The following is a 144,179-nucleotide window of genomic DNA, read 5'->3' as shown; positions in this document are numbered from 1 at the left end:
GCTGTTATTTTGAAAAGTATATTCTGGTGACACATGTGGAATTTAATTTTATTACTGGGTACAAGGCATTTAATGGTCAGAGAATTATAGTGATTACCTAGAAGCCATCATGAGAGGTATGTCCTCTTGAATAATAAAGACAGACTAGACCTAGGATTACTCTTACATATCTGCTTTTTAAGGAAGACACCAAATAAGAGGAAAAATAAATTGTAAATTTTCAGAAATTACTGAGTTGTTATTATTCGTCAGATTCACCCAACCTTAAAGCAAATGAGGATTCGTGAAGGAAAGTTTGGTGCATGGGCTCAGGGTTATATAATATATAAATGCTGCTTAACATTTTAGGTGTGGAGACCCTATTCTCTCTCCTGTAATAGCAAAAGCTGAAACAACAAGGAACAAAGTTGAAGCATTAGAGGTATTCTGTTTTCTCCTTGATGATTTTGACTGAGCTTAAAAATGTATGGTGAATATCAACTGGGCACAGAAGACAGTAGTTCTAAAAATCTGTCCTAACATTGCACAGTCCAAATTGTGTTTTATAGAGGGCTTTTCCAAGAGCTATGCAATGACCTCATTTTAGAAACAACCAACCAAGCCACCAGGTGACTCCTTCTGAAATTACAGGATCCCAGTCAGGTAAACTTTGACATTTCAGGTTTCAGGTCCAAGTTAGTCTGGAGAGGTTGTAATGTGGCACAGGAAAGTTAGTTCTTCAGCAGAAAAATGAACTAGGAGACTAGTAAGAGGCTGGATAATGAAGTACCCAATTTTCTGGTCAGCAGATGTCTTGGGTTTTGCTCCTGGTACTCAGAGCAGGAGTCTATGGTTTGTTTTCATTTTTTTTTCCTTATTTTTAAGCTCATATAGCTCTTCTAAGATTCCTTACAGATGGACTGGGAAACAAGTGGTCACATCTGGGAACAGAAGCAAGGTTTTGCTAGATCTTTTCTTGAGCTAGCAATAAACCCAGAAAAAAACCCCAAGAGCTGGAATGTGCCAAACTATTCCCATTTCCCACAATTCCTCTGTCTTGCAGAAAGAAATGAACTAGAAAAATGTGACTTTTTTGGGGTCTTATTTTCAAACTGCTTTTATTTCTCTTGAATTGCAGTGATTTCTCATTGTGAAATGTTCTTAAATTGTATTAGCAAAAACTACTTGGTACCAGAATAAATTTGGAGTGGAAGATGGTTTGAGAAAAATATATTACTTCTGTTATCACTTCAGAAGTGCTAAGCTAATGAGCCAAAAAATAATTGCACAGAGATAGTGGTCACCCAAAATGCTTTAAAATCAAGGAAGCTACAAAATCTCGCAGCAAGCCTATATGAAATAATAAGCACTCTCCACCTGTGCCACACAAATGAAGACACAAAAAACTTTTCTGTTCTTAAAGAAGATATTATCTTCATCCTGAATACAGGGCTTATAGTAGTCATTCCAAAATTTATTGCTCTTCAATATTATGTAATTCCAATTATTATTGTTACTCATCTAAATGTCAAACCATGTTGGACCTTTGAGTTGTGGTCTTAAGGAAGACCTGCAGGCTTGGATCCCATGATTTGATTGCACATGGCATAACAAGAATTAGTCCCCTGAATGGTTTTGCATACCCTACCTTTTAATTTAGTTGAGTGCCCTTTGTTCTTTTTCTTTCTCATGCACGTGTTCATTTCAATCTCTTTTCACATGAAAGGTTTTTCCTGCCCTTCTTTTGTCACCTCCCTTTCCTGAAAATAGATTTCTCTTTACCAACATTTGCAAATTAGCACAGTCAAAGGCAATTTTATTTTCATGGCCACCTTTGTTTTGACTGCTTGTTTCCAAGAGAGATGTTTTCTTCAAAGATTATCATCCTATATCTAAAGCCTATAGGCAAAACAAAGCCCTGGTAGCAACTGTTGCATGTCTCCTCTGCTCCTGTGACAGTTCTGGCTACTTCTGGAAGGACTTTTTCTGTTGAGTGTGAGACTCAGTAAAGGAAACTTGCCCTTTTCTCAGTGTGGTAAACCTGCTTATCATGAGACTTAGGAAGAGCACAATACAGAACGACAATCTCTTCTAATTCCTACAAATAAAAACAGTTTAGATCTTTCAATGCAGGTTTATTTATTTGAAGAACATTGTTTCATCACTGCTTGGTGGTGCGCAGTGATAGGTCAAGAAACAAGGGGTACAAGCTGGAACACAGGAGATTCCACCTCAACATGAGGAGATGCTTCTTTGTGGTGAGGCTGATGGAGCACTGGAACAGGCTCCCCAGAGAGGTTGTGGAGTCTCCTTCTCTGGAGACTTTCAAAACCTGCCTGGATGCATTCCTGTGCAGCCTGCCCTAGGTGATCCTGCTTTGGCAGGGTGGTTGAGCTCTATGATCTCTGGAGGTCCCTTCTAGCTCTTAACATTCTGTGATTCTGTGATATACCATCCCACCTGCTTTTAGTAGATTAATTCCTTTGGTTTTGTTTTAGATCACAAAAGCAATGAGTGACGCTGGTTTATGTGTTTGGAGAAGAGTGACCTACCCTGGTTTATAGATTTTAGAACAATAAAGAAATTTGACAGCCTGAGTGCATACAAGGCCAATATTGGAAAGTTTTTTGAATGCATACTTGTAGCTATGCAAGTTGTGTCATATCCTAGGACCAGCTAGGCAGACAAAGGATTTTTGCTCTACATCCCTTTGAAGACTCAATAACTTGTGCAAATCAGAAGTCTATGACCAACTGAGACAAGTTATCTTCCCTTCCTTTTTGTCCGAGAATTCAAGGACTGAATTTGCACGGTCATCATAGGAAGCTTAGTTCACAGGGAATGGTGCAAAAGCCACAACACTTTTTGCCACCTGTAGTCCTGAGGTGACCTTCGGTAATTACACTCCAGTCTTTTTCAAAACTGTTGTTTAAATAACCAGAATTTCCTTGACAATGATGATCAGCAGGGAAATGTCACCACAAATATATTCCAGAGGAAAGGAGTGAATTGAGTGAAACCACAATGTGCTCAGTGTTGGCTGTACTCAGACCCATAAAACCTTCGCCTCCGGATGTTAGATCAGATAATAGCACATAGAGAGACAAGACATATTGCCTAGAATAAATCCTTCAATGATAGGTACATTAAAAATACAATAGGCAGATTTATCCATCTATTTCAGATAGTAATAAAAAGTAGAGATGAGTAGCTGAGGAACTGTTGAGACAGGAGGCCGTGTGGACACTGAATTGCCTTGAAGACTGCGCCTGTGTCTGTGGAGAACAGCACTGAGAAGACTCTTGCCAGACTGAGTCTGGACCTGGGCTTTCTATGAGACAAGTCGTTGAATGACTTGGGCATTTCAATCTTTTTGTGTTTCAGTCTGAACATCAATAAAACTTTCCTTTTGGTTGCAAACTCTATGGAAAGGAGCTTTGTTTGCTCAGAAAAGAGTTCTTCCAGGTTTTGAGCCCAAGAGTTGCTCCTAGTTGCAACTCTAATTCATTGAAAGCCAGAGGAGAAGCAGCAGCATGCTAAAAAATGATTAAGTACTAACAAATATTTAAATCCCTTCATTTTAAACTTATTTCCCAAATTCCAGTGGCAGCAGTCCCAGGCACCTCTTCATCTCTCTCTCTCTCTTCTGTGTTGTCCTCCATTGTCAAAGCAGATGTTTGGAGTAGCTAAGATGTGGTAATACAGATCCACTAGCCTTACCTCCCCATCAGCCAGCAGCTAAATACTGCCTCCAAGCCTTCCAGGGAGCTGTCTCCGTGCTGGGCTTATTTACAGCTTCTCTGGCTTGATCAGCAAGGTCTCAAATACAGAGAGGAGGCTAGCATTGGATTTTGGCAGCTTTGATGATGTTCTCTGTTTCCCCCTCTTTTTTTTTTGCAGCTTTCTGCAGTGCTTGCCAGAAATGATGCACAGGGGGGTTGGTTGCTGTTCTTCAAATTAAGCTGTAGAGGTTCAGAGGAAGGACTGTGGCTTGGTTTTTCTTGTTTAGGTACAGTATAGACAGTAGAATCTATAGATGCAGACAATAAGGTAACATTAATACCGATGGTAAAAATAAAATGTTTGTGATTCTATGACCTATTTTTCAACCCACTCTAATAAACACTTTTCTGAGAAAAATAATAATAATAATAATGAATAAGATTGGAGGGGACCTCCACTGACTAATCATTCCAGGGTTTGTGCTGATACTAGTCTCACACTGTTGTTTTCCTATGAAGGCTTACTGTGGGCTCAGACTATGCAGTTCGAGTTCTTCTGTTTTAATAAGTTGCTGCACCTTCCCCCAAGGCTGTGATTGAATATGTGGGCAGTTACTGTGGTTCAGCTGACACGTGGAAACTTATTATGCCACGCTAGCTTGATTTTGAATTTGCACCTTGGGGGGCTTATTTAACTCGAATACTAATTTTCTGTGGTGCCAGATGGAATCAAAAGCTCTAGATTTCACTCAAGTGAACAAAATCCAAGCCTATGGAAATTCCAGCACAAAGAGAATTGACAGTAGGTAGTAAGTATAAATGCTTTCAAAATCTGAGAGGATTTTATTGTAACTGTTGACAATAATGTCTGAGTTTCAAGCTCAATTAAGAGATAAGAAGCGTTATTGGAGTTTAGTATTTTGTGTCATACATTTCACATCACTCCTGTGCCATGCTGGCTCTACCAAAGACCGTTTGAATGATTTCTTTGGTGTACCAAAATGCTTGCAGGAAGACCAAGATATATAAGGAGAGTATGTTTTCAGGGTGTGGAGCAGTTTATGAAGCATCTTTGGTGCTGGTCCAGATGTGCCTGGTCTGAACTGGTCTGACTGTTGCAGTGCACTGTGAGCACTTTTCCTGACCGGATGACAAGGCATGGTCCTTCCGATGACTGCTTGTGAGTAGGGTCACAGGTGTTGTGATGCAGCTCTGCTGATGAAAGATTCAGACCTAAATGCCCAAGCTGCATCCTGAAGAAACATGGCTACTGGAAATGAGAGATCTTTCAGAGGCTTTAAATGTGGTTTTCTTCCAGCAGTGACACCGTTTTACCAAAAAGCATCATCAGTACTGCTGTAGTCTTTGCATCCACTCGCTATTGTAAGGGACAACTCTCAACAATACGTAGAGAAACAAAAACACAAATCCAGGATGATGTCTTCTTGGTCAAAGGCCATAATAGTCTCACAGGTCTTTGGTTTACTAAGGAAGTGTTGTAAAAAATTCACTGTGGCTGTTTAAGCTATCGCTAGAACTATAAATATTTTCAGGACCATCACTATCATTATTTCTGGCTACTAAATATTCTTAAAAAATTAATTAAACAAAGAAAGTAATTATATGTGTTAATATTTTGATGCCAAGTATTCATTGTTAGAATAGGCCATACAGACATTTAAGACAGAAGGGTTACACTGGGAAGGTGGGAGTAGTTTTCAGCTAGGCTAGAACAGACAAGATCCTTCCTCTCAGGCAGTCTGGGGTGGCTGCAGCATCCTTTGGCTCCTTTCCCCATCAATCTGCCTCTGAGAGATAATATTTTCCCTTCCCCCAAAGCACTTTTAATCTGAGAAGTGAGTAGATGAAATAGGAGTGGAATGTTGAGGGCAGATGAATTAATAGTGGCAAGGGCATGTTTTCACATATGCTAACCCATGTATACAATTCATAGGAGTAATAAGTCAATCACCTTGCCTAGTGGTACAAAGGGTTTTAGAGGCATCATGGTTGAGCTGGAAGGAATCTCGAAGATAGGGCATGAAGGTAGAGGTTATACAAGGAGTTCACATTCCAGCACTTCTTGTAGCGTCTATTATTAGAGTTCTGTCTTGCCTAAAAATGTTAAAAATAAAATAGTGTTACCTGGTACAGCATGGGGTGCAGTGAAAGATTAATTATGCTGTTCTAGATTTAATTTCGGTGTCCTTACACACCCTAACCTCATGTAAGAGTTGATTCTTACTTTATGCAAGAAAAATGTGGGGTTTTTTAAAGCTTAACATGTTTTTGATCTTTTATGCAACCCAGTGCTTGAAGCAGGTAATGTGGAAAAATTCATTTAGATTCTATAAAAGCCACTTGCTGCACGTGAGAAAAATAGCATCACATCACATCACAATGTAAAGATAACTGGAGCAGGGAAATCTTTGGAAGGGGTTGCCACATTTTTTTTGATGATTTGGAGTGAAGTCATGTGAAGTTATTGTATCAGATTACCAGCTAAAGCAAATCAGCAGAGCTCCTGCGATGCTATGAAAGCCTACCTGATTTCAGTGAGGATTTGTTCATTTGTGGTTACAGTATTCATTAGATGCCAATATCTGATGGGTAACCATAAAGAAAAAACCAAATATGAGATATCTGATAACAACATCTGAGAGGACACTAATGCTGGCAGGGTATATCTCAGCGTTTAGAAAATATTCTGCCAAACTAGAAAAGAAATCACAAGGCAGGGAGGCTGGAAAAACATCTCAGAATGTATTTGCAGGCTCTTTTAATTCAGTGCCATTTCATTACGTTGCCAAAATTAATCACTGACTTCAGCTCCTGTCTTGGCTTCTTATTTACTGCTAACTTGATCTCCTTGGTGAGATTTTATTGCTCCCAACCATCATGCTTTTTTTAATGCAACATCCGATCAAGATTTCACAGTGATGAATAATGCAGGGACCAAGCAAATCGGAACTTCGGGGTCAGATGTGACTCTGTTAAATGTAACACCTATTCCACCGAGTGCCTTGTGCCTGTGCAGCCTCAGATCCTTACGAATGAAGAAATTGTGTTAGGTATGGTTAGCTACCAAGAATGAGAAGCGCAGATGTAATGGCTAAGCAATGCTCTTTATCAAAATAGAGATCTGAAAAACAGAGTGGTCTGCCCACAAACCCTCCTGCAAATACAGTACCCCCAGCACTGCCAGTCTGGCCCTTTGTTTGAACCCAGCTCTTCCCTGCTTTGCCACCTACAAGTGGTATGGATTTGTTTTTGTTCTGAGAAAAGCTGACCCTTCTTGGCACATGGGGAGAACTGAGACAGGTCTGGTTTGTCCAGAACCTGGATTTGATTTGGACTAGGTGTCTGAGTTGATGTATATCTACAAAATGCTCTTTACTGCGCTGATCCTCTTCTCTCTTGTAATATTTTTTTCTTTGGTCCTCGTTTGCTGTTTTCAAAGGATAGGAATTGTATTTTACTCTCTGAATATGTTTAGCACAACAGGGCCCTGGCCCTAGCTGGACCCTTTGAGCTGCATGTTTCTTAAAAGATCTCAGTATCACAGTATATCAGAGGTTGGAAGGGACCTTCAGAAATCATCAGGTGCAACCTCCCTGCCAGAGCAGGCTCACTTAGGGTATTCTGCACAGGAACGCATCCAGGTGGGTTTTGAAGGTCTCCAGAGAAGGAGACTCCACAGCCCCCTGGGGAGCCTGTTCCAGTGCTCTGTCACCCTCACTGTAAAGAAGTTTCTCCTCATGTTGAGGTGAAATCTTCTATGTTCAAGTTCTCTCTAATATTACTCTGGGATGTAACAGGGGCAAACACCCTAAATGTAACTCTTTCCTTGACCTTTGGAAGATCAGACTAATCCCAGCTCATTTGAAAAAAAACAACCAACCAAGAAACAAAGCCAGCCAAGCAACAAGACCCCTTCACCCCTCCCCAAATTTGTAAGAATTCAAAATACTTTCAAGCATCTTAGAAATAGATTGTGCATGAGGAAATTGTGCCAGTTGCTTCTGCATGTCTTGGCTAGATTTATCAGACTGGTAAGGAAAGTGCTCACACAAGGGGGAAGAGATGTAATGAATGAAAGCCATATGGCTGAATCCTTCAGAAAATATCCTCCAGTGCATCAATGAGAAAGTGGGAGTTAACTTGGCTCAGAGAGGGAGCCTGTTCTGATATCATAAAAGATGGCTAATGATATTTAATCACTTTCTTTCCCCATGTCAGCACTTCTCCCACAAAAACTTCATTGCCTCTCAGTAGCAGCAGCCCATTTTAATCAGTTAGTGATGATGAGCCACTTTGAAATAAATAGGTGCAGCTACAAATTGGTAGTGAGGTTGTTACTATTCCTTGTCTGTAGCACAATAAGGACTGTGTGTATGAATGAGTTTAGGATACTGTTGTGCTAAACAGTGTAATAAAAGGTATTTCTCTGTCTTGAAGGACAGACTTAGTAAGAAAGTGCAAACAGGACTGTTATTTCAATATATGAGAGGAAACAGAAGGTAGGGAGGTAGATCTCTGAAGCCTCAGCTGTGGCCATCTTTACATTCTCTTTACAGTCAGCTTGCAGACTTCTGCAGGTGCTTTCGGGTCCTTCAAATGCAGTCTATGGAAGAAGATTAGTGAAAATCATCACATTGTGAGTTTTAAAGGGAGAGCACAAGCTGAGAAAGTGTTACAGTGTGAGCCACCTGATAGCAATCTTAGAAGATGTCTTTGGAATGATAGGTACCAGCAATCAGGTCTTGCAAGGGCATATAATTATTGTGTAATAATTTCCCATTTGTCATACAGGGTTACATGCTTTCATAAGGTGTGGAGTTGCTTTTTACACAGCAACCACATAGCCCGGGGCACCTGATCCCGAGTGAAATTGCTGCACGGTAGAATACGGTGATGTCTGAATAGACAAATGTTCCATTTCTGTTACCCTGTGATGATCTTTTTTATTGTCTATGTACCTAAGACCCCAGAAGGCTCATGGAGATGCTCATTTTTCTCTTTTAGCCTGCAAGTGAAGTCAAACAGTTATGGGAAAATTTGTGTACTACAGGTGGACTTTTCAGCATTCTGAGGACTGCAACACATGGAAGATGGTGGCTGAAAGGGAGAAGTTACAAGGGAGGAATACAAAGCATAGTTGTGAAAGAACATGGAAACTAACACCAAAGATGTTTGGAAACAATTATTTAAGTAAATATTTCCATGAGCAGCAGATAAATGAAGAACCTTTCTGTTTGAGACATGATACTTCTCTCCCTTCTGTTTGACCTGGAAGAGACAACAGAGGTTGCAGATGGTCCAGACCTGCACAGGTGACTAAACAGTTTAAAGTTCTTCTCTAAGGAACAAATTGAAATAAATGCCGTGTCCCTCTGATTCTGCTGGGCTAGAAAAGTGACTTTCCAGGCTACACGTAACCTCAAAACATATTTAATATAGCCCTCTTGTAAAAGGTTATTTCCGTTAAGAGCTGTATGCTGCTATCAGACTTGGGTGAATGAACAAAATGCATTAAAAAAGTTCACACAAGCCTTATTTACCTGAGAAGGCAGGACAAGCCAAAAATCTATAAACAGTATGTGAAGCTGTTTCCAGCTATCTTGGAAGATTTGATCCAATTCAAGAACAAGGATCAGGGATGGCATTTGGGCAGAAGGGTTTGCCCAAATCAGTTGCTCACATGGGCAGCTGATTCAGCCTTAGGACATCATTCTTCATAGTGAGAACTTCTGAATAGCTTCTGGTGCCAAAACAAGACCTGTGATCTTCTTGCACTATTTCTACTCCATGCAGAAGCCTTCACTGCTGTTACTGCTTTCCTGAACTCCTCTGTCTCACCAATGCTGTTGTCATTTCTCCACTTCGTGACACTACAACTTTCTCTTTGAGGTTAGGATGTTGAAATTCTGCAAGAGGTAAGACTCTCATATTTCTAAATACTGTTTCAGTCTTTTTGATGATTTCTACCCTTCCGGACAGAGAAAAAAGCTTGAAAATATTACTCAAATAAATCCTAAAACTTCAACTATAAATAGCAAGGTAAAATGTCCTTAAATGTTCTAGGAGATGAAAGAATTGTCATTTTAAGCTGACAATGTTGAACACTGAGTTTCTGGTGTTATGGACTTGCTGACTGAAATTCTTGGAAGCTATAGCTGCGGCTAACAAAGTTGAAACCAGCAGAAATGCTTCTACTTAAACACGCTGGTATATACTGGCTTACTGGTGTCACCCCCTGGCATATCTTCTGTTGTGTCTGTGATTACTCAGGCATGAAGAACATAAATTATAGAATCAATTCACTCCTCAGCTTTGAAAGAATGGAGTAAATACTGGACACTCCGTCATTGTGAGATATATCTGCCTGAAATCCTGACTTTATTGAGCTCTGTGGTAAAACTCTTTGACTTCAATGGATTTTGTTCTTAGTCTTACTGTGTTCCTGAGTTGCCCAATATGGCCCTGCAATAAGATGACATCTTTGCAAATGCTGTCCTCCCACAGCAGTGTCTGCCTTGTCTGTTTACATTGTAATTTATTTTCAAAAGGCTACAGCTCTTCTATATTGGTATGCAGGCTCTCAGCTGGGCCTTGAATTGGTGCTCTTAGCAGTGTTATCTTCCAAATCCTTTCTAACATAAAAGGTATATGCAAAAAAAGATATTTGCTCATTTTTTAATATAAAAGGCAAATGCAAAACTTTTACGATGTTGAATAACTGTCACTGGAACATAATTTGGATAAATATCCTAAGGTGATGCTTTCATCTGAACTGGAGGTGAGTCTGAACTTATTAGAAGCAGTACCACATTTTTGAGAGGTTCATATTTGCATCCATGAGCCTATCTGTGATCTTTAATCTTTTGAGTCTGCAAATTTCATCTGGAGATTATCCAGGAAAGTGATATTACACCTCCCACTCTAAGTTTTACAGGAAAAATCTTGCTCCTGAGAGTCTGGAAAGAAGGTCTATCCAAATCTCACAGAACTTGTGCTGGATCTTACTCTGAAGGCAGATAAAAGTGTTGAAAGCTCAGTTAGATATGTCTGCAAACACTTCCATCATACTTTTGATTAGAACGAGATGTAACCTAAGAGTTTAGCCTGTCATGGCGTGTGGTTTCTAGTCTAGCAAGTCACACCTTTGTGCAATGTAGACATATATCCCTACATGGATAACACTGTTGCAGCTCAACAATGCTGAGTTCCCCTCTGGGCTCAAGCTAATGAGGGTGAATCAGAGCTTGAGGATGACTTGAACTGTGCTAACAAACCTTTCCAGGCAATGGGCTACCTTCTTTGCAAATGGCTTCTATTTCTGGCTGTATTTTCATCTGGCACGGTGCACTCCGCTCTGGGATTTCCTTCTCATGCTGCAGTTTACCTGAGCTTGCTAGGAAGGTGTCTAGTATATAGAAAATAGACTCTGCAGTAACAACAACAAATGCAATGTAGTTTATATGCTAATCAGCTAAAGGTATTGTCGATGCACAAGACCCGTAGTAAAAACAATTATCTCCACAATGAGAGAAAAACAGTGCGAGAAGCAACATGTCACCTATCACATCATGAAGCAGAACACTGTTATTAGCAGTGTAAACAACTGCTGCCCCATTTCTTTTCTGTGTATTTGTGTATCTACTTCTGTCTACTTCCTGCTATGTTTAACTATTCCTGTGTGCCTGTCATGACAAAGAACTGGCATTTAGTGCTAGTCGTCTCAGACATATAATAAAGATTACAAGTGAAAATAAATAAATTCCTCAAACTTTGTCAGGCCAAAGTCTGAAATCTGTGCAGTTCATTCTGTGATGAAAGTTGCCCTTTGCATCAAATTAATCTGTCACAGCCACCTATCCCCAAAGAAGTCAAGATAGTTTACCAAGATACCCTTCTCTTTCATTATCTTTAAACACATAGCATCTAAATATATAAAGGCCTAATGTCACCTCATTAAATGAAAGGATGCTTATTTCCACAATCACTGTTCTGTGCAAATTAAAGGAAAATAATGTCAGTAGCTCAGCTTTCATCAGACAGAAAGACTCTGCAGGCTCATATAGAAGTTTGACAATACTGAAGATCTGGTAGAGAACAAAAAGTAGACAGAACTAAACTGCAGAAGAAGGAGGTCTTGGTAATGCTTGTGAAGACAATCTGGAAAAATCTGTCTGTCCATAAAATGTACTGCATTGTAAAAATGTCTTGTAGTCTATCTGTCCTGGAAAAGAAGAAACAATTTCTGATAAACACAAATGTGATGATTCCAAGACAAGGGAAGTACACCAGTGATGATTACATTTGGTTTTTTTTCCTCCTCAAATTTCAAGCATTATGAAGTTGGCCATAATCTTTTCATTTAATGGTTCAAAATTATTATTCTCTCCTCATTAGCTGATGGCATGCTGCAAATTGCTTGAGCCCATTTGTACAGGGTAAAGGGATTTGGGGTCTTCTCTCATTAATCATTTTGGAACACAGAAGTCACAGCTGCCTTGGAGCCAGTTGCAGTAAAGGAGGAGCCCACAGATAATGAAGACAGCTGCTGCCCTGGATCAAATAATTGGTCTCCATCCCCCTGCCTAACACCCCATCCTTCAGAGAACTGAGCTCTCCCTCCCACATCATGCACATCACTAATTGTGGAATGGTTTGTGTGTGTGTGTGTGTGTGTGTGTCTCTCCTCTCTCTCCATATTAACAAACATTTGCTGAAGCATTGCTGAACCTCCAAGAGCAGAACAAGCACTTTGCTTCCTATACCTGCTGGCTGGGTTTACCTACCCTTGAGATAAGATAATATCTATAATTTCTATGTTAAAAATATCACTTAAAATAGTTATATATTCTCAGAAGTAGAGGAATCCATAAAATGCCTGTTACATTATAGCAAATTCCCTTGTATCTGGAATGAAATACCATAAATGAAGGATTGGGAAAAAAATCCAAATTGCAATTGTCAAATTTAAGAAGAAGGCTTGAGAAATCACAAAATATCCTGATGGGAGTAAAAGCTGAGAGTATCTCAACATTTTGCATAAGGATGAGCATTCCTACATCCATTTTTTCCCCAGTAAGTTCCTTTATGTTTAAGGATCGTCCCACTTTATATTTACTTTCCAGGAACATCTTAACAACTGATTTTTTAGTGGCAGAGACGTTTTTGAACGCTAAAGTCAATGTTGCATATAGGCATATCTGAGGAAACGAAATGTAAGATTTGTACTTGTGCCAAGAGGTTATTGCACACATGTTCAAACAGGTAAAAACTCTGTTCAAAAAGCAGAGTTCCATCTGATTTATCTGGCCAACCCAATTCTTAGCCATGAAGCTCCAGTGTCTCAGCAAACTGCTACAGATTTCCCGGGCTTACAGTTTCTGCCAGGTCAGACTCTAGAAATTCCTTGGTGTGTGCATTTTCCAAGGCATAATTACAGCCTATTAGCTGTGCTTGCTGTACGCCCCTGCACACAGACATGTGTAACTCTATTATGCAAATGTTGGCCCTAACACAAATCACATCGCTTTGCTTCACACACATTTGCATTTCCTGGCAACTTCAAAAAATGGACTCCAACTTAGAAATCGGCTTCCAATCAACACTGTCTTCAATTTTATCAGAAATTTGAGAGGAGTTCACATGTTTCTCCAGATGCTGGTGCCTGGCCCCAGCACTGATTGGAACTCCTCATTTGCTCTCATTATCTGATGGGTGACAAGTCTGAACGGCTCACCGTGTGTGACTAAATCCACCACAGGAGCCCACAAAACCCAGCCTCTTGGAAGTGAAAGCTTCCTTTGGCTCAAGTTCAAGCTTTCCTGTCAGGACATTTCAAACACTCCCATCATAGGAGTTACTGCTCATATGGGAGCAGGTACGTTAACACATTCTTGGAAAATCCCCAAGCAATGGAGCACAGGACTCGGCAAAAGTATTGATGGATTTGTGTTCAGGTCTTCTGAAAACAGGCTATCAGTGGATATTGAGCACATCTTATGCCTTGCACACTTTATCTGTTTATACATGGAAGGTTACAGTATGATTTGATCACTTATATCATATGGTGAGCAGTTATCTGAAAAGTGGGCTTTTCAATCCACTGTGCAAATGTTTAAGGGCATTTGAAGCCTAAATGCTGAAGGTAGTCAAATTTGAGCTGAAAGTGATGGATGTCTTTTTAACAGTGATGGAAATTCAGCCACCACTGAATTATTTCCTAAGATGATTGTGAATTGTCCATCATTAGGAAGATTTTAATTAAAGTAGAAGATATGATCCAGCTTATTAAACCAATAAGCCTGTGTTTGGAACGCTGCTGCAGGTACATGGGCTGCTTCAAACACATTGCAGAAAAGCTGATGTAGCAGTAGGTCTGGATTTCTTCTACCTAGGGGAAGACTCCTGGAAACTTTGAAGTGATTTGCAAATAATAGTAAAGGAGACTTAAAACAATTGTGAGCAGCTGTACTTCTATGACTAAGCCCCAAGCAGGAATTAGTCCAGAGAAGGCCTGTGGAATGCATGGGATCTCTTCAGGTGATGGCAGGTAGAATCTTGTGTCCTTAAAGTCTAAAATTCACCAATTTTTCAAAGCATGAAGCCTAGAATTCTGTTGCATTATTTTCTCCTGTTGTCTTCCTGATTTTGACCATAACATGTCAGTTCTGCTGAGGAACAGGAATACATATAACTTGTGAAATGAAGGAGCTGGAAGTGTTTGACAGCTTGTGAGGCTGGGAACCTACTGAGGAATTATTTACTATATTTAGGTACATTATTTTTTGTTTCTTCATGAGTGACTGCATAACATGTCTCTACCTGCTAATAACATGATGTTCTTCAATTCTTGTAGTCCTAAAATAATCTATAATGATCTTTTGGTGCTTTAAACCTTGTTTTCTCATCATGTGGTTAACCCTCTATTTCTGCATTAAAAAGCTGGCACCCTGTGTTTGAAAGAGTTCTGTTTAAATGAGATGAAATGCTATTATTGCATGGGTAGAGTACTAAATGATAATAGAACAGTGTAGTCTGTATCAAAATATGTAATTTACTGAAAGATGATTACTTTAATAAACTCAAAGAGTAAATTAAGCCATTAGTAAATGGAGCCATCCCATCTATGTAGCACCTCTAAAACAGGTGCTGCATAAACACAGAACAAAGAGGCCCATCCCTGCCCTTGAAAAATTTTATTGTTTCAAGGAAATAGGTTAAAAGCAAATGCCAAAACAGTTTTTTTTCTCATTCATTCAACTCTTTTGAATGTACCAGAAGGCAGACAGAGTCATAGACCAATGCACAAAATACTTGAAGGACCAGTTTGCCTCAGGACCCATCACTGTGAGTCAGGGCTATCTACTTCTAACTATTTGACATCAAAAAATAATGCAGAATAGATGACTGAAATGACTGTAAAATACCAAAATTATGATCTAAGGGTTTTAAAAATGTTTTTGATTCAAAGGATGCTGTTTTTATGTGAACACCGCTGAAGTCCTCTTTGCAGCCTGATTCAGGCTTATGAAAAATGAGGTAAAAATGTTGTAACTGAGTATTGATATATATTTGATATTTTCAGCACTATTTTCCCACTTTATCAGCAGGAGTGACAGGAGGAAGAGGCACAGGAAGGTCTAGGTTCACCTCCTCACTACCCAGGAAGTTCCAGGCGGTAGATGGGCTGAGTGACGGACTGCAAAGAAAGCCTTGGAAGATCTGGATCCTCCTTGTATTGCCCCAGTGAGGTCTGGGAAGATGCATCCAATCCTGCAGGAGATGAATCAGCAGCTGTTTCATCTGGCTGCCACCTGCAGAACTTGCAGTGCTGGAGGTTTGACATTAAAAGTGAAATAAGCTGATTTTCCCCTTGTAGAACTTCAGAGAGCTCTTCAGGTTCCCATGGTAAACATATGCCACACTGACATCAGTGCCAGAAGAGAGATGTCATGTATAATTTTAGAAGATAATTCAGAACCCATTGCAAAACGTAGACATTTATAACAGTGGCTGCCAGGAGAGGGAAAAAACGTGTCTCATCATGCTCTTTCCTCAGAAAGGGGAATTTGCCCGAGCACCACAATGGGGATGAGTCTGGCCAGCTGCCCTTGCTGTGGGGAGAACAAGCCTGATGGCTGCAGCATGCCATAATAATACCTTGGGGTTGTTTCTTCATGGTCTAGGCATCAACAGGGAGCTACCAGCCACTTCCACCTTCCAGCTTTCTCACACCCTCTGAGGCTGTGCCATCTTCACAGCCTTCAGGGCCACGAATAGGGCTGCACAGGATAGTTCCTGGATCTATATTAGAAATTGTAGTTTGCTATAGAGTTATAGAAATTAATTTTGAATTGAAATTACATATGTGGATTTGTTTCAGCTGAATATGAAAACAAAGACATTTAGAGAAAAAAATGAAATCCTTTGAGTTTTTCAGTTCAAAAGAAATGAAAATTAGAAAATTGAAGAAAAAAGATGAAATTAAGAAGACAAAATAAAATGTAAGTAAAATATTAGTAAAATTAAGTAAAATTATGTTTCAGATAGAACAAGCCATCATAGTTGTACAAGAACTCTCCTCCCAGTGATACACAGTTATTTGATTTTATTAAGCTATTGCACAGGCAATATTTGGGGTTAGTATAAGACAATTGTGCAAAATATTTAAGTTCAGCTTTTGAGTTAATAGGTCCTCAGTCTGCAGAGTTCTGGGTGCAACTGACTGTTCTTTAGCACAGTTATCTGAGAGGACATACAGCCAGACAAGAATCTTGCTCCTAAATTATTATATGCATTTTTTGGTGATCACCCAGCTCTTAACAAAATGACTGTGTTCCTTACAGTCTATGTCAAATCCTGTTGGATAATGTTGTACTTATCCTGATACGTATCAGTCGCAATTAGTGTCTGCAGCAGGTAGGTGTTACTATGTCACTTGGAACAGTAACAAAGCAAACAAAATCCTTTTCCTCTTGAGTGAAGATTGCATCTTCTTGGTACGGGAAGTGAGTCTATCCTATGCTTCAGAACATTCATCTTTTTCAATAGGGAGGTATCCTAGGCACAATCTGATACATTCAGAAAGTAATTTTCAAATCTTTGAGATCTTTCTGTACTTGCTACTGATATTAAATAGAGTAGACCAATATGTGTTGCTAGAAACTTGCTCTTCAAATGAAAATACTATAGTGGAGCAATAAACAGATGTAGAAAATGAGAGGCTGACCTTCTAGTTACCAGACTGAGACTGAAATTGCAAGCCACTGGGAAAACACCTGTATTGTTGTATGCATTCTACTGTCCATTTTATGCAGCTTGGAGGAATACCACAGCTACGTATCACACCATCTGTTGAAATGTGACATGTAGCAGGCTTCATGCAAGAAAATGAATTTGAGACACCTCTGATATCTGGGGCAGGTAATCCAACACTTGCTGTTTGACTTTTGCAGTGCCTTTACAACTCATGCAGCCTTCCTTGCCAGCTCCTAAGCCGTGTGCTCCGTCTTCTCCTCTGTTTCCACTTGTATGTTCAATTGCTGATGTCCAATACCTCAGTGACCCTGCTCAAGAGGAGCTGTATTTCGCTGTATCATGTGTAAACTGACTGCTTCTGACTGTTGTCTCCGAATTTTGGGATTCCTTGAGATTCCCAAGGTCCTCTAGGAAGCCATGGTGGATCAAGTAATCTGCTCTATAAATTACAGTTTGCCCTTGCAGGCCAGTGGAAGCCCTCTTGAAAATTAGGATATGTATTTAGCTGCCAAAGAAGCAGTGTAGGTACCCAGTTGATTTAAAAAAACAAACAAACTACTACTTCTTTCCCCTTACTGAAACACCACTGCTGAACTTTGAATATGTATCAATGTTTTCCTTCATATATGCAAGTCAAAAAGAAGTATTTCTTGTTGTTGTCACCCCTAAGAATTTTGTTCATCTCGAATCTACATAAAGGCTTAGGGAGAAGACTATTCTCTGCCAAAAAAGTTTTGAGTATGCATCTGTAACAGAGTTAACAAGGCCACTTTCCCTGTGTTGTTCATTAGGTCTGTATCTGTCACAGAGGTATATTGTGAAAACCACTGCTTAAAATACTTCCAGGATTCCTCTTCATTGCCCACAAGCTCTGTTGCATATGCAATAATCACACTGCTTAGTACAGAAGAGTCATTCAGACTGTGGTTTTAAGCTGTCCACCCTTACTGGGAGCATTGCATGTGGGGCAGCCTCTAGAATTGTGTTCTGAAGTAATCTCTGTTTATGTGGAATTTTCACCCTTTTCCTTCTGAACTAACACGTTGCATTGGACTCTCTTTCATCAGCTCTCATCACTGCAAGATTATTTTGCAGGCACAAATAATTACTGAAATTCAGCATGTGGAATTTATTTTGAAGAGCCATCTGTAAGTGAAGAAGTAGCAGTACACAGCTGAACTGGAGACTCTTTAGGACAGAGTCTCTTTCTCTTCAGAGATAGTCTCTTAATTGTTTGCACAGCATTTGCAAACTGAGACTCCTACCAGAAGTAGCTCCAGGACTAATCCCACGTCTATAGCTTTTCTTTCTAAAATAGGAGGTGATTGCTTTCAGCCTGCATGTCTGGAGTGGGAAGTGGGCTGTGTTAACTCCAGGGGAATTGTTCAGGAATGTGTTTCTAGTCACAGGCCAGAAATGTGCCATGAGCTTTCCACAATTAAATGGTAGAGATGATGGACTGCTAGTGTCCTGCTCCATAGGACTGTTTAATTTACCAGCATAGACGTGGGCTTTTTATCTGTTAACAGCTAGGAGTTAATATAAATGCTAAATGCTAACAGGTAAGCCACTGGTACCCTTGCCTGCCTTGAAATATATCTTATTCCATGAACAGTAAACTGGGTTTCTCAATCAACAAGATTATCTCAGGCTCACAGCCCAGACCTACTCATGGGTTTTATTGACAGGCTATCTAGGAGAAAATATAGAGATGAGCCAGAATATTATGATTTAAACCCAGATTTTTCTTCTTCCAATAGCACATTTCACCCACATTTGGAAGTGCCAACTAGGTCATCGTGGACAGGATATGCAAGAAGTTAGTGTATGGCTGGTTTTGAAGGCTGGTGGCTAAACCATGCCTCAAAGGCTCGCAGCTCCTCAGGCTGAGGAGGACCTGGGACCCCCTATTCCCAGGAGTGTGCTTTAACCATTAGGCTGCTGTGCAAAAAGTCGATGGAGTCCCTCTGCAAAAGATTTTGTTCTGGTTTTGGTTTTGGTTTTGGTTTTAAAGGGCACTATTGTCAGAAGAAGCTTTAATACTCAAAAGCCTTCACTGTGTGGCCTGGGTTAAGGCCACAGAAGGATGAAACTTTTGTCTACTTCCTCCTTTCCACACTGAAACCATTTTCTACCCAGGACCTCAAGAGCTCCTGGCTTAGCACTTAGGACGTCTAAATTGCCCTCAGGAGGTGTCTGATCTTGTTCTTGCTTATATTAGGAAGTCTGGGTGTCTAAACTATTTTACTAGGGCTAACTACCTGCTTCTTAGACATCAGAAGAGATGTCAGGTACCTGAAGATGGATATTGTAATTTGGGTCCCACTATAGACTCCAACTTTTACCTCTGCAGGTTTTTGTTATACCTACTTTGGAGCAGCAGTGGTTTATGCTGGCAGATGCTGCTCCAAAGGATTTATTCTGTTCTGTATTTGGGTGCACACGAGAGAACAAGGCTGTGCACAAACCCTGGTTGCACCTGTAAAGCATGCAGGCTTCCACAACTTCTCACACATCAGTAAACATGCACTCAGAGAAGCAGCTAGCAAACCAACTGATCCATTAGACAGTCACTGGGGCCTGCAAATTAAATGCAAAGACATTCCTAAAAATCAGGATCATAAATGTTTCAGGCTAATTTATTCTGTAAAGCTGGATTAATAAAGAAGTGGCTCCTCTGTTAAAACATCATCTGCCAGGGAGCAGCCCACAAAGAATTACAGCAGGTGATTTTTATCTCTTTCCCACTCGTTCTCATTCAACCAAAAAGAAGGATTCGTGCAGGAAAGTGCTGACACATCCTTAATCAAAGGTGTGTGAATTGCTCACATCACTGTAATTTTATTACTCTGTTGCTGGGATACTTTAATAACAATAATAATAAGGGTGATGATGATGCAAAATCTTATTAAGTCATTGAAGGATAATGCTTTGTTTTTCTACATTTATTTTTTAATGTATTAAGGAAGCCTGTTAACTCTACAAGAACAGACAGTATACATAGTTTCTATAAATGGGCAGGGAAATTCACAACGAAATATATTCCTGTGGTTGGTACAGTCAACACCCTGTGGTTCCAAAAAGGATCCAAGTGCTATGAGCATCTTGGAAAACATCAAACAGAGACTTAGAAAGAAGGGAGTGTGTTGCATGAACATCACAGACTGTTGGGGATACGGTGAGAGATTGAAATCTCGTCTGCCCTTTGGAACTGGGTTTGGGAAGGTACTTTCACATGCTGCTCTCTGGCAGGGCTCAAATTTGGTAATTATTTGTTTAAACAAACAAACCCAGAAATATACCACCATTCAGGAATGGGACATCATGTAATTTTGGCTCCAAATGCATTGCCCAAAGCAGTTTTGGATCAGTTGACTCCTAAGGCATCTTTTTCCCTGTTTCTGTTGTGATACAGCAGCAGAGTTCCTGCCCATGGGCTGTGCAAGATTATGATGTTCAATCTGTTTGTTCACTTGCAATGGCTTCTGTCTGGATATACAAAAGTTGTCTGAGAATGGTTTTATCTCACTGACAACCAGCCTCATAATTACTTCCTAAGACTGGCACCTAAAGGCTGCCTTTTTCACCCTGTGACAATTCAAGTGTTAAAAAAACACTTAAATCCCAAATGCAATAATCACAATGAGATATTGCTGATGCTATCCCTAATCTCTAGATACTCTCTTGACGTGAACTAGTGTTGGATTAGTGAACACTAATGAACAAACTACAAAACCATGAATGTCATGTTTAAGTGATTGTTACAGAATCAGGAATTGCACCTTTAATGCTTTGTGATATCAGAATCAGGGAGTCAGGGGGAGAAGCTCTATAGAAATATATCACCTCTTATGAGGAAGCAATTTGAATCAGGACAGAGGAAGAAGTAGAGATGGCTGGACATCAAATACTATAAGGAGGATAAGCATACTAGGACAAATAATCCTAATGGCAAATCTGAGTAGCTTGTCACTGAAATGGAAATTCTTTAGAGACATAGAAGATTGTTAGAGAGATTTAAATGATACTTAACTCTTCACCTGCAAGACAAGGTTTAATGAAAAAGTAGTCAGCCAAAACTGAAGATTTTTTTTGCACAAGATCAAGCCTAGGTTAAATTGTTTTGTGTTAATTCAGGTGGGGGAAATTGCACCAGAAAAAAATTGAAGTGTGTAGAATTAAAAAGAAAACAACCTGGAACTTTGGAGAAAGGAAGTTTTAACATTTAACTGACAAAGGAAAATTTAATTGTAGAACAGATTGGGGCTTTGATCCAACGGTGAAGAGTTGTTTGGGAGGAAACTTCAGTGCATCTCTTCATGAGAGGTTGGGCCACACTGAACTCAAAATAAAACTTTGACAGAGACTAATAAAAGACTCAGAATTAACCCAATAAAGCTGTTTTGAATTTACCAGATAGATGAAATCTGAGCCCACAATGACTTTTACAGTGACCAGATTGTGATTTGATAGCCAAGACCTGATAGAGAAGGGTAAACATCTCTAAAGAGTTCACAGGCAGGAAAGCATGTGAAATTCAGCTCAGAGGAGATCAGCCTCAGGCATTCCTCATGGCTTTCACTGTAGTAGAAGACACCAGGGCTGTCTGTCTACCTAAGGCAGTCCATTCATTAACTTCACACTAGACACTAGCACATGATCTGTGGTGTTGCTGAAAAGACTGGCATTAAACAGGAGGCGTGGTGATGAAAAGTAAGTGTTTATCTTTACTGCAGGATACATTAGCATTTCTTGTGTAGGAATAATAATAAACTGTAAATTGCAGCATTTTATTTTAACAGTGGTGTGAAAACAAGTACCAGGTTAGAAATACATCAAGCTCTTAGCTTCCTGAAGAAGGTGTTTTGTTGAAAGAAGGGAGGACTAAAATCCCTCAGGGCATACCTAAAGACATATTTCAGGGGATGGAGAGGCTCTCCACAGGGATACAGGTTTCAGGGAGTTTACCATAAAGCTGCTTTCTAGCTAGAAGAAGATGTAATTAGGCAGGTAGGTATGTAGGTAGGTACATTGAACAATCGATCGATCAATCCCTTAGGCAGCAGAGGGAATAAAACAACATAAATGGTAGAAATGAAAACTAACATTCCCCCCACTGTGTACCAGTGTATGTAAGATGGGAACATTTTCTATTACCAGCAAAGCAAAATGTGTTTTTTTGTGTGATAACATATTTTTCTAGGTGGATATTCCAGTAGACATAGCTTGAAGCAAAGATCACATATTTACACTTTTGAGAGAAAACATGTCTTTGGGACACTGTTTGCATACTGAAATGTTTTACCAGAAACCAAGACATGATTTTATCTGTGTATGGAGATGACATTTTGGCTGGGGTAGAGAAGGGGAAGTTCACAGACAAAGGCTCTAGGCAAGGGAGAAATTCTGAGCTAGAGTAAGCTATCAAAAACATGTATTGTGTAATAGGAATAATATACTTGAGAGAAATCAAGAAGTAGGATATAAGCAGTCAGTCTACTATCAACATGAAAAAGAAGAGGTAGGAAGGCTGTATGGATCTTGACACATGTCTATAGAAACACAGAATCTCCTCAAACCATCAGTCTGAGAGTACTTAGCACAATATTTGCCACAGGAGAAACTGAAGAATTATGATATTTCCACATGTAGGACTTTAGGCTATGTGTAATAGTTAAATAAAAACAATAAACCAAACCAGCCTCCCTTAGTTAGGTCAACAGCAGCATACACAGTAGGTGTGTAAATAAAAAAGTAAGTTTTCCTAGAACTGGCTCTGTACCTGATATTCTCCCTCTTTCCAACCCCATGCTGGGTATAGATGTCCTGCTTCTGAACTTCTGCCACTCGTTTTGTTTGTGCTTCTCTCAGTCACCCCATCACTGCTCCACATTTAATTTTGTGAGGGATATCTCTGGGTGCAAATCCTGCAGGTTTTATTTTTGGTAGACCATCTCTGAAGTATATGAGTAAGCTACACAAGAGCCTAGGGATTAAAAAGAATGAGTTTGAAAGCATGGCATTTTTGGGAATCTCTGAAAGAGTTTTCACTTCCTTTTTAGAGCAGGATAGTCAAAACTGGAGGCAGTTATCTAAGAGAAATAACAATAAGCTTCCAAAACATACACACACACACACACACACACACATATATATATATATATATATATAAAAGATTGATTATGAACTCATTAGTGCTGGAACCAGAGAGAGGCTAGCATACTTCTTTTTCTCCACCTGAAGGCATATTTTTTCTGTTTTTCTTTCTTGACATTATTTTTCCTTTTGCTTATTTTTTTATTCTTTCTTGCCTTATTTTCTGCTTGCTTTCTTCCTTTTGTTCTTTTATTTTCTTGGCCTCCTTTCCAAGGCATAGGCTGAATTTTGAATACTAAAACAAAGGGATTTTTTTCACTTTTCTGAATATTGTCTCTAGAATATTTGCTGGCTAGTTTCTAGAACATTTTGTTGACTACAGTCAGAGTTAGGCATCATGCATGTCAATATTATTTTAAAATAAGATTCTTGTCTTCTTTCAAGAGAAGTGTAGGCTGAAGTTACCATATCTATAGTTTGGGCTGAGAGCCTATAGGAAAGTAGGCGATTAGCATACGGTAGCCAGGATAAATATGCTCAGGCATCTGAGAAATGTGTTGGAATCACATTACACCATCTAAACACACCCTAAGAGATCCTGACAAAACTACTCCTTAAGCCACACTGTGCACTCACCATCTGATAGTCTTCACAAGGTGTGTTCAGAACTTAGTATCCTTCCTGACCGTTTGAGTTTCCTCTTTTTATTTGTTTTTCTCCTGGATGAAGTGACTTTTTTTTTTTTTTAATTTTCTTGTGATTCTGGTGAAGATTTACTGTCAAAAGCTTGCCTACTGTTTATACTGTTTTCCCACAAATTCTGTTATATGGAAACCCTCACATTTGTAGCTAGAAGAAATAAAGCAGTAATGTTTGCAGGGATTCCCTTAAAATTAGGCAAGTTTCATGCCTGCCTAAAATAGGATGTCCCAAGATCTTTCTATGAACTGCACTATACTTATCAGTATCTGCTTGTCTACAGCAGCCTTACATCTTCAGAACCCTTGCTTGCCATTCTCCTGCATTTTTTTGCACTATTTGTATAAACCTATTATTATGTATAATTATGTCTTATTAATGATCAGTCTGCTGTGTTAACATTTACCATTAAAGGAGGCAGGAGCTCTTAAAAATATACCTTTCATCTAGCTGAAATTAGCCTGGCATATATGTATTACACATCAGAAAAAGCTGACTCCATGAAAGTCATCTTACGTAACTCCATCATGCAATCTGCATGACACCTCATGACTCTACAAGTATTACCTCCAGCTGACAATGCTAGGGAGACATTTTGTTCCAGAATAAATCTCGGTTACGATGGCATTAGGCAAAGATATTTCCATTCCCTTCAATTTACCATGGTATCATAACTTTATACACTCTGTTGACTAAACACTCCTCTTATTTACACAATCAAAATCCTGTGGGCTCATTGTGATTTATCATACATCTCTTACTTTCCCTCCCACCTCTTCTCTGCTGAAAGAGGTAGTGCGTGATCCAAAGGGGGTGAAGTCGTTGCTAACATGCTGAGAATTCAGGGCCTCAGGTGAGAGGGGAAACAAACCATCCAAGATGAGTAGCATCACAGAGGAGGCGTTTTGTAGGAATAAGGGACGTTGACAAAGACACAGAACTTGGGAAAGGAAGGACAATGTCTATACAGCCTTCCCATGCTTCAGGGAGATGCTGCAGGGTCGGTACCATCAATAAGCAAAGCCTATGCCAAAATGTTGCAGCCTAGCCCTAGGTGGGAGCTTTTGATTCCTCTCAGCAGTCTCTTTCCCCATCTTCATTAGATGCCTCTGAACTTCTCTCCAAATTTCCCTCTTCCTGTTCCACCTTTTATTGATCCTGCAGCCAAATTCTTTCACAGCAGTTAAAAGTGTTCTCTGAAGCTTTGCTGAAACACCTGCTTTACCATAACGGCCTTCATGGTGGGCTGTTGCAGAGTCTGAAGTGGCTATGTGTGAAGAAGTATTGTTTAGTGAGGGGCTGGCTTTTCTGTGTATTGTGAGGAAAGTTGTGGTGTAAGCAAAATGAGTTGCCAGGAAAAATGGGGATTCAGTACTCAGGAAGAACCTGTGCTGTGTGCTTTTAGACAAAGGGAGATCACTTAGCTGAGTTATATAATTTTGAAACTTATTATTCAAGGAAGACCTCTCAGCATGGTATTCCTACTACCTGTCCTACTTCATGTAAGATCACTTACCTAAGACTTTGTATGGGATGATAATTTGGTGGAAGATTTGTTGTTAGTCAGTTTATAAAATACACCAAGATATAAAGGTGGGTGAGGGAGGTGGGGGGCTAAGTTGAACAGTTCAGAGAGATGAGAGTCTAAGGATATTGCTCAAACGAAAAATAATTTTAGGATACTGACTCCTATGAGGAGTATTGGTTGGAAGAAGAGCATGTTTCTGCAGTTGTGATGTCTACTTTGCAGTACCCTTGGGGAACAGAAAGATTTTTAAGCAAGATAGACATGTGTAATGTAGTGCTTACTTGTTCTGAACCCCTTTTGTCTCTAAATGCTTCGTTCCTAGTACTAAATAAAAAATAGTTTGCTTTAATGAGTTTCCGATCACTGCGTATGCCATTGATTATGATTTGCTCCAGGGAAGAACCGCAGGTTCTGGCACCGACTCAGATCCCGGGGCTAAGCATTCCTGATATCCAGGCTCTTGTGGCCTGTGACTGGGACTCAGCTTTTGAGCAACAGGAGTAGCAATGGCTCAAGGCCTGGTGGTTGAAGGGGTGCAGAGTGCGAACAGAAGTGAGGAGAGGGAAAGCTGTCCCCCAGACTGTGACATGTCTGAACAGTGTTTTGGTTGCGGTCAGCTGGTGCTGCTGATTGTATTACAAGCTTAAAAGAAGCAACATGTGCTGCTGTCCATGAGGCTGCTCATGAAAATGTTTAAAACACTGGCATTAAGTACTGTAGTTATTAATTAATTAGTAATATGCATTTATATAACTCCATAAATGTCCATAGCACTTTATAGATAATAGTATTCCTAACTGTTGGGAATATTAAGTCTGAGCACTTGGAAGACAGCCAAACGATATAAGCAGATAAGGTCTACTGTTACACTTGTAATTTTGTTAGGTCTTTTTGATTTGCCGTCTAAACTGAAATCACTAAGGGCAGTGCCTGCATATCTCCTATGACTGGGACCTCTGAGTGACCGAAGTAAATGTATACAAACACCCTCGAGATGGTGCTTTTAAAGGAATCATGGATAATTTTGTGCTCTCCTGATTCTGAGTATTGCTGCAATCCTTGTGCACAGCAGAGCAAGTAACAGTCCTACCGGGATCACTCATCCTCAGTGATGGCTGAGTTTGAAAGAGTAAAAATATCTACCTGTCTCTTGTGGTGCTTTGGGCAAATACACTCATCTGTGTAACAGATCTATCCAAAGCAAAAGAAGGTCTGGTTGGAGGAAATCTAGCTCTTTAAAACCTCTGAACCAGCACAACAGTCCATACTGATTAAAACACAGGATTAGTCAGGAGGTGTAACTTTCTACTTCTGTCTGTGTCCCCTGGCATAAAGGAATCTAAAGAAGGAGCAGGAAGAAGATGGATGCATGCATTTATTGGCAAGAACAGCAGCTAGCTCTGGCTTAATGACCCTAGACAACCTGGGGCATAGGAGTGAAGCAGGTTTAATTAGGCAGCAGGTCTAGGGAGATATGGCCCCGTACACAGATCCTGCTTTTCTGAGTTCTCAGAGACTCTTTACGAGAGAAATACATGTCTTTTGCCAAGCCCAAAGGCACAAGGGTGGATACTTGCTCTCCCTACGGGTGGCAAAGATTCAGAAGCTACATGGCATCGGTGCAAGTCCCATACCAGACACACACACACTCAAATCACAGGGAAAGAGGTGAGCTGGTTATCCCTGCCCACCCTTTTGAATTTCTGAGGGCAGAGAACCTGTTGAATACAGCATACAGCATAGCTTAAATTGTCTTCCTCCTCCTTTCTGCAGCAAAACTTCTAAGGCTCTGCTGACTTGGTAAACTCCTGGAAAATGGTGAGCAGGACTTGTCCCTAAAGCAAAAGGGAAGTGGGAGACCTTGGCTGTCCAATTGCTACTGTAAAGAAGAGAGATTTGCTGCTTCTCGCTGGCTGGAAGGCAGACCAGCATTGCATTATCATCTCTGGTGAGCTGGGTGGTGAGATGTTTTTCTCTAGTTCCCACTTATTTAACTCCTGTGGTTTTTTTTTTCCTGTTCTCTCTAAACTACATCTGTTTTTACACTGCCTGTCCTTAGAATGTTTATTTTAAAGAGCTATTTTGAAAGCAAAATGAAAAGTGAGTTGTCCTGTTCTCCTTGGTGCTTATGATTTTCAGGATGGATAGTCCTGTATACATGGAAAACTGTTCAGGAAATTTAATGAGCTTCATCACAGGTAAAGTAACTTGACTGTCAATGGAAAAGATCAGTTGGAGTGTTCCTTCAGGATATGCCACGGTTAGAGGCCACTGTATCACACGAGAGCACTTGCTCTCTTTGAAAGACCACATCTCACCGTGGTTACTAGATCGAATGGACCTTGATAGAGGATGTGAGGGGCTCTGTCCTTGCTGATTTGGAATTGGATTCCCATTTAAAATATGAGCAAAAACATTGACAAAATATACATTTTCGCCCGCATTTAAATTTCTGCCTTGTAGAGGTCTAAAATGTTGGACTGGGTATTCTTACTTTCTGGTTTTGAGCTGACCGTGAACCTCATGAACTTGTTTCTGTGCATTCTGGTGGTTTAAGTAAGTAAACATTTTTCAAAAAGTCTTCTGAGGTTAGAGAAGGAATTCCAAGTCATTTGAGGTTCTATCTCTAAAAGGCAACTTTTAAAAAAGAAAAACTTCATATTTGAATTCTCTCTTCAGATTCTGCTTCAATAAGTTTTAAAGTTTAAGGCCCAAGCCCACAGGAATTATTTTAAATACCTTTCTTGTCTAAAAAAGTGATTAGAATCATAGAATCGTTTTGATTGAAAAAAACCTCCAAGATCATCCAGTCCAACCATCAAGTGAACACCTCCATGGCCATTAAACCATGTCCTCAAGTGCCATGGCCACACCTTTACTGAACACCTCCAGGGATGAGGACTCCACCACCTCCCCGGGCAGCCTCCCCCAAGGCCTGACCACTCCTGCAGCAAAGAACTCTTTCCTAATCTCCAACCCAGACCTCCCCCAGCACAACTCTAGGCCATCTCCTCATTCTATTACCTGATACTAGAGAGAAGAGATCAACCCCCCTCATTCCAACCTCCTTTCAGGGAGCTGCAGGGAGCAATGTGGTGCCCCCCAGCCTCCCTCTCTCCAGGCCAAACACCCCCAGTTCACTCAGCCGTTTCTCACCAGCCCTGCCTTCCAGACCCTTCACCAGCTTTGCCACCCTTCTCTGGACACACTCAAGCAATTCAATATCCTTGGATATTGAGGGGCCCAAAACTGAACCAAGTATTCAAGGTGCAGCCTTGAATTGTGCTTTGTTTTATGAAGCATCAATGGGTTTGTTCTTTTTGCATGAAGGCAAAGCAAACCATGAACTGCAGTTGTGCATTATGAAAGTTTTATAGAAAATAAAGTTATTTTAAAATCCCCTCCTTTCACCACCATCTCCCGTTTCCCACCATACATGCCCCTTTTCCACCCCACCTGCCCCATTTCCCCTCAAATCCCAAAGCACCTGGGCTGTGTTGGAGTCTCCTCCCACCCCAGGTGTGGCCATTTTGCCATCCCCAGGTGTGGCCACTTTGCCCTCCCCACCCACTCCCCTTTTTAATCCCCACCAGGAAAGGCAGAAGCCCCAAGCTGAGCCCATTTGGATTGAGGATCTCCTCCTTTTCACTGGTGAGTACCTCTGGTGCACACTGGGTGATTGGGAGTGGGGCAACAAAGGCTGGGGGGCCTGGTGGCCCCCCGGTCAGGTAGGACTAGGGCTGATTGCTACTCTAATATCATCCATAGATGCTGGCTGGTCCTCCTTACTGGGGCTGAGCTTCTCTGTGTGGTACCTTGGCTGGTTGAGGGTCTTACCCTTGGCTCTGGGTGCAAGAATGGTGGTGGAGGATGGTAGTGGTGGAGGGAAGCAGGAGCTGCTTTGGGAAGATGAATCATAGAAACATTCAGGTAGGAAAAGAGCCTCAGGATCACAAAGTCCAACCATTAACCCTAATCTACAAGATTCACCCCTAAAACCATATTCCCAAGTATCATGTCTAAATGACCTTTAAACACACCCAGGGTTGGTGACTCAACCACCTTCCTGGGTACCTCTTTCCAATCCCTGACCAATGTTTTCCCAATGTCCAGTTTAAACCTACCCAGTTTTAACTTGAGGCCATTCCCTCTTGTTCTATTGCTAATTACCTGTGAGAAGAGACCAGCACCAGTAACTCGAAAGCTTTCACAGCTAGAATACTTTGCTTTGATTTCAAGTAAGGAATTAGTTACATTCCTATAGAACAGACATTCTATAAACTGTGTGTTTCCTATGACCAAGTAAGTACAGATAACTTTCAACTAGCCTTTGAAATGCAGTTTTGCACTTCACTCTGCTCTGGTGAGACCTCATCTGGCATACTGCATCCAGCTCTGGTGCCCTCAACACAACAAGGACATGGATCTGATTGCCTGGGTCCAGAGGAGGGCCACAGAAATGATCAGAGGCCTGGAACACCTCCCCTATGAGGATGGGCTGAGGGAGCTGGGGTTGTTCAGCCTGGAGAAGAGAAGACTCCAGGGAGACCTAATAGCAGCCTTGCAGTTTATGGAGGGGGCCTACAAGAAGGCTGGAGAGGCACTGTTTACAAAGGCCTGTGTGGTAGAATGAGGGACAAGGATTTGAAATTACAGAATCACAGAATTAACCAGGTTAGAAAAGATCATCAAGTCCAACCTATCACCCAGCACCATCTAATTAACTAAACCATGGCACTAAGTTCTTTATCCAGTCTTATTTTAAACCCTTCCAGGGACAGTGACTCCACCACCTCCCTGGGCAGCACATTCCAACAACCAATCTCTCTTTCTATGAAGAATTTCTTCCTAACATCCAGCCTAAACTTCCCCTGGTGCAACTTGAGACTGTGCCCTCTGGTTCTGTTACTGGTTGCCTGGGAGAAGAGACCAACCCCCACCTGCCCACAACCTCCCTTCAGGTAGTTGTAGACAGCAATGAGGTCACCCCTGAGCCTCTTCTTCTCCAGGCTAAACAACCCCAGCTCTCTCAGCTGCTCCTCATAGGGCTGTGCTCCAAACCCCTCACCGACTTTGTTGCCCTTGTCTGTACACGTTCAAAAAACTCAACATCCCTCTTAAACCGAGGGGTCCACAACTGGACACAGTACTCAAGGTGTGGTCTAACCTGTGTAGGGTACATGGACAGAATGATTTCCCTGCTCCTGCTGGCCACACTATTCCTGATACAGGCTAGGATGCCGTCGGCCTTCTTGGCCACCTGGGCACACTGCTGGCTCATGTTCAGCCTACTGTCAACCAGTACCCCCAGGGCCCTTTCTGCCTGGCTGTTCTCCAGCCACTCTGTCCCCAGCCTGTAGTGCTGCATGGGGTTGTTGTGGTCAGTGTGTGGAATCCGGCACTTGGGCATGTTGAATCTCATACCGTTGGACTCTGACCAGCCTGTTGAGGTCCCTCTGCAGAGCTCTCCTGCCCTCTGACAAATTGATACCTACTCCCATCTTGGTGTCATCTGCAAACTTACTGATCATGGACTCAATCCTCTCATCCAGATCATCAGTAAAGATATTGAACAGGATGGGGCCCAACACTGATCCCTGGGGGACACCACTAGTGACAGGCTGCCATCTGGCAGTGTCACCGTTCACCACCACGCTCTGAGCCTGGCCCTCCGTCCAGTTCTTAACCCACACAGGGTGTTCCTGTCCAGGCCATGGGCTGACAACTTGGCCAGGCGTTTGCTATGGGAATGGCATCGAAGGCCTTGCTGAAGTCCAGGCAGACTACATCCACAGCCTTCCCCACATCCACCAGATGGTCACCTCATCATAGAAGGAGATCCGGTTTGTCAGGCAGGACCTGCCCCTCCTAATCCTGTGCTGGCTGGTCCTGATCCCTTGGCCATCCTGTAAGTGCTGTGTGATTGCACTCAAGATGACCTGCTCCATAGTCTTGCCTGGCACTGAGGTCAGGCTGACAGGCTTGTAATTCCCTGGCTCCTCCTTCTGGCCCTTTTTGTGGATGGACATCACATTGGCCAGCTTCCAGTCATCTGGGACCTCACCAGTGAGCCAGGACTGCTGAAAAATGATGGAGAGCAGTTTAGTGAGCTCATCTGCCAGCTCTCTCATCACCCTAGGATGGATCCTGTCTGGTCCCATAGATTTGTGGGAATCCAAGTGGCTCATTACACAAAGATATTCCTTTCTTACCTTCCAGACTTGAGCTCTGTGCATGTTCACACTGGCGACTGCTAATTAGATACAAATACAGTGGGTTTTGTTTACTGTGCTCCCTTCCTCATATTCCTGCTGCTCTTGATGTACCTCTAGAGGAAAATGCTGGATTTCACTCTTGTTCCAATCTTATTAACAGGATCAGTGATGGAGTTTGTACAACTGCTTTTCAGAATTAACCTCATCATCCTGGCTGTGGTACCTCTGTGCTGTGGTGACCTTTGCACTGTGCATTTCTGCCTCCTTAAAGGATGTCAACTACACCCAAGTAGATGGGCATATAGAAGAAACAAGATCCAAGGAGTTATACGGACAGATACCTAACCTCAGGGTTTAATACAGTTACTTGGTACAGGTCTCCCTTTGGTTTTTGCATTCATACTGTGTTAAGGGTGTAATGCAATTTGAAATAGCACCTCTGTACCTTTGACAGTCACAATGAACTGTGGGTTGTTTTTGAAAACTAATATGCCTGGGAAAATAAATGGCATAAACTATAAACAACATACCTTCCAATGATACATTGATTAAAAAAACCTGGTATTACAGCTTTCTGGGAAATAGGTATCATTCCCATTAGTGATATTTTGCATATTTTAGTCAAGACTGGGAACCACAGGAGATACAGTACTTTCCTGTCAGGACTTGATTGTAGAATTTGTACATAGTGAAAGCATGCCAAACCCTACCCTTATTAACTGTTTGACTATTCCTACAGGCCCATACATATAATCTATGTGGTTGCAAAACAGGAACAGTTGCAGGACAAAGAACATATTGTTAAATTGAAGAGTTCTTGCCTGCAGTATGTAAGGAAAAAAAAGAAACATAGAAGAAGATTGTGAAGGCACATATATAAAGCTGAAAGAACGGAGAATGCTGAGTTCAAGGAACTTGCTGAGTTCCTGCTCCTGAAGCAGAGAAAGTAAATGAACAGCTAGTTTAACCTACTTCTTTCCCAACTGAAATATATTGTTTACCTTATTAGCTGGCAGTATGCTTCGATTTAAAACAAAATATCCATTGAAGAAGTGTCTGACATAGTGCGTTGCACCTGTTTGCTTAGCCCAAGCCCTAGTGTTTGAATAATCTTTTGCTCCTACCTGGTGGCTGAATGGATTAATAGATTCCATTTTGTCACTGGTTGTGCATAGGTGTCTCTTACTCTGTACTAACTGTACCTGTAGAAAGCAGTGAGTTAATTGCATTTCCAGTATGCTTGTTTTTTATGCAAAAGTACTGACTAAACATGTGATTGTATCATATTTGTAGTTTTCCTGTATTGTTTGCTATCATTATTACAGATCTTTGCTTGCCTTCCTGTTCTTGGCATTAAGCAAATGGACAATTTAGCAAGCAGGAATGATCTTACTTGCTACTGCTATGTTGGGAGATACGTCTGCTTTACCCTAGTCCTATGGCAGTCATAATTTCCATTCTTTTTGTTCTCATTTCCTTCTAAATCTGTGCTGCAGTGGGATTTTGGCACCAACAACCTCTGCTGGCTCCAAGAGATGGTAATCCATTGTGTGCAGCTGTTAAAAGAGCATAGACTCCCAAAAGCATCTGTAGGGATAATACTGGCAAATAAATTTCATGAACGATTTCTAAAATCTACATTTGGTGTCAAGTTTGAACTTATTTCTTAAAGATGTGAGATACACATCTGAGCAGAGTAACCCATGTTCTCATACCATTTACTGCTTTGCGCTACCTACTTCGCACAAAGTTTATGATCTTTATCTTAAAATAACCCTACCCCTGATGTCACCAAGGAGTGTTAAATCTGACCAGGTTTTTTCCATTGTAATCTTGCTCTTGTAACTTGGAGCAAAGCAGTGGGCCTTGCACCACCAGTATGCTATTAAGCACTTCTCTGAAGAGTTTGATCATCACTGATCTGCTCTATGTTTAGTTGCACAAATGACACGGAGACGAAAGTCTCCTGGTCTCGCTTACTGTTTTTTCAAGCTGTCTGAGTCCTTACTAGCTGTGCACAGCAATTAGTTTGGCCTGAATTTAGTGTCACCTTTTGTTGGTATAATCTTAATCTAGCACTGGTGGCTTATACCAGTAGAAGAACGGGTCTGATGCACTGACAAATGTTTCAGTGGTCAGTACAGTCTAAACTAGAAACCTTGTTATCCACTGACTCTTTTTGATCATCAAGGCCCCAAGGCTCTTTTTTTCCTGAATGACCCTCCTCTGCTGAAATAAGTGTGTGATATTTTGCCAAAATGTCAGACTTCAGGGAAGTTTGAGAAACGCTGTATTTGGACAAGACTGTTGTATGTGGGTGTTAAGTTCCTAGTAGGTTCCAGTTGACTTATAAAGAATCTCAAGAATGGAAAAGGTGGTCCCCAGTGTGGCAATAGGAAGTTTCATATAAGGACGAACAGATTGCATGACTGCAGCATTTGTAGGAAGGAGAGAATAATAATAAAGGCAAGAATATGAATTAATTTGTTGTATGTTTCATCTGAAGAAATTATAATGTTCTGAGATCCCAAAGGCCCATCCTTTCCATTTTATAAATTCTCACAATTTCTAGAGACCATGAAAGTGGTCTCTAGAAACCCCCATACCACTGGAAAGGCCAAAGCCACACTTTAGGTATTTGGAACTAGTAACAAAAATGAAAGCAGGTAAAAATATTTCGCTTCAAGAGAAACAAAGTGGCACAGAACCATGATTGCTCGATTTCAGAAAACATCTATAGTGTTAAATGAGAACTTGAGAATTATTTTTAATGTAGAAAAGATGACTGAAAAGAATTTAAAAAGTTTCAAGGTTCATAAGAAATTAGACAAAGATGAAATAACTGTGGACATATTGAAAAGGGATTTAATGGGCTGAGCAAGCTAAACTTTCGTATTAGCATTGCTTTGAACAAGCGACTAATGGGCCTCTAGAGCTGTCCTCCAACCTGACTCCTTCCATGAATTTATCAACTGATTCTATGAGAAGAGGGTGCTCATACAAAGCTCTTGACATACATTGGCAAGTTTTTCATTAGTGACTTTTAAATAAACAGGAAGAGTGTACAAATTAAATTAGCTGTTACTGCAAAGCTGAGAGGTGTCATTAATACAAGAGAGGATCAGAATATGAGAGGCAATGAAGAATTTTGATGAGAGCTAGTAGAAAGAAATGCCTATGTAAGCATATGGGGTGCAAGATCATGTACTATCACAAGAATTTCCGTGATAAACTGTGGTCACATCTATTGACAAGGACAGAAAACTGAAAGAGTAGTGCAGATAAGTCAATCACAGGCTACTTAGGTATCACTGTTATGATGTGGCTGTAAAAGGACCAATGCCATATAGCAGATAATGTATTGTGAGTAGTGATGAGAAAGTACACAAACCATTCAAACACAAAACAGGAGAAAGTCCAAAGAGAGGCATTTCAGCTATGGGCAATTTTTTCACATGAGAATGAGTGGCCACCAGCTGACAAGGTTCTGTGATTCTAACATGTAGAAATTCAACTTGACAAAGATCAAGGGAGAGAGCTTGAGACTGTGGAACAGTTTCTCGTTATGACCAGCAAGAGCAAAAATTATTAATGTTTCAAGATGGAGTTTGCTATGGCAGATCAAGACCGTGTTCTGAAATGACAGGATGTAGGGAACCTGGTAGACTACAACAATGGAAAATTAAAGAAAATCTATTTGCAGTTAACTAATAGGTTAATCTATTTGTTGGAAACAGCCATCAAACTAACATCAAAACATCAGGTTACAGTAATTGGACATCTATTAACTGTGTTGGAATATAATTTTATCCTCACTGCAGTTTATTTTTACAATTTTGAACATATATATACAGTGTTGTCAAAAGCCAAACCCTTACCTGATCCATAAATGTGGTGAACAGCTATTGACCAAAAATGTCTCTGACCTGAAGTTTCAAAGACAGATAACCCAAGTGACCTCAGATGCAAGGGAGCAGGGGAACCATACTGACAGCAGTACTGGGTTTTCAGGCTCACAGTCCCTGAGAAGATTTTTGAGTCCACAATGTCTAATGTAACTAAAATACCACACAGAACCAAGATTTGTAAGCTTGATCCATTTGCTCATTCACAGTAATTGTCTTACCTCAATTTAATTGAAAACAAAAGCAGATGTTCTATCAGAATGTGAATCAGTAACATCACTCTTCCCAAACCTACTCCTGATGAACATGGGATTTCAAAATCTGGATTTCAATTTTCATCAAGGTTGGCTTATTTGGTCACAGTATTTACATTCAGTCTTCTACAATGCAGTCTGCATCATAAGCTCAGGCCCATTTCAAATCTAAGTCCCAATCTATTATGATTACTGTTCTGCATGTTGAAATACACTGATGAATCGAGCGTTACTACAGTATGAAACAGATAAATTAAGATAAATCTGAACTGTGCTCACAGATCAGAATTTATGACTGATTGCTGGGGGCACTGAGTAATGCAACCAAAGGAATGTGAGACACTAAAATGACAGTCATGTGAAATCCTGTCATTGTGGATGGCTGAAGGGATTTAACATTACATTTGCATCCTTCTAGGAAATACACCTCAAGTGTTCAGCACTTTGCACTCAGCCCATATGCCACAGTTTACATATGGTACTGTGATCTGGGTACTTACTCATGAAAGATAGTCTAACTAATTTCTCCTGTGTGAAAAGCTCAAGATATTGTTTGTGTGACAACCTTGAGGCATCACCGAGGATGAACTGTTTTGAGTGATGTGGAGAAACACAGCTGTTCCAGCCCCTTGGCTCTTAGGCTGATTACTGAACAGAGAGGTTCTCCTGAGTTACAGAACAAAGCTGCCATTTCAGATTTGTAACTGGTTCCTACATTTAGTTTACCTCATAGACAGATGAAAGCAAGATCTGGCTGTGTTTCTAGCCAGCAGTGGTGATCCAGAAGATGTCTGACAGTGTTAGTATGGTGCTGAGTCCAAGCTTATGTTGGGCTTGGCCAGACAAAACTGCAGCTAGTTGGTTTTTGGAGGTGTTGGACAGTGGATGTATAATTATACTGAGCTACTCTATTGCGTCAGAATCTTCCCTCTTTTACACCAATCCAGCTTCATGGAGGTCAGTAGCTTTGAAGTGGTAAGAAAAGCATTTGGCTTAGTTCCTCAAATTTTATGCAAATATCCTGCATAACATCAAAAAGAAAACTTAGAGAGGAGGTGGAATAGCATTTAAAAATCCAGACCAGAAAATGTTTGCTTGCTGTTGAAGCAGGCAGTTCTGCTGAACAGTAGCTCTGGTTGAGCTGTCCAGGAAAGTTTTCCCTAAAAGGTAATTCATAGTCTGAGGTTCAAAGGAACCAACCCAACTCTCAAGTACTTACTTACCAAGGACTGAATGAAGAATGTCTAGTGCTTGAACAAGTGCCACACTTCAAATAAGGGATAAAATTCATGTCCAAACTGCTTTACCATAGACATCAAATTTAAGAATGATGAAGTTAGCAGGTACCTGACCCATCGGAATGATTCATGCCACCTAAGCTGGGCACCTAGGATTCCCCACATAGGCAGTGGGCAATTTAGGTACTCAGCAGAGAAGCATATTGCTCTTCACTGCTAATACAATAAGTTTGCTGAATGTTTATAGGTGTGATTCATTTTTGAAAGACACTGAGTGGACACCTGACTAACTTCTGGGAACAAGTAGGCAAAGTTATATGTCTGGACAGGCACTGGAGTCTGTTCTTTAAATGCCCTGATGTATGCAGGAGTCAGAAGAGTGAGCGTTGTTTTGATGCTGTCAGTATTAGGTATAATCTGAGCACATCTAATAAATTTGGCCTCTCTGAGGTAGTATGTGAGAGCCTCATTGTCTGCCTCTGAGCTGCAGCAATTTAGACACCTATTAGAGCAAACCTGGCTGCTCCTGAGCACTTGTAGGAGAAAAGGTTGAAGCACCTCAGGAACTCTGAGTGCAAGAAAATGAATAGATTTTTCACTATCTCAAGCATCACACCGTCCCAAATACCTGACTACATCATCATTTTGTACCTAGGGCTTTTTTTTTCACAGATGGTCTAAATTCATTGCAATCCCTTCACCTACTCAGCAAAAAGTGGAGAGATTCAGCAGACACAAACATGGCACAGGACAGACAGCTGTTAGTAGATGTCTATGGGAGTGTACAGAGACCTGGGTGCAAAGGAGATGACAGAATGTGGCCCTAGGCACCCAAATTCCACCAAAGACAGACATGGCCGAAATTCTCTGTCGTGTTCCTTCCAGGTGGCATGTTTCTACACCCTGTGATCTGAGCCCATGGGCACTGCAACATATGTGTTAATCATGTTTAGGGATCCGGTGTTGGACTTGCAGTGACCCTGGCTTCACGTTAAGTATTGGTGCATTCCTCCTGCCTGCCTACATACTGGGTGGTTTTACTTGACACTGAACACAACCAGAAAGGAAACCCCGCAGCCCAGGGTGTGAGGCAATTACCTGAATTGCTCCTCCTGAAGTTGGATTTGATGGTACAGGCTTTTTTCATTCCTGCAGAGCTCATGCTTGAGAATTAATATAGCAATTATCGATCCCTTTTGTACACTATGGAAAAGGAGGTTCTAATCCTCAGAAGTGGATTGGCTTTTATGACGCATAAACAAAACCCTGGAGGGAGGAAGGTAAGGCATGAAGAGGTGCTGACAAGCTGTACACCACTTGGTTATGCAAACACAGATGCGGCAGAGGGCAAAGAGCAACAATTTTGCAAAAGCTGAAAGTGTGGGAACGCTGGCGGTTGCTCTTTAATGATTATAACACAAAGGAATGCTGGCAGCTTCTCTCATTGACTTTATATTATCAAGCTGAGTCAGTGATGAGTAATGAGATATGCTATTGGAAATCTCCTTTAATGTACCAGCTCTTCCTTCGGCACTTTAATCCCCTCGCTGACACGTGTAAAGCTTTCTATGAAACAGTGTGGTGGTCCTAGTACCACCAGAGAACCTCTGTTTGTAGATATAGTGGATTGTTGTTTACATTATTCTGTATATTATAATTATATATTGTTTATATTATGAGTGTTTATAAATACGTAAAGGGTGAGTGCCGAGAGGATGGGGCCAGGCTCTTGTCAGCAATGCCCAATGACAGGACAAGGGGCAATGGGTAGAAGTTGAGGCATAGGAAGTTCCATGGAAAGAGAAGGAAGAATTATTTCCCTGTGAGGGTGACAGAACACTGGAACAGGCTGCCCAGGGGGGTTGTGGAGTCTCCCTCATCAGAGATATTCAAGACCCACCTGGATGTGTTCCTGTGTGATCTGGTATAGGTGATCCTGCTCTGGTAGGGGGGTTGGACTAGATGATCTCTTGAGGTGCCTTCCAGCCCCTAACATTCTGTGATTGTTTGCCCATCAGGCCCATCATGTGCTTTCAAGCAAGCTGAGATTAGGAAAGTAAAAGAGGAATGAAGCAGAGACCTCATGGGTAAACTTGTCAAAAGTGTGATTTATGTTGCTTTCCTTCCAGTTTGACATGTCTGTCATGCTCTCATCTTCTAAAAATTAAGTCCATTGAAAGAGCATTTCTAAGCTGACATCCACAGTTGTGTCTGGGTACTGTAGCTGTTCAGTCTCTGCATTAGCACAGTTTGCCAGCCTAGCTCTGTTATCAGCACCTTGTGGAGCTGGGTCTGTAGCACAATGTTTGTGTTTCAGGGGAAAAAAAAATGTTTCGATGTTTCCCCCTGAGTTTGTGTGTTTGTGTGCAGGGTTCCCAGCACTTGCATGGTGGTAAAGGCCCTGTTTTCACAAGCTGAAGAAGTTGTTTGTCAGACAAAAGATAAAACATTCCTGCAACCATTCAAACACATTCCTCATCTATTGATTTCTGCCTCTGTAGTCATGTCACAGGCTGGCATTTGTTACAGACCCCATCAGATTTGCACAACCTATTTTTACAGCTCTTGACCTTACATGCCCCAAAGCGCTGATGAGCCAAACACATATCCTGAACATAAGAATATTGTTAGAAAATAACAGTGTATGTGAGTACACATGGCAGAACTAACCCAGGGAACGGATCTGAAAGAACACCTGCTGCCCTTTTGTGACCCATCTGATGGAAAGAGTAGATAAGAGCCTTCACTCTAGAATTCCCTCCACTCTAGGATGGGCTGCTGGGATGATGAAGCTGGTTAGTTTAGGAAAGCTTCTTTTGGAAAAATCAGTGTAGATGTGCCTCTTTGGAGATTTTAGATTTATGGGGTTTTTTTGGCAGATATTCCAAAGTTCCAGCTCAACAGTTCAAGGCAGGACATGCAAGAAGCACATTTATTGAGGTATGCTTACAACTACATAATCTGTCAGCACCTGAAAAATCATTCCATCTCTATCTCATCTAACCAGAGAACTGATGCACAAATAGGGAGACTTCCATGCTGCTTGCTGTCCAACTGTTTTGTTTTTTTTTAATTTGGTCTGAAGTTGATCTTCTCTGCTTTGCCCTGCAGTACACAGAGACATCTAGTGGCTGAGCAATCCTGAACACAGCTCTCCGGGATCATGAGTTACAGAAGAGAGCAGGGATACCTAATTTGGTGGAGAATTTAGCACATCCTGAGAGATGGGCTGCCCTCTGTGGGCATCTTCTGGGAAGCAGCTGGTCACTTCTGTGGATAAGGCCATACACTGCTAATATTAAGGAAACTGTGATGCTATTCCCTTAGGTTCACACCAGTAAATTTGAGCGTTTCCTCCTTAGTCAACCAGGTCTTTGAGCAAGGTCCATCAAGGAGATGAAGCTTACCACTTCACAAAAGTCAGAGACAGGTTTTGGTGCTATCCTCAATGCCTTAGTTTTCATTCTTCTCTTTCTCACAAGCTGTGTCCTACAGGAAGGATTAACCTAAAAGTAGATTCAAATGTGATCTATCTCATGGGCTGCTCTATTCCCTACTGTAGCCCAGGCTCAGAGCCTTCATAGTGGTACCTGAGAAGAGCTAAGGAAAAGGTGTCTCCTGATGGTTTTTGCACACACAGAGGACAAATGGAGTTCATATTTCTCACAAGTTCCTGCCAAAACTGTTCCAGTTAGGGTAGACTAGAAATCAGGGAATGGTAGAATTCTGAGACCTTCAGTCTTGTCTTGGAGTGGTTTCTGTAAAAGCAGTAGGGAAAAGCCCAGTGGTACAGTTTCCTGCCTGCCTATTTCTTTCATGTATTGCAGGAGTGATTCTCAGTTCCTAATAAAATTCTTAACATGATTGATATTAAAGAGATGTGAGTCTCTGTGACTAACCACAGGGTAGACCTGAGCCAACAAAGCTTTAATAACAAGACTCTGAAGGTTTTTCTCACCAAGATACAGGTGGAGGGATTTTCATCAGGCTATGGGTCTGTATAACACATACTTCTGAAATGTTATATCTCAGCTAAAAAATATGAATTTGTAGAATTTCTTTGTGAGACCCTCACAAAAGCTCTACCAGCATCTGTTTGCCCCTTTTTGAGGGTGATTCTTAAGGTTTTACCCATAACATTCTTCAATAACAAATGCCAAGACATCCCCTGAGACATTTTTTTGAATAGGAACTTCCATCTGGTGCTGCATCCTTAGAAGCTGTGACTTGGCTTCTTTGTCTGCAGGGTGATTAATCCTAATGAGGCAAACACAGCAATTTGCTGAGCAGAGATATATGCTTATCAGATCCTATTACTGAGCTGATTCTCTTTTATAATTATTTATTCTGACTTCAGTAGATGAAGCAATGTGAAAACACTTAAACCCAGAGCTTTTATCAAGACAACACAATCTCATACTCCTGTGAACAACTGAAATCTGCCTATATGGAAATAGCTAAATATACTGGCAGTTGTCTCAGTATATCCTGCTAGTTAAACTTCCCATGCCCTTCCTATCTCAGGATAAATGCCCTGATTTAAATTTGGTTGAGATGAGCTCCATAGAAAAAAATATTTTTATATTGGGACAGCAGTGTCCACCAAGGAAGAATTTTATTGGTGTAGCTAAGCCAGTATAATTAAACTGGCAAAGTTATGCTGGTAATTTTCCCTGTGTATACAAGCTATGAGTCTCAAAGTGTGCTTCACTAACAGAAGAGCCTCCTTTGTTGGAGAGATTCTTTACATCTGAATCAGGTCATTAATAAGTGCTTCATCACTGAAATCAATGCCTCAGACTTTATGCCTCTCAGAGAATCTGAAGCTGTTTTATTCTTGTAAGAGACTCTACAAAAAATGCCATCCTCTGCTAACAGAAAACCAGCTCAGGGGAGAAGTGTAGCTGTTATCTTCACATCAGCATCATCAGTGGTCCTATGGTCTTGTGGAGAAGGAGCTCTCTGCTGGAAGCCAGCAAACACCAGGAAATACTAGCAGACAGCCATAAGTGCAGGTTTGTTTCTTTTCTATTTCTTCTGTTGATTTATATTTTTGTAGCTTCTTGCTCCCTGCTAATGAGACTTCTGCTCAAAAGGGGGTCACTAAGTGTAACTTGTAATACATATGAAAACTGTAGCTGGGCATGGCAGTGTATGAGAAGAGATGAAGACTCATACAGTAACCATGTGAAATGGCAAAAATAATTTGAACAGAAATATCTTCAATGACAATGAGTCAAAAGGACCAAGATGTGCTGCTCCATGTGAAAGATAACCATGTCAAGTGAATGAGGCTGTTCATACAGTCACAGCCTTTGCTAAATTTAGTCATATACACTTATCACTTGAACTGAAAACGTGCAGAGCAGCAAAATAATGGCTTAAATGATCATTAGACAAAAGAAAGCTAAACAAATATGGTAATTGTATTTTCTTTAAATAGCAATGCAAAGTCACCAATCAGCGAGTTTTCTTTATTAGTACTTATTACAGAATGAAATGAATTTTCAATAGATTTTACAGAATCACAGAAAAACTGATCTGAGTTAATTGGGGCCAGACTCCTTCTCATAAAGGACTGTTGCCAATGCCTGCTGCCAGCTGTGTCTCTGTCTAGTGAAATTATAAAAATCCCCAGAGATGGTGATTTGGCAGCATCTCTAGGTACCTGCTCCAGTGCTACCCTCTTAGCAAAGTTTTTCTTTATGTCCGATCTGAACCTCCCCAGCCACATCTTATGACCTTTGCCCATCGTTATACCATCTGCCACTACTGACATGAGTTTGGCTACATTGTCACCTTGAATCACAGAATCACAAAAACATTCAGGTTGGAATAGACCCTCAGGATCATCCAGTCTAACCTACATCCCTACTCTACAAAGTTCACCCCTAAACCATATCCCTGACACCACATCTAATCGACCTTTAAACACATCCAGGGTTGGTGACTCAACCACCTTCCTGGGCAGCACATTCCAATGCCTGACCACTCTTGCTGTGAAAAAATTCTTCCTAATGTCCAGTCTAAACCTACCCTGTTGCAGCTTGAGGCCGTTCCCTCTTTTCTATTGCTAACTGTCGTACAGTATGACTGTTCACTCTGTGGCTGTTTCCTCATCAGATCAACTAGGCCAAATTTTGTCTTCTTCTGTTATGTTGTCTAGCTCCTGGACCATTTTAGTAGTACTCTGCTGGATCAGCTCCAGTTTCTGCACCTCTCTGTGACACTGCACTACACTGGTACACGGTATTCCAGATGTGTATTTGCTAGGGACACTATTCTTTACTCAATCCCCTTCCTTCCTTCTTTCTTTCCTTCCCTCCTTCCTTCCCTCCCATTATTTTATCATTAAAGTCTCAAGAAAAACATTTAACTCATAGTAAAACTAATTTTGGGTTCAAGAATTTTATTTGAATTTCTACTTCTAACATTTGGTTTTATCAAATAATTATCATAAAAAAATGTAATGTAATAAATCTATTTGAGACGTAAAAGTGTTTTATTGCTTTATCTTGCCAAGAGAGTTACACCTTGGGTACTACATGACTGAAGCTATCATGCTGGATCAGCTCTATGTGTTGTATCTGCCCTAGAGGCCTTGTTCTAGTGTATAGCCCCAGCAATATTGCAACAGGTAGGAAGAGGATGATTTGAGTGTTCAGCAAGTGTAACCCTTTATACTTGGTACTACATCAACTTACACCTCCACAGCATGAAAAAGTGCCCCTTGTCATCTTTCTTGTGGGCTCCATTCAAGTGCAGGAAGGCCACAATCAGGTCTTCTTTTAACTACCCCACTAAGACACTACCCCAGTCATGGGTAGGAGACAAAGTTTACCACAGACCACCACTTGGACCACCTTAACACTATTTTGAAAACATTCTGCCCAATTTTTCTATGGAAACTTTCTTAAGGGAAGCATCCATTCACTCAGATTATGTCAGCTGAGGCTGAGCTCCAACTTTGTCACTTCATTAATCATTTGTTTCTATCTACTTCTGTAACCAGTCAAAAAAGAGAACCAAAAGGGAAAATAGTTAGGAAGGACTACTCCTTGAGAAACCTGTGTGGCCTGTTAACCATATAGGCAAAAATGCATGAGACTTGACATGTGCACATACACATATGTGTGTGTAACATTTTTACTGAGTATTAAATGAAAAAAAAGAAAAATATACCTCTGATGAAGATGCTGCATGTGTTTAGCAAACAGTGGAAATGTTGTAGTCCAGGGGTTTAAATATTTGTTTCAAATAACCAAAGATCAATTTCTTTCAACAGCCACAGATTGCCTTTGAGCTCTCTTTCTCCCTGTGTATCCAAACTGACCTCTCTCATTTTCTTTTGATGTTTGCAGGCAACTACTGAAAAAGATTGAACCATAAGATCAGTGTAGTTGCAGAGAATTTCTCCAGTCAGCTTATCAAAAATATGTTGACTGAATTTGCTTTGCTGTGGTTCAAGCTGGCTTGATTCTCCTGTCTAGGATAATGATGTCCTGACAGATCTATCATGCTGAAGGGAAATGTTTCCTTTGTGTTTCTGACACTTGTGTTGAAACAAGAGTTAGGCAAAAAGAGTTAATGTTTGTCCAGTGGCTTATCTGCACAGAGGAGCCAGGCAAAAGGGGTTTGGTGCTTCTAGGAAAAAATTGTCAGCCAAGAAAAGAAGGTTTGAAGTCCAGAGCTGAACAAACTGTTCTCAGTGTTGGTTTTGATAAAATCAGAATGAGAAACAAGTGAAAAGAGCAATTTCTATTTCTTCATTTCACTTCAGTACTTCCAAAATCATTTCCTCCAATGTGACTATGTTAAACTTAGAGGTTATAACAGCTGTTCAATAGTGTTTACATGTTTCTTTTAAAATGAGCATATAAGTGCATGTATTATATTTAATATAAACATATATATATTCACTTGCAGATGTTGTAAATAGAAAGTGTTTATTTCCTTCATGCGTTTTGGTAGTATTTTCAACAACTACATCAGACTTAAAAAAAAACAAAACAAAACAAAAAACAAAAAGCAATCAAAATGTATTTTTGAGGGCTTGGAACTGCATCTCCATTTCAGTAAAAGCATAGTACTATTTTTGATATACTGGAATTTCCTGTGAATGGAAATTCTATTTTCCTTATTAGCTTTGCTGAAGATATTTTGGACTACTGGCTTCTTGGAGATAAATTAGCCCTTTTTGCTTAGCCTAAAGAGTTAGTTCTTTATCTGACATTCACTTTTAGAGAGGTAAGTTCTGAGCTCTTGCATCTGACTTCAGAGCTTTTGTTCATAAACTGCTCCCTATTTGTACTACAGGAGTACAGATAAGAGGCACAGCATAAGACAGGACACAAGCCAAGTGGGCCACCTGACTTCTAGTGGCTTTCATGGCCATGCCCCATAGTCCATACCCAGCCCATAGCCAGAGGTGTTCCTATCACATCAAGTAGTGGCTGCAGCATAACAGAGTGACTGACACTACCAGAGCAATTTATCCTCTAGACTGCTCCTAACCCATTCCCAAGGAAAGTACATGGTCATCAGCAACCAAAATGTGGTTGAATTCTCCAAGCAGATTTTTAAAACTTTTCCTCTCATAGTACTCACAGTCTGAAGAAGCAAAACGCAGGAAGATAAGAGGGATGACATAACTTGGTTGGGACCTCAGATCTCTGCTAGACTGTACTGCTTCTAAGTGATGCAGTACTGACTTTAATTATTCCTGTTAACCATAAAGCCTGAAGCTGTCCATACAGGTGTGCTACTGATAAGGAGCTGCAATGTCTATACATTCTTATTTCTTTGCAAAGGATTCTAATGACCATTGCTCAGTTTGTTCTAGATACTTCTTGATTTTGGAGGGGAAAATTTTTTTGCATCAAGACCTAAACTTCTTAAATAAACGTGATTGTCATCTGGTTTGTTCCTCAGGGGATACTTGCATAACTCATCCTGAAAAAGTGGAAGTTCAGGTGACTTTAAGATGAAATGTACCCTCACTGACATTATAATCATCTCGGAAGAAAGTGATTGAGGTTAACTAATGTCCTCAATCAAAAGTGGTCAAGTTAACAGTTATCTCCTCTACTTGTTTCTTTTTTTGAAGTGAGGAGGAAGAGCATGTTTAATGGATATTTTGGTCTAGACTTTAATCAGTATTTTTCCTAAATAGAAACACAGTAGTCCTTCATACAATGATACCCAAAATTCTGATCCTTGATTTTTAACTAATTTCTTAATGCTTATGAGGAATTTTTTTTTTTTTTAACATGATCATTTAAATAGACATTTTTCAAAATGTGAATTTCAGGCTTGGTGTATTTTCAGAGCCATAAATCAGAGTGTTTTAACTTACAAGACACCAAGGTGAATGGAAGCTCCAAGTATTTAAATTTATCCAATCACTGTGAGTAGTTTATCTTCACTTATGATGTGCTTTCTATGGATACTGAAAAGCAAAGATGGAGAAAAAAAGATCCCATCAAGACAGTTTTATATTGGAGATGAAGTGTCATGAACACTTTTAGTTGAAAAAAAAGGGGTTAGAAAATATAAGTGAACTGACTTAGCTCTAAGTGTCAAGTGATGGAATAGGAGGACCATTCAACAGGGATGAAAGACCAAAGCTCTTTAATAATCTATTATTCATTATGTATTTTAATGAAGTATGCAGTGGATAATATTGGAGATCTGCAAAACTCAACTCCCACTTTTAATGCCCAAGTCCGAAATTCAGATTCTAAGCCTAAAAATACCTACAGTCTCCAGGTACCTGATCTGAGTTTTTTTTTTTCTCCTGTGAAAATCTAAGGAGCTATCTGAATAAAGATTTGAAGAAGGGCATCTCTCGGAACCTCACAAATTAGGGTTTTGTTTGTCTGATGCTCAGAAAGCTCACTAGATATTCCCTGCAGATCTCTCTTGAAGGTCACAACTGGTGGTCATTCTCAGCATGTGACTAAGATTCAGTTCACATGACTTTAGAGTGGCTTCAATTGCTCGTGTTCTTTTTTGTCCCACATGCATGAATGTCAGTTGGATCTGGAAAGTGAATTTACATTTTCTTTACCCTAATACAGTGAAGTAAATGAAAGAGTAGCCCAAAAACGCCATCCCTTATCTCTTCTATTTTCTCTCCCTTCTTGCTTTCCTCTTTCTACAAAAATTGCTTTTAATTATTTTCCTTTCCAATATGTAATTGTTCCTACAGGTGTGCTCAGAATAACAGTGTTATCTAAGATCCAGGTCAGGCTGGTCCTGAGGACACCTTACAAGAGGTGAGAAAGTCAAGTGCTCTCAGAGATCTCCAAGTGCTCTCTGAGCAGTGGCTGACTGAGGAGTGCCAAACACACAAAGGAACTGGATGCATTCCCTGGATAGTTTTGCAGAAGGCAGTGTAGCCTGGTTTGACTTTAGTTTTGTTTTTAAAATACAGTGTTTACTTGGGCAATCCATACGTTTGGTGTTCCAGGGACAAGCGGGGATCGAATGGTCTGTATGCTCACAGCCTTTTCTAATGGCACTGTGCTGGAGTGACCTGGCAGTTTTGCCACTTTTAGAGTTTTTTGCTCTATAGGTCACTGGCAGAAGAGTATTTCTGATGTCAACACAGAACAAAGTTCCCTGTGATCAGCTGCCTGTTTACTGCAAATTCACCTATGGCTGAAGCCTGCTTAGAAGTAGAAGAAACTTCAGTACAGCAGGACAGTGAACTCTCTGGAGCACAATCTGTAACAAACCTTCTCCCTTCAAAAACAACAGGTTTGTTCACATAAAATCCTCCTCTTGCCAGGCTTCCAGCACCCTGACTGCTGGACACCCAAATGTCTTGATCATCTTTTTAGACTCTATTTTTGTTGAACTAACCAACACTATCTTCCTTACAAATATCTGCAACATCTGGCCTGGCTTCCCATATTACACAACTGCACTGAATTAACTAATTTGTGTTTTGCTAATGCATACATTGACTAGGAGAAATCAAAACCAAGATAATCTGTATTTTCCCTTGGGAGTATCTTCCAGTGGTTAAACTTTCCAATGTCTGGTCTTTCACTGCTTGTTTTTTCATCTGAGGAAGTAAGCACAGCTCTTTCAGGGCCTCACAGCAGTGCATTTTCTGTAATATATCTGACTTTTCTCTTTACCCTCCATATGTTTTCTTTATATATATTTTTTTTCCCAGAGTGTGGCACCAAAGCCAGACACAAGTGTTCCAGCAAAATCTTTTCCATACACCACTTCTCACGAAATGGATTTTCAATTTTTTGTTAAGCTGTGAACTTCATCCTATTATGATACAATTTCAAACTTCTACTGTCAAAAGACAAATTTGATTCCATTGTATAAATATAGTTTAGAAGCTTTCTTCCCTTTCCTTGAAGCAGAAATTACATCCATAACAACCTGCCAATGTATTTGTAGCAAATCATTTATTTCATTAGTTTTATTCTAACTCTGTTTGCTGTGCATTAGTTTACAACTTTGGAACTGTTTGTGGCATATTTTATGCATGGATATTTAAATCCATTTGCTGTGTACAGGCTATTTGTGCCAACTGTGTCTCTATCTGCTCAGTTCCCTTGTTCAATCTAGTCAGCATTTTTTCATGAGAAATAGGCAAGAGAGAGACTGCTTACTGGATCAGAGAGATCTTTGCTCTGATCTGGTGTAAACATTCTTCTATCTTTTTTTATATATCCCTTGGAAAAAGAAAAAAAATCAGTAGTAAAAATTTGTGAGTTTTTTTCTAAGGAATCTTCAACAATTAGAGAAGCAATGTTAATATACTCAAAACTGTTGCTGTCTGAATGAAACATTTCTGTTCTTTGCAATGTGACCATTATTCACTTCAAAATTTCAGTAAAGGAATATATGCTAATTTATAAAGAAATCAAATAATCATGAGGATTTGGAAGATTTTTTACTTTTTCTCATGCATTAGGGAGGAATATGCCACAAAACTACAGCTCCAGTCCAGAGACATGTCTGGGTGTTCTTGAGTCTTACTCTTTTATGTGTATGGCCAAAATTGTTATACACAGTATATGAGAAACAGACTTCAGCGTAGCTAGATTAGTTTTTGTGTGAGCATATATTTGATATCCTGTGCAGGAAAAAACAAAAGTCCTGTGAATTTTCACAGGAAAAGTGATAAATATTAACTTGTAATAATTTTCAATATTTTTATGGAAGAGGAAATAAATAATGTGAATGAACACTTGTATTTCCTGAAGCACTTTCCGGTTCTAGTATCTCTAGAATAGGGAAATTCTTGAGGCCACTGCCAGAGATGTAAGCTTCTTTTGTAATGAAGATGTTGCTTTCAAAGTATCATGAGCAATACCTGGATATGTGTCCTGCTCTCTAACCTTGAGCAGACCACCAAAGCTCTATATCTTGTATTCTGTGCAGGGAAGAAATTCTCTATCTCATATTGTGTGTAGGGAGGTAATTCAACAATTTCTCTTTTCTGTTCTTTTTCTTTTTTTTTTTTTCTTTTTTTTTTTTTTGTTTTCCAATGAACTCCCTTTTATGAGAAGGAAGGTCAAGATTTATCTTACCTATCTTTCAGTATTTCAGGTGTCTAAGCTCTTTGTGTACACGCAAGGCAGAGAACCTCTTCCACAAGGCAGCTGCTGACAAATGTCTGAAGTACCCTGTATAATGTCCCATTGATTATAGGAGAAGTCTCAAGTGACTTTGGGCCTAGATTAGTCTTCTCAATTGAATGTTCCAAATTAAGTCAGGTGAATTCAGGCCAGACTGTTTTTCGTTAATAAACACTACTTATGATAGTCCTGATCTCCACAGGGACTGCAAGTTGAATATGAATACTGACAGAACAGTAATAATGCTTTCATCTAGGAAATGACAAAGCTGGTTTCAAAAGTGTGCAGATGTTATTCTTTTTTTTTTTTTTTTCATTTTAGCATCTTAACAACAACAAATCTTCTGATGTGTACAGGTCTTTTTGCTATCAGGACCTAATCTTTAAAAGTACAACACAGTTACTTAAATAAAGCCTAAAATGTCAACCTGACTGAAATCAAAGTCAAACAGACTCATCAAAAAGGTTATTGTCCACTTGTGTTTCTAAAATGCTCTGTTCTTGGAACTGGAAAGGAAAATTATCAGGAAGGCTTCATCAGGTGACAACAGTTTGTCAACTCTTTTCTGTCTTTTTTAGGGCCATTGAGCTTAGCTTTTACAAATGAAGCTTTCAAAGCTCAAAGGACAACTCTTAAAATTTTAATGAAGTTAGGTCACCTTATCAGCCCTCTCCCATCTGAGCCACTCTTACTTGGGTTTGCTGGAAAAACTGAACATGAAGGTTCAAAGCACTTAATTTACTTCTCTGTCCCTGCCTGCCCTGGGCTTGCCAGACTGTACAGTAAAAGAGGATGATGGCAGAGCTCTTTTCCAGCAAATGTACTTTTGAGAGTGTCCCTGCTGGGAACATTCTTTTGTAAATATTTACTCCACTTTTGACTGAACCCTAGAAAGAAAAGTTCCAACTGTGCAGGCTGAACTGGCTGGAAGCTACCCTCTGTTATCAGTATGTGCATATCTATTGGAGATGGGACCAGATTTACCTCTGATTTCTGGCAAAATAGGTGCAATTTTACCCCTCAAAATGGGTTTGAAAAGTCAATTTCTCTTATAATCTTAGCAAATCCATGGTTTTCCTTCCTGTTTTAACATGAGATCAAGGCAGTTCTTTCTTGCAATACAGAAAGAAATCACAGCTTCATTCTCATCCCAGTCTGTCTCCCAGTGGTGAATGACAAACCGTGCTGGATCGCCATCAGTGGCAGAGTCCTCCCTATCCCGCAGGCACTTGTGTCTTTGAGAGAAGTCACACAGCCAAAGAACACACGTACATACATACATAGGAAATCTTAGCAAGGCAAAAGATCTTTGAATTCTTATTTAAGTCTGGACAAAAATCAAAGAGTTTAAGAAAATGCAAATGAAGGAAATCCATAACCAAACCTAAGCCCCAGGCACCTGAAGTCTTTGAGTTGAAGTTCTCAACCTTCACATAAGGACTTGGTTTCCTATCTAAAATCAAATTGCTTCCATCAAATCCCTCCCATCCCACCTGTCTAGACAAGGCCCGCAGAGCACAAATGCATTCTGTCCTACACAAATTTGCTGCTCTGTTCCTTCCCATACACTCACCAACATGAATCTAAGTTTTCTGACACAATGGCCAGGGCATTTCCTCTTGCTCTTTTCAGTGGCTGTGTGTTAACACATCAAGTCACTCACAATGCAGATAGAAGAAAGAAAATAGTATGACTGAAATATAATCCTCCAGAGAACCATTCAGTTCCCACCTTCATCATAAACCGTTCTATTGGTCTTGGGTATATACCACTGCCAATACATATAAGGAACTGATATCACCTACCTGCACTTGTGCAAAGCATTTGACAATGTCTCACATCACATCCTTGTCTCTAAATTGGAGGCAGATGGATTTAATGAATGAGCTACTCAGTGGATAAATTATTGGCTGGATGGCTGCACTCAAAGAGTTGGGGTCAACAGCTTAGTGTCTGAGTGAAGCCCACTGCCAAGTGGTGTTCCTCAGAGGTCACTATGGGAATCAGTGCTGTTTAACATCTTTGTCAGTGCTACAGACAGTGGGATTGAGTGCACTCTCGGCAAGTTTGCTGATGACACCAAGTTGTGTGGTGCGGTCAGCATGCTGGAGGGAAGGAATGCCATCCAGAGGGACTTTGTCAGGCTTGCAAGGTAGGCTTGTGCAAGCCTCATGAAATTCAAGGCCAAGTGCAAAGTCCTGCATGTGAGTAAGGGCAATCTCAAGTAAAAATACAAGCTGGAGTCTGGGAGCAGCCCTGTGGTGATGGACTTGGGGATATTGGTGGACGAAAAACTGAATATGAGCCAGCAATGTGTGCTAGCAGGCCAGAAAGCCAGTAGTATCCTGGGCTGCATCCAAAGAAGTGTGGCTATCAGGTTAAAGAAGGCGATTCTTCCCTTCTACTCTGCTCTCGGGAGACTGCACCTGCAGGACCATGTTCAGCTCTGGTGCCTCCAATGTAAGAAAGACAAGGAGCTGTTGGAATGAGTCCAGAGGAGCGCCATGAAGGCTGGAGCATCTCCCCTATGAAGATAGACGGAGGATGTTGACATTGTTTAGCCTGGAGAAGAGAAAGCTCTAGGGACACCTTAGAGTGGCTCTCCAGTACTTAAAGGGGACCTAGAGTAAATATGGGGAGAGACATTTTATCATGAAGTGTAGTGATAGGATGAGGGGTATGAGTTTCAAATTGAAACAAAGTAGATCTGGCTTATATATTAGGAAGAAATTCTTCACTGAGAGCGTGGTGAGTTACTGTAGCAGGTTTCCCAGAGAAGTTGTGGATGCCCCATCACTGCAAGAGTTCAAGACCAAGTTGGATGGGCAACCTAATCTAGTGGAATGTGTCTCTGCACATGGCAGGAGGGTTGAAACTAGTTAATTTGTAAGGTCCCTTCCAACCCAAACCATTTTATATTTCTAGAATAACAATATTATTTTTCTTCTTACTCTTTATCTGACTTTTCTATTAATGATTTAAGTTTTGGGGATTGTGTCAGAAATGAACCAGTTTTACACTGGCCTTCAGGCGTTGCTGAAGAATGTATGGTGATCTGGATGAAATGGCATTCGGGTAGAAGAAACCAAAATACATAGATTTCATTCATTTAAAGGTGTTCTGCCACACCTGTGGATATTTGTTCAATGTCTCTTAATTATTTTAGTCTGTGGTAATGTATGAATAAGATGATGCAGTTTTACAGCATCTGACTAAGGGTCAGCTCTCCTTAAAAATGATGGCATCATTTCAGTCCCTACTTATCTCTCTGTTTTTCTCTGAAGCTACACATTGAGGCAGTGTTTCTGTGTATTCAGAGAATTCTGTTTCTGTTTACTGGAAACCTAAGTCACTATATTGCAGAAAGAAGACACTCTTAAACAAAAAATAATATATGAGAAAAAACTTGACCTCTGTACTAATATCCTTGTCTCCATCCCGCATCCATAAAGCTAGTGGAAAGCTTCTAAGAAGAGTTGCATTGGATGCTCTTGTGTGTAAAGCAAGATATACAGCCTCATAACATTTTCTCACCATGTCTTATTTATTCACTATATTCCATTGTCTCTTTCCACAGGGACCCTTGCAATCTCCTCTGTCAATAATGCCAGTCATCAAATCCCAGTGGCCAAATTGTCACAGCCATAATTGTCACCTCCTTTTTGCTTTGCTGTGCTTCCTCACCTGCCAGCATCAATATATTTAAGACACAGCCTATAAAAACAACTTGGTAGCATGCAGAGAATAACTGAGTACTCTTCCTGCTTGTCTTGTTTTCACTTCTGTTCTCTTCTTTTTTTATCTGATTGCTTTGCCTACGTTGAACTCCAATGAAGTTAGGTGTTATTCCTCTGGGGCAGAATCCAGCACAGACTGTGGGCCCTTCAGGCAAGGAATTGCTTTTCTGTTGAAATGCCCAGCATATTTTGAAGGAAGATTTTAGAATAATGACTATTGATGTTGCTACCACACAGAGGAAGACAAATTATTATGTGTCTTGCAAATATTTTTTTCCCACATTGCAAAGATATAAACAAGAGCAGGGGATGTGTATGTATGTTGTGTGGTACGATAACTGCACAATCAATTACTTGTGCCTTGCATTTCAAATGATAGGCATTTGCTGCACACCCACTCCTTTGTCTCTGATTGCTTAATTCATTTACTTAACACATTTAGGCAGAAGAGTCCTTGATGGTTCCAGCTGTCTAGTTTTCTAGGCTAGAGCTGAGGGCAATCAATTAGCTCCACCAGTCCAAAAAGTAGAAATGCATGCATGCATTCAGCCTTCAAAACCTACTTATAAGGTTAGTGCAAACCATTTGTAACACAATGCAAAGCCCAACCAGAGTATTTAGATCTCTTTGCATAGTCCTGACTTCCTTCCAAGAGTCTCAGAGCTGTTTTTCAATAATAGGTAGTGAGAGCAGAAAACAGACGCTAAGATGAAATGGCTTAAGTGTGCTATGCAAAGGACACAGTCATGTGTGCAGCACCTTAGCTGAATGACGTGGCTGTTTATGGAAGCATCCCATCTGACTTTTTATGGTGTAGCTATATTCTGAGATGGAGAATGGTCTCAAGAACAGGCTTAAACAAAGTAAGCCCTGATGGTCTTTCCATCCTTAGTGTTACATTATCTGGCTAAGTCTGACTGCACAGGAACCACATTGTGCTTAGAGGGACCTGGGATCAGGTAGAAATTTGCCACTCCCAAGTTATGAATATGAGAACCTTTTCTAACTGTTATGACAAAGCTTTCTGAAGATGTTCAGGAATATCTAGTCCCATCCTACAGGACTACTGTTCCAAGGTTCTTGATTTCTAAGCTAACCCCAAAGTTCTGGAGGGGGATCACTCTCAAAATTTACTTGTGTGTCAGCAATGTAGAGTTGGCTGACAGTTTGGTCCTCAGCCAAGGTTAAATCACCATGGTAGGAAAGTGGTGGAAAGTCTTGAAAGCAGGATTATAACTAGCACCAATATAGTCATTATGCCACAGAAGACTTGTTTCAGCTGCAAAGCAATGTCATAGCAGATCCTGAAACTGATCTCACTGACAAGGAACCCCTGGTAGTATCTCCTGCAGGTTTTCTTTGTCACTGTATGGCTGTATATATTGCAGCTTGGTGAGTAGATGCTCGATTTATCTCACCCTGTTGTGAGCACACAACTGATAAGCTTTCTTTAAGCACCTAGAATTACAAGTTTTGGGGCTAGGTGCTTGAGGATAGCAACATACAGTGTGCAGAAACAGCCCAGAGAATTTAGATACCTACAGAGGGCAGGAGATGGTAAGTGTGAGCTAACTTGCCCTTTGGAAATACTTTTCTGTCTCCACTGATGGTTGAGGACCTACAATGTAACTGTGAAATTGAATTTGGGTTGTCTCTTCGTATCACTTAAAACAGGACTGGAAGAGCACTTGGAACATCACTAATCCTGCACCTCAAGAAAGTTCCCACAAAGAGAACACTACATACCCCTATTTACAGTATAGATTGATTCACAGCAATTTATTGCCAGCAGACAGAGACTTGAAACTGCACCAAGATCAAAATGTTCAAGAAAAAAATGAATTTGAAACTGTCATCATTTCCACAGGGTTTCTGGCTTGCTGATGGGAATGGGTTCTATGATAGCCACATAGTAACTGCAGCTTTGCTTTGTAGACATCCACTGCATGAAATTGTTCAGTTTCAGCAAGTGATTTGGCATAACAGTGTCACAGCCTTCAAACATCATCTGTGACAAGGTGAATGCCTCACTCTTTGAAGAGAAGAGCCTCAGATCCTTTGCGATACTAGAGATTAATGTTTCAGAATTCCTGTAACAGTGGGAGGGCATTATCCCATGGCAATGCTTTGCTTGATCAGTCCAATCTCTTTAACTGTGTGTATTTGATAATCTTTTTTGATTTGAGTTGGTTGCTAACAGCCCATGGCTGTGTGGAGAACACCTTACAATTATTCAGCACCTTTTATCTTGAAGCCTTAGGGCTTTGCACATATTAATAGTTACATTAATAATTAATAGTGTTAATAGTATTTGCCTCCTCTTTTATCAATGTGGGAATCGAGATATGGAAAGGCTACTGAGTGCTTGAAGAAGGATGTCTGAAGTTGAGGCCAGTTTAGATGAGGGTAGTTTATGTTGCCATAATTACTGCATAATTGTGTTGTTGGAGACACCCACTGAGGACAGACAGCTCCAGTACAAAACAAGGGAATTGTTTTACCAGACTACTATTCCTAATGTAAAAAAAACCCCAGGTTTCTGCCTACTTTTCCCACTGGAGTATGGGCTGAAGTAGTCCAGCTTTCAGAGTTTGAGATCATTCACATACTCCAGTGAAACTGATAAAACAGAATAAATTTCATAATTATAATCCTAAATTAGGGCTAGCTGAGGACTGTATTAAAGTAGCCTGTAAAGGTAGCAGTTACTGATGCATAGCTATCCTTGAGTCAGTGAGGAATCACTGCATTGGTGATTGCTAGCTGTCTCCCTGCAAACCTGCTAGAGGATTTTTACATCCAGCATAGAGACCTGAGGAAGATGGTGGACTCTAAGTTTATTCCCTTAGGCACCTCTGAGGAAAGCTCAGCAATAAAGCATTACAAACATGCATCTGAGCACCCTTTGAATAGGTTGTCACGAATGGGAGTGTAATTTGAGGGTAAAGGAGAGAAGGAGAGGTTCCAAGTACAAACCACTGCCAAGGGCAATGAAGAAAAAACAAATGATCAAGCCAGGCTGGTCTCTTTGGTAGAGTCAAGAGGGTGTTGGTGAGAGAGAAGGTCCTGGTAATATAATTAATTGCTTGATGTTGGCACAGCACTTAGAAACTGTGAAGTGTTCCTGAGGTGGTGTGTATTTATTGTGATTCCTACCCACTCATTATTGTATCTGACACCAGTTCAAACAGACTTTGTAGCATGTATTTATGTAGGCTCTCCCTTTAAGAGTTTCTCTGTGGATCTCCCATAATCTTCCCCTTCCCAAGCAGTCCTGTGGTATGTGTGGCTAAGAAGCAGAGGATTGCAATAGGTTAAAGAGAGTAATTAACAGAGACCACATCAGAGTTCTTGCAAAACACACAATGTGTTTATTCAGCATCAGGTTGGCTAATTCCTAATGAAAGGGCACTGCACAGCAGAGTGCAGGACCTCAGTGGTCAGAAATAGGTCCACTTAAATGTTATTTACCTACAAAGAGCTCAATTCTAATTAGGGGCATGGGAGCCAGCAAGGCTGAATTCAAAACCTTGGTCCAACCATGTCCAAAATAGTCTTTTAATAGACATAAAAATGCTCAGTTACCTTTGGTTTGTATGCTTTTCTGCTCCTCTGAACTTCCTCCTTTTGGCTGGGTCTGGAAGTAGGAGTGATTGAAAGATCATGACAAGATTTGGCTTTGTGGTATTTCCAGAAACCTCATGCACACACACACACACACACACATTTTTTTAAATGGCCTGATCTCTCAAGGTGCTGTGGAGCTGTGAGGGCTGAACAAATTTTGATTCCCTGTGCTAGGCTGGAGGTAGTAGCAGCTAAAGCTTCCTTTGTTTTGCACAATATATTTTCAGTCTATTTATGGGGCTTCCATGGACCTTGCATCCACTGGAATCTTACCATCACAATGTTTTTCATAAATATTTATTTTCCCAGCACCCCAGTAAATGAGAAGAATGTTATTATTCCTTATTAGAGCTGGGGAGCAGAGACTCATTAAAATGTTAAAATCCTTATAAGATGCAGGCAACCTTAAAGACACCCTAATGCTCTCGAAAATTAGATTTTGCTGGCTAAAGGCTTTGACTCACAAGAGCAGCATATTCACACAGGGACACGAAAAGGGTTATAGTAGCTGACTAACACTCCTTGCTCCTTTGTTGGGTGGTTGCACTCCCACTACTGAGGCAGGAGCCCAGGAAGTATAAGTCACGAGCATACATTTTGCCTGATGTTAATATGCTTCTGCTCCAGAGATAGTCACCTTTAGAGTGAAGCATGTGGGCATGGTAGATGTCTCAGGATATTTTGTAAGAGATGGAGATACAGAGAAGGGCCAGATCCTAGATGATAATGGGGAGTAAAGGAAAGGAATGGATGAAGGTGCCTTCATCCTGCTACTGGCTTGGGTTTGTTTGGTACTTCCACCTGCCTTGAATCATGTTTCCAGCTACATTGAGCCCTCTATTTATAAGACAGACCTTCAGGGTCGAAGCATATGATTGCTTTAGTGGATGAGCTAATCACAAAAGTTCCCACCTGCTACTGCAGGATTTGTCCTGTGGAGAAGAATCCTGAGGAGGCAGGATGATGAGAATCATTTGCCAAGTGCTTATAATCCCCAAGGTGAGAATTCTTGGGCCAGACAAAAGCTGAGGGCTCTTCCAACCTGTCAGGAAATTTGGCAAGACAATGACAGGAATAATAAAAAAATGTACTGATCTGTGATTGCACTTCAGACTTAAACTTCTGAGAATGTTCATCAAAAGGTTCATGAACTACACTTTGAAAACACTTTTTTGTCCCATACTCTGATAATCCCCCTTTTACAAGATTCTTACACTTTGCTTCTTTTTGTGCTAGAGAAAGGGAAGTGTGAAACCTGACAGTTCTTCCTAGGTTGTTGCATGAACTTTCTCTTCGATTAGTTACAGAATCATAGAATCATAGAATCAGTCAGGGTTGGAAGGGACCACAAGGATCATCTGGTTCCAACTCCCCTGCTATGGGCAGGGACACCTCACACTAGATCAGGCTGGCCAGAGCCTCATCCAGCCTGGCCTTAAACATCTCCAGGGCTGGGGCCTCAACCACCTCCCTGGACAACCCATTCTAGGCTCTCACCACTCTCATGGTGAAGAACTTCTTCCTCAGGTCCAGTCTGAATCTCCTCACTTCCAGCTTTATTCCATTCCCCCTAGTCCTATCACTACCTGATAGCCTAAAAAGTCCCTCCCCAGCTTTCTTGTAGGCCCCCTTCAGATACTGGAAGGCCACGATATGGTCACGTCGGATCTTTTCTCCAGACTGAACAGCCTCCACTCTTTCAGTCTGACCTTATAGGAGAGGTGCTCCAAGCTGGTTCAGCCACAGGTTTTGCTTTGAGTTGGAAGTTTAAACAATCCCAAAATCTCAGCACAAATCTCAGTCATGTGCAAATGAAAGTGTAAATTGGTGAGAGTCAGCCAATATGTGGTTTTTGCAGTGACGTTCACGAGTATCTGGGAGTTTGGGCATGCATTAGTTGTGCCTGCTCCAAACACTCTTTGTGTGTTGTGGAGTATAATATCTTCTTTTTCACCATAATGACCATGGATAGGACTGAGTCAGTTGAAACTGAGCCCAAATTGGTTACATGAAACCCAAGCTGCAAACAACAGTAGGACAGCCTAACGTTGTAGGGATCTGCCAGTTTGACCTGTGAGTTCCCAAGCTCAACTGACAGCTCTGCATGTGCCCAGGAGGGCCTTTACATGAATGACAAGACCCTATCCAGACTCTGTGGTGATGTGGAAATAGGTGTTTGACCATCTAAATTCTTTTTACAGTCTTGTAAAAGGCTGGCAAGTCAGATAGGTTGTTGACTTGATATGTACAGCCACCTGTTTAACCTCATAATCAGGTAGGGAGAGATGAACCATGACCCCATCTCCCCTTCCCCTGTAAATCTTTCGAGGCTGGATGCAGAGGTGCCAGCCTCAAGGGACTCCTGAAAGATAATACAGCACATCAGAAAGAGTCACTGTCCTTTTTTAACCCTTTCTTCTCTGTCAGTCTAAGCATCTCAGAGGTTGCTTGGTGCTCTCAGGCAAGAACTTGACATACACTGTTTTACCCTTGCCTCCAACTTTCTAGTTAGCAGCAAAGTAGGTTTTCTTTTATTGCAGCAATGCAACCCCAGCTGCAAATGCTTTTGAATCAGGAGAGACATAAGCAGTCTGAGAATCAGCATCTGACAAACCTGCACCACAGTTTACAGAGGAGCATTTCCCACACTAGCACCACCTGAATCTACCTGTTGCATAATCATGGGGAAAGCTCTGAGGTCATCCACAACATCGCCATCTCCTGACCTACCCTGTCACTGCACATAGCTTCCATGGCACGCACCCTGCGAGGAGTAAGCAAATGGAACTCAGGATTTCTAGATTTATTTAAATAAAATTAAGCAGGGAATCCTTGTCTCTCTCTCTTTTTTTTTTTTTTATGTGTGGAATACTCCATTTACTCTTACAGGATATGTGGAAATCTCTCACCAATGTATGAGGAAGACCATCAAGAACTTCTAACTCATAAGCCAGAGAGAGAGAAGTTTGAATCATACATTGAAAACCTCTGCCAAGTCCCTTTCATCTAAAAAACCACATATTTACCCAGGATAAGAGAAATCTGTAGTTAGCCTTACCAAGCCATGAATGTCTCTCTTTTGATTTCAGTAGGCTTTTGAATATAGAACATGAGCAGTCATCTCCAGACCCTTATGATCCTACACTGATGATATTCACTATGAAATGACTGGCATTTAAAAGCTGTCATTTGTAAGCAAGCACACCAGCACTTCTTATCCTGAATGCTGTTGTACCTCAAATTTCATGGTAATGAGTGGTGTTGCAACAATATTGACAATGTTCTTGTTCCTTGCCTTTTACCTGAAAATTATCATCCACGATTTGTTATTATGCCATAGAAAGAGATTCTGTTGTAGGAGGAGCATGCAACAATGAAGCTGGGTACTTTTTGTGCCAGGTATTTGTGCTCCCTTGGCTAGCACTGCTAAGCTCATCTGCTCATTTGTTGTTTCCTTTGAAAATGAAGTTCTCCAATCCCTCTTTTATTTTTTTTTTCTCCCCAACCCCTGATAATAAGAAAATTTAAAAAGTCAACATGCTAAAAGATAGAATCTCCAGTTTTCATTTTTCCTCTTAGCTGGAATATATCAATTCAGCAACGGAAATTACAGGTGCAAACTCAAAACCCTGTAGCAGTTCTGTTTGGAGAAGTGGGTGTAGAAGTAGTTGATGTTTCAAATGCAAATACTGTTCTGCAGCTCAGCTCAGAGAGAGGTAAATGTCACTGTTCCATGGAATTTAACTTTGATGGTGCAAGAAAAGAAGAGAAAAACAAAAGAAAGTGATACCCTGTCTCACCAAGTGAAAGTGAATTGGAGGTGTGACAGGGCAGAATGATATAGGGGCCTGGCATCTGCAGCATCAGCTTAAATCAGCATGTGCTATGGTGCTCAGCACCTTCAAAAATCTGTCCCTTCAGCATCTTTTCCCTTAATCAGAAGCACTGGAGCGTTGCCAACCACTAAAAGGTTGGGTTAGGCAGAAGGAAGTTAGTTTTGCTTGTTGAGTCAAGTGATTTCATGTAACTTGCTCTAGAGGGAGGTTTTTTTGTTGCAAAGGGAATCAATTGCCAGTGGTTAAAATGTACTTTTAGAATTTATATGTTTAATTAGGAATTGGAAACTCGATAAGACCGAAGGGACAGTGGGGAACACTCGGTGCATTGCTGATTTGAGCATGTGAGGAACGATTTGAATTTGTTGTGAAAGGAGGAAAATGGTCTGGAGAAAAATGTTTTCAAGATAAAAAAAAAGGCATTCTGTTTCACTGATGAGGAGATATTGGTCTGTGGAACTAAAACTGCTCAGCTGCTTTTCTTTCACATCTAGGAAACCTAGTTGCTATGCTAGGTAAGTGCAGATTGTATCTGCTATTAAACACAAGTTTGTTGCTTTGGACAGCAAGTCTCCCTCACCTAGAAACTTTTCTCATGATGGGAGGGAGATATTATTCCTTCATCTTGAGGTCTCTTTCAACTCCAGAGCCCAAGTGCTTGATCTACAAGTTGTGTACTTCTGGCTTAGTCATCTCCCAGGAAACTTCATGCCAAGAAAATGCCAAAATTCTAAGTCCACCTGGTAAAACAAAGCTAGGACTGAGGAAATATCCTGCTTTTTCTGGAACAATCATTCCATGAAGGAAGCTAACACAAAATTCGTACAAAGTAGTGACAAAGTAGTTCTACTTTTTACTTTAAAACCCTCATAGGATATTTTGAAGAGGCTTAAACATCCTTTTACCTCAAATAAGGCAGGATTTAAAATCTGGTATCTCATTTTGTGGGTGAACACTGATGGTTTATAGGTATTCTGGGCTAGTGCTTCACCATCCACTCTTACTGAAGGGCTTTTATTTGGATTTTGACCTCTAAGTATTCATTTACAGTCATGTACATTTACTCTTATGTTCAAGACAGAATTATAGCCTGCCATAAGGGCATTCACCTGGAAAAGAGCACTGGTAGGTTCCAGTGGCTGTTCTAGTGAGTTTTTAAATGTAAAATTCTATCACTTCAGAAAGAGTAGTAAACTTCTCAGTCAGCACCTCTTCTGAGAAAGAAAAAAATTAATTGATTCAGGTAAATTCTGAGTAGAGTGAACATGTGTATTCTTCATTGAAGTAGGCTATTTCTCTTGCCATGGGGGTGGTTTTGTGAACAGTGCTTATATCTCCTTTTTTTTCCCCTCCACCTCACTCTGAGCCAAAATAGTCTGATTTAGTAATGTTGAGAAAAACTCTTTTGACACTTATGCAACCATTCCTTGACTTTTCTGTTTATTAGACTTCTGGATTTTAAAGTCACGTGAACTATGTGATGGGACAAATAAACAACTACCTGAAAAAAAAATACTGCAAATTAGAATAAACTTTGCACACATCTATGGTAACAGCCAGTTCCAAGGTGGTGTTTTCTTTAAACCTTCATGGCACAACATTTTTTATTTCAGACTTATGAGATGACTAATGTAGAGATGAAAAGAAGGTGGGTGAAGGGATATATTCTCTCATAGTAGATAACACTCATAGTGGATTTTCTTTCCTTTCTCTGTCTTGCCTTTAATGATAATTTGAGACAGCTGAGAAAAGAAGGTGAGAAAACATACAAAAGCTGATTTTTATGCTATTCCTCAGATTCTTGACTGAGCTTATCTTTTCATTTAATATTGCAGGATGTATTCCTAGCACAAAGACACATATTGAAAGAAAACACGATGGAGTCAGGGAGGCAGTTAATAATTAAACAATGACAATTTGAAATACACCCATAGAGGGATCTACCTGATATCTCAAGCCTTACATATTTGATAATTGAACAGGCAAGCTTTGTTTAATGAATGGTGATACTTTAGAAAAAAAAAATAGTCATGTTAGGAACTGTTGTGAAAGGTTTTATTTTAATAAAAGAATGCATGATCACATAAGCTCTTATATCATATCCTTTCCCACACAGACTCTTGCATACTTTTGGCAAAAGTGTTAGCTGTTTACATTTTCTTTGTTTTCGCTCCAGCAGCCTGTGACTAATCCTTGAATTTAAGTGCTAAGGTTGACTCTGTCAAAAATGCCTTTGGAGGGCTTTGCTGTTTGTTGACAATAATTGGGAATGAGAGAAAAATCACTTCCCTTGAAATGTAGCACAAACAGAAGAACATCAGAGCAGCTGCGTGGGGTCAGTCCAAAGGGCTCTCCAGCTCAGCTGTCTCTGAGGTTAGGTAGGAGCAAAAAGGAAGGGTATAGACTACAGAACAGAGTAAGAACAGAAAAGGTATGCAGCAATCCCTCCTTCCTACCTGCTTTCAGGGAGTTCTGGGTGAGGTATTCCCTGAGTTAGAAATAGTGTCAGTGTTTAGATCTGGATAAGGAGCACTGTTGCTAGTGCTACCACCCAAGCAAACTCTCTTGGCTTTGCTTTCTAAAAGCACTCCAGCCGCTTGCCGCTCCATTGCCACGCTGCATGCTTCAAGCCCTTGCAATAACCTCATTTGCTTGGTTTATCAGAGGAAAAAAAATGTGGCTGAGTTTATCAAGTGAATTAATAGCCTCTTAATATAACATAGCCTTGAGCATGAATTAGAGTTGAGGATGAGGAAAACGTTTGCTCTTTCAAAACAAAAACTATCAGTTGTGCATTTCTTATGGAAATAGAAAAAAAAAAGCAAAACACAAAATTACATTTTTCATGCTTTGTTTTAAAGAGTTAAAAGTTTTAGCAGGAAAAAAAAAAAGCACATGTAAATACATGTAAGATGAACTTCCTGATTTAATCACACCTTTCAAGGCTTCTGTGCCCCTATTTTCCCATTAATCCTGGAGAAAGGCCTCTTTTCTCAGGATGCCCTCAACATCTCAGAACAATGTCCACCTCTTCTTTAGTAGCAGTGGTACCCAAACCCACAGATGTCCCTGAGGAATGTGGTCTCCCAAGGCTGGCAACAATCTGAAAGATCTCAAGCCCAGAAGCTGGGGAGAGCATCCACAAAAGCTGTCTCCCCACATATGCACCTCAGAAACTACAGCTCTGAAGGAGAGCAGCCTGCACTTTCAGATGTGTTTCATCCAGTATTTTTTTGACAAACATTTCGGTTTGTCAAAAAAAGAGTTCTTTCTATACCAACTCCCCAACACCTCCCTTCAGACAGGTCCATTTTCTAAAAAGTATTAAATACAACCTCTTGGTTCTGTGAAGCATTTGCAGACCATTACATATATAAATGCCTGTTTGTAGGTATGTCTCCTACATGCTCTTAGCTGAAGGACATATGGAGACAAGTTTTTGTGTCCTTTTGATCATCTGTGGAGTATTCAGCTTATGCTTCAGAAGATGAGACGAGATGACCAGAGGGCTGCTCAGGTTTGAGGAATATGCATGGTGTCAAAGAATAATTTGAACAGAGATGCAGAACACTAGCTTCTCTTGAATGGCAATTTGCTATTGGAGAACTCTCTTATTTCAAGCATCAGGGCAATGCCTAATGGTAGCCAGAGAAGCAAAACCAGAATCTGGGTTATTAACTAATTAGCATGTATTTCTGTTTTCTTAATTTTTTGGTCTTAGGAACTAAAGGCATCTCTTTTTTTGCTATTATGAAGAGGCACAGTCAGGACAGCTAAGGTCCCTGAATACAGAGTCAAGGTTGTTTGACACTGGTTTTTGACATGACAGCTTTTTTCTTCTTCTGTAGCTGCGTTCCATAGCCTTTCTTTGAAAGGTGTTTTGAGAGCTAGGGTGTGGAAAAGTGTTACAGAAGAACTGAGAATCTGACTAATCATTCATGTATGGAGTGGGCAGGATTATTGGTTTCTATCCTGACTCTGCCTTACTGCCATATGAGGACTTGGCTGGATCCAGTGGATCTGTTAATTTGATTAGGGTCCTATATTTCTAATTTAATGCCAAAACCAAAGATTAGACTGAAAAATACATTGTTTATAGAAGCATCTACCTCATTCTTTCTTTGAGCTCTTTCATCAGCCTATTTCACCCTGCACTGCTGACCCAGGAATATCTACATGTAAACTTTTTAACCATATGCACTTCTCAAGTGGTGACAATGCTTTCTGTGTCTATTGTGTGTAAAGATAATTACTTGCGGAGATATTGGATTTCCTGGCCCGGAAGGTGTTTGTGGTTTTTGTAACAAAGGAATTAAAGCACAGAGGGAAAAGGAGAGTTTAGAAAGCATCCTGCTAACAGCAAAACCATTCTGTACTTTGGAAAGCCTGTTTTCCCTTTTTCATCAAAATGCAATTTTAAGTACATCCTTTCCTTGACAGCTCATTTTGCCCAGCAGCTCTTAACCATTCCTTATGGAGGTCTGACACAAATCTCATTGAAATCAATAGAGATGCCTGCAGACCACACTGAATTTGACTTTAGAGGAATGCTATGTATGCATAGCTCTTTAACATCTTAGACAGCGCTGCTTTGCTGTAGATGTTTCTTAGGCAAAGTAGGTTAGGTCAATGCTAACAATGTTCATTGGATCTTCTGTCTCTGTACTTTGATGTATTAGTGAGCAGAGTAAAAATGTACTGGATGCAGCTTCCTGAGTGACCTTATTGCAGTGATTTACATGACTGTCCAGATAGTGCCATCGAGTTAGTTATAAATAAGGAAAGCATGGGTTAATGACAGGAGCTTGAACTGCAGCTTAGAGTTCATTTTTGCAGATCTCATGTGCATTCTCAGACAAATCATTTTGACATGAAGACGAAAAATTACTTCCTTGTTCAAGTTCCAGATTTCAGATGCTAAAATGTCCCAGAGTCATACAAAGATATCTATCTATCTATCTATCTATCTATCTATCTATCTATCTATCTATCTATCTATCTATCTATCTATCTATCTATCTACCTACCTACCTACCTATCTATCTAATTATCTATGTACATTTTTAATTGCTGTGGTACCTCACAGTACAGAGATGCTTAGCTTTTTTCCTTATAGGTTTGCCAAAGCACCTCAGGTCCCATGTGCTCATGATGCAGATGTCCACAGGTGCTTCACAATGAAAGCTGAGTTTATTCCAACCCTCTGGAGAGGCTGGTGATACATAATATCCCATCACACAAAGGAACCTGTCTCTCCCTAAGAGAGGAGTAAGTCGCCTCTCCTAGACTTGGAAACAGTATAGAATAGCAGGACAGTAGCTGAAACAAGGCATACTTCTACCTTCCTGCCATTTTATTAATCCCTCAGACAACAACATAAAAATAAGCCAACACAACCCAGCCAAACCCAAGCAACAAAAACAGAACAACAAACCAAAACCCCCAAAACACCAAACCCAACAACCCCACCACCCCAAAACACCCAAACCAAAACAACAACAAAACCCCCAAACAAACACCCCCCCCCCAAAAAAAAAAAAACAAAAAACCAAAAACCAAACAAACAACAAAACCCCAAACAAACAAAGGAACCATCCAATAAAAATGCACAACAAAACAGAACAAAACTTCCAGGACTGAGACAGCCTCATTTGTCTGCCCCAATGACTACCTTCATTTTCAGAGGTGCTGAGCACTTGCCACCTACAGCCTAGGACAGAAGGATGTCCTACACAGCTGATGTAGTTAGAAATGCTAGTTCTGTTCCTTGAAATGTCTGACAAGACTCAATAGTTTAACCTTCCTAACTATGTAAGAGGCTTTTGTATTTAATCTTGTTACATTTTAGACATTTTTCTTTCACTTGGAAGTGGTTTTCTTTACTACATACTTTTCTTAGAAGTTGGGCTTTTTTATCATCGCAGCTTGCTACTTCATCTCTTCATAAAGGGATGGATAATCAAGTTCATTTTAAGTTGTGCCCCTTCCCAGGTAGTCTTTCTGAAAACAGGGAGATTCTCCAGAGCAGGGCACTGCCATTTGGGTGTAGGTACAAAGCCATCATCAAGAGCAATGGTTTCTGACTTCAGGGATGGAGCTGTGGCAGAGCCATGATCCCAAAGACAATTCAAAGGTAGGAGTAGGACTTTACACCTGGGGTGAGGACATGAATTCAAGAATTATTGGCCAAAAGGGCTCCAACATAGGTGTGGAAAGCTAAATTAGTGGTGTTCCTGTGCTGTCTCAGATGTTCTCTGAGGAAGTTCTGGGAATAATTTCTATGAAAGACATCTACCTACAGGGCAAAATGTAATTGCTGATTTGGGAAATAGGGATGAATCACTTGTGTAAGAGTCACCCATACTATTAGCATACAAGATGCACTACTTGTCATAGCTTTTTAGTGGCATTGTGCCTAATTAATTCATGACACCTTAATTAATGGGTATACAAAGAAATATCCCTATTTGACCTAAGCATTATGGAGTAGGTTGTGCCCTAAAGACTCTGTCTAGTGCTGATTGAAGGACGACTTCCCAGTTTCTATAGGACTTCAAAATGTGTGCAAAGTTTAGTTCTAACTGTGGTTAGTTTTCCTAAGGGTGATCTAAAGCTACTGCAGACAGGACCTGAAAGCAAATAGTGTTCAATGACAAAAGCATCCTCAAACACTGAAGATTACTCATTCTACACCCAGCTTAACAGATGGTTTCCATCACTATAATGAGCCACAGTAAAGCCCAGAGCAGAAAATCTTATCTGAACATCAGCCAAGAGGTATCAAGATATTTGCATCAGGCTACCTGCATGTCCTGGTGCAAAAAGCCAAGAAACAGTAAAGACTTTCTTACTTCTTACTTTCTACCTCTTTAGGTTAGAAGCTGTAAGTAAAGTTGGAGTTTAGAGAATGCTTAACATGCAGATGAGATAGGAAAAGTCATGGGCTTGGAAGTCACAGGACCATGGGGTATTTTTGTTTGTTTGTCTTGTTGCTGTTGTGGTTGTTTGGTTGTTTTGTTTTGTTTTGTTTAAGACGTCCAATGATGAGGACAGTGGCAATGAGTATATGGAAGATGAAGGTTAGACATCACTACAAATACTTTCAGTCTGGTTTGCATCATGTTCCCTCCCAAAGTGAGAACCATGGAATCTTACTTTTAAATCAAGTTACTGCAATATTTGCTAAATCCTGGATTATGATTAGGATGTACACAGTCAACATAAGGTGTCTTAAATACTTAATCTATCATTGTGTATTAAAATGTTGACATAAATATTTTACTATTTTGTGCATTAGATGTTTAACAGCCCCTCAACAGTGTGAGGACTGTGATGTCACCTTGGAGATCTGTAGGTTCTTCTAGCACATGTTTCTGAATAACAAATAACAACCTTGTTCTGGGTCCGTTAAAAGTCTTGCTTGAATTCTGGAATAAAGTTTGAGCTAATCTAGCCATAGTTACAGTATAGCAGAGAAAAATAAAAATATTTTTTCTTGAAATAAGTAAAATACGATTGTTCTGGGTAGTTTTAGACATTCATATTTGAGAGCGATAAATTAAGAGCAAAACTTTGGAGATGTGAAGTTCAGCTAACTGAAAACATTGTGTACACGAGGCTCTTTAGGTGAGATTTGCTTTTTTTTTCCTCTTCTTAAAAGGCATTTGATATGTTTTTGCATTTTTTGTCAGTGTACTCAAGGTAAGGCTAAATGATTGCAAGCCAGTGCTATTATTTTTTCTCCAGAGATATTCTTCATCTTTCTTGAATTCTCTGTCTAGGCCCAGGATTTTAGTTTCTATCCCTAAGGCTAAGGAAGATTGGATAGTTCATCCATGGAATGTGTTAATACCACTTCTTAATCATCCAGAGCAATCACTGTAGGTTGTGCAACACAGAGCACTCCTTTTTTTCTGCAGGGGCTGTGCTTACTGACAGCCAGGGAGAGAGCAAAACTGCAAATTAAATCCTGGTTCCCTTGTATGGAAACATTATTTCTCATCCTAAAATAAGAGCTCACTTTGGCATCCTTTATGAGCACATGTATGAGAAAATAGTTTAGAACCAGGCTGACAGAAAAAAAACGAGGCATAAAAATTGTTTCTGTGTCTAGCATAAGAGGGTAGAAAATATACTTTGGATGAGGCCTCAAGAAATGTGGGCACAGTTATGGCACCAGTACAAAATTCCTGTCTTGCCTCGGGCAAGTGACTTTGAAATTCAATTCTCTGTTTGAAGAGTAAGCGTAATAGAGCCTTATAGCAATGTTGGAAGGATAACTCAATTAATATTTATGATGTGCTTGGGTACACCAGTGTTAGAAACCTTTATATATACCTACCCTACAAAAGGACACTCAAGTTCATGGTTATTATGGTGAGGACACACACCAAAATATCAGCAGGAAGTTGGCAGTGCCTTGTTTGAAATTATTTGAAAAGAAGGAAAAACTGCCTTGTGAAACACAAGGTATATCAAGACTTCACCCTAAACAAAGGTAAAAAGTTGAACTAGCAGCATGTAATATAACTGGCTTTTAAATGGTGTACTACAGTCTTCCAAGGGAAGGGACCAAGTGCCTCCTAGGAGGTGTGGTTCAATGTCAAACAAGCTTATGTGGAAAAACATGACTATAAATGACCAGGATCCATGGCTGCCACAAAGGTTTTCAGTTATTCAACTGGATGTGGGCATTAAGTCCAAAGGCAATATTTTGTTTTGAGTTTCTTGGAAGAAATACCCACTAAAACATCTGATAGGACAATGACATGTTGGGGAGCTAATTTTTCACTGTTTGTGTTTTTTTGGTTGGTTGGGTGGGTTTTTTTGTAGTAGCTCTCGATCCTTTCATTAAGAGGTTTTTTAAACCACTGGTTGTCTTTTGGGATTGGGAACTATACTTCCATGATATCAATGCCTGATTTGTAAAGGAAGTGAGATGAGATCAAAGGAAACTCTATCTTCTTTATATCTGTACATTTGTATGTTAACTCTCTGCAGCAAGTGAAGGGTATGTTTGCCCCTGCCCTCTGCTACCCCGAGACTTTATGAAACCTTTAAATGTTTTATCACTGCCTGAAACAGTGCTGGGTCTTGTGTTCCAGCATGTTTATTTTCTGTGGGAACAGCAATCTGATTGCAGTGTACGTGTGTGGGTGGGGATATTATAAATTATAGACTCTGAGCTCAGGTGCACAACTTGGGAGTGACTTTTAAATACTTGCATGATTAACAAACTCTCCTCCTTTGTGGGATGGAAAGCAACTTCTGTCTTGAAGATTGCTGCTTTACTTCAGGAATTATCCCCTGTGGAGTTTGGTGCTGGAGGGGAAATATTTGCTGTGTTATGGATTTGAAGCCAACTAACTAGTGATCTACAAGATGATTTATAGTCAACGGACTTCTGGAGTGGGAGGAGGAAGAACTTTTCAAGAAAATGTTGCTTTTGTAAGGATGTGCTGTGTGGACCGAATGAGATAGCCTCTCATGGCTGGAGTGCTTTGAGAAAGTCTCACCTGCAACACCTTGTTGCTGTTCCTTGGCTGCAATCTGTCCTTAGATGAGCAGCAAAAATGCCTTTGAGACTCTCTCCTCTTCCTTCTAGTCAAAGCCAGTGAGATTGGTTTAGGCAGCCAGCAGCAGTGGACTTTTAGCTATGTTTTTGCAGCGTGTTCATGCAGTTATTCATTGTGGCTCTGCTAACTGCACTAGAAGGCCAGTAACAAAGAGCCAGTAATTAGACTAGATTCAGGGGAATAAAATGACCTCATCCTTGGCTATGTTAAGATAGCTACTTCAATTTTCATAGAAGTGGATGCCATATAAATATCTAGATAGGCTGATGATATAATAGAGGCTTTTTTGTCATTATGACATCTTGAAACTTGCTACCACTGTTAGTCCATCTGTGTTACAGATTGCAAAACCAGGCCAAGAAATACTTAAGCAGATGCTTAACTTTAATTATAGAAGGAGGTCCATTGATTTCAAGGAGAATATTTGCAGTTTTTTTACAATTATACATGCATGTAGTTGCATATGTGTGTATGTCTGGCTGAGATGGAATTAATTTTCCCCACAGCACCCTCATAGTGCTGTACTTTGTATTGATAGCTAGAAAGATGTTGAGAACATACCAGTGTTTTGGTTACCACTGAAGAGCACTCACACAGCATCAATGCTATCTGTCCAAAATTCCCCCCTCACCAGGGGGCTGTCCATGGACAAGATCCTGGGAGGGGACACTCCAGGACAGCTAACCCAAACTGACCAAACAGATATTCCATGACATATACCCAGCAATAAAAGTTAAAGAAAGGAGGGCATTCATTATTGCAACGTTTGTTTTCAGGAGCAATTGCTATGTATGCTGAAGCCCTGCTTTCAGAAAGTAGCTTGACATTGCTTGTTGACAGAAAGTAGACAATAAATCTTTTATTTCCCTTTGCTTCCACATGTGACCTTTGTTTTTTCTTTATTAAACTGCCTTTATCTTAACCCATGAGTTTTTTTCCCATCTTATTTTCTCCCCCTGCTCTGCTGCTGGGGAGAGGGGTAATAGAATGACTTGGTAGTGGCCACCTGGTGTCCAGCCAAGGTCAACCCACCACTATAGGCCTAATCCAGTAGTTCCCATAAAAACCACTGCTCAACTGACCTCAAATTAAAAGGCAAGAAAAATGAAAGTGAAATGGTTATAGTACTACAAAAACCCAAAGCAGCATTCTTTGCAAGTGGGCTTGTTCCAATTTTACTGCATAATCCAACTGATTACTCAGACAAAAGTGATGTAGACATATTTATCAAGTGTTTCTATTTAATATTCCAAGTATTGGTCTAGAACATATGTGCCTGATTCTGAAAACCTTCTGTTCACAAAATTTTAATTGGTTTCTCACAGCCATTGTAGGTGCTGCTTCCTCCTCACAAAATGGATCCAAGTATTTTAATAGCAGTATTAGTAGCAGAAATAGAGCATTTATTTGTTTATATGCGACCTATTGGCAGGGTTCCTGGAGAAGGTGCATGTGGGAGACATCTCTTAGAAAATTTCTTTTGAAACAGTATGCTGGATCCCATTAATTTTAGAGTTTAAAAGAGACAAGAGACCAAATCAAACAGGGCTGGATTTGAAGGGTAAGTGCCTCAGGATAAATATGGCTTCAAATGCAGAGAAGGTAGCAAACTACTTGAACACAGCAGTTTGATAATACTAGCATTTTCAGGCACACTTTTTGTCCAAAAATATGTATCCAGGTGAATATCTTCCCATAGGATATAAATTCAACCACTACAGTGTTGACTTGATAAATAGCATATTTAAGGGAAAATGACTGGAAATTAAACAGGATCAGGATAAAACAGACTTATGGCTAAATTCATAGCAAAATGTTGGGAAAAGTGAAAACATAGACAAGGACAAATCAACTGATTACCAACACATTATATACAAAAGATTTCAGTTTGATTGGAACAAATTGTAGTAAATAACAGAAGATAGAGTCCTATGGGTTTTTAAAGGCATATTTTACATTCATAGTACATAGTACCCTAAAAGATAATGCATCATTTGTGTGTGTATAAAAATCTTTGCATATGTCTGAACACACAACTAAAGAAAAAACACAGGGTTAAGAAAGTAATACATTTATATTTAGGTATAGAATAATTTATTTCACTACTTAAAAATTTCCTGGTCTGAACAACATCTGTTTGAAGAAGCTTACAAAATCTCTTGGACAGAGAAATTCTTACTTACCTCTTAGCATCTGTGAGAAACACAAAGTCACAACAGTGAGAGGAATTACAGCTTAGGCTAAGGTACAGGGCTCGAGAACAGCTCAGTGAGGAAGCAGTTAGAAGGAACAGAAGAGTTACTGACAATAACTTGAAGGTATTGGAAATGTCATTGGACAGACTTCTAGGATGTTCATAATTTTTCCAATAAAATGTTTTTAACACAGAAATAAAGGGAGTTTAGAAACCATTGGGGTTTTTTTGTTTGTTTGTCAGAGTAACGTGCTTCTGCACACACTGTATAGCACCTTGAAGATGGAATTGTCCTCCTGTAGTTTTCAACAGAAAAAATGTTCTGTTTTGTTTCATTTGTTTGTTTGTTTTACATTAGAATTGAAATATCCACAGAACTCCTTCAGGCCAGATATAGTAGTTTTAAGTTAGATTAAGACACATGCACTTAGGTGTATAATTTTTAAAATAGCACACGTTCCACCGATTTATATTTTTTGATTTTATGTTTCCTGTATCCCTAATGGATTGGGGTTGGACTGATGGGCTGTTATTGGAAGAGGAAAATTATAAGCCATGGGGTAAAGCTACTCAGTCTCAGATGTAAAAGAAACAGGATGGTGACACGAATTGAATACAGTGAATGTGAGAACCCTTAGCAACAACTAAGGATGTTGGAAACAGTGTTGGCTTTGACATTGAAAGCTTCACAGCAGTGGAGAACTGCTTGGTGACTGGACGTTAGGATGTGACCCATATTATCACAAGGTAGGTGCTTGCATTTGGCAGGACAAACTCCATCCTAAACTCTACCAGCCAAGATTCCACCAGTTGCAAATGCAAAAAGATAGGTAGTTACCATACACCCAAATAGCCAGAGTCTGCTTTCCCTACTTTTAAACACTACAAGGTAGATAGGATGATTATGTTGCAAAATATTTGAGCAGCAGCATCTGCTCTTTCCTAGTTTGGGTTAGCTGTGGAGTTTTTGTCAGGGTAAGAAGACTGTATGTGCCTTGTTACAGGGCCAGATGTATTTCAGGATGTGCTGCACTGCATATCTGTATTGCTGCAGGCTGGGTGTTTTCATTCCTGTGCCTATGCTAAGTCAATGGATCAGGTGCGGGTGTGATAGGATGAGCAGTGCTGGCCGACTTGGAAGATACCAGTTCAAGATACTCAAGACTCCTCCAGTTCTTTTGTTGGTTTCTACCAAACATGCAAACAAAAATATGGTGCCTCCTTTCTGCTTTGAATTTTTCTGGCTAATCAAATGAAGAGAACCCACACTGTCATGGTTTGACACACTACAGCTTCCAAATTTGAAAATCAGTGCTTGACTGAAGGTCAGTGAGAGAATCAACCAGAGCACAGATGACTAAAAAACACTTCTATCTGTTTTTCAATTTTCTTTCTTTTAATTATTTTTTTTCTAAAGAAAGGCTAAGGACAGAAGGGGTGCATGCAAGTGGCCTTCCCTTTATAGAGAAAGGAACTATCATGCAACAGATTCCTCCTCTTTGTTTCTGAATGAAGGGTGAGAACCACTGAGCTCTGCTGCTGAGGTTTCTGGTGCCGTAATGCTTTATTCTCCACTGGGACTAAAGTGAGAGGGCACCTTCTGATCATGCACAGTCACAAAGCTGGTGCCAGTGTGTTGAACACATTGGAGGACTAATATGGGACTTTTTATGTGTTTGTTCTTTTGGAATTGAAGAAGGGACTCATATATTTTCCACCTAAACAGCCATTGAGGTGCTAACTGCTCTTTTGCTTCCCACTCAGATGCCTAGGACATTGAAGAAAACATAATTCACAGGGGTTTGTATGACTTCAGAACAGTAACTATCCATTTCAAAATGTCAAGAGATTCTTTAACATCAGTAGAAACAACCTTGTCAAAATCAGAACCCTGGAATAACCTGATTCAGAGAAAAATCAAGGTCCCAGCTTTCCTGATGCTCTGAATTGAATGAACCTTTTCTTCCCCTTTCTGAAGCTGCCTGTCCATGGTAGTGCTCACCATGCTACAAACTGCCCAGCAACAGTGCCTGCATCCTAGACCCCTAAGGAAATAAGAGTTTAGCAAGAAGGGAGCAGGGAAGTTGTAGCAGTGTAGGAGAGGGGTGGCAGGTGGGAAGTAGTGATAGTCCTAGAGACAAAGAAGAAAGATATCCAAGGTCACTTAAGTGTGACAGAGAAGGAAACAAGAAGCAGAGTATTGGCATAACTATGCTGCATGAGGCAAAGCCTGGTGGCAGGAGGTTTGGAGTCAGATTCAGAGGCTGCAAGAGTAATATGACATAGAAACTTAGTGTAGATATGGAATTGGGAGTAAGAGACAAGTGGCAGAGGGGACAGAGCCCTACCATGTGCAGCTAGGGCAGGTGTAGGATGGGGAACACATGAAAAATCCCTGTCATACAGGGTGAAAGCAGGCATTAGGGAAAGCGGAAGAGCATTGCCTGGATGGCAACGAAGGGGTGAGTTAGGCTCACATAAGGTGGAGACGTGGGGTGGGAGATTGCAAGAGGCATTTCTGCAGGAAAGGGCTTTCAGGAGTCACAGAAGGCAAGTGTGGCAAGCTTGGCCAACAGCATTATCAAGTATTAGAGTAATCCATTGAGCAACAGTGATTCTGATGTGAGTTACAGCAGACCTAGAGCTGGACAAGCTCCTTGAGTTTTGTAAGGAGAGACCTGCACATCCAGTGTCCAAACTCTATCACTCCTTGCCTTGCATCCAGCCTTGGTGGTATCTGCTCACACTAACCGAGTCTGTGTTCCTCATAGAGAGAAAAAGCTGCAGATAAAAGGAGGTGACTGAATGGAGGCCTGGAGTAATGAGGGTACATGAGGACAGCAGGAGTTCACTGAAGGAGAGCAGATCTCAGAGTGAGGGCACCATTAAGAAGCAGGAGGAACAGCCAGGGGAACCAGTGAGGTGGAGGAGGATGAATATTTCTTCAAAGGTGCTGGCTGCAAGGCATAGGAGAAGAGCCAATGAAAGAAGTGAGAGAAAAAGGAGCAAGGCTAATAACCTGGCATGACAGGAGGGAAGAAAAGCTTGAGGGGAGATTTTTCTGCTGTTATGGATCCTCTGATAATTAATCAGATTCCTTTTTAAAGAGGAGTTATTGAGGAAAAGACTAGCAGTGTAAGTTGGAGAAGAAAGAAATAACTGACAGTGAGCAAGATCCACAGTTTGGTCAGATGAATAAGCTGTGTAACAGTGCTTGTCCCTGCTGTCCAGCTGCTGCAGGCAAGCTTGGACCATTGCCTTCTGTAAATTCTTCTCTCTGGGCTCAGCAGTGGCTCAGATGACAGCATGCTCTTTTAAAACTTGCAGAGGACCTCAGAGCATTACTCAACAACCCTTTGCCACCCTCCTGCCTCTTTGTTTTACTTTGAATATAGGAAGGACAAAGGAAGGTTTATCCCTTTAGGCTTTCCAATGGTATTTCTTAGTAAAATATTTTTGCAGTTTCAAGCTTTTTTTTTTCTAAAGCAGCTTGTTCTAAATTTTGAACTGGACAAATTGTGGAAGCAAAAAATGGAGAAATACAGGAAAACTGAGCAACTGCAGTCAGCAGGGTAGCTTCCTCTCCCATAATATTTTCTCTTCAAAAGAGAAACAACCACAAAAATGTAAGAAAATATTATCTCTTAACCTTTTTAATGACCAGAACATTCTTCAATGATGAGTAATGTTTCTGAGAAAACCTGAATTAGGAAATGATGAAACTTTAATGCAATTTATGGAATTGGTGGAAAACTATGAGGTAGGACTAGTCACTGTTGGGTAATGGATGTCTTGACTGAAAAAAAATAGTAGCACAATAATGAATTAATTGAAATTTCTGCATATCCTGTTGGCAGAGAAAAACAGGGGAGAAGGAAAAAAATTATGCCAATCTTGATTATAATAAACTGTAAAATGTTAACTTCAGCCAAACCAAAGTGACTAATCTAAGCTGGTCCTACGGACTGCCTCTCCAGATGACACAGAGGGACAATGTGAGAGGACAGCTTGCCTCTCTTCTTTTCACTGCCTGTTTGAATATGGGAAGTTTCTCTGGATTGACCCAGGAGACTGGGCAATAATCCTCTTGAAGCCTCAAGGGTAATAATCCACCTGAACTCAGCTGGCTTCACTTTGTCTTTCTATTCAATTCAGTTGTACCACAATGATTATTCAGATGAATATTTTCTGAAGGCTTTTCATTTCTTGTGGTCTCATCTGAATAAGATTTCTAATGGATTCTGGAAAATTAAACTATCCTCACAGTGCCTTTAATTTACTAAACATGCTACTACTGCCTTTGGTGCCAGCTTAGTTTCTTCCTAAAAAAAAAACAAAACCAAACAACAAAACCAAACAAATGAAACCCCAAGAAAATTTCAAAGTCAGCATTACCTAAACATTTATGCCTAACCTCCCTGAGTTAAAACCACCATACAAGAGGGCATTGTGCCCCTGTGTGCCCCCACACAGTTGGAGCAGTTGGAGTAGATTAATTACAGCCTATAGCCCACCAGGTCTATTGGTAGTAAAGTGAAATAAACCACTTCTCTTTGCTGTTGAGAAAAAAAGTTTCTAATCTGGTGCACAAATCAGAAGTGGGTTTTTTTTTTTGTTTGCTTGGTTGGTTGGTTTTTTTCCCAAATGCATCTCAAACTTGCATTTCTCAGTGAGAAATGTTATCTCCAGGGAGCTGTCCTGATGTTGCTCTGATGTTGCCCTGATACTGCCTTTGACATGTTAATTAGCTCTAAAGGTGTTTCCATTCGTTTAGGTCTTTCCAGGAAGAGAAGCTTAATTGAATTAAAGTATCCAGGTGAAAATTAAAGTCCATTCTGCTTAATTTCTAGGACTGATAGGTACTCAAAAATATATACCTGGTGTTCCTCTCCTTTCCTATGTTGTTCTCTGATGTTTTGTAGGATACAGTTGGCATATGATCTCCTCAAAGTTCTGTGGAAAGACCATTTAAAACTGATGTATTCTTAAAATTAGGATTCTGCATTTACTTGTTATAGAGTAACATAGCTAGGGCTGATCAATAATTATGTTAATCTGTTGTCTAGAGTGTAGTTTTCTGTGTACTGGTATACCACAGTGGTAAGGCCATTCCTCTGGGACAGTTACACTGTGTTTTATCAGTAGTAGACATGTTGAGAATACATCACTCCTCAACCCAAACCATCAAGCAAGAAAAGTATCTGGCAAGTCAGGAAGGAGTACAGAAAAGGAAGAGAATTATTATGTAAGAGAAGGTACCTTGTTTCTTAAAGGCATATTATCTTGAGCTGGAAAAAGGATGCCTTTGTCTGAGTAAAGACAATAGCAATACAAGATTTCCTTGCCTTTGGGGACCACTTTAGGAAATAAAAGATTCATGGTAGCTCTAGGACTTCTATTTCTGTCCTTCTGGCTTGGGGAACTGTACGTTTCCACTCATATTTCACAGCTTGGACTTTGAGATAAAAAGCCAGGTTTCTTAAACTATCTAAAAACATGCCTGTTGTTTTTTGCTCTGTGCAGTTCTTCAGCTCTGCTTCTCAGTTCTTCAGTAAAGACAGCCAGTATCTCCTATCCACTCCTTCTTTACTTGCTACCTTTTCAGCCAGGGGTTAGTCACTTCTCACTCTGCTGTCCTAGAAGAACAGCATTACAGTAGTGCCTTCTGAAATGAGGTATCTTCAGTGATCAGGGAGAAGCTCTCAGCACCTTGGTGCAGTCACCATGGATTTGCAAATATGCTGTGACACTATTGACCCTGGGAAAGAGGAAACCTGCCTTTTCTGAACTGAAGAAAAGGCTTTATCACAGCAGATCTTTGCTTTGGGCTGGCAGCTGTTGATCTGTGCTGCAATCAGACTGAAAATATTCTTTTTTATCTGTGTGCAATCTCTCACTAAATAACATATCTGAAGAATACAAACTGGCTATTGGACTCCAACTTGTGCTCAGCTTCTCTGTAAGACCTTTAGAACCTTAGGACTACTGTGGCACACTGCAATGTGGCTTTTTGTTGTGCAAATCACGAATCCATTGGAAACTAGACTAAGCCTACTGCCTTACAGCAAACAGCAGCTTGCCCTCTTTAGCAGGATCTTGAGTTGCATTCAAAGCAAGAAGTGAAAGTGGGGCAAAAAGCTTTCTGTCCACCCTCAGCATTTTTGCTGGTCAACTCACAGGCCAGCTGTTGAACCAAACACGGCGTGCTGCTACTCGTTAATAGAGCGGCAACAGTTTAGTGCTGTGGGAGTGCCCGAGAAATGCTTCCTGTTTCCCATGGCAACCTTGAGCTTGCAGGGAACAAATCACCAGCAAATCCTGCTGTACTTATTCATGCTCTTTGTGATTTACCGCTCATGCCTGCTGCAAAATCAACAGCAGAGAAATGACAACAGTGGAGCGCGCTGGCTCTGACAGATGAATATTGTTATCTCTCCAGTTGTTATTCTGTGGTTGCTTCTTCCCAACAGTTGACTTTGTGTGCTGATACTATGTATAAATCTCTAGTTCCATTCAAGGGTGGAAATGGTAGAGCAAGAGCTAACTGGAAAAGAACTGGTGACTCATAAGCCTAAACAGTCTTCATATTTAGCAGGAATAAATATTGATGCTAGAGAGATTTACTTTAAATAATGGTTAAAAACAGCAGTATGTTGACAGGACACTCAGTTCCTCATGCACCCGTGACTTCTATTGACTTTGGAGATAGTTGCAAGGGTGTAGAGGAGGTTGTATTTCTGAATGATATTCTATACTCCCAAAGATTTCTGGGGAATGGAAAAAGAAGAAATGGAACTGCCTTTGGGATCTGCATTTCATTCTTTAGGAGTAACTAATCAAGAAAAATCTTTAACTATAGAAAAATTATTGCCTTTTCATGTAATTAACAAAGGCAGAATCTCTCAGTTTTCCAGTGATCTCAATCTGCAAATGTTTTTTATCATATAAAAACAAAAAGGTAAATCACTGGACGTTGGTCAGTGGCATGCTGGGCCAAATTCCACACATACATGCATTCATCTGGACCAAAGAAACTATGCACTTTTTCTGTGGGAGGCATTACTACTTGCCTTTGTTCATGAGGACAAAGGGCAGCTCTTCTGGGATCTTTCTTCTGCACTGATCCCTGTCCCTGTTGTGATTCAATCTGACAACTCTGTATGTCCTTGCAACAAGCATGCACTACTTTGGGATTTATGCAAGAAAGGAAGGCAAACCTCAAATAATTAATTCAGGTTTGCAAAAGAAGAAGGAAAATATAATTTTCAAATTCCAGACTTGTTTTATAAGTTGCAAAGGATTCTTCATTTTTCAAAAGGAAATCCCTCAAATCCACTATTGCTCAAGCCATGGGTTTCAGTTCTTAGGTGGAAGAGACCAACACAATGCTTATTTCTAAACATCAAACTAGGAGATTCATTTTGCCCCCAAAATACCTGACTACAGGTATGTACAGAAATCATACAAAGTCCATTAATTTAAAAGAGCTGTGACAGAGCCAAAGGGCTACACTCAGGAGAGTTCATCACAGGATGACAGTGAGTTAGCTTATTTGTAGAGCTGGACAACTATGGCTCCCAGTCCTGTGTCCTCATCACTGTCAAACACATTTTGTCTCATTACTAAGTCTGTCAGCAACAGCTGAGCTGCTTCAAGCATTGATCCGAAGTCTGAGGGAGTCTGAATGTAATATAAATAATAATAATAATAAAAATCCATACTAATTGCCATTTAACTTCCTTATTATCATTAGTCACTAACAAAACACTACCACTCTCCACTAATTCCTCCATAAACAATCCAGTGCAGCCTTGAAACATAAACATCCACTGACAGATGAAGCAGATTGCATTAGCCATTTCCTATATGATAAATATCCTGGTGTTATTAGTGTCCTGCTAAGTAAACATTAACAGTGTCAAACAAACACTAAACAAAAATCATTAAACACTACTATATTATTAATATTAGTGGCAAAGCAGTTCACCTAGTACTGGCAAATACTTTCCTGTGGTTCAAATCATCTCAAGATGAAAACTGATGTATAAAATATGGATTTTTTTTCCCCTCTGATATCAGTTATCACATCATTGTGTCCTCCTTGACTGTTTTTGATAGTCCAAATTGTAAATGAAGACAGGATTTTTTACTTAAATTTTTCTACTACGTACAATCCACACAACAGACTCTAAGTAGTGTCTGTCCTGAGTAGCCTACAGCCTATAGAAACCAGTGAAACAGTACTGGGAAATCTAAAAAATATATTAATATTTTTTAAAATTTATTTTATTTGAGTTTTGTGCCTTGTATACAACTCTTTATGAAATTCTACTATATTAAGCCTCTCTAAACTCCTGAAGTCAGACTAGCCTCACTCCAAAGTAGGCTTATATCTCCTGGCCCAAAAGGATTTCTTAGAAATTTCCTTATTATTTTTGCTGTAATTCCCATGAAATCACTTGTCTCTAATTATTCCAGGCAAGGAGAACTTAACATTTTGTTTATCTGTGGTGGGGGTGAGTTTTGAAAGGACTGTGAGTCTGGATGGCAAGGTGGCTGGAGAGCTACCAGGAATGCAGAAAGTCATGAGTAGAGTGTGCTGCTGGGCTTCAAAACCCTTTAGGTCCTCTGGCCAAGTTGTTTAACCTCCTTCCTGCCCCAGCCCCCATGGGGCTGGTAGCTATTTGCTGAATTCTGGGGTGCTGTGAGGGTAAATTCTCTGGAATGGTATGAAGATATGTAATGACAAAGAACTGTGCACACTGGCAAGTCTGCAGAATACCCTTCAAGTCTTCCTTCAGTTTACTCTGGTAAATGTGTCTTGTATTCAGCAGGCTCCACCAGATACATGTGTTGCTTAGCTGTTCTAAATTAAATATCTAGTAATATTTACAGATTTTGATTAGGTCAGAGCCACTTAGCACTGGACATTGGACCCTAGAGAGATACAAGCAGTCCTAAGAAGCTCTGGCACTAGATAGAAAAGTGCAAGAGACTTTCAGGGTCTCTTCTGCACAGACTTCTAGAAAAATGCTATTGAAAGCATAAAAATGACTTCTCAGCAATTCAACCCCATTAGGCAACACCAAGACAAGTTTTCTGAAAGAGGAACCTCACTTTGAAATTGCAGTTTGCAGACTAATCTTGCTCAGTTTCTATAGATGCCTTTGCCTGATCTGTGAAAAGATAGTCTCACATCCAGTCCTCGTTTCTAGTCAAAACTCAGCCTGACTCCATGCAGGGAACCAAAATTTTGTCTGTGACATTGACAGGAGATAATCAGTACCTTTAAGAATTTCATCTGTCTTTTGCAACCAATAAACGACCATGCCACTAACTACACTTGCTACTGAGCCTCCCACTCTTGCACTTTCACCTTCCTATTTGAAACCAAACCTTTGTTTGTTCTGTGACTAAGGCATAAAGCAATTGCTGTTCAGTGGTTAGCCTCTGCCAGAACTGACCGGATGTTTGTCTGCTGTTAAATGTGAATAGATATTGACAAGCCCAATCCTCAAAATCACAACTGCAATGTAGGAAGACAGCAAACCTTTGAACAACTTTTGAGAAGGCTGTGTTTTATCTTTGAGTGGGAAAGAATGTAAACACCTTGTAATTGAAGAGAAAGACTAGGCAGAAGTTGACTGGATATGTTGAGAGGCTTGTTTGTCAGTATTAACCTATTGTCTGCTTTGCTTGGACTCCTGTCAGTGAAAGGATAGCCAGTTGGGGTGTGGCAAGCTCTGTATTAGAAAAGTAGATGAGTTGACTATGAAACAGAGTAGTAGGCTTTTGGCTTAGGCTTATGCTTCAGCTTTTGCTTTTGCCTCGGCTTAGTACTTTGCATAGTTACATAGGCAATAAATGCTTTTGTCTTTCACAATAAGAGTCTTCTCGTCTCATCTTTACCAGGAAACACCACAACATGCAGCCTATGAGTAGAACACAACTGCCCCAATTATACTGCAATAAAAAATATACAGTATGACCCTGTTGTTAATAAGCTATTGATGATCAAGCACATTTGTACTGTTCAGACATAACCAGCTTCCCTGGATAGCTCTTGTTTTTTTTTTAATGCAATTCCTAGAATCTTAGTTTTCAGATTTACTTCAAATTGTTTCCTATAAAACACAGCAAGAAGTAATGCAATGTCCTACAAAGAAAATGCATTTAAATTGTAATAATTTGCATTTAAATGTAGTAACAGCTCTGTCTTTCATTGTCCTGGGCTTGCTGTGCCATTCATGTCTGTTAATTTAATTGCCAGAATCAAGGTGAATTACAAAGAAGATATTGCAGACCAGTAAGAGGCCTCAAATTTCACCTGCTTCAGCAACAGGTGTTGTGGGGTACATTCCCTGGATTAACTAGACCAGGCTGGTGTGGCTGCAGTGAAGACTAGGAGGATCTGGAAAGATGCTGTGTTGTGATATGAGCTGTAGAGACTTCCCCTTTAAGAGTACAGAAGAGTGACATGCAGAGTCATACCACATATGCATAAAATTCAGATGTAGTAAGAATATGTCATCTTTTCTGGTGCTGAATTGAACTGGCTTGCCTCTGTGCCCTCTGTGCAGCTTCCTGACCTACACAAGAGCAGACTCAGTTGCTGTGCTCCTCTGAAAAGCTGGAAGCAGAGCCAGATGACTACAAGGAAGCTGTGCAAGAAGCTTTTGCAGAACAGGCTAAGAGTTTACAGCAGGGACAACACAAAAATCAGGCATCACTTTTCAAGTTCTGCCTGCTGTGTAATCCTGCATCCCTGGGGTCTGCTGCTTCATGTAGAGGCAACATATCATGCTGATTGGACTGACTGGATAATATCTCTTTGATGGACAACGAATTGTTACCAACAATCTTTTATTTGAAGAGGAAAATGACATTTTTGTCACAGTGTCCTTGAAAGAATGCCAAGGTCTGAAGGGATGTCTGATGCTTGGCATCCTGCAAAAACTCAGATTGGGTGGTAAAAATGGCAAGGTGATGTAAGTAAGTAAGGAACTTTTAATAAGAATTGGCCTTTACAAGACATGACAAGAAATCAATTCCCTCCAATTTGATGCATTCTCCCTTAGTTCTCCTTGGTACAACAATACCCAGCTCCAGCTAGGACTGAATTTATTCAATTATTTTTACAAATTCAAATTCATGATTTCTCCCTGATTGTGAGAAATGTTACAGTTTGCAGCCTCACCCTAACCCTTTTGTATCAGCACTGAAGTTAACATCAGAGTGTAATCAGCAACAGCAAGATTCATTTAGTATAAATTGCTTAAACTGAATGTGATATATGCCATTTCAGAATCTGACCATAAAGGATTCTCTTGTTTTGATAATATTTAAACAAAGTATTAATAAATTAGCCTGTAATAGGAAAGGAAATTTCTGTGTTCTATGAAACTGTACTGATAACACATAGTAGTACATGGTGCTTAAAAATGCAAATGAGTGTTTTTGCCTTTTGAAACTACCAGAACATTTCTGTTCTCAAGTGGAAAACAAAAAAGAATTGAGGCAATCAGGTTGTCTGAAAACCCACGAGGTTTGGAACCTACAGATTGCTGTGGCTGATCTACAAAAGAGGATAAAAATATTACTTCAAACTTTTCCACTCCTTTTTTGTGTGCACAGGCCTCAGCTGACTGAGGCTGAGATAAAAGTGTTATCGTGTGTGCCACTTCCATTAAGTTCCTGGTAGATGTAGAACATCAGAATGTACAGAAATGATTTGGGCTGAATTCCAGGTAATCACTGTTTTCCCACCACTGCATCCCATCTGTTTCATGGCAACTACGTTTTACTCATGGGAGGGGCTTCACTCAACCTGGGCCAAAACCAACATGCCCTTTCTTCAGAGCGTGCATACATCTTGGCTTTTGCATTGTTCACATAACTACCTGTTTGAGGATTCAGCCCAATCTCTTCCTTTGTTGTAGATAAGGCATACATCAATTTATCTCTTCTGCTGGCTTTCGATGAGTAATAAATCTCGGCGGTGGCAGAAAACCTATCTTTTCAACTTACATGGTCCAGCAATAATCCATGAACTAAAATTTCTTTAAGTCTAGGTTCTTCTGATTAAAGATACTTTTCAGCTATACATCACACTGAACACCTTTTTCATATTACTGAAGTGTTTTAGTCATATACATGAAAGTTATATACAGGAGCCGATTCTTTATTTCTCAGAGAAATATTCCCTTGACCTCCATTTGTCCTTGGATTACTTTTATTTCCTTTTTTTCTTCCCTTTTTCTCCCTTTTTTTCTTTTCCTTTTTTTCTTTTCTTACCCCCCCCCCCCCCCCCCCCCCCCCAGGTTCCCTGAGATACCAATGCTTGTGACTGTGACTTCTTAGTGACACCAAGAGTAGGCTTCCCAAGTCATAACCAAAAGTGCTACTGTTGGAAATCCTACCATCTGGCAGTTAGACTTGGATTTACCCCACATCTAACAGCTCATACTGGATCAATTCCATTTTAATCAAGGTTAGCCTGCTGTGGGAACACCATGCTTCCTTTCTTGCACCACTACAAGAGTGGTCAGAAGCATGCTGCTACTTACTTTAAACCCCATCTCTGGTCTGGGCTGGTCAGTGGTCTCTGAACACTGAAACTTGTCAGCCTAGAAATGAGTGTCTCAAAAAATCCTGAAAAAACACAAGCTGTAAGTAATATGCATCTTCATGGCTTTCCACATAGCCATGTTAACTTCAAAGCAGTGAAGAATCAGATCAGTGAAAAGGATGAAGAATCAGATGGGTGAAAAGGAAGAGTTCCTAGAATTCCTTGTATCAATCTATGAAATAGTGTTGTCTCAGTAAGCAGAACAATCCATGAGCTAAAGTCACATGAGCGATTTGGTACTTGTTTCACCTAAGCAAATGCAAAGCATTAAGCTTGTGCACAGGTCATTCTCTTTGTCTGCATGCTATTTTCTGAGGCTACAAGGAAAGACTATGGGTAGGAGAACCAGAAGCAGAGAAGACACAATTCAAATCATCTTTGTTTGATGCACTAGACAATGAGTCATGCTCCAAGGCAATTTGATGTTGGCTGGCTTGAATGTGTTCTACCTCTGTGGAGCAAACACTGAAGAGACTACCTCAGCTTTCCTTAGATCCTACAGTTTCCTTACATAGGGAAGTAGTTCCTTAATTAATTTTTCATGATTACCTCATCAAAGATCAACCTGACATATGAATTAGGGACAAGTGGTAAAGCAGTCCTGATGTGAATATAGGAATGATCATTCTTGCCAAGATGAGCTGTTCAGAGAGAAGATCATGGCTTGTATTTAAAGCAGAATCCTGACACTTACAAAACTGAAACTGTGGGACTGCTAAGAAAATCTTCACTGAAGAACATTTGCAAGAACTGGCTCATACCTTTGCACCACTTCCTCCTTCCTTGCCACAACTAAGCTCTGAGAAGATAAGCATGGGACCTAGCTTTTGTTGTAGCACACTGCAAAGACCCCACCTCAGTGCACAACTCCCCAAGTGTACAGCTTGTTTGTTTCATGTGAGACACTTAGAGCTGACCTTGCAGCATCCCCGGCAGCCACTGTCAGCCTAGCAAATACAATTACATTCATCTTTCAGCATTGTGCTGGTACATCCTGCTCCCCTGCACCACCAGCAGCCGTTCGTCTGGCTGCAGAGCTCACCTTCATTCAGTCTTTGGCCCTCCCAAATCTTATGTTCACCTCTGCTGAACAGTTATATAGCAGAAATGCTGAGCAGTGTGACCCTTCTGTAACAGGTGTATGAACAGATGGCACATATAATGGCTTCAAATTGTACAAGACCAAATGCTGGATTCTGCACCTCAGATGGAATAGTGATGGGCACAAGTACAGATCAGAAGAGTGGCTTGAATCTGGGGGTGCTGGCTGGCAGATCAGTGTGGGTCAGCAGAGTGCTCTGGCAGCCAAGAGGGTAAACCACATCATGGGGTGCATCAAACACAACATAACCAGCAAGTCACCACTGGTGATTATCTCACTGTATTCAGCACTGGTGTGGCCTCACCATGAGCACCACGTGCACTTCTGGGGCCCACAATGTCAGAGGAGAAAATACAGGCAGATAAATCTGTGACGAACTGACCACAGTTCCCATTCCCAGGTCTCCCTGCACTGCTGAGTGTGAGGATGTAGAGAAAATTGGGAGTAAAGCTGAGCTCAGGAAGAAGGGAGGGGTGAGAGAAATGTGTTTTAAGCTATAACTTATTTTCCATTATCCTACTCTGATTTGATTGGTAAGTTGTGAGAGCTCTCCCTGTCCTTACCTCAAACCATGAGCCTTTCATTGTTTTTTTCTATCCTGTCCAGCTGGGGAGGAGTAATGATACAGCCACTTTGGTGGGCACCTGGAGTTAAACAATGCTCAACCCACCACACTCTGGTATCCAGTGATAGGGCACATAGGAATTATTCAAAGCTGCACCAGGGGAGGTTTGGACTGGACATCAGTAAGCATTTCTTTACTGAGAGGGTAGTCAAACATTGGAACAGGCTTCCTAGAAAGGTGGTCAATGATTAAGGGGCATTTGGACAGTGTTTTTAAATAACATTAACTTTTGGTCAGCCCCAAAGTGGGGAGACAGGTGGACTGGATGATCGTATTAGGTATCTTCCAAATGAAATATTCTATTCCAAAAAAGAAATAAAATCTTTACTTCAAAAAATCTCAAAAATCAAACAGCCTAAGAGACTGTTTATCCAGTCTTCTGTCAATGATCACAGTCTGAATCAGTGAAGGGAGAGAAAATTATTGTATTGAAAAAATAAAGATTATATTTTTTAAATGAAGACCAGACTGATGCATTCATTTGGACTGTTGCCTGCCATTGAATTATCACTCAAATCCCACAGTTTTCCACGGGAAGTAAAAAACAAAGAGACAAGCTAGCTCAGTAACTGAGCTGTTAGCCCTAAAACCATTAGGGATATTACCCCTAAAACCATTAGGGGCAACATATAACAAATGACATCTCTTGAGGCACCCCCACATCAATCTCTTTTGCTAAAGAACATCTACTATGTGATTTGTGACACTTCCTTTTTTTTTTTTTTTATTTTGGTCTATATTTGTAACTTCTGCTCTGATAAGACTGTGGAAATTTGCTCTGCTTGCAGGAAGCAAATTGTGAGTTGATAAAAGCTAAAAATAACTCAGCAGAGAGCTGTTCAATAAGTTAGCTTTAGGATGAGTCATGGAGAAGCCTGGGAGTAACATAAACATAGAAGTTGCATGGCTTTCTACTGCATTTAGATGGAATTGTGAAGTGTGTGGGACAGTCTCATGAAAAGCACTCACTCAGTGTATCAATATTGCTGTACATCTTTCAAACAGTTTGGGGAAACTTTTACCTCCTTTGGGGAATTAACTGTGCTGCATCTTGCAGGAAGTGAAAGTGAAATAAAACTGCACAAAACTTATCAAGGCCTTGTGAATGTCTTCCATCTCACAGAAAAGCATTTTGGGAATAAGGGTGAAGCAGTAAACATTCTAATTTTATAGTAAGGCTTTTTATTCTTGCTCATATGCCTTTTCTATAGATGAGAGATGACAAGAAAATTTAGATACTATATAGATAGTTGAAGATAGAACTCCAGTAGGTTTAAGGTGTCAGTGAAACTGGAAAACTGTTTCGGAAAATAGTTATTTGTGATTAATTTCTAAATGGAAGGTTATATTAAGCATGGCTCTACAATTTGTCCATCTTAACAGCACACTCAGAAAGATGGAGAGTAATGAGTCTACCAGAGAGAAAGTGGTAGACTAATCAGCTCTCTCAGAGAAATTTTCAAAAATAGTAATTTTTCACAGCCAAAGATAGCGTGAACATGAACTTTCAAGAGAACTTTGAGACAACTGGGACTTTAACCCTAAAGAAGCTGAGGTGAAATGTAACAGTAAAGCTGAGGTGAAATACAATAGTCTGCAGTTGTGTAGAGACTGCTCCACAGAGGAAATAAATTATGTTTGCAGTATCCGTGGAGGACAGGACATGAAGTGATGGGTATAAATAGCTGAATGTTAGGTATACTGGATGTTGAAATAGTCTCATGGTCCTAAGAACAAAGACTTGGAATGGATGAGTAGGAGAAACTATGGAGACTTCATCTCTGAACACGTTTAAACAGCCAAGTCAGGGAAGCCTTTGCCTAGATTTGGAGAAAAGATACGGAGAGGACACTTATGGAGAAGACACTTTGCCATGACACTTTCTAGGACTCAAGTTTTTGTATTCAAGTGGTAAATCATGGGATACAAGCATATCAGTTGGAACCAACCATTCTTACTCCAAAGAGTTTACAGTATTAAATAAAAGATAATGAGGAGCCACTACTGTTTAAATCAGGCAAGGCTATGCAACTCTTTGGTCAGGTAGGGCAAGTTACAGTCAAGAGAGAGAAACAGTGGCTTCTTTTGGGAGCTCTGGGACAGAAAATGATTTTAAGGCAAAGTGAAAAGAGAAGAAATGGAACAACCAATGTAAAACAATTATTCCAATTATTATTATTAGAAATCTCAAGAAAGTCCTCAACTGAGCCTATAGAGTCAGCTTTTCACTGAGTGCATGTATATAAGCAGTGCAATGACCTTAGCACACTGTAATCGAGGACAACCATCTAACACAGACATGCTGAAGCTGCGGTTTCCTAAACAGCTGAGCTGAATTACTGGTTTCTCACAACTAAAAGGGAGAGATTTTGTGACCATCCATCTCTGGCCTCCAGCTTCATGGTCCCACCCTAGCCCTGTGCTGGTTTTCATTTTCAGTGCTATTTCTACAGACTGACCCAGAAGAAAGTTGCTGGGGTTTGTGCTGGAATGATTTTGAGCAGACCACTGAGTTAATTTAATGAGGTCACGGAGAAGGGGTATGGTGAGTGCCAGCCTCAAAGTAAGCACAAAGTGCATGCAGCTAATCTGGGAGAAAGGACTGGCTGCTGCAAGACCCCTCTTTCCAAATCAGTCAGTGATTAGGCTGGCTCAGCACATCTTGTGAAAACCACAGCTTTACTTCCACGTAGAGAAGCTCTCCTTTCAGCTTGTAAGAAAGCCAGAGGAATAATGCAAGAAAAAACCAACCAACCAAACACTAAGAAAACATAAGGTATGATAAAAATAACTAATGCATGGGGAAGAAATGGGTAAAAAAAATAAAATAAAAAAAGGAAAATAACATTGTGAGTTAGCTGGACAGGAAGATGGAAATATGCTCCTGATTTGAGGTTCTTTGTTGCATTCCCTTAACTGCATGGTCATGGCTTGGCAGCTGTTCAAACTCTGAGAGGAATCATTGTGCAAGCCTCTGATAGGAGTGGTTTCCTTTGATGAGCTAGCCATTGTGACTTTACAAGAAACTGTACAGTACTTCCTCTCACCCATTACAAACCACGGTTTTCTGAATGAATTTTCTCCCTTTTTCTTTCCTTTTTTTTTGTGTAACCCTTAACCTTTCTGACTCATGCTTTCTATTCTAGTGTAGCATGTAACCCAAGGTGAAAATGGGGACAGTCTTCATGAATGAGACTCCACTGCTTGCAGTCTTACAGGGAAACAGCATATTCTGAAGCAGTGTTTGTGCTGAAGAGCAGTTTGCAGGATTGGCAGTGTGATCTGAGCAAAAAAAGCCTCTCTTGCAAGTCTAATGAAGAAAGTCAAGTCAGGCAGCTGTTGAACATGTTTGTGATTCTTCTGTACTCTCCAGTTTGTACTAATTTCTAAACTCTAGAGACATTGTGTGGGTGACAAGGGTAAAATGGTATAATTAGGGAAACTACCCTTTCACAATTAGTGAAATAAATTCATCCAAAGGTGAGAAAGATGACCAAGTAATGAATACAGTGTCAGATACACTGGGCTAAATTCATTGATGATGGTAAAAAATGTACCATATCGGAGCACCTGCTGAGGGAGGCACTGGAGCAGCTCAAGAAAAGAACAAAGGATTTTTTCTTAATACATGCAGCATAAAAGAGCTAAAGAGGGACAGAAATGGGATATTCAGAAGTGGAGTCCTTCATCAGGTCGCTATTGAGTATTCTGAAATTAGACTTGAAAGTAAGGATTCAAAGCCGCTGTCTTAGCAAGTGTCTACCTTTGAGTCCTTTCTTGTGTTACGAGCACAGAAGTCACAATGTGTGAAGAGCATTGGCTTTTGCCTTCCCCCATACTTATGTTCAAAAGGGAATGAAAAGGAGATAAGGATATTTCTCATTCAACCATGATAATGGATGGTGCTAAGAGTCTCAATCAATGGCTGAAGAGCTGGCACCTTCTCAAGACCATCTCAGGAGATATTAGGACTCAGTAAGCTCTCTGGGGTCATATTCCAAACAATTCCAATGAACATGTGACAGAAAGGCCAAGGGAATATTTACTTCCCAAATCAGGTGATGGAATCAATACGCTTTCTCCAAATATGGACAAGATACTTTTTTTCTCCCATAAATAAAGTATATTTTATCTAAATGAAAATAATAATAATAACTCCCCATATATTTTCAATATAAATATGTAAAAGACTCAGAAGATCTGTGACCTCCATCACAGTTCTCCTGCAGGTTGTTGAAGATCACTGGATCTGCTTTCCTGGGACAAAGAAACATTTGGTAGGAAGAGAGAAGCACCTACTAAGGGTATTGTGGGAAAGAGGGATAAGCCCCTTAAATGAGCTGATAGTTGAATCTAGCCTGGGATGCTGGTGGGTAAAACTGGCAAGCAGTAGGCAAACCTTTCTGCTAAAACATGTCTTGTTGCTCTGAGAAAGTGATTGCAGCTTTGAATCTTTCTCTTTAAAATGTCACACAGCAGACAGTATGAAAGTCTCCCATGTAACACCTATGATATTTTCAAAAGCAATTTGATATGTAATATGTTGCTACTTTTGCTTGTCAGACTGGCCCTGCTCAGTCTATCCATCTGAACTGTCTTCTTGTCTCTCATCTGTGGGAAATGATTCATTCAGTGCCTGTGAAACACCTAGGTTGGGGGATTGCAGAAGTGGGGATCATAGAGATTGCTTCTGCTGCAACCGCATTGCTGTCTGACTGGGTGACAGCAGCATCTTCAGAATGGTGGGAAGACAGGTGAGGGAGAGGTGTATTTTAATAGCTGGTGTGCAACACTGCAACAACTTTCAAGAAAATTAGATACATAAACAATTTTAAAAATTTTTTTATTTCCTATCTTAAATATTTTTTTTTAGGTTATGTTTAGGATCTAATTTTGCCTTTTGTTCTGTTTCTCTTCTCTATTTGGCTGCTGTCACAGTGCTGCAACACAGTAATGTTGCACTTGTCTAGCATTGTAATAAGACCTAAAATGTTCATCCTCTTCAATATGCAAAATTAATATATTCAAACCTCACCTGGACACAATTCTGTGCAACCTGCTCTAGGTGAACCTGCTTTAGCAGAGGGGTTGGACTAGATGACCTCCAGAGATCTTTTTTAACTCCTACCATTCTGTGATCTGTGACTCTTCACATTGGCACATTTAAAGCCTCTGGCTGCTACTGTGGTTTTAGTTTTGAACAGTGCTATAAGCACTTTTGACAGTGAAGTATACCTCTCATTTGTCAGAAGGAAAAAGAAATGCTGAGAAAAAGAAAACACCTTTTCACTCAGTTTAGCATTTGACATATGCATTTATGTCATAGCTTGTTAAAGACTGATGAACAAGGTACACTTAGGTCATTTTTTCCATACAGAGTATCTTTCTTCTATGACTCTCAAAGCTCTTCATTAATTGTTCAGCAGTCAGCAAGTACAGTACAGATGGTCAAGTTGTGCTCTGTTGCTAGTTCAATACCTCTGTAAAATCAAGTAGACCTGGGCTGTTAGTGGCTAAAATATGGATAGGGAAGGGACAGCACAGGGCAGTTGATCAGTAATGTTTAAATGCTACCATGATATGTGACATGATCTGCAAGTGTGCCAAATAGCACTACTTCAGGGGATGCTTGTGGCATAGCCTATGCTCCAAATTTTCCAATAGGTAGCACAGACATGACTGCCCTGAATTTTACCCCCTAAACACAGTTCACTTTACACCTGCAAACCCTCTTTTTGCACTGAAAGACGGTAACACACATTCTTAGCTTCATGTTATGAAAACGTTACGTTACTTCATGCACTATGGGCTGGAAGAAAACATCCAAAATTACACCTAGGCTTTTGGGATACACAGGGCAGAGTTCTACATCGTACAGTCGTGGCCACTCTGTTACATGGCCACATACTGGCAGAATGTTCCTTGGTCATCTTTTATTTAGCAAACAAATAGCAAGAAAAGTCCATGGCTATACTAATCCTCACTGTGACTTTTACATGACTCCAAAAGAAAAGGCATACAAATCCACTTACAATTGGCTGAGATTTTCTTATAAGATGATACTGTATTGCCTTAAAGGGCTTTCATAGCCTTGCTATGGTAGATGGAAAAGCACTTGGCCATGTAATGATACTCTACTGGCCTTACTGAAGTTGATTCTGGTTTATAGACTCCATGGGAGATACAACTCAATTGCTATGACTGAGGTCAAGATAAAAATGGAACATATTGCCTGGGCTTTCCCAGTGGGTAAAAGTGAAAACGTAGCTTCTGCTTTTCATCCAAGCAAGTAGCTGTTACATGGTAGTAAAGTGGACTCTAGTAAAGAGTATGGATCTGAGACTGGATCCAGAGACTGGATTTCAGAGACAGATATTGGCTAAACCTCCTTTGAGACCACTTGCAGAGAGCAAGGAGGCCAAATTTTGTTTCAGTAAGTTAAATGAGTGCCTGAAAGGGTGTAAGGTGCCCTAGTTTGCCTGGAGCCAGCAAGGGAGCTCATCGGTAGCATTGTGGTGTGTGTTCTAGCAATGCCTAGTTTGATGGAGAAATCTGACTGCCATGTTCAGCTCTATTTTCTACAGGAAAAAGCTGGAAAAAGCTTTGAGTGACTCTCTCTGGAGCTGTTTAAGCATTGTGTAGACCTGTGTTTGGGGATGTGGTTTTAGTGTTGATCCTTCACTGCTCAGTTGAGGGTTGGACTGGATGATCTTTGAGGTCTCTTCCAAATGGATGTATTCTGTGATTCTGTGATTCTTTGACCCTCTTAATAAAGGAGGGTTTTGAACCTGTATCCTCCTGCCACTCCTTTTTCCTTCCCAGCTTCTCTGAGTGCTGCTAAGCCACAACCAAGGACCATACACTCAAATCCCACAGCGAGGCAGGTGCTTTGGGGGAACTGGGTTCAGCATTGCAGAACAGGAAAGGGAAGTCTGACAGGGCAGCAATTTAGAGGTTGAAATGTTCAGCTATTTTGATGCTAAACTAGGAGGAAATACAGTAAAAAGAAGTGAAGTTTTTATTTTAGGGAGTCTGTAGCTTAATTGAAAGGACTAATGACAGTAGAAACATCTTTTTCACACCACAAGGGGTTAAGCTTTGGCCATAACTAATAACAAATGTAGGATGGCTGCATGTTGGGGGGCATTAACCAGACACAGTTCCCTTCTCTATTACTGTCCCTGAGTGAAGTTATTGACTCGTTACAGCTAACCTGGTCCAGCTGTCAAAAAAATGAAAGACACATTCCCTCTTTTCTTAGCTCCACTTCCTGCTTCATTTTTTATACCAGCTTTCTTTATATACTGGCTGACCAACTGATTGAATTAGTTAAATTTATAAAACCAGCAGAAAAGAATTCACACGTTGTCCAGATTAGTTCTCTGCTGCTTTTGTGCACTGAATTGGTTCAGGAAAGGATCTGATGATCTGGAGATGGTTTTGGGAGAGAGGAGTAAGATCTACAGCACACAACTTCACCTCTTCTGCTTGAAAGTGAGACACTTCTCCTGTGCATGAATAAAATGAGGAATAGTATTTCTTTTCTTCCTCACAGGGTGGTTGTGTAACAACATTAAAGGCTGTCAGACTGCAGCAGTGAAGGGGAAATGGATGCAAGTTTTTTTCCTTAAAGCTGTCCCTCCCTTGTTAAATAATAATAAAGACTTTGGTTTTGAAAATACTTTTCTTAAAATAACATTTATCTTGGGAAGTTTCTTTTTCTCTTAAGAAATACAAGATTAGTTACTGTATGCACCATCCCATATGTATTTCTAATAGATGAGTTCACTCTTCTGCCTTCTGGCAGGAAAGAAACACACAGAAAATGGAAAACAACAGATCGTGGTGCCTGAATCCATCTATCAAAGTTTAACATCTTTTCCAATTATCTTTAACTTGTGATGTTGAGGGTTTTTTCCTCATTTAGGTAACTATTTCTGTGGGGATTGTATAAAAATGTCTTGTCTTTGGTTTCAGATTGGTATCATTTAAGAGTGGGGCTTTCAATCAGTTCTTTCGAGGCTTCTTTTGGTTGCAGACTGACAACTAACTGAAAAGTAAACCAAGCTAATGTAGTTACACCAGGCTCTGCCTGTGACAAGCAGAGATCATTAGGAGTCCCTTCACCAAGCGACAGAGCTTCTAAATATTAAATAAGGTTGCAAAACTTCCCCAAAATCAGTCTGCACTAAACAAATCAGGCAAGACACTGGCTGTGGACCATTTAGATTGCTAAGTAATGGAACTCCAATTGTAATTCAGCTCCATTCTCAGTTATGAACTCTTGACTAAAGCTCTGCTAATGATGACTGTGCTGCAACATGCATTTGAAAGGATGAAATGGATTTAAAAGACCAAATTTTGCATTTGGTTGCACTAAAGCAGTTTTGTCAGTGAAGTGAGGCTACAGTTGTATAAACACAGTCTGGCTTTTCAGTTAGGAAGGGAATGGTGTAGACAGCCATCCATAGCTGGGTGAACTCCTATGTCTGACTGCACCATGTCCTGGACAGCACATATGCTTTTGGGCACTCAACTGGGCAAGAGCTACCATTGCACCATGCCCTTTGGTTGCACAGATGCCATGGGCTGAGTTGAATCTGTTGCTGATATTCAATACAATGCCACTGTTGTGCCAGCTTCAAAATGAAAGGGCTGGCTGGAGCAAAGTATCATGGGGCTTGTAGTTCAGGTTGCAACATAAGAGGCTTCCTGTTCCAGCTGCTGCTTTTGGTTTCTGGGTTTGGGGTGTTGGTCTTTTCCACCGGGCTGGCTGCAGGTCGGGCAGTAGTGGGGCAGGTTGCTGGCTTCTGCTGCTGCATTTTGCTGTGCTTTTTTGCAAACAGGCTAAGATCACTGTGCATCTTATCATCTCAGTAAACTATCTCAATGCAGGGTTTTTTTGTGGTCACTTTCCCTTATGTCTGTGTGTAGAGAGGGGGGCTTGTGAGAGTGGGCTGTTAAACACAGGATCACAGAAGATACCATAATCCAGGACCGGATATATGATGAATGAGCACTCTTTTGGAACCTTGAAGCAGCTATCTGAGCCCTCTCATTTGTAAAGCACTGTCAGCTTTTGACTTCAGAATTCCTTCTCTTCACATACTACGTGGTTTTAGGATTCTTTCTACTCATTAGTCTTTTCTGTGCAGGACTGCTTCCTTGACGCAAGAAGGAAAAGGTGTGCTCTGAAGCATCTCCCATAGTGCAGTGACTATTATCCCTGACTCCATAGACAAGTAGCTGGAAAAATCCTATGGAGTCAAGCTCCGTTTTGTAACTCATTGATTAAGTCATGGCATGGACCCAAAGAGAACTACATTAACAAAAAGGCAGTAAATCAGCTAAGAAATGAACCCCAATGCCCAGAGCTGCCCTGTGCTCTTCCCACCAGAGACAAAAGGTTAATCTGTTACCACAAACTTTGAGCTCCTCACAAGGTTCCTGGAAAATAAGGAAATCCTGCTGATCCCTGTTATAGACGAGGAACCAACACCTTAACTTCTAATGATGCAGAGAAACACACAGATATCCACAGCTGTCTGCTATGCTGATTTGTTTAGGCTGGTAAATATCCTTAAATATATTCTCCCCTCATGTAGGAAATGGGGTCATAATCTTTTCCTTCCTCACAGCCTTTCAGCCTGTAACTGAGGACAGGGCTTAGCTTAAAGCTTTGGGGTCACAGTGGAAGTGGAGTGAACATACAGGACCAAAGCTGCAGATGCCAGGTCAGAAAACAGCTACATTACAACTTTGGGGTACTATCACTGATATGCACATTGACCAACAGTTTACAGAGATATTTCCTCTTAGTCTTGTCCTTTTGATTTTTTTACCTTGAGCATTTGCAGCATTGGAGTGCTTAGCTTTCAGCATCCATGTTAAAGAGGGAAGTGTGTACGTTTGTGGAGAAGGATGAAGACACAGTTAAGACCTTGTCATCCGTTCATGTGGCACAACATCTTTCTGTGCAGAGCTACCTATCTTAGCTCTGCAGCATATCCCAAGGGCAGAATGTGGTATTGCCTTTGAGTACAGGACATGCAGCCAAGCGAGTCCTGAAAGCTCACTGCACTGAGCACATGTGCACAGGGATGAATGAAGTCACAGTTTGGTCCCAGCTATACTATGCGAGTTTAGGGTACTGGTCTCTAGCATATGGCTGCCAATTGAAAAGACTAACTGTAAGATACTTAAACCCCAGCTCATAATACATCACATCATGCCAAAAAATCAGAGTACTCCAAGCCTTCCTGCTGGTGCATAGTTGTCTTTCTGCTTGCTCATGTTACACAACACATCACTGAAACAAAGACAGAGCAAACATGGACTAAGGTGTCAAAGAAACTGGCAGCAACACAAGTATAGGTCAAAGCTATCTATCTCCTGCTTTCCCTAGAAATCAGGAGTGGAGTGTGGGAAAGAGCAAAACCATTTTTCTTCTTTAAAAGTTTTTAATTCTTTTGCTGGAACATGTCCAGTAAAGGAGTTCTTGGCATTAAATGCCTGTCTTACAGGTGTGGCTCTTTGTGTGAGTGTGTAGAAATGACATTCTCAGTAAGGGTGGCCATAGAACAAGACTCCTATTTCACAAAACAAGTCCAAAGCTTTGAGGATTTTGTTCAGTGATTTCCCTATACACACAAGGAACTGCTGGTTTCTGTCAATGCACTGGTTAGGACTATTCAATAACTCACAACTGGGCAAGTAGAGTTGTTTCAGCCTGCTTTGCATTCCTTATGTAAGCTGCTTGCAAACTGGCTTTCCAGAATTTAAGCAAAATGCACTGGCTCTGTTAGCACATAGGCCCTCCTGTTTGTGACTCCTTATGATGAGTTTTGTATTCAGGTGTTTGTCAGAGTGTAAAATCACTTTCCTCCTACCTGAAGATGAAGGGCATTAAGTTGTAATTTATACAGACCGTGAGGTCGTGGCTGTTACTTCCATCATGAAACCTCTAAACTACCTTTCCCTTTTGCAAATCATTTTTGTACTGTGGTGGGGTTGTTCATAAAACTGAACTTTAGGTAATGGAGACATTTCCTTTGACAAGTCAATGCTCATAGCTTTCGTATTCAGTGAAGGAGACAGGCAGCCCCCAGAGGGAGCTTGGAGCACCCTGCAGCTCTGTCCCTATATCACGGCAAAGCAATCCTGTTCTGTTAGCTAGGGGAGGACACCTAGGAAAGGCAAGTCCTCTGAGCACATGCAGTGCCACTCCCTGGCCCACACAGACACTCATCCTAGGGCACTACTTTGTTTCTTCTAATTAGTCTGTTTGCGGTCCCGTTGATGCTAGGATAGCTAGGCATAGCTACATAGGAATTACTTTTATGGTTGCATAAAATATACTACACACCTTTTGGGAGGGGGTGAGGAGAAGGTACAAGTTTATCTTCCTTCCTTCTGTGGGGGCTCTTTCCTTTTCAGTCCACTTTGCTCTTCTTGGGAGGGAGCCAGAGCCAAGACATGACTCTCCCTCAACAAAAAATGAACCCCATGAGGCTGCACTCTGGTTCAGCCATTTTCACTAGAAGTCCCCCAAATTTCAGTGGAATAGCAACCAGTCCATTCAAATCTTTCCCCCTCCAGGTCTAATCCTATGGGTCTAAAACACCCATAGGATTAACGAACCCAAATTCAAATGCATGATGTATTTCTAATATTTTCCTGTTAGAATCTGAATGCAGTCTATAAGGCAACATTGCTTTCTCTCAAGGTACAGAATGGGAAACTGAGGTGAAGAGAAATGATTTCTCCATACAGTGTGCAAAAAGATTGCTTGTTAATATTGACTGTGTAATAGAACATCACCAAAATCACCAGAAGTTCTGCCATTGAATTCATCAGGCAATAAGACCCTTCCTCTAACACATGGTTATCTTGCTGCATAGACAGCATCTGAAAAAGCAGAACAGTAAAAATGTAATTTTGTCTGCTTAAACGTAACCAGGCCTGAGGAAATAAGCAGAAAGTATCTTTAAGGAAGAATGCTGGTCTCATGCATGAGACATGAGTGTCTGATGCAGGAAATGGGTGGAGTTTTCTGTTCTGTCACAAGCTTCTGGTGTGAACTGACACTGTTGTCTTAAATTCTGCTGCATCTGTTTATCTACACTGCTAAACAGGATTGGTGCACTCTCAGTATCACTTTCCCATTAGCTCTATTGTGAGAATCTTTGATACTTTGGTCTTCTAAGACTTTAGACTCCTGGGGCAACAGTAGGAGGCTGAGGTAGAAGTTAGAATCCTTGAGAGACTTTTCACAGGGCTTTCTCTTTGTTTTTAAATAAAAGTGTGTTTTTAATTTGTTTTATGATCAGTACAGTGTAAGCACAACTGAGGACAAGTAAATTTCATTATATCATGTAATGATTTAAATAAAAGTCAGTTCTACTGTTCTTTAGCTGGCTGCACCCATTACATTTTTAATAACACAAGTTTTGTCTTAATTTATGAAGTATTTGTAAGCACCTAACTTGTGACTACTTTGGAAAATGTCACTCTTTTTTAGTTATCTGCAAAAACTTGAATGGTTCTTGGGCCTTCCAGCTCCTTCCTCAAACATTTTTGTAATGAATGGAGCTTCAAGGTCCCCTGCTTTGCAAAGCTGGAAAGCATGAAACTGGCAAGAACTGATAGGAAAACAATGCAAATATTCCTGGAAATGCTTTCTCAAAGCATTTTACCTTCAATGAATCAGTGCTGTTGGCAACAGCAAAGCTGAGCCTTGCAAGCTGATGTTGAAGTGTTCCCAAGCTTTCAGCAGGTCTCCATTCTCAGGCTTGCTTTAGGACCAATGCCTCAGACCTCTCATGGTTGCTCTGTTACTCATACCTGACATTTGATTTGAATTTTTTTCCATGAATAAACCAGCTTTTACTATCTGATTTGGAAACCCTAGTGGTTAGGCTCTCTACACTCTCATGGGCTCAATAGCCATAAAGATGACTCAGTAGACTTTATCCTTCATCCACTAACACAGATGACAAAAGTTGCTTTGACCACAAATATGAAGCATAAGGCTGGGGAGATTTTTCTGTAATGCCATTGCCCACTGTGAATAAGGAGGAAATACTTTTGATGGAAGAGTCAGTCTTGAATATTTATCTTGCTATCAACTTTGATGAATGAAGTGCACTGAGCTTTCCACTGTCATACCCAATCTGTGTGAAAGGTGATCTTTTAAAATGTTCCTGCTTTCTTCTTTGTTACATATTAAACCCTCACTTCTTTTATGTTGTAAGTCATGCATGCCTTCACTGTGAGGACAGGATAGTTTCAAGGAAAGAAACTGTTCATTTTACACCACATCCTACTCCAATCCTTTCCAAAAGCTGAAACATGATGACTCAAAGTTAAATTATTTCCAGAATGCTACCTCCTGTATCTTTGGAAATTTTAGAGTGGTGTGCTCTAGAGTACAGTGTTCTCTATGTTCTCCACACCCAATGCACAATTCTTGACTCAAATGTGGTCTGAGGAACTGATCACTTTTCTTGCTCCCCCTCATTTTAAAAACCAACATTTTTCTCCCTCTCTGTCTGTCTACTGCTGTGTAATCCTCTTGCAACCATATTTGAAAAACCTGAGCCTAGTGAAGAATCTTTTTAGGTCAATTGAAATATGCCCCCAGTATATTAGCAGGCTGTGGATCAGGCACATACTTAGAAATCTTCTAAGGAAGTGGTGGGATTTTCTTCCCTTTTCCCCTTCCCTTCCCTTCCCTTCCCTTCCCTTCCCTTCCCTTCCCTTCCCTTCCCTTCCCTTCCCTTCCCTTCCCCTTCCCTTCCCTTCCCTTCCCTTCCCTTCCCTTCCCTTCCCTTCCCTTCCCTTCCCTTCCCTTCCCTTCCCTTCCCTTCCCTTCCCTTCCCTTCCCTTCCCTTCCCTTCCCTTCCCTTCCCTTCCCTTCCCTTCCCTTCCCTTCATTTCCCTGCTAGAATGTGATGATGCATTGTGGCTGAAACTTTTTCCATGACTTTCACTGGGAAAGAGCATGTACCCTCCAGACCTGCAATCCAATCCAACTTCCTGCTCTACCCACTTCAAAACAGAATGTAAACTTGGATATTTTTTTTTGTCTCTTAGATGTGTACACAAACCATGAGGCTTTTCTGACATGCATCTTTCTCAGGCCTCTTTCAGGACTTTTATGATTTATTTTAAATAAACGTTTGTTGCACTAGGAAATCATCCAGTGGTTAGAGCACTCACCCATAGTGGAGGAGAGTGAAGTTTAAGTTCCTGCTTTGAACTAGGTGTAGTAGGACCCTGAACCTGGAATTTCCACATCAGAGGCAGATGTTCTCACCACTGAAATGCCATGGGGTGATTTACAACTTTATTTATGCATGAAAGATTTTTAAGTCTCCTGTGTCCCACTGCAGAGCAGGAAAACTTCTAAAAGCACACCCATTTGCATGGGTTAGATAAGGTCTGCAGCTCTTGTCTGTGGTCTGGTGCACCCATTTTCCTAGTGAAGTTCCCTCAGAATCGTACAGTCATATGATCAGAGAATGCATTGGGTTGGAAGACACAGCTAAAGGTCATCTAGTCCAACCCCCAGCAGTAAGTAGGGACATTCCTTGCTAGATCAGGTTGCTCAGAGCCCCATCAAGCCTGACCTTGAATGCCTGGGATGAGGCCTCAGCCACTTCCCTGGACAACCTCTTACAGTGTTCATAGTAAAGAACTTCATCCTAATGTCCAGTCTAATTCCACCTTTCTCTACTTTGAAAGCATTTTCCCTTGTCCTATTGCCATATGCCTCTGTAAACTGTGTCTCCCAGCTTTCCTGTAGGCCCTGCTCAGGTACTGGAAGGCTGCTACAAGGTCTCCCCAGAGCCTTCTCTTCTCCAGGCTGAACAACCCCAACTCTCATCCAGTCTTCATAGGAAAAGTGCTCCAACCCTTTGGAGAGGTGCTCCAGCCCTCCGTCTTCTACAAAGACACTGGAGACAAACCAGTAGATATCATTTAAAAACAAACTTCCCATTTATTGTCAACAGAATAAAGGTCCCAAAACTTTCTGGTGTAAGTCTGGTTGCAGTGACTGGCAATAATTACATAATTTTTGAAAGATGATAGAACCTGTTGAGTCCCATTAACATCAACTGCATCTAGGGGTGTATCTATGTAATGCATCCAACTAAGCTGTTCCAACAACATCCTGCAAACAAGCACTCAAGCAAGCATTGAAACACAAATGCTATAGCAGAGTGATATCCCTGCTCAGCCTTCCCATAGCTCATGTCTGGTATCACACCACTGCTCCTTGCATGTGCAATAGAGAGTGTTTCTGCTCCTGATAGAACCTATTTATGTAACATCTCCAAATGCCTTGAAAAACAGGCATTAAACTTTTTTTTTATAAGGAATGTCTGCTCACTTGTACTTCACCACCATCAAATAAAAAGTTAAAAATCCCTAATGATATTGTACCTTTTCTTCTACAAAGATCACCTACTGCAGGTGAGTGGGCAGATAAAACATAGATGATAATCAGTGCTTCATTTTTTCCTGTTGTTCAGGAAAGTCTGCTGGAAGATGTAATTTTAGTGTCTCACATTTTAACAACATTGTAATTCTTTCCCAGCTGATTTTCTGGTATATAACCTCTCTGTTTACAACTCAGAACTTGAACTGTGTATGGTCTTGTCTGTTGGTCCTGGTTTTCAGTCCAGTTTTGCTGAACTTCACTGAACTTTTAGCTTCCAACCTCTTTGTGTTTTGTTTATTAGAAGGGACTACAAGAGGAAAGATGTTGGGATTTGTGTGGGGTTTTCAAAGTTCCCAGTGTTTAATTGTGCCATATGCTTTAGTTGCCTTTGGTTACAGATCTTCAATTTCATCTTGCTAAGAACCTCTTTGGGCACGCAGCATGGTAATTGCAAATTGCTCTCTATGGATAGACAATGGTCAACAGAGCCCTGCATGTGTCCTCACCAAAGCTGGGATTTAGCCTGTGCAGGAGACCACCTTAGTTTCTACATTGCACAACTAAACTCCAAGTCAGAGCTGGAAAAATAAGTAGAGTTTAAACTTTGGATGAAGGTTGTCTTTCCCTCCGTCATGGCGGTGTCTCAGTGCTGACATCTACTGCGCACTGACAGATTTGTTGAAATTCAGGTGAAAATGCCATCTTCCCAGTAGTGTGCACAGCATGGGGTCACAGTGGGACTCGAGGGTTGAGATCCTGAGCTCTATCATCTCAGGTCACCCTGAGAAAATCTGTCCCTGGATGGAAGGAGGAGAATGGGAAAAGGAGGTTGTGGTCTGGCCCCCTCCTCCTTGAACAGTGCATCTCTGGTTGCACACTGGCTCTCATACTGAAGTGCCAGAGTTCTACTGAAGCAAGGAGAGCTATCCTGCTTTATGCCCATGAAGGCTGTATCTCCAAAGTAAACATTTCTGGTTGGTAAGAACATGTTTACCTCTGTGCATCTGAGGGTAGTGGCCTCAGAATCAGAGCTGCTGTCACGTAATCTCCCACAGACCAACCTGAAGCAGTAAACCCCATTGCATGTGCAGTAAGATGACACAGAGAGAAACATTTTCCACCTCTGACCCCAGTTCCTTTAGGGCAATTGGGTAATTCAGCTTCCTTTATGTGTGGAACTAGCCTTGAAACAATTATCTTGGGCTGGAGCACCATTTGGTACGTACACCACTGAAGGGGAAAAATTGGTCACAGCAATAAGCTTAAAATAATACTCCTCCGAGAGGGACGTCACACTGCATGTACCTCCTCACCCCAAACCACATCACACGTGTTCAGATGTGTGTAGGAAGGCAAGAATATCTATAAAGAGCATCATTTGTGTAGGCTGGTTCACCTGACATCTTTGGGCCTGACTCTCACATTACTTACTTTGGTAAAACTCAGCAGTATCTGAACAATAATAATGTCATAGATCTTGTATGTAAGAGAGGAGAATTAGGCCATGCTTGTGGCTTAATTCCAGCCAGAGGGAGGAGGGTTGGGTAACAGTGAAACTTGTGAGTTAAGAACAGCTTAATACCTGAAATAAAAATAAAAATAATAGTAACTATAAAATCCCCAAACAATAATAGCAATGAGAAGGAAGATAACAAAAAAAGGAAGAAATAAATTCCAAGACAAGACAAGTGATGCACAATTGCTCACCACCTGCTGCCCAGCCAGTCCTTGAGCAGCAATTGGCATCTTCTGGCCAGTACCCTCCTGTTCATGAACTGACATTTTAGTTTTTGCTAAGTAGTTCTTATTCTAAGTCAAGAATTTTTTTCAGGTTCTCATGCTTTTCCAGAGAGGAGGCCCACAAAAAGCTGTGAGGGACCACAGCCTGGCCAGCTGACCTGAACTAGCCAAAGGGATATTACACACCACAGAACATCATGCTCAGTATATGACCTGGAGGAAGTTCTCATATGAAATCCAAACTAGGAATAAAAACAACTGTCTGAAACGAAACCAAGACAGATTACAGGAGGTTTGATTACTCAAATTATGTGTAATGTAAAAGTTTATATTTCTGTCTTAATGACAGGAAACTGAAATGTAGGCACTTTTGTGGTTCAGGAAGTGCAAAGCTCAGAAAAAGCATCAGAAAATACACACAGGAAGGAGGACTGAAGTGTGTTCAAAGTGTGTTGGCAGAAAGCAGAACTACTTCTTCTATTCTTCACCACCCTTTTTACTAAATGAGGAGCATGGACACGGTGGGGGAGGGGACACCAACCTCGTTAACTCGTTTATCATAATTTAAAACAAGGGAATCTCCTCGTCATGCTGGATGATTTTCCAGTGTTGAAGATGTCAGTCACTGCCAAGATTCATCAGTTTGTGGTTATCATTTGGGGACTTCAGGAAATTCTGCCTAGTTACTAGAAATAAATATTTCTGGAGGAAACAGAAAAGCCAACCTACGTCTCTTTAGTATAGCACCTATGGACTCCTGAAAACATACCACTACTTAAGAAAAGGGACTGTTTCTCCACAAGGGGAAAACACCTGCTGTAGAAAAGAAGTGCCATGGTACTGTGGTCATAGAAATAATGATTTATTAACTCCATATTTTCTGTGGTCATAGAAATAGAATCATAGAATCATAGAATCAGTCAGGGTTGGAAGGGACCACAAGGATCATCTGGTTCCAACCCCCCTGCCATGGGCAGGGACACCTCACACTAGAGCAGGCTGGCCAGAGCCTCATCCAGCCTGGCCTTAAACACCTCCAGGGATGGGGCCCCAACCACCTCCCTGGACAACCCATTCCAGGCTCTCACCACTCTCATGGGGAAGAACTTCCTCACGTCCAGCCTGAATCTCCCCACTTCAGCTTTATTCCATCCCCCCTAGTCCTATCACTACCTGATATCCTAAAATACTGATTTATTAACTCCATAAGCATATTTTCAGATGCTTTTATCATGTCAGCAAAAATATTCGTTGGAGTGATATTGCTCAGTCGGTCCCAAGGTGAATTTTGTTCCTGTAAAAAGTGTTGTGGCATCCTGTTGGATATTTACATCAATCTGGAAGGGCAACAGGTTACAGGGAGGAAGAACTGCTTTGAAAGAAATATGAGATGATTATTTTTTAAAAAGTACCTTTTTAAAATAAAAATATGTTTTTCAGTAACTGTGTTAAGGACACTGTGCTAAGGACAAACGTGAGCACTGTATAGGTGAGTAAAAATTTCAGTTGTTCAAATGTTGTTAAGTCTAACTTCCAGACATTGAGCTGTATAATATATGCTTATATAGTACTTAGCATAATGTGTCCTCATCTTGCCATGAACACCCAACCACTGGTGTGATAACATAATATAGATCTCCTTTAAACTCTTACGATAGAATTTAATGGAGAAGTTTATCTCTGCTGTGGAGTTTAATGAGCAAACTCAGAAAACGTGGAGGTGTTATAATTCTCTATTACAATCCTTTATGTTTTATGTTATTTTACGAGGGACTGTTTTATTTCTTGTTTTAACTATTAATTTAACTATAGTTTAAGTCTATTGGACTTCTCTGGGAGGTAGATCATTTGACATTTCAGCAGTAACATCAAAAGGCTTGCAGGGAAATTCACCAACATAAATTTACCAGTTTCATCAAATTTAAGCCAAGCAACCAATGAGTTTCAAAGACATCAGTTGGTTCAGTGGAGTGAATACTTTATGCTGGTCTTGATACCTGAATGTCTGATTTCTTCCAGTATGAAACTCTAGAGAAACTTCATAAATGTGACTTCATGCAAATAAAAATCTAAGAATGTTTTCGTTATGTTCTGTGAACTGAAACTGCTGAGTTTCACATCTCTCTAGATTTTTAGCTACTAAACTGGGGAATTTTCCTGAGTTGGTAATTAAGAAACCTGTGCCAGTTATTAAGTCCCAAAACTCTGGCACTTATTTTAGGACAAAAATCCAGGAGAACTACAGAATGGAAAAGCCCCCCCCCAACATGGTCTTTTTCTCCCTCAGACCAGACACAGAGAGAGTGCTCTGGAAACCCTTCTGTAGTGTTTTGTCTTCAATGAGTATTTAACTAAAAATGTTGTAGTACTTTTTGATGTCACGGTGAAGAGTATGTACCATAGGCATTTAATTATGTTATTTGGCTGCTTTCCTTTTTGTTTTTGAGGGGCACAGGGCATTAGTAAGGTATGAGTAAATCTGTAAGGATTGCCCAGATTGTGGCAAAGGCACTTAACCTGGGGCCTCAGTTGCTACCGCAAGCTCATGACCTTCTTTCCCCTCAAATCGCTGTTTTTACTGGAATCCTTAGCTACTAGGCATAAGCATTAAGAGACAGTTAAGAACAGTCAAAATCCTGTTTACCACCTGAGTTAATTCTGATAGAATTTTGGGCATTCTGCTCTCTGGGAACTCCAGTGCTTCAATACTTCTGTTACAAATTAGGGTAAAACAGAACAGAAAATGGAATGAAGTATGGTGAAAGATCACTTCAGTACCACTTTGTGCTGGTTACTTATATAACCATAAAAGCTTTATTGGAGGAGACTCTGGAAATCATCTGTCCAACCCTCTGCTTGAAACAGGACAGTCACCAGCACAAGAGCAGGTCACTTGCAGATTGGCAGCTAATAGTAGAAAAATTCTGTCCACAGAAGTATAATTTGATCTGGGATGATCAATAAGAAATGTAGTTTGTGTACATTGTACTTTAGCTTTCCTCTCTTGGGTAGGCTTTCTCTTCCATGACTGTGGGATCCTGATCAGTGGAAAGATTCAGTCCAAGAAGAATGATCATCCTAAACGGGGCAATGGGAATTGGAATCGAACAACTGATCTCAAATGCAAGAACAAGAAAAAAAAAGTGTCCTGGCCCAAATGTTTGAATTTGCTCAACCCATGTCCCTCACAGTTTTTTTTTAAGAATGATGTTTTCTAATGAAACTATTTTCCATGCAAAATTCTGTGCTGCATTGACTAAAAGGTCAGTGTTGCTGCTGAACAATGCTTCTTCAAAATTAAAATGTTAAGAAACATTAATCTTAACACAGATTAACTGAAAAATAACTGGGGAGGGAAATGTGAAAAAAATAAATCAGGAGAGCAAGTAACAGTGAAAGTTAGCAAACAGTCAAGGACAAAGGAGTTTTGACTCCTAGTCATGAACGTTTAACTGATCACCGAGACTATTTTTGTCTATACTTAACGTGGGAAAATTCCTTGGAAGTACATGACTGTTGGCAGGGCTTTGTTGGGCCAGGTAGATCAAGTTTCCCTTCCTTTCCACTTTTACTCGCTACCCTGTCTATGCTGTCCCACAATTTCCCATGTGAAGAGCTGTTTCAGACCCTTGTTGTATAATCTGAGAAGTGAAACCTCCATCACCTGACCCAGACACCTTGTGTAAATTCTGCTGTTCAGGTTGAGAAATAGGCCAGGAGGAGCATATGATGACACTCTGTTCTGGTATGTGTGTACTAGAACAGTCCTCATTGTTCTTTTTTCCAGTTCCCCACTCTTTCCTTTCATGATACATTAGTCACAAGTCATGAGTGAGAGAAATTTCCATGTTGTGGTATTTCAGTCATCTCACACCAAGGGGAATGTTGAAATAACTCCAGTTTGCAGCACCTGTTGCTTCAAACACACACTACAAGTTATTGAACAGCATTCTCTCCCTTTCTCTTTTTTTTTGGCCAAGGTTATAAACTAATGAGTGCAACACTGCCAGCAAAAGTGCTGACACGATCTTCACATTTCATGGGCTAATGAGGTAGAAAATAATTGTTCAATGACATAAATTAATTAGTAGTCACAGAATTCTGAAAACAGACACTGTATATCCCTGTGATTCAATCAGGGTAGGGTGACCTCCAAGCATTTATTTTTTAAATGAAGGGGTGCAAAAGAGAGGAAGGCAAAAGTGCTGGCAGAACTTTGATGCAATGTTTCTGTTAGTGTAATTGGCTAGGGTTATCAGGGAAGCCAGAGAAGGAGCTGACAGACAAGGCTGCCTCTCTGCATGCAGCCAACTCTTCATCCTGCAGAGCACCACCATGTTGCTCTGGAAGGTGCTGCTTCTCAGCAGCAAGCCACCTTCCTTGCTACCCTAACAGTATCACTGTGCAGCTGAGACTGCAAACACATCTGTGCTGTTTTCTTAGGGTTCACTCAGGCTGCAGCCCTAGCTCTGCCTGTGGAAGTAGCAAGGGGTAGAAGAAAGGACATCACAAGGACCTGCAGGAAGCCTAGGCACAGATGTTTTTTGTTCCTATACTCATGTCACTTACTAGGTATCTAATACAGTTGTCATCTGGGAGAGAAAGCAGAAAACATCTTGCCCTGGAGTGAAGTAATGGAGATAAAATTCATAGCAATGAGATATAAGCTATTGCTTAGGTATCTAGAAACACCTTTGGAATTCAAAATGTCCTGCAGAAACCTTTACCTTGATTCAAATTTGCAGTCAGTTTCTACCATTCCTATGTTCCCTCATCACCTATTTTACTCCATGTACAATGCATTCCAGCCAGTGCAACTCAGGTACAACTCACTGTGAATCAGCATGATTTCAGCCTTATTCAATTTACCATTTTCTACTAGCTGTCTGACTCTCAATCTTGTACCTGTCACGTGATTGCTTTCCTATATTTGAGAATGAATGTACATCCAAAGCTGGCTAAGGTATTCACTCCTGGCAGTCATAATTTTCCTCTGCCACAGAAGTGCATGAGATACTCATGTGGGAATCCTTCTGGAACACATCAGGTCCAGTGGCTTTGAGTGCATGGTCAGCTCCAGAAAAAAAATCCAGATGGAAGCACCTTGTAGGGAGAAAAAGTGCTGAAGCATCATTTCTTTGCCTATGGGTGAAGCCCTTGTTATTGGCTCACCGGGCTGGCCCAAGGTTCCTGTGAGAATGAACAGGAAAACTATGTTTGAAGTGCCAAATTTAATGTCAGGTGGGGAATGAGTTCACCTGGTAGACTTTCCTGGGTGGAATACCCTTCTAGTATAAAAAGATACTTTGAAAGCACATAGATGCTTACAGCTTTGCTATATTTCCCTGCAACATCAGGTTTCAGCATGCTCCAAACGTTCCAGTGCGTGATAAGGATGAAAATGCCAGGAGACATAAGATCTTGGAATATTTAATTGTCTGTAAGAGGAATCACAAGAGCTGATCTTCAGTACAGCAGAAGCTGCAAGGAGCAGCACAACTGACTCTCCTGACCTCAGTCTGGCCAAAACATTGAAGTTGAAGATGACCTTACTTTAACCATTTTCCTGAACACATTTCTTGGAGGTTTTCAAAGGCATAGAGGTCATTTTCTTGAACAAAATATTTCTTTCAAGCTCAGGATGTGGAAGGAGTATGTTCTGCAGGGAACAAATGTCATCCTAATGTGTTATTCAACTCTTCCTCGGCAAGCAACTTCTCCTCCAAACCTTCTCTCACTCACCACAACAGGACTTTTCACTGAGTAACTCCATGTTGTAACTGGGCATTGGTCTGTGTATTGTCACACCCAGTGGAGGAACAAGGGCTCTCACAGATGTTCCAGTGCACATATGAACATGTTGAACATTTAGGATAATTTCTAATAAAAAATTGGTGCCTGTGGGCATTGCTGGGAACTTGGAGGAAAAATCATAGCCATCTTCATGCCATTTTGCATAACAATGCTTGCAACAGTTTTGGGCTGTAGGTCTGCTTTTCAGACTTTGCATTCCCCACTCCTTACACAACTACATGGAAACCCATTTTCCTATCTGTTCTTTTGTGGTTTTGCCCCTCTGTGAAGTGAGTAAAACTCATTACTGGCTGAAGAGCTCTGAAGAGTTGTTGAAATCAATAGTTTTGAGCATCACCAGTGGTAGCCTTGACATTGAGGGAAAACAGTGTATTCTGTCACTCTTGCTCAAGGAAAGGGAAGAAAGATAAAGGGGCTACTGGTAGGAACTGATGGAAGCCCTTTGCCACACTGCAGAAGGGAAGGGTGTTTTTCTGCAATTTTATTCATGCCCTTGAGCATGAAAAGCCATTTCCAAGAGCAGTTCTGTGAAGCCTTGTATCTTTTCCCCTCCACTTGGGAGGGACTAGTGCCCTTCCGACCTTGACAAGGGACAGGAAACCAGTGGAGCCAAGGATCTGATTGTCACTCCTTCCTCTCCTGCCTCCCTTGTTTTGGAGCATAGAGAAATGACAAAAGATTGTACAGCACCCACTAAATTACAGTCATTGGTGTTTGGAACTGATACTTGCATCTTCTTATCCTAAGGGACTGATGTAGAGATATAATCTAGGCTGAAGGAGAGTAATAAAGCAGTTTCTCTATGCCAGGATTTTGAAAGTGACAGTGCAAGATGAGGCTTTGCAGAGGAAGAAAGCAGTAGCACAAACAACAAAATGCCCACTTGGCAGAGTGAGATTCTGGGACAGCATTCAGATTGGTCTGTCCCCATCTGATTAGTCCTTGGTGGTTTGTGCTCATACCTCTCGAGTATATTTCATGCATTCCCTTATGACATTCACTTCCCTAAGGAACAGAAAGAGACTAAGTGATGCTACTGTGGACACACTCATCAGCTCAGCCCTAAAAACTGCAAACACAACCATATCCATGTCAGTACAGATGTGCAGTAATTCCCTGATTAGGCAGACAGTGAAAGATGTTGAAAGAGGGAGAATAATGTGTGGTGTCATACATCATAGCAAGCTGGGGTGGATGGAGCCCTGCTCTCATAGTTTTCCACACAGATGAAAGTATGCATCCATGCATTACATGCTATAAAAGCATGGACTGTCTGATGAATGCTGTGGCTGCTCTGGCTCCCAGCTGTAAATTCACATTTGACAGTACCAATATACTGCTAGCACACATTACTATCCCTTGCTACTCAGTTATCCTGCTGGCTGAGTTTCTGCCTTATAGCACAAAGGATGAGAAGCTTTTCAAGAGTGATTCAAGATTTTATGCACCTATCTATTAGACCTGATGTAAGTTGCAAATCTCATCTGAGGACCTGTTATTCCTGTAACGTAAAGACATGTTTATTTCTGGGGGAATCCCGTTTAAGAATTAAAATGGTGTTCTGTTCACTGCTTTCAGAAATGAAGATGGGATGGGAAACCATGACAGGTTCCTGGCAAGCCTTTATTCTTTCTAACTAGGTCTGTACTCCTAAGCATTTGTGTGGCTTATGATTCTACCACTGCCAAGCAAATCTCTCAATTTATATTTGATGTTCACTGAGCTGCTTCCCCACCTATCACCACCACTGTAGCAGCTATGCACTCTACAGTGGGACATGGAGATGCTGCTTCTATGTAGGGCCCATCTGCAAGACAGTGCTGAACACACATGATCCTATGTGTCATGAGTGCACGTTTTGTCATCTTAGTGCTGAAAGATTTGTACTTTGAAGCTGGTGGACGAGTCGGGTATCTGCTCCTGCAACCTTAAAAATTAATCTGGTAAATTACACCACTGGTTTCAACCTCTGGATGGAAGCTCAGGAGTCCTGCAGTCTGACTGCTATCGTTGTCATGGCCCTACACTTCCTGTGTGACTTTGTAGAGCTCATGTACGCTCTCTCAGTCTCAGTTTCCTCATCTATTGAACAGGAATACTATCATTTGTCCATCTCTGAGCAGCACTGAGGGAAAAATGTGCTCTGAATGACAAAATACAGCAGTAACCATCTAATGGGAGGTTGCAGTGAAAAAATGGCAAATTTTTCTCTGAAAATACTGGCTCAAACCCTTCCCCTCTAATTTGAATCCTTGCTTGAAAAGTGTCACTCTTGATATCTTGTTCATGATTTTCAGGCTAGTTTTATCAGCAACTAGCCTTTCTACAATAGCTCTGTTAATGGGATTGATGTTTCAGAATCTCATGTGTGGAATTTGCATTTACTTTTCCCTGAGAAGGGGAAACCCCCATCACTCTGAAGAAGTGTGTATGCAAACTCCATTCTGATGGTCTAAAATTTACCATCTCCAACCACTGTGCAAGGCTCAGAGGTGAATTTAAAAGGTCATCACCTTTATTAACCTTTTGGCTGATGAAGATTTAATTGATCTAAATACTTTGGTCTTGTCTGTTTCTGCCTGAGAACGTGAAGATTATTCTTTCTCTGGGCAGAAAGGAGGGGTTTTCGTTGAAGGCTTAGTTTTTTTTCTTTTTCAGTAAAAATTTCTCCAAATTATTTTTCTTTGGAACCTGAGTATTTCTTTTCAGGCTCTCAGTAAAATCCTCAGTTCTCCAATAACCTTCATGAAGTTCTTATTTGCAGTCACCCATTTAACCATGTGTTTATTTTTCTCGTGATACCCCATTGTCTTTTTGTAGCTACTGTCTTGGCATGCAAGGTCTAACATAAAGATTTTTATTGATCTGCTTCTCTTAGTGTATCAGGTGACATCTTAAGCTAACCAGATTTCTCCTAATTTGCATTTCATCTGTGTCAGCAAAAAACAAAAACAACCTTCCTACCAACACACACTCTTGTACTCCCAGCTCTGTTCTTTGCTCATGCATATTTTCCATCTTATGTGTAATTTATTGCATGTAGTGTTTTGGAAAAACTATCACTGAGCCATAGGAATTACTGAGAGGGAGAAGGTCTTTTGGTTAATGGACTGGACTGAGGATACAGGAGAATTGGGTTCTGTCCTTTACCTGTATTTTTTTTTTATGTGACCTTTGGCAAGGGTTTGGGGCAGGGAATATGTAATTTGTGATCTGTTTGTACAGTGCCTGTTTCAACAGACTTATGGCCTCAGTAAAGGCCCACGACAGTAAAATAACCAACAGAAATGTCCAGAGGTGCAGCTAATTAGAGGCCTGGGCAATAGTAAAGCCACAAGAAAATATATAGTGGTGGCTTTCTAGGCAGGGATCAGATGCCACTAAGTGGTAATCTGAAGCTTTACTTCCTTCAAGGACAGTGCTGTTTCAGTGAGCAGAGAGGAAATGGAAGCTTAAGAAAGAAATGGCCTTTATCACACAGAAAATCAGCTCCCTGGATCCTGTGAGCAGGAGCAAACCAGTGTGTCTGTGCAATGATGCTATCTATGGGATGCAATCAGTTTCACTCCATAACAAGTCAAACGGCCTGTGGTATTAACTGGAGTTAACTGGAGACGGGGTTGTCCCAAACCTAAGAATTCTCTTTCAAAAACTAGAGGGAAAGAGAAAAAAAAAAAAAAAAAAAAAGGACAAAGCTTCAAAAGCCTCATTTTCATGAGGAAAAGAACCCAGACTAGGCGTAAACATTAACTGGGGCATTCAGCTATGAAAGCAGATCACAGTATCACAGTACCACAGTACATTAGAGGTTGGAAAGGACCTCAAGAGATCATCAGGTCCAACCCCCCTGCCAAAGGAGCATCACTTAGGGTAGTCTGCACAGGAATGCATCCAGGCAGGTTTTAAAAGTCTCCAGAGAAGGAGACTCCACAACTTCTCTGGACAGCCTGTTCCAGTGCTCCACCACCCTCACTGTGAAGAAGTTTCTCCTCATGTTGAGGTGAAATCTTCTATGTTCAAGCTTGTACCTGTTGTTTCTTGTCTTATTCAGATTCAGAGGTTCAGGTGTCATCTTAGCCTGATTTGAAGAAAGGATACCAACTGTGGTCTTCTCCAGCTCAAGCAAGTGCCCTAAGCACTGGCCTGTCACTTCACATCAGTCTTCCTTTCTCACTTTTTTCTCTCCACTTGACCATACGCTGTGAAAATGTTTGGCTTTAACCCCAGAAAGTGTTTAGATCAAGTCTATCTTGCTGTATTCCTTCAGGGTCAAGAAGGCCATAGGAATGTCCGTGTTCTGGCTCCTTTTTCATTGAGTCATAGCCAGTCTCTGTGTCCAACGGTGACAACTCTGAAACCCTCTTGCTGTAACTATACTGTCAGTACAGATAGCACGGGCATGTGAACAAACCTCTTAAGCTAAGTAAAAAGAATGAGACATTTCACCCTGTTATAAGGGATTGTCATGTTCAGGTACGTTTCCATTAGATCTTCAGTACCTCACATCCCTGAATCCAAAGTTATGTATTCTTGGGTATGAACTTAAAATGTGCAGTTCTTACCCTGAAACACCTGTCCAAAATGGATATGATACAGTAAGACAATAACTGGAAATATACAGTTTTGAAAATCAGATTTTGATGTTCCTGTGTTATTTCACTTTCAGTCAAAAAAGCACTCAAAATGGAGGCCTTTAATGGAAAAAAATCTGAAAAAAGAAAGCAAGTCTAAAGAGCAGGAGGCATCTGAGGAAAATGCCAACCACTAGCAGAGGGATCAAACAAGTACTAAATGAGAGAACTCTAACAAGACTAGCTGATATTCGATATAAATTGATGGGGATAGAAAAGTAAGTGTGAAGCCCACGGCATCAGTAGTGAGAGGTGGAAGCTTATTACCATGCAGAAGGTGGCTAGAGTCTGCTAAGGCACTTCATGTTCAGTCCTGTGGTAGAAAGTGATGATCCTGGCCAGATATTTTGACTAACCAGGGAGGTTAGTACCTGAGATTTCAGCTAAGAGAACCCACCAATTCCCCATCTGTCCACAGTAACCTGTTTCTTTAATTCAATGAAGAGAGTTCTCTGTTGGGCTCTCCTGTAATTAAGATTGAGTGCTAAAGTATGTGTGGAAGGCAGAATCCTTAGCAGATTGGTGTGGTCAGGCTGGGCAAGTTCCTTCAACACATGCTGTTGTGCATAAAACTGACTCTAAAATGTGCTTATTCATCCAAACCCATTTCCCAAACACGTCTTTTGGTGATTCTTTTGTGGTAGTTATGATCACGGACCATCTACCTCTGTCCACAGAGAAAGGAACACATCTGACCACGACTAGGGAAGTGCTCTCATCAGGCTCTGCCCTACAGTCAAGTAATTTCCTGAGTAATTACCAGCTGTTCTGTACTTTTTGTTAGAGATAGATCTAACTTCTCAGTATCGATCAGAACGGAAAACGACGCGGGCCGTTATCAGCGCAACAAGTGCTCCCGCACTGCCATCGCAGAGGTGACACGACAGGTTCGGGGCTTCTGCTTCCTGTGCTACCAGCACAGCGCTGAGGTTCTGTGTGCGCCTCTCAGAAAGGACAAGCAGCTTTGTGCTGCTCAACAGCGACACCATCTGACTGGTGAAGGGCAGCGGTAATGGAATAGGTGGATGAGAGGAGAACAGGCTTTGCTGGAAAGGACATGTTCTAGAGGAGGCAAGGATTTAAACTGCAAAAACTACAAGTATGCTGTAGGATAATATAGGTTTGTACATATTTTAACTGTGCTGTAGAAGACCAGTACATCTCTCTCTGCATTTTCTCACTGGGTCTTCCAAGAAGGAGTACCACATCTCCCAAAACAAATCCCAATTTTACTTTTAAGAGTTCTGAAATCTTCATAGAAGTCATCAGTGCACTTTACATGATTGCTAGCATTGACATAAGTCTAAATTGATCTGTCATGGATAAGCCTCACATGAGAGGGCTGCAAGATGGTGGAAAGAGGGTTAGATAGCCAAAATTCTGATAGTGTAGTGTGGGGCACAGCGATCAGGGCACATAAGTTAGTCGCTGAGAGGATCAGTCAAATAGATTTAGACACGTATCTGATAAAGAAGTTAGCAGCCTTTAAGCCTATACAATTCTCTTAGTGTAGTAGGATTTCTACATTGTCTAATGTGGGTTTCATCTGACCAAAAACAGCTACCTCTAAATGTCTTGTCTAGATTCAATGGAAAGAAATGAGTGCTTCTGTAGCATAATTCACTTAATATGTAAATGGGAGATGACAAAAACTTCAGGTCAGATGACTCATGTCCTAGAAGTTAATATTTTTTTCTTTTGACTACCAAGAGAGCTTCGTTGGACTAGTGCAGATTCAAACTAGATTTGTCAGATTTGTAGGGAGAAACATTGGATGCTGAGTTCCTGAAGCTTGTGTTCATATACACTTCACAGGTCTTGTACCAATCTAATTTCTTTCCTTGCCTGTTGGTTGAACAACCATTTGTAATTGGAGAATGTAAGATACCCTTGCAGTCTGAACCTTCTAGTTTTGTTTGGCCAAAAGAAGTGCAGATCATGTGTTCTGTGACCACACTGCAATGCTAAACCAAAATGCAGCAAGTGAGGTCTCTAAGTGCAAAATTTACCTTGTGCTGCAGATGCCATATCACTTTGTCTTGTGCCTAGTGCTTATTTCTGAACCTGCCATCTAACTGATTGACTATGTTGCTCCTTGATCTGAGTGTGCCGTGGGCAAGGTATTTCTTTCTTTGTTCACTAAATGCTCATTGATTGGAAGAAGGAATACTTCAAGTGAACACATGAAGGAAATTAATGTAAAGAAAACAGTTGTATGTTTCACCATTTTTTTTTCTTGTTGTTGTGGTAACTGCTCTGAAAACAGTAAGAAAATGAATTCAGGTGGACAAAACACTTCAGGATGGAAATAATTTATTTTTGTGTATTCTTTAATCTGTCAAATCTTTCTATGTATAGTTGAAGAAATCATGCCAAAGAATTCTTGATATCTTAGTCTTCACTCTTAATTCACCAGTCTGACAACATAGTAAATTGATGCAACTTTGTCCCTTTCAAAAGCTCTTGGCTTTATGATTCAGTAGAGCACAGATGTACATTTCTTTTCTTTCCTAACAAATGTAGTAACCTTTCTAAGTACATGGATGTGAGTCAAGCCCTGTGCACAGTCCAAAAAGAAGAGTTCATTAAAAGGTCCTTCACTTTTACACAGTCCTGTTGCAATTGTTTTGCCCTTACATGACTGGAGGCCTTGTAGGAAGGCATCAGTGTTGCTACCAAAGAAGCATCCAACTAGGGCAGATCTCTTGCTTTTTTAAGAATATGAAACAGGCCAGTGCTCTTTGGGTTATGAGTCCAACTTTGTGCTATTGTAAATAGCCACACCACATGTCTTTCCTAAAGTATTTTCCAAATCTTGTCATTTTTCTCATGACAAGATCAAGTGCAAGTTTCTTGTACTCCCTGTCATGTAACATTTCTCTGAGGACACTGTGGTATCAAAATGGCCAGTGGAGTTGACCATTATTAGCACTTTGAAGAATAAGAATAATTAATGGCTATTGCATTCCAGTTGTTCTCAACTCATCAGAACATGAGTCTTGGAGGAGACTGCCTGCTAATAACAGGATTCTCTGGAGAAGAAGAGCAGAGATAAAAATAACACAGGAATTTCACTTCACATTATACCTTGATTCTGACTGAAGGGTCAGATGTGTCAGAAAAATAGGAAACATGTGGGCTGCACAGTGTCCAAAAAGAAAGATTTCAAGTCTCTTGCTTTTACTGTCCAAATTCTGCCAGTCCATGCCATGATCACTCAACAAGTGTCCCAAGTACAATGGAATCCAGGAAACTTAGGCAGCTTTCTTATCTCCCAGATAAGCCTTGACCCACTCACCACTGCACGATTTCCTTGCAGACTTCTGAACACATTAAACAAAAGAGAAACTCAGCTGGTTTTACTCCAGCCAATGCACTGACACAGGATCTTCCTCTCACCCACTGGGATATCCTGTTCGTAGTAGCCATCAGCCAGATGTTACTAAATTCAGGTCACAGTCCAGCAAAAAACAATAGCAAATGTTTAATACTTGATACTTCACTTAGTGTCTTCAAACATTACAGCTGTGCACACATAGTAGTTTTGGAGAAGACAAATGTCCTGGCAGAAAGATGAAGCACCAACAGCTTAGGCTTCTAAAGTCAACTATACATCACTGTTGACTCAGGCTCTAAGGCTGCACAGTGGTATCATTCTTTTAGCAAAGAAATATTTTCCCCTCACAAGGCAAGGAAAAATAAAAGCCCTTCAATATTAACAGAAATTCCTTATAAACCACTGTGGCAATTTTTGACTGTGCTGCACACTGCAATACAGAATTGGACCCAAAGCTGAACAAACTCTTCTGAGCAGATGAGTCCACCAGATTTATGACTAGACTCAGTGCTCAGATATCTGGACTCAGTACTACAAGTCTCAGTGAAAACCAAAGAGAGATTTGGCAGGAGATAAGAATGAAGGTGGGAAAAGACATTTCATCCCCAAATTTGCCTCAAACCTTGAAGAACATACAGTCCAATTGTAGAGTTTCAAGTTTTTTTTCTCATAAAAATAACAATTAGTCTTTACATCAAGTGGTTTATTGTGGATGTGCAGTTTATTTCTAGCTTGCTCAGTGTATGGACCTGTAGGATCAACAGTTTCAGTCCATTTTTCTCTTGTTACTTTTTGGGAGTGCTGCTGTACTAAACAGGAAAGAGTGTGCCTAAGTTTCTGGATGTATTTGTTTTTCTTCAGAAATAAGGTTGAAGCTCTTAAAAAGGTTTATTTGTAGATAAGACCCCCTCTAGGGAATGGCAGAACAATCAAAACCTTTTCCATTCTCTCTTCCACTAAAACACCACATTTAAGCCAGTTGCATCAACTTTACATCTTAAAAAAACCCCAAGTTCCTTCCTGACTAAGGTAGGAACACATAAAACACTGGAAGCAAGATTTATTGGCTATTTACAGACTACTTTACATTCCATTTTCTCCTGGTAAATCCAAGCAAAGTAATTGTGTTGGCATGTTCATGCATGGCCTTGTTTGCAAAGGGTATGGCTACATATTCCTGTGCAGATTGTTTGATCGGTTGGTTTATTGGTGCACCCTGGCTGTGCATTTTCCCATGTAGTACTGGAGCTGACTGATGAAAATAGTCCCAAGACACCCCTAGACCCTCAGTTCACTGTTGTCCTGGTTGAAGTAGAGAGTGTTTTGGTAAGTTCTCACAAAATTAAATGTTCAAAAATTATTTTCACTGTAATGTTCTGACTCTTTAGACTTACCATTGCCATCCTAAAAAATTAGAATTGATAGGAGGAGGTTAAAAAGGGGAAACATTGTATTTTATTATTTCCTATCACATTTGAAATAATTTTATGTTTTCTCCCCAAATTCTGATCTTGCAGATCGTTTTCCCATGGAAATCTCTTTCTGAAAATTTTCCATTAACCCCAACAGCAGTAAGTTCAGTGCCCAGCTCACATACAGTAATATTTCCTTTGTGTGAACACTCAGATTCACCTCTGCCTCTCTGTGTCTAGTTCTGTTTGATAGGCATCCTAAACAAGTGCATTAGTCATTAGATAAGCAATCACAGAACCAAAGTTTTGGGTTTGCCTCTGACATGCTATATAATTTTGTCTGCCACATATCTCCCTTCAAATCATCACAAGAGCTTTTGATTTATGCCTCAAACTCTGCATCATGAGGCCTTTTCTTTGTTGCCTGATAGGTTTCTGGCCTATAGATGAGGACTCCAGTCTTGTTTTGGCTACTCACCACCAATGTCCTACAAATAACCTTGCCAGCACTGTCCTGGCAGCACTTCTAACTCATTTTGCTTTAAGGTTTTTGTTATGTTAATTAGATGGTAACTGAATATTTCTCTTTTTAAAAATATTTTTACCTTTTATTTTTTTTATTCCTTTTTTCCCCTTTTTTTTCACTTGTAAATATGTCAGTTGGGCAAGTCTGTATTGGTGCTTCTGGTGTACAGACTTCTTGCACAGGTATTCCTTCTGTGGGGTCTGCAGCTTTCACATGCAGCAAGTGCTGGTAAATTCCAAGAATAAGAAGGAGTGCTCTTGGGATTGATGGGACAACAGGGGGGTCCTTATTCCCTGGGAAGTCATGGGTTTTTATCTTTTTCATGGCATCCTAGCCAACATGGTATTTTCTCAGCCGGTCAATCAGCTTTTCTTCATTCCACTTTTTCTGTAGATGCACATTTGACAACATTTCTGCCACTCTTGAGCATAATGTTCCAGCAACAGGTACTTTCAGATGTTCTGTATCAGTCGTTAAGAAAAAAAAAAAGCCACAGCACCTGCAGTCTGTGCTGCCAACTTCCAGGCAACCTCTGCACAAAGAAAGGGATTCTGTTATCCCTGGGAAATCACAAGCCATTTCAACACAAGCACTTCTCAGACCCCAGATGACAAACTCTCAAACTTGATTGCATGCCTGCCCTGCAGCAAATGCAGTGACTGATTATATGAAGGAGCAAGCAAGGCTGTGAGCAGTGTAACTAATATGGCCAAGTCCCATACTGATTTGTGCTGGCTACTTGTGTCCTTTGACATCTAGCAAAGTCTGAGCTCAGATCTTAGCCTTTTGCTGCTGCTGGGGCATTCACAACAGCACTCTTTGGGGCGTAATTTGGTGTCTAATATAGGCTGAATTAACAGAACAGCCTGCTTCTCAGTTGGGTTCACACATATCTATACTAATAAATTAAACAATACTAGGGAATCCTCCCAAGCACTGGAACTTGACCAACTATGCTGTTAAATTATGAGAATATTGGCTGGCGTAGTTTCCACCAGAGAAAACTCTTTTCAACAATTCCCAGGAACTTCTTAGAAGTTAGAAATGCCATGTTTCACCAAAATAGGCACTTGGACACAGTCACCTTCTTTGGAAGGGTAAGCCAGTTTAATGGCATGGAAACCATTTGTTCTGTTCCAGTTGGCTTCAGGAGCAGAGAACACTAGGAGGCAGGTTTAATTCACTACTGTAGACGTAGCCATTGTCTGGTTTTGCTCCACTCAGTTTCTGATTTTCATAACACTTGTGGGAATATAATGTCTTTGAAATGACCCAGTTTTCATTTCATTGGATTGAACTGACTAGTAGAAAGAAGACATGCACCTATATCCATGAGGACCTACCTACCAGCACATGCAAATGTGTGCATGTTCACCTATACATGTGCATAATTAAAAGCATGTATGTCTTTAAAGACCAAAAGTCTTGAAAAAATAGAAAATCTTATCCCATCTCCCTATAGGTATTTGGTTGGGAATGAATGTTCCAGCTCACAAGAAAGTGAACTCTGTGTCATACTGATTTGATTTGGAGTCTACCAGTTCTATGAGCTCACACTTGATTATGTCAGGCTCTCTGAAAGCCACAAACCTGCCAAAGACTCTCCAGTCAACTTGTGTGCTTATAATCACTGCAAAACCCAGGTCTATCTGGGGTTTTTGAGTACCTCAGAGCCTATATCAAAGAGAAGCCTGAAGCAAAACAGAAGGAAAGATTTCTTGGATTTGGTTTGGATTACTCAAACTGCCAAGGCTGCAGTGAGGATTTTGTCCCGGAGCCTTTTTTGTTAAAATGAGGAGTAGTAATCTGCACTGTGAATAGAACACAATCAGTTTCCTCACTTATTGTAAGCAAATCGAGTTTTTTAAGGGAAGTTGAAGTTACTGATAACCTTTCCTCTACAGCACTCAGCCCTGAAGACACCAAGTTGGAACAGATGGGCAACGCATGGTATTTCACAATATGTTCACAGAAAAAGCTGCACCCTGAAATTAAAATAAGGCTTTAGGTGCCAAATAGCAGAGAAGGGTGGTTTTTTTGGTGTTGGTTTTGTTATTTTTTTTTCCTTTTATTAAGCATATGTTCTCGGAAGTAAGCAGAAGAATTCTGGCAGCAGCCTGGAGGGGAGAAACGCCGGCTGTTAGGTAATTCCTCTGACAAGTAGAAGCCAATGATTTACCACGTGAGCAGCACTGAGTGAACTTCCGAAGGCCTGCAGCTCCTGAGATGTTTTTCATATCTCTTGCAATGACAAACCTCAGTTTCAGACTCTGGGTGAAACATCTGGACTCTGCCCACACAAGAGGAAAGTGGAGGTGACCCAGAAAGAAGAAAATGAAGATGATTGTGTTTCCTCACTTCATTACCAGGATGCATAAAAATCACTGTTTTCCACTTGTTCCATTTAAAAAGTCTTGTGTTTAGGAGATTTTTTTTCTTTAATTTGTCTGTGATATCAAGTTTTATTCAAGCAACAGATGGTGATTTCTGAGCTCTTAGTTGCTAAGCTGGGCATACGATTGTTTCACAGAATTCCCTTTTCCCAGTCGTTGGTCAGGTATCTGAATTAAACATGAATACTTTGATGTGAATGGATAAACATGGGAACAGGTCTTTATTATTTGTTCTTCTGTTCTTGAATCTTTTATGAAATGCTGTACAGACAAGTTTATAATCTTTGTTATCCAGACAGGATATGTAATGAAAAATGAAGCAGAGATATTCAAAGGGAAGAACATTTTCACTGGTGTTCATATGCAGATTTATGTAAGAAAGCAGAATGCAGGTTGAAGTTATTTATGCTCCTTCAAAGGTCACTATTTTAAAAAGTTGATAAAAAAATAACTGGAAAAAAGAATTGGTTAAGAAAAAATGAGAGATTTTACTTCAAGAACCCATATAAACTCTGTATGAAACTAGTTTAATACAAGCAATTTCTGCAGAGAGAAGTAGTGGCAGGTACATTTTTGAACATGTCAGCTAAAGAGTAGATAAAGGAACAGTGGTAGTTAAATTTTACCAGACTTTCTAAAGATCTTGGAAGATTCTTTGTAGAAAATTTTTAAAGGAATTTTTTAATTTTTTAAGGATTTTTAAAAGGAATTTAAGGAATCTCCACCTAAACAGGATGAAGAATTTCTTTACATTGAGGGTAGTGGAGCATGAGAACAGACTGCCCAGAGAGGTGATGGAGTCTGTCTCTGGAATCATTCAAAGCCTCTGCAACCTGCTGTACATGAACCTGCAAGGGTTTGGCCTAGAGGTTCCTTCCAACCCCTGCCATTCTGTGATTCTGTGTGAATTGAAATAGCCATGCATGAGATGTCAACCTCTTTCACCTATTTGCAACTGCCAAAAAAAGCATTGCAACATAAGGTTAAGCACCTAAAGGTCTATGATATTTGTTAGGTGTACAAGAAGTTTCAAAGAAGAAGCCTGTAATGATCACTGAAGTAGCATATCTGGAAAGGTAATGGAACAGCTCAGTCTGGAGGTCATCTCTAAGCATGTGGAAGAAAAGATTATCAAGAATAGTCAGCACTGAATTGGGATCAGGTATTGTGGCCAGGTCTAGGCTCCCCAGTTTAAGAGGGACAGAGAACTACTGGAGGGAGTCCAACTGAAGGCCACAAAGATGATTACGGGATAGGATCATCTCCCCTATGAGGAGTGGTTGAGAGACCTGTAGCTCTTGAGCCTGGAAAAGAGAAGACTGAGAGGGGATCTTATGAATGCATATAAATATCTGAAGGGTGGAGGTGATGAGGATGGGGTTGGGCTCTGATAGAACTGGTAGAACAAGAGGCGATGATAGACCAAGAAGCAATGGGTACAAACTAGAACACAGGAGGTTTCCCTTGAAACTAAAGAGAAACTTCTTTACTTTGAGGGTGACAGAGCATTGGAACATGCTGCTGGGAGAGACTGTGGAATTTCCTTCTCTGGAGACTTTCAAAACCTACCTGGATGAGTTCCTGTGAACCTGATCTAGGTGAACTTCCTTTAGCAGGGATTGGACTAGATGATCTACAGAGGTCCCTTCCAACCTCTACCATTCTATAATGCTATGAAGGTTAGGCAAGCATTTACATAAGTTGTGTTACCACCCAGCAGCAAAGAGCTTTACAGGGATGGAATAAAATCAAAGGAGTGGTCATTATGTGTCAAAGAGTTTCTGTGCTTTAGCAAATGCAAAGTTAAGGCATTCTAAAAGAAATAATTTAAACTGTGTGCTAGGAGAGTCTTACACAGTCAGGAATAAGATTTTTATGACCTTAGGTTCTGGGAATTATTGTATGACTGCAGGATCTCTGTCTCTACAGATATTTAAGATCATATATGAGAAACATCCCTTGAAGATTACTTGATCCCAGTTCAAAGCTTGGGGAGAGACTAAGTGATTTGCCTAGGTCCATTCCTAATAAAATATGATTAGGCAGGTCAGTGTAAATATTTGCTGTGTAAATAGTAGCATTCAGAAGAGTAATTCAGTATATTAAGAGTTTTATACGTATTTTAATATAAACATACATATATATATACACACACTTTCCTAGAAAAACACACAAGCACACACCTCAGTACTCTTGCTGTTTTGTTGTAATCAAGTCCTTGTAGCTTACATGCAACAGGACTTTGTCCAAAACTGTCACTTCTGGGAAATATAACCAGTAAGTCTCCCAACCTGCCCAAAAAGTGGCAAAAATTTAATTCAAGTTCATTTCTCACCAGAGTGTGTTCTGCAGTGTCTGTCCTCACTCACAGAAAACTCTCTGGATTACATCAACCTCATCATAGTTGTCCTCTGTTGAAATGTCCCTGCAGAGCATCAGCAGAGCATGAGGCAAAGAAACAACTGGCTCTTTTTAGCCTGACATTACTCTGAGGATTTTCCACAGGAGGAAAATTCCCCAAAAGTAATGACCTGCATGAGTTTAACAGTGTTACTTATAATATTATTAACACAGAATTGATGGAACTTTCTGTGTCCTACCTGGACTTTTTTTTCCCCATGCTATAAATAAAGGTCAAATTGTTGTCTCTTCTGGTATCCATAATTTTGTATGTTACATATTTGATATATGCATTTGTGTGCACATACTTGTAGAGATTTCTGTTCTAGCTGCACTAGAAGTGCCAGTAAGCAATGAGAGACACAGTCCTTCCATTACATCCCATAAATTTTGCTGTGCTATACTGACATCATGACCTCCTTTCTAGTTTCCTCTCAATGTTTTTATATCTTACCTTGTTGTATCTACTGACCAATTATGGAGCATGCTCAGAACAGTGTACAAAGGCTGCAGGTGAGTGACTGAGCAAAAATCTCCCACAGAAGTTATGGGACGAAGAAGGATAAGGACCATGGCATGGATTTATGGTTTTGAAAAGCACAGAATAATCTGATTTTGATAATGTATAGCCCTATCCTTAAAATCAGTGCCTTTAGAACTTTATTTGTTGTTACTGTTGAATTGTTAGAATGGCCTCTGGCATGATTTGTCCCAAAACCACCAGCTCCCAAGCAAGTCTTACACACAATTTTGATGTTAGCACAGACTAACAGCAGTCAGTCCTCTGTTTGCAGACTGCTTGCAAGTAACCACCATATATTATTAACAATATGGACACAGACTGTCCACACACTTCCCACCAGGGCTTGGTGTTCACAAATGGTCCTAGACTAAGCTGTGCAGTGCAGAGTGTTATGCCATAGAACCATAGACTTGTTTTCATTGGAAAAGGCCTTTAAAATCATTGAGTCCAACCATTACCTAATTCTACCAGGTTTGTCACTAAACCATGTCCCTTACCACCACATGTATGTGTCTTCTAAACACCTCCATAGATGGTGATTCAACCACTTCCCTGGACATGATCATTCAATAAATTTGCTGTTCTGGTTACTTCACAAAGAACTTAATGCTGAGCGAAGATCAGACAGCTGCATGTCTGATCCTCCAGAAACTCACTAAGAATCCTATATAATCTCTTTATCAGCATCATGTCTTTGCAACTTCCATTATTTTGTAGGTTTTTTTTTTTTCAGAATTTCCTTCTAAAGCAGTGGGCATGGGCTGATAGCAGAAAAGAGTTGCCAAGCAGATTTTAGACAGAGGACTACGAGGTTGCTCTTGATTTTCATAGGGGAACTTGTATCCTGGCTTAGAGGCAACTCAGCCATTCAACTCTATGCTCTTAGTTTCAATTTTTTCCTTCTATTTGATTTGAAATGAGAACTTTGTGATGGCAACTTGCCATGATCACTATTTTTATAAGAGCTGAACAGAACTCCCCTGTTTTTAAATATTTCCCATGAGTGTAGCAGAGGTATACAACTTTTTTCCTTAAAAGTTTGGTTTTAAGGCAAACCACCCAACTCTATGCCTCCTCTCTCTTTTTTCTTTTCTTTTGGCATGCCACTAAATAGGAAGATAGCCACTCCTTAAATCAGAAAATCACCAGTGTTCAATATGTTGTAATTTTATATTCACTAGGAACTACCCACTACTCTCTCACAGCTTCCTTCTCAAAGACACAACAGAAGAAATAACACTCTACTCAATGTCTGTTTATCCCTAAAAATGCACAGGTTCTCCCTAGAGACAGCAATCTGTTTTGTGTCAATTTATGAACAAAAAAAAAAAGTAATCCCAACTCCCTCTTATATTCTCCTTCCACCAGGAAAATAAATCCTTGTTTCTCGTTGCATCAGATTCCTATTTTATTTATGGTAATTTTGCCCATTTGAAGGTGTCAAATAAATTTTAGAAGTAAGCATCTTTGTTTATTTGGATAGGAAAGTAATTGCACAAGGCACATGTGTCAGATGATGCAAATAAGGGCCTTGAGCACTATCTTCCCAGACCAGCACACTATGGTCTTGGCTCCAACACATCTTAAGGACAAAATTGCAAAGCAAACGCTCACAGCATATTTTTGAATGCCAAAGCTCAGGTTGCTGGTCCAACAGTACAACTCTAGTTTCAAATCACATTGGTTTACTTACTATGCTCCAGCCCTGAACTGCTACAGGACAGTCAGGAAAACAATTTGTGCAACTCCAAATATTTTAGATTTATGGTGGTCTGCCAGAAAGCTGACAGGACGAGTTAAAGATAAAGGATGTAACTGAACACAGACACTGTTGCTGTCCTTGAAGAGATGTCTGCCAAACTATTTCCAGTGAAAATCAAAGTCACAATATATAATACTTCACCTTTCCACAGGGCAAAGGAGTCTCTGCTACAAAACTTAAAGAATGGAGTCTCATGACGTGCAGGCACCGTAAGGAAAGGTGAGTCCAGGACTGGCAGAGATAGAGATGCACACAGAAGATCATCTCCAGCTAAGATAGGAATAACAACTCCTAACTCTCTACTTCTGCCTCTTTTTATTTCACTCTCTATAGTGAAACAAAACTTGAGGAGAGTTTTGCTACCACATCTCTGATGAGATCAGGAGTCATCCAGTTCCCACGGACTGTGAAGAATACTGGATAGACCATTTCAAAGAAGTGCAAAATATTCCCTTCCCCATTTGTTTCTCCAAATCAAACTTTTTAATTGAAAAGCATTGCTTTGTAAGTAACATCATTTACAGCGGTGTGTTAGACTTGCCACAAATGTCACTCATAGAAGATTTTAGCACCACCACAAAGTTTTGCGTATGGATGAGATGAAGGGAGAGGTCAGGCTTCTGTCCACATTAGTTTGGCAGATATAAATTTGTGCCAGGGCTTTGAACCCAGGTTTAAGGAGAAGCTTGACTATCCCAAAGATCCTCTTGCTTGGGCTTCTTCTATTCCATCAATATTTTCTGTTTCTTTACCGTACCATTTCAAAAATCTCATTCCACATCACAAAGGAAAGGCTAAAATGTAAAAAAAAAAATCCTTTGAGAGACATTTTCTCTTAACAGTAACATGAACCAAAGTTGGAGCCACATTTCCACCTCTGCTGAATACACCACATAAAAGGCTTCGATTTTGTTTCTGCCTCCCAGCTAGCAGATTTCTTAATGTAAGCAGAAATGCTTTTTATTTACTGATTCAAAATGTTTTATAAAAAGACATAAAGGGTCCAAACACACAACAGAGTATTTCCCACATGCAATGAAAATGCCCTGTTTCAGACTCACAGCAGCATCATTACACACTGTTGGTCATTCTATTTTTTCCTTAGCTCTTCCTTAGTAATTGAAGTGTTCATTTCACATTCTATAATATTCTCAGCCCACCATTTAATAAATTAACCAAAAGTTACGATGTCAGAGAAATTACTGTGTCCAAAAGACTTCTGAGGTGATTTCAAAAATGTACTCAAGCCCTGGTAGGAATTCATAGTTTTTAGACAGGATCACACCAATCTGATAGAAGAGTCTGAAGAAGTGGTCTCTCTGGTGAATACAAGTGAAGCTCAGTAAGCAAGTTAGAGGCAATTGTGTAAGTCCCAGCTCTGTGAGGCCTAAACTGAAAAGGATCTCTCCATTCCTGGACCATGGTGCAGTGTTGTGACTTCTGCTCTGACACATTACACTCATTCTTCGGTTCTGCTTACAGATACCCCTGACTTTCAGGGTCAAGTGACTAAGTGAGCTGTTTCTTCAGTGTAAATGCATGCATTTTATTAGTTTCAGCTTTCAGTGAACTGATGTACTATCTGCAACTGCCAGAGTCATCTTCTAATTCTGGGAAGTAAGACCTTAGGGAAGGCAGGATCCTTGACAAACTATTCTTTTCAAAATTGGGATTTTGTAAAGGGAAAAAATCATATTACGTTGCTCTCTTTCTGGTTTTTTTTGTGTTTTTGTTTTTGTTTTTGTTTTTTTTTTTCTTTTAAGTCTGTCCCTTGTCATATTTAAGTGTCTCAAAATTACTTCTCACTTAAGGCAATCTAGCTTTATCTTCTAGAGGCATCTCCTTCTATCCAATGTTTGAAAAGGGCTAATCCAAACACAAATTATGATCTTGAACCAGATACCCTTTTTTTGAGATGGCTAAAATGGGATGAAATCAATCCTCCTTTTGTCTACATCCAAGTTTCTGTCCCTTTCCTCTTCTTTACAGACTTTACCTCCTGAGCCATTAAAAGACAATTTAATTAATGATATTCATCGTTAGCGCTTAGTCAGGTATTACAGTGGGAGGAATTTAATGTGGGAGCTGAAGGAAAAATGGGTCTGTGTAAGTGTCTTATATGTTGTTGATTACACTTAGCAACTTCTGGGGCTGTGCTTAGTGGAGGTAGTGCATAATTGAAATTGTCCCTAAGACCGTGAAACTTCATCTCCTTTAATTGTGGAGGTGACCCACCCCTGCTCTTCTGTGTTGCAGTGTAACATGATAAGACACAGAACTTCTTGCCATATTGACTTGTTCCATGGTCAAGTCATTATTCAGTCTGTAATTGACTGTAAACAATGATGGGAAAAGGTGGAATAAATAAATCCATCACCCAAGAATATAATATTTGGGAATCTTCCACTATGGAGGAGTTTTAAATGTCCTTGTCTGTTAGGCATATGGTGGCATTGCTTTGTTTTGTGATGCCTTCTCATCTCAGATCCTACCCTTTGTAGTGACTGGGATCTGGAAAATACAGGAGATAGACATCTAGGCAAGAAGTTCCCAGACACAGTTATTCCATAAAGATCTCTTGCCAGGCTGCTGAGAAAGAGTGTCAACAAGAGGCAGAATAGAGAGCACTGTACTAACAAAGAAGTTTATGTATTTCTTGCTTCATGTACCTCTGGAGCCATGAGCACCTCTAAATTTTCTCAGGTATCACCTTTATTGATCCTTATTACTTGGCACAATGGCAAACGTGCCTGTTCCTGATTAGGTGAGGAATGCATGCCTGAAATTCAGAGATCTGTCACAAATGTCCACAGAAAGCACATTATGTATATTCTCAGCAAGTGTGAGCATTCCAACTCTAAGCTTTCTGCATAAGTTCCAACTATTAGACGAAGTGCATGAGCACTGACTGGAAGCAAAGGCACAAGGCAGGAGAGAATGTGAAATTAAGGGATTACAAATACTGAAAACAGTTGCATGGTTGTCCTAGTTATTTGCCAGCATCCAGGCAATATGTAGGTTGGCTAGGGTTGATCTAATGTATGGTTAATGTTGGTAGCTGTCTTTCCAGAGTCTTGAATTAGATTGTTTCTCAGCAGAATATGTTTTAAAATCCTGTGCCAAGTAATGCGCACCATTAGAGTGACATTCTCCAAAGCAGTAGCCTTGTGAATAAAGCCTGCACACAGAAATTGCTCCCTTGGGCCGTAAACAGGGCATAAATGGACAACAGATTGGTAGCAGATGTATAAACCTGTGTGAAGCCAGTATCAGGTTGATGTTTCATTGGATCCTGTCCTGGTGATTGCATTGGTAGGCATTTTAGGATGTTGGAATATATATTTTTTAGTGGCAGAGCTGTTTTCTTCTGAACAGCTTGCCTGTGTTGCTTGCAGCCCAGCTAGCAGTGCAGAGTGAGGTACGTTTACTGAATGGATGTGCTCCTCAGCACTTTCACAAGTTTCAAGTGGATGAAGTAAATATGCTTTAATTGCATATTGTGTTTCAATTATAGCTGTAAAGCCATTCAGAGCAAATATAGCATTGTTGTGCTGAAAGCCTCCAATCTGTTTGCCCAGTGGAAGTGGCAGCCAACTGTATTTCATTAACTACTAACACTCAGCACATTTGCTCACTGTTTTGACGGTGTTTGTTTGTTCTGCCTCCATCACTTGAGTGCCATGGTCTTTGGGTTCAAACTAGGAACTATATCCAAACTTCACAGCTTCGTCCTTTGCCGCTTACAGTAGCACAGCAAACAACATCATTAGGGTATTTGCTGAGAAAAGGCAAGAAAACCTTTGGGACACCATTCCCTTCCAGGTGTGCAGGGAAAGAAAGGTAGGGATGGACACTTTGCTCACTGAATAGCTCCTACCACATTTTAAGATGGTACTAAACTAGAACTGAAAATCCAAACCAGTACATGAAATAGCTGCATTGTCACCCACAAGCAGAAAGGACCTTTGCACTGAGCTATGCAAGTGGGGGATGACAGGAGATAAAATGGGTGTCTGGCTCTTCCAAGTGCCCCATTTCATCCTGTGTATCACGATTCTTACTAATGCCAAGTACAGAACTAAATGATCAGCTGGTCATACTGACCAGCTTACCGACCATGAATTGATGGGGCAGAAAAGAATCAAGACAGTACTACCTTCCCCTCTGCTTTGGAACACTTAGGGCATAATAAAATCAGTAGTTCTGCTCAAATGCTTAATCTCATACATTGGCTGGTAGCCCAAAAAGGGTTTAATTAAGCAATGTGTTTCCCATGTACAACATGGATGTCTTTTCTGCCTCTGTGTCTCCTCTCAACCAAAGTGACACTGTCCAGCAAGTCTACACCATGGTCAGTTGGGAGGTATGCCTACAGAGTCAATGAAGTAGTGTCAGAATGGCTTTCAACAATGCATAACTCCTCACAGCTTTCTCCAATTCTAAGGCATGGCTTTGCATCTAAAAAATGTGTATTTGAGTGGCTCGATTATATATAAACCAGATGGCTTATATTTTTATAGTCTAAAAATTATACCACTCCCCAAAAGAGTCTGAGAAATGGAAAGAGATTATGAGGAGCTGTACCAGTAATACATTTGTCACTAAATAGAAATTAGAGACCAGGATTGTTATTGCATTTGAAATGAGGAAGAGAATTTTTGCCAAGGTTTTCACTGCTTATTTTCTCGTCATTCCTGTGATTTGATTGAGTTTCCAGAACATTACTGATGTAATTTTTTATTGAAGATGTTCCAACTAGCTCTACAGTTGTTGGGACAGTGGAGCATTTTGAGCATTCACTAGCAGCCTGGAGTCTAAACATTCTTGTTTTCTGTGTGTGTTCGCCTGATAAATTCAAAGCAGACACAGTCTGTCTGATTTTCCCAAGCAGGCCTCTCTGTATGAGAATCAGAAAGCAAAAGGAACCCCAAGCAGGGAGCAGACCTTGTCTGGAGAACTTTCATATGTCTCCAGATTAGAGGCTTGTTTATCTGGGTTGTTTTGTTTTGTTTTTTTGTTGGAACAGCTGTCTAATGTGGAACTTCCCCCTCCTGCAGCAAAGATCATGCCATGATACAGAATAAAACTAAACAGAAGCAAACAATTAAGAGGAGAAAGAAAATTCCTTTGAAATCAGGGTAAGAAATAAAGGGGAGTTAAATTCAAAGCTATGTAAGTGATTTTCATGGACTACAAATACTAACTGATAGGTCTATGTGATACAATGGCTAACTTCCACAATTGCATTTAAGGTAAATACTGACTTCTTATTTATTCGAGAAGCCAGACTCTTCACCCAGATTTCATTCAATCTTCATCCAGAGAATGATCCTGCTGATGATCTCCTTTAGCTTGATATCTTTTAGCAGCATCACACCACACTAAAAATTCAACCAAATCCTGAATTTAGACATTGGGAAATCACGTATTTGTAAAAATCCAGCCATGAAAATGATGGAAAAAGAAAATCTGTCCCCATCCACACTTCCAAAAATGAGAAGATGGGGAAAATAAGGAAGTGAAAGTTTGCCTATTAGATACCAGCAGACACTGAGTGTGTCAGACCACTTTCAAGAACTCCATCTATGCTTGACCTTTTCCCAGAAAATATGATACTAGACTCTGCACCATGAGTCTCTTCACCCATTTCAGCTTAGCCAGAACCTCAGCTCTGAGGAGCAATAACAAAAAAGAAACAGGGATGAGTACAATTGGCTTAGACCTCTCTAGAGCACAGGCAGGGAAGCTGAAGGTCGATAAAAATTATGAGCTCTTCTCTGTGCCTGCAGTTCAGCAAAAATGTTGCTATCTGAATGTTTCTAAGGGATTTGAGAAATCTTATTTCAGATCATGTAGGTGAAAGGACTTTTCCCACTTCCTTGAAAATGGGTATAATTTAATTCTGTGAATCACCTTGGGGCTTCTGGGGGGTATGTGTAGGTATTAATAATGATAATAATGCTAGACTTATGTAAATTTTAACCTTTCAGGCAGTACCTTTGCAAAGCCTTTCTTCTTCCTCTTCTGCAAAGTGACCTCTTTGAAAATTTTAATGAAATAAGCATATGTCACAGCTGAAATAATATGTAGTAGAGTTTTGAATTAACCTGAAATTTCTGGAGGGAGAGTTTTGGGCCAAATTCAGTGGTTCATGTATGAATAAAACACCTATGGACTTACAGGACCTTGTGATAAGGAACCAAACAGTAAGGAGCCAAACAGTGCTAGTGAAAGCTTACTTTACATCAGAGAGTTCACTCAGACAGTGGCTGACCACTTCTGTTTTCCTTCTGTGACTGCAACAGTGAAGATTCATTCACAGAAATATTCATGGAAAGAAGGCATGAAAGATGTTTGCAGGTGTGTGTGTGGAGATATGTGTGTGTGCTTGGAATATCCATGCAAGGGCTGTCACATGAGCACCTTGAAGGTGTAGAATAAGTAAGAAGAAACTCACCTAGGGAACACATACAACATCTTGGTGCTTATGTGCTCAATCCAGTAGCTGCTGGAAGTTTTGTCTACACAGCAGGAGCTGGGAAAACTTTCCAGATCTTCCATGAAAAAGTACTATTCAAGACACCACGTTGTGATAAGACACAGATATCTACTAACTTGTCATCCCTCTTTCAAAATTTGGTTCCCATGGGAAGGAAATCACACAGACTGGAAGGGGCACACAGCACCTGTTAGCTCCTAACCTGGGAAGCAGAGCCCATCGTGGGCTCCTCTTAGTACACATCACATGCCCCTAGATAACCCAGCCTGTCTTCCCCAGGGAAATGTTCCCAGCACTAGCAGTGCAGAGCAATTTCCAGGGTTTCTGTAGAGTAAAAAGATGTTACTTATAACTTTTCATTGGAAGTGCATATTCATAAAGATTAAAAGGATTATGAAACAAAAACCAAACCAAACCAAAACAAAAACCCAAACAAAAACCAAAACTCAACCCCTGTCCCAAAAGAATCAACACTCCCACCATGCTAAGATAATTAATTCATTGCTTTTTCTGATGCAACACAGAATGAGCCTTGAACCATTCTCTGTTGTGGTGAAGATGGATACAAAGTTTTCCCTCTCAGGATCCCTTTGAGAGTTTGCCTTTGTTTTACTCCCAGAGGACTGTTTTTTTCCCCCACGGTCTCTATGGAAAAGCCTGTGATGCCTAAACATAACCCTGGCAGAGTTCCCAGAAATCATCAGGAGTAAATTCCAAGGAGAACAACTGGATGTTTACCTGTGCTCTGTGCCCATGAGCCCAGAGCTCAGAGCCCTGCATTTGCACACAGCTTTACTCCCAGCCAGAGAAGCGTGGCAGAGAGGGTGGCTCTCCTCCAGGTCTAGGTAAGAGCACTGGGGCATGCTTAAAGCTGGCAACACCTTAGATACTTCCTCCCATTGACAGAATAGTTTCGCTATCCAACAATGCTAACAAAAATCTCTTTAAGGAAAGAATCTAATTCAACAAATTTTATAATAGTTTCCCACAATGTTTCAGTAGCTGGAATGTGCTTTATATATACATTCCAAAATTGTATTACCTTATTTCAGGCATATTACATACTTAATTTTCATTTATGAAAATTTTGTCTTTCTCATGTGGCAATTACCATTGTGTTTTGAGTCCTAGCAGCTAAAAGAGTATTTCATGGACTCTGATTCACAGAGTAAACCCAAAAAGTTTCATGAATTGACAGCAAGCAACATATGTATACATATACAACCAATATGTTTGCACAAACACACTGTTTACAGGATTTCTTTAATCAAACTTTTTTACCCACACTCAACAGCAGAGAACAGACTTTGATTAGATATGCAGTTAAATGAAACAGATTTTAAATGTAATGAATGTAACCAGACTAATTCATTGAGAAATCTTTTTTTGGTCTTTCTTTAAATATTTATTTTTTACTGATAGCGAAGTAAATGTCTCAAAATAATTCACCATAAAACAGGTACATTATGTAAAAGAGAGAACTCTTACAGGCTTTTAATCATGTTGTGTTCTGTTACTGGGTTTAGGTTGATACCTTGGAAGCCACAGCCCTGTTCTTCATGTATAACTCAGTACAGCTAAGACTGGGTGTGCTCCTGCTCTTGATCTTATTCTTACATACATGTTGCTATCACAGCCATTAAGATTAAGTTCAGTGTCTTTTCTGATGCTAGACTCCAGATTTCCTCTTTCTCAGCAACTGTGAAGTGGCAATCCATCAACTCCTGCAGACCATTGTTACACACCATATAGCCTCTGTACAATGACTTCCCAGAGCAGTTCCTTCTACTCTTCCTGCTCTTTATGGCTCTGACTTACCTCAGATATTCCTTCACTGTTCAAATTTCTCTTTCAGAAGTCTTGATGTTGTCTACATCAGGATTTTACCTCTAATTTTACCCATTCTGATTTTCTTATTTATTAGCCACTTAATCCATCTTGCTTTTGCATGCTGTCTGTTCCACTGGTGAAGGCCAAATTTTTAGCATACATTTACCACATTTATGGAATTACCTTAGCCTTAATACTTAACAATGGTTTCAGCCTTTTCAATTCCCCTAAAAACACCTCTTCTCTTTCAACTTCCTATACCATTCCTTGCCTATATTGATGTAGTTGTCATAGTCATTGCATCACCCCTGCACAATGTAGTTCCTAAAAATCCATAAGAAGCAGAATAAATAAAATTGGTGGAATAAAAGCACTGCACAATGCCATCTGCCATATGCTGCAAAGAGGTGGTGTGAAAAATTGACTGCATAAGTCAAAATGAAAAAAAGGTGAGATTAATATTGTTTCTAAAACAGGTCTGATTTTATTTTTGCTTTAATTGTTCTTAGTACAAAAGGCTTAGAATGGAACTGGAAATGGTTTTATGAAACACTTCATAAAATTCATACAGAATTAATAGCAAGATATTGCATAATGCTGTGTGTCCCACATGTATTCCTTAGTTCTAGCTTTGGAGGTAATAAATGCTAATAACAATGCAGATGTATTGAGGGCAATCAGATAGTTGTGACATCTGTCTTGTCCTGATACTTAGAAAAAAAAGGTTTTTCTGCTATCACTAATGGAGGAACTTCAACGTATTATTTAAATATATATATTTAATATCTGTATCTATTTATATAGATATAGATATCTATAGATATGTGTATAAGGGTGACATCTGGCAGAAGAAGTGCATTGCATTACCTCATATTTTAAGCTATCTGAATGCCAGAGTTTTGCTATTAATGTAGTTTTATTTTGTTTCTTGTATAGCTGTTACTCCTTGTCTGGGGCTCTCAGGAGTGACTGCCATATAAATACATAATAATAATAAAATAGCAACAACAACAACAACAATAATAAAAAAGAATAACAATGATGATACTACTTCTTCTTCTTCTTCTTCTTCTTCTTCTTCTTCTTCTTCTTCTTCTTCTTCTTCTTCTTCTTCTTCTTCTTCTTCTTTATTATTATTATTATTATTGTTGTTATTATTATTATTATTTTCTTTAGTGCCTGATGAGGCTTTTGTTGGTTTTTGAATTATGGGAGACCTTTAATGAAAGGCCCTAAGAACTGAAACCCATTATGTCATTTAAAGGCATGCTGCCTTGTTTCTGCAAATATAAACAATGGTTTGGATTTTGTTTTTTCTCAGCCCCATTAAGCTGTCATATGTGTTTTCTGCCTTTTTGTGTTGACAGTCAAGCTTTCTGCATATCTCTATCTTGAGGACCACTGACAATGAGAAAGGAAGCACAGGAAAAAGGCTTGGCAGTTTAATGAGATCTGAATAACATATACCTCACCAAGGAGATCTCATGCATTTGCATCTGAGTCCATTCTTGCCCTGCCTGTTCCCCAAGACCAAAGGCATGATGTGAACACAATTCTGTTGTGAACACATTGTCAAAGGAAAAATGGGCCCAAAAGTAGCATAAATGGATATAACTATATTCTTATATAACACCCCATGTAAGGGGGAGTTGGAGACCTTTGCAAGTTGAAAGGGGACAAACCTTGTCAATTCTTGTCCTCCCTACCTCTGAAGAGTAGTTCTGAGATTGAACTTTTCACTAGACACCAGAAATTTGTTCAAGAGGGCAGAAGTTAGTTTACTCAAGAATGAACTAACGTATGTTTAGTGTAGGTGGTGAGGATCCCAAGACCTAAGATTGAACCAGTCAGATAAAATATTTGACAGAAATAGACACACCCTGTGAATTATGTGTTTTCCATCTATATTGGTACTTTAGTGTGGCTATGAAAATGCTTGTCCAATACAAAGGATCTGCTTCAAACCTGTCAGTAGCAATCTTTCCATAAAACCAAATGATCTTTGCATTTGGGCTCAGGCATTGGGCTGTGGTTGTAGTTAAACTTGCAGATTAAGAATTACAAGTCCCAGTCAGACGTTTCTCTGATTCATTCACTGTGTACCTGAAAATAGCTTGGAGAATATTTTTGCCCCTGGGCTTGAAGTTGCAGTCATGAAATGGGTGGACAAGTGAATGAGATACTCACTGAAATGCATTAAAATTACACAAAAGTAAGGTGGTATTTTTTTCCTGAGTGTATTTTGCCACATAAAATCCATGTACACGGTCACTGTTATAGCTCTAGTAATGTGGTTTATTTTGCCACCTGAAGGCTTGCTTGCATTAAAATGCTGCAGAACAGTTCATCACAGCTGCATTTGCTTATTCTGCATGTTAAATAAATGGTCTTTCAACTCCAGTGTTTGATGCCTGTAATTATATTTGATAACAGTGAATAATTTCTTCTATTATTAATAGATGTTCAATGGGTGAGGCTCCACAGGCTCTTCATCTGAGTTTTCTGACCTTCTAGTTTGCAAACAAGTGAATCCTGTATCATCTTGACTAATAGGAGAGGGCATTGCTGGTCTTTTTCTGATTTAACTAGCATGAAAGAAGAATTGCTCCTTGGAATATTATGCTCTTTAGAGATCTCTTTATCTGCCTTTGTGAGCCTAGTCACTTGCTGTTCTTTTCTTTCATTTTGATTTGGTTTGTTTTGTTCTGTTTTAAAACTGGTCAGAAAATCCTATTTAGAAAACAAAGTGAGAGATGCTAAGAAGGGTTTGCACAGGTAGGGTTTGTGTCATCAAAGGCAGCTGGGGTTTGTGGGCTTTGTGTCATCAAAGGCAGCTGTAGCAACAGTATTAACTGTGCCCTCCAGATCCTGTGCACCCATTGGATAGGGTCATCAGCTCCTTGGATAATGTCCCTGTTTTGAAGAATCTCACACACTACCAAGGTATTTGTACCACAGTTGGAAGAAGTCTATCTAGCCAAGATTTCCCAAAAAGGCTGATGAGACTGAAATGCTCAGGCTTGGGAAATTCAAAGTAAGACAACTCAAATTTTCAGTCCAGCCCAAGTGCCTACCTTTGGACACCAGTACAGTACATATGGCATCCAACATCACCAGTGTTATGCAGCTCTTTCCTACTGTATATCTTTATCCACTTAGGAGCTAATACAGGCACAGTACTTCAGAAGTGACTAAATGAATTAGAAGTCTATGTCTCATTGACAGTCAGTAAGCTGGCAAAACCAAAACACCTTCTGAGATGTGAGTTGCTAAAACCTCAAAGATGCTCTTGAACCTTTTAATATGACCAATGCAATAATCAAAATTATAACAGTTGTAAACAACTGTTACACTGTTGTGCGATTTCCACAATATATAGTCACAAAATAATAATGCAAATATTTACCAGCTCAGAAGTTGAGACTTTGATCCAGCTAAAATCTCAGTAAAGGTTCCTCCATTCTCGGAATTTACTGCCTCTGTGCTTCATGGAAGGCCTGTCAAGCAACTGCTGTACTTGTGAAAAAAAAGCACAAATAATATGACTGTGAATTGCTCAGTTCCAAGTTCTCTGCAGTTCATCAATAGTGAGATTAGAGCTGTGGGTTACATAAATGTGACCAGAATTGCTTTGACCATTTTATGATCATTTGAACCAGACATTCAGCTATTTCAAAGGTACCTGGAGATTTTCCATGCCTCAGCTTTTATTTGTTCAGTTTGAGATTCTTTATATTGAAAAGCTCCAAGAAGTGAGAAGGGCAGCTGAATGAGAGCTGATAAGCACTAAGCAGCTGGGGCAGTCAGAATCAGCCTCATGGGTCCACATTATATCAGCCAGCACTTCCAGGCACAGACTTGCCCTTGGTGACTGCCCAATAGGTTGTCTTGGTAGTCTGTGAGATTCCCTACAACTATTGGCTTTTGGATACCACCCCAAAGCATTGTCTTTTGCAGTGTAAATCCCATCACTGCACTGTACACCGAGCTGTCCTGTTGCAGTTACAGCATCTCTGTGTATGAACTACACAGGTGGCATAGCCTCAGCTATTTGTTTCCCTAATATCATGGCTACTTCCTTCCAAGAACTGTAGCACAGCTCAAATTGTTGCCATAATGAAGTGGTAAACACTACCATCAAACCTCATGAATATTCACATCAGAATAATTCAGCTAAGGTCCCAAGGGACCCAGCAGCCAATTGAAAGCACATTTATACAATTGTCTGTTTAGATGATGGATCTGAACAATACTTCACCATCCAAATGACTCAATATGACATGTAAATAATTGCTGGTGATTGCAACATGCACCGAAGGTTTAGTTATTGATTCTTTAGCTTGCCTGTCATCATTCATTAAATATTATAGGAAGCTGTCAAAACAGATTTAATAGAGTGTGTCTATGCATATGTGAGTGTAAAAGAGCCTATTTTTGGCTCCTTTCAACAAGGCAGACTAAAATTGGATTTTTGCAAAATAAGTGCAAATTGGGTTGCTGTTGAATGCATGAAATTGCTAAAAACCAATTTGTCTCAACTTTAATTAGAGTTGCATGACTATTCTCATATATCAATACTGACTGTTTTTATTTAATTAGTCAGAAAATCCTAGTGTGCATAGCTACTGGATTAGGTTATGATCTGATCCTTAATGAAGTGGAGATTGACATCATCAAAGAACACTTCTATTTAATTTTTAATTAAAGATTATAAACCCCCTCCTCCATTGTAGCAATTACATTTATTTTGGTTTTTTGGTATAATAGAAATACATAACCTGTGAATATGCAAATAACATTCTGGGAAGCATCTGCATTTAAAGGCATAGCACATATACATTTCCCTGTGCAATATTCATGCAAATTAATTCAGTGAAAAGTTCAGTGCACATTACAACATCTATCTTATCTTCAGGCAGAATTATACTTCTACCATGTCTTTTCTTTCTTCCATTGCTTCTAAAAACTTGGAGATTGTTTTCATTTTCTGCCTCAGTTACAGAAAACCAGATTTCATCCAAAAAGCAAAAGCAAGCAACTCAGTCTCTTTTGTTGCGTCCTCCTTAGGGACCTGATTTGGCAAAGCTCTCAGAAGAAATGCCTAAGACAGGTGGGATGAATTTTGCCTTGAAGTTTCTCTACAGTACTAGTACTTCTCTACTGTAGAAACTCTCTCTCTACAGTACAAAGAAAGCCTTGATGGCTCAGACAAGCCCCATTAACTTCCAGAGGGAAGTAGTGAAACACGATGGATGTCACTTTCATTTCAGAGTGGTGTGATTTTGTCATCTGAATGTCCCAACACACTTGTAAGTAAACAGAAACTGAATAGAGTAGAAAGATAAGGGCATAAGAAATAAAAAGAAATGAATCAGAGAAAGGCAATTCTATTGTAAGCAAAATATCCCTCAGACACTGTTGTCCTCTGCTGTTATATGTTTTTCCCTACTCAAGTCTGTAGCCTCAAAGCAGCAAAAAGATTTAGTTTCATTAGCCCCTATGAGAGCCATACAAGGGCTACTGAATCTAAAGATTCAGCATCAATAAGTATTTCCCTAGCAAAGTAAAAGCTACAATAGCATTGTCATTGTTCTGCACTATCTGTTAGTACCGATTATTATATCTGCCTAAAAATGCAGGTTCAGATTGACCAAAGCAACTTGTGAAAGTTTTAAAAAAAATGTAATGTGATGAGACATTTTATTTCATCACCTTTTACAGAACTGCTGCAGCAAATGACACAGTGGGTTTCAGTCTTCTGGAATCTATACCACATATTGTATTTATACCATACATAAAATAGGGCAAGCAGTAACTTCCTTATAACCTACACCTTTATCAGTGTCAAAGGAAATGTCAAGCCCACTGATTCAGATCCAGCTTATGTAAATTAACTTGCTCGGTTCAGTTGTTTCCTGGAGAGGCAAGGATGAGAAAGCGGCACTGACCATCTGAACTGCTCTCAGGAGATGCCTGCTTCTCTTTTTACAGAACAGGGAGCCTTCTAATATAAACACCCAGGTGTTTAACATAATGAGAGATGTGTTTCTGCCTCAGTGGGTAGCTTTTAATTCAATCCTTCCTTAGTTAACTTGTCTTCAAAGTATTAAAATCTTTGGCCCTCCAGTAGCATTGTATGAGCTTGCTAAATTAAAGCTACAGGTTGCATGATAACCCACTCATGCCATCACAGAAGGTTTGTGTCCACCCACTTTGCAATAAGCAATCGAGAGTCATCTCCAGCATGCAGGCCACCCTTTCTTCTGTTGGATTGATTTGTGCAGCACACCTCAAGAATCAGGCTGCATATTTGTTTACTGATATTTAGTTTGCTCCATATCAGTGTCTCATGCCCTCTATCATCTCAGTCAGTGTGCATGTTTGCTAACACCTCAGTGCACAGAAGTACTTGATGTACACCTGGGTGTGTATCTCACACAGCAAGGTGCATACCTTATACCATGTCGTATACTGGAGGCTGTGCCATGGGAGGAACGTTGGAGATGCAACATTTCAGCATACTGTTGAGTCCATTCTAATGAACAACATTAATCAAGTGTGGCTCCCACAGTAATTTTCTAAAGGCATTTTACAATTTTTAAATTAAAGTTATTCAGTAAAGAGTCTTTATAAACTGTAGATTTTAGCAGATCTGAGTTAGACATGAAAAATGTTATATTTTGTTCTGAGTTTAGTCTGGTTTAACTTTATCACAATAAAGCCTGACACCGTTACAGGCAGAGATTGTACAACTGTTTTCTACTCAGTACAGTTTATCCTACTGTTTCTCTTTACTTTTACAAAGCAGGCATCTCACTGACTCTAAACAGGCAAAAGTAATGCAACTGAGATGTCTTGAAAGACTTATGACAAACCTATCACTACTTGAAAGGAACATTTTTTTCCCTTCGCTTGTTTTCTTTTGTGGATCCAAATAGATTTGGATCATTAAGCTATAATGTTAAAAAACATTCTCTTAAACTATGCTACAGGAATTTTCTCTCCCACTTCTGTGCCATCAGATATACCTGAACTGTTTTTTAAGCCTTTCACATGCAGCAATAACAGGATCATAACTCTATGCTAATTTCCTACTGAAAATGGACCAGATGTCTACAATACATTAGACAAACCTTAATTCCTTAGTTTGTTTGGAGCTGCAAATATCTATGGCAAACTGTCCTCCTGGACCAATCTATCATTTTAAAGAGAGGACCAAAGAAAATAGATTAATCAAAGGGCCTGCAGTTATTGTCTCCCCCTGTTAGCTCCAATTCATATATCATTAGAGAAAAAAGCCTGTCAACACTGCAGGATGTTATCTCTTTGGGAAAAAAAAATATTCAGTGTAATAATTCTTTTTTTTTTCTCTTTTTTAAACCTGATGACAATACACAGGATTAAAATATTGGCTTTCTTAACATTTCCATATCAAGGAAAGCCAAGTCAAACAGTACAATACAGCACTCTCAGAAAGAACAAATATTTTGCCTAAACAGGGCTTCAGCATGTGCATGCTGTGTTGGTAGTTTCATACAGCGCTGTTCGTTTTCATGTAATGTCAAGGCATAGGTAAGATACAGACTATAATATAGACACCCAAAGGGCTTTGACACAGCTCAACCACAATGGTAAAATGTAGGAGGAGGAGCACAGAGAATGCTTCAGAGTGGCCTCAGCATTAAATTTCAATCATTTTTCCATAAGTGCAATTTCACTAGGTGCTTGATCTATGCCCTTTGAAGTCACTGACAAGAGTAATGGCCTTTGTTTCATGTATCCCTTTCATTAACATGAGAGGATGCATGTTTTTAAAATTAATCTGCTGCTTAGGAGAACTGGGTAGAAGTACTGGATCTTCAGCTGCATGCAACACACAAGTCTCCTTCAACTAGATCCATCTCAGCTCAGTGCCAAATAAACCACACTCCAAGGGTATCTGTGTGAAACAACTGCTGCTTCAGTGTTTCCATCCTACTTTAAAGTTCGCTACGATGGATGTCTGCAAAACGTTTAATTCAACCTGTGGTCCTTCTTCTGTCATCTGGTTAGAAGCCAGAGGTTGCTGCTACATATTTCACCCAGGTACCTGGGTTTTCATGATAACTATTTTCCTCAGGCAGTATATGTCCTCATCTTTGAAGCAGCTTTCTTTGGGGCTGCTGGTGGGAATTTCCTTATCTCCTGGTTCAGCTGGGTGACATCTCATTTTTCTTGTGCTCTGTTCATGGGTCTGACTTGGGCTGACTCTCCAACAGAAAGCAACTGGAAGCAGCAGCTCTCACGTGCTTCTCAGTCATGCTTGGAGTCTCCCTGTCCATGACTGAAGGCTGTTTGACAGCTCTTCGCCTTTGGTTTAATTTCCACATCTTTCTTGAATCTGTTATCTTTGACAAGGGTGCTGATCTTGGTTTGTCTTTTGCCTTCAAATAGTGTGCCTGCATGACAAAAAAAGATCCAGTTCTGTTATTCTCTAAGCAGATGCCTCAAGGTTTAGTTCTTTATTAACTATTTCTCTGGTGGTCTTCTTCCATGTTTTCAGTTTTCTGGTTAGTGTCTGTGCAAAAGCATCCATTAGATATCCTACCCACTGAAACTGGGATGAATATCTTCCATCTTCATGCCATTCTCTTCACAAGAAGTGAATAGATGTGTTCAGTGTTTTCCCAGAGCTGGCTGGGATTTCGGGTAGCTTTTGATGGGAAAGTAGAAGAAACTTTTGGACAGCTTGTTCTACTCCATTTGCATCTTCATGAAGGTAGTTTACTCCTGGCCAGAAGAACATAGACTTTAGCTCATCTTGAGGTTGGGTTTTGTTGTGGCCTGTTTCTTTTCTGCAACACATGCTCTTGCTTTTGCTGAGATTACTGCTGGGTTGTTTTAAACGTGACTATCTTGCTCTCAGATGCCATCTCATCCAGGAGGGCACCTGCTATGACAGTCTTCACTTCCAGGTTGGATATTACTGGAATATAAATTATCATTAGCCTGCTCACCAACATCTGCCAGGTGCACTCTCTC

Source organism: Indicator indicator, chromosome 12 (genome assembly GCF_027791375.1).
Source record: "Indicator indicator isolate 239-I01 chromosome 12, UM_Iind_1.1, whole genome shotgun sequence".
Lineage (NCBI taxonomy): Eukaryota > Metazoa > Chordata > Aves > Piciformes > Indicatoridae > Indicator > Indicator indicator.
This window is presented reverse-complemented; position numbering follows the sequence as displayed.